We start from the raw sequence: 144,179 nt of genomic DNA, 5'->3' as shown, positions 1-144,179 counted from the left end.
TAATAACACGGCTATATTCAGTACTGTAGATACAGTGATGTGACAGGCCCTGAAATTTCTGCCTGTCCCATCACAGTATTTACAGGACTTACAAAGCAATGTGAATACAGACATGTAACAGAGTCAGTATTTTCTAATTTGCAGACAATCATGCCTGTGTTCATTTCTGTCATGAAGATTTCCCTATTTTATTGAAAATACACACCCCTGAAATCCGACAAATTGTCAGACCCTGCAACAGGCCGTGTAAATTTTACAATGGCACACCACAGTGGTCACAGCACTGGATATACTCAGAAATTACATCACTGTATACATTCCTTTAATACCAGGCCTGATACAGAACTGTTCACACACCCCTGATATTTGACCAATTTCACAGGTCCTGTAACAGAGGTTAGTTCTTATGGACTGTTACATAGAGGTACTGATCAGACCCTTCAGCTGTTACAGGCATGTACTGACATCTGTCTGCAGTTTTCTTGCTGTGTATAAGAGTTATCATGCAAACTCTTCTGGTATATATGTAATCTGTGATCTAGGATTTGTTTTATCTGGTATTGTTTCGTCACAGAGGGAAGCGCAGGGCAGCCAATTAAAATTATTCCTATCTTTCCTTGACTTTTGTTCTCTTGAAACCCCTACAAAGTTATATATTTGATAATTTACTGAAACATCAATTTTACTGACATGTTTTATCCTGATCACCTTCCTCTCACCTTTCTATGTCAGTCATTTTAGGCTTGTTATAGTCTTCCTCTGATAATCTGTCAGCCAGCTTGCAAGTCATTGAATCGGTCTGCCAGTGGCTGTAAAACTGTCGAACCGAGAAGTAGTCCTGTATGACACTCGTGTTCTGAACGGAAATATCAGTGAAAATGCCACTCCTGCGTGAACGAGGATGGAACAAAATAGCTGGGGTAAATAACTTTTCTAAGCATGTATCCTTGATCTTTCAGGAGAGACAATTTTGGGCGCAGTCAAAAATTTGAATAATCACTCATGTCTTCAAGAGGGCGCACGTGACCGGATGGTTGCAGCGTGCATTTTGATTGGCGTATACGGCTTTGGTGTTACCGTATTACACACGTCATCTCTGGACGATTTTAAAATCAGGTAATGAGACATGACGGTTGTGTGCTGTTGTGTGACTGTTCGGTAGAATGAATCTTTATGCTAGTTGATACACGGCTAGTATAAATTGAAGCGATACTAAACACAATACGTGTTAAGCTTCCTGGATATTATTTTAACAAATCCTCCCTGATTATGGGATCGTCATAGACAACTGCAGCCTAGAGGAATGAAAGGATTTCTGCAGACAAAAATCGACCTCATTAATAGGTGAGTTAAATTTTACATTGTGTATGATACTGACCGGTTTTACAGCCTGGTGATGGCAGATCAATGACGTTTTATTCCATTGTGTTGTATCAAGTGACTATTGACCGTGACCTTTCAATTACCCTCTGGTTAACTGTATGTGAAATCACATTTTAGGATCTCGGTGAAATAACTGATGAAACCATCCGTCTAGACTATTTAACTTTTTATGATTGTCAGTCAGACACGAGTGTCCAAATAATACCACGTGTTAAGTGTTTTTACCGGTACAGTTAGGGTTTTCTTGTTGACGAACTGTTGCATGGCACGAGCAGGGAGCGCTCAGAGTGACAAGGCTCGCTATGAGTGTATCGAAGAAGATTCTTTCATTTTTACCCAGAAGGCTTCACGCTACGAAATATGCATGACGGCCATAAGGCATTTTAAGTCAAGAGATCAGGCATAATTAACGCGCCGTTGGTCAGAATAGCAATTTTATTATCCAGCTCATGTCTCTTTGTAATTTAGCACAACAAACGCAAACCCAGCATGGTACAAATGTTAGCAGGGAACTGACCTTACATTTCAAGCAGAGGGTAACTTGGCATATCAGAGGCTGGCCAATATTGGCATTTAGTTCAGCACTAAGAGATCACATGTTGTCAGTGACGTCAATGTTATGGCGTTTTGATTACTACCAACCCAGCTGTGATAGGAGACGTATATAAATTTGTCATTCGACTCAGCATATGTAAAACTAGCACTAACGTTACATCTGTCGTTGCACTACCACTTCCACTTCATATCACATCGAGATGAATTCAAATTAGAAAAGCTGGGCCCCAAATTCATTTTACCTAAATTATGAAATATGTCGAACTAAAATAATGCACTACTTTCCAGTGGGCACAAAATCTTATGATGTACATTAAATCACATCTCGACCTTAAGCTGGTTGAGGCAGTTCAAACTCTTGACGATGGTGGCGCTCTGAGTACGAGCAACTGAACTAATGTAACAGGCGCAGTTTAGACACCTTTTTCTCAAAAAAAATTCTCTAAATTTGCAAAATTTTACAGCGCGCGTGACAGTGCGTAGGGTATAATATTGCACCGCTCACTGACAAAAACACTATACAGCACAGCGCAGCAAATCACACTGTTCAGTGAGTACTTCATTTTTGTAACAAGTTCTGGGGTCTAGTAGACGTTTGCGTGCGGAATTTTCGTAAATTTCGGTTGACCGTTTTATAGGTTCTAGATAAATAACAGACTCGACCGTGCCATTAATGTTTGTAGTTGGCCCTTGCGACAGGAAAGCCAAACTTAACGGGCTCGCCAAGCCACGCTGGTTAATTTTTTGCTTTCGCCCTTGCCCATAGATATAAGTCAATGGTCAGGGTGTCGTCCATTATTTCTATAATCATAGACAAGTGTGAGAACTGTCAATGGCATACTCTATAAATTGTTTTCGCTGGTACGTGTGCATTCCTATTTCAGAAGCCATTTTTATTAGGTAAATTCCAACCTGCACGTGCACCCCGGCGCATATTCAAAGCGGAACATGGTCTACAGGAAAAAATGACCTTTTACAAACGCAGCTGAGCATGACACTAGATAATTTGCATATCCAGTGACCAGTACCTGCGTTCTGTGGGTGGTTTCAGCGTACATGTTCAAGCAATTAGGTGAATCTAAGCTGTTATGCTGAAAAATGACTTCTGTTGACGTTGTTTGATATATCAGAGTTGGAAAAATCAAACATGTTCTTCGGATCTATGTATAGTAATACGTTGATCTTATTGTTCGGATGACGAACACTTCTGCAAAACAACATGGCTTTCGCCGAAGCCAGATGCCCCAGAACACTGGTCATAACAAATTCAGCCTTGGTTAACGGGTAAGTGACCATATATCTGTAACACATCCAGATGATAAAACTGGGTCGAGATTTGTTTGGAAATAGAAAGCTAATTTTCGCACTTTCAATCGCTACTCAACGATAACGTAATATGTCTAAGTCATCCATAAACGAATGGATATTTTTGAAGTATTCTGTCACCTCGCTGAGTGGTAAGATCTGTCTCGTGCCATTCAGTGGTTAGCTTGGCCAAGCATGCATTGCCCTTGTTTGAGGTAAACTGTAGTTGGAACTATACTCAATCTGTGTGTTCAGTGCTGTACATTAAGGATATCCTTCACAGTATTGTGAACATTTATTTTGCCTTCTCTAAAATATCTAGAAAATCTGACAATCAGAGAATTTACCGTCTCATTATTATTCTGTGTAAGTGTTAGAGCTGTCAGCAGGCTAAACCCTTGATATGACTTCCAAAACATTTTTCACACGCAATGATAAGACTGCAGTCTGTGAGGTTTGGCAAGACAATATTTGGACCAGCGTCAGGTTGAACTCATTTATGGTCATTTAAGCCTTGTTTTGCGTTGATCACAGGTCCACCAGAAAGCATTTGTTTAATTCGCTGGTCTTTATTTGAAGTTTGAACTCAAATGCTCCCTTCCATATCAAATGCTTAACAATTGTCTAATGCAGTACAAAAAAACGTGCTGGACCCACAAAGCTTATCACAAAGAGAAAAAAAAATATTTTGATTTTAGAGAGTTGTTGTTGGAGCTCATAAATGGGTCATTCTTTGCATGCATTTATATTGAAGGCATAAGGGACTTTATATGTTTTCATGCATTTTTGAAGAAATACCGTTCATTGTTCAGCGTAACCGTGTCAACGTGTGTACCATGATGGTTGACAAGAGAGCGTTTAATATGTTTAAAGAGGATGTAACCGCGACTCATTTGTCTTACCAAACGCTGCCACTTTGTCTGACCTAATTCTCTTGTCTGACCTAACGCTGAACATCTATTTGACCTAATGCGACCCCCTTGTCTGACGTGAAGCGATCGACCCTTTTGTCTGTCAACAGTCCTTCCACATACTGTGGGTCATGATGTTTGACAAGGGAGCGTTTAGGATGTCACATAGTGGTCGGCCGAGACTCATTTGTCATGTTAAACGCTGCCACTTTGTCTGATTTAACGTGACCCTTTTTCTGACCTAATGCGACCCCCTTGTCTGACCAGAAGCGAATCGAGCCTTTTGTCTGTTCACAGTTCCTCCAGACACGGTGTCTTTGCTTTGATGTCGTTTTGCAGTAAGAGATTATCTTGTTAGAGCAACAACACACCGCACATTAAATACTGGACAATTAAATATCATTCTTCTCGTGACAAAATATTATAATATCAATGATGAATTCAAATGATGGAAAATCTATATACTCAAGCAAAAAATCATTTGATGCCTCTTTCGTAATAAAAAAAATAACTATTTAAATAGTCACACTTAATTCTATGGAGAGTCGGTCATTACAAGTGGATTTATTTGCCCTCTGATAGGCTTCGTCAGCCTAAATAATATACCACACGTGACTCACGCTTTTGTGGAGCCCCATGGATCAACTCAAGACACGTTTTGTCGAAAACATCCGAACGTTTTTCCAGATGAATGCGTGTCTCAGAAAAGAACAGCGATAAAATCCCTATTGCTTCATTTATAATTCCCATTTCTTTGACCGTCATACCAGATAAACACTGCAATGTGATTTACATACAGAATAATTCCAGGTTGTAAGGGCCTCAAAATTGAATGATTTAATTAATTTTGTGGCACGTCTTAAATCGTTTGGAAAAGACAGCTTAAAAATAGTGAGTCTTCAAAATTGCTTGGACAACAAAGATAAACTCTCCTCAATTTTCCTACAAAAAAACAAAACATTCACCGTCGATCCCCTGAATGTCACAATACATGTCAACGATATCGTAATTGACAAATAATTTTTAATTTGGCCTATGACTTTTGGAAGCATACTTTTTTACCAACCATTTTATGCAAGGTTTTAATTAGATGTTAAAGAGATATCATTAAACATATTATTCTATTAAAATTGGATGTACAGTTGGCCTGTCAAAATTGGGACGGTGGCTGTAAAGTTGACCTTATGTATAGTTTGGCTTGTAATTGTACACTCTTACTGTTTTTGAACAAACTAATTACAGCCTTAAAGTCAATATTAACAATATGATGATTAATACATTAATGTGCAGATTAAGGTTTTTAGGGAAACTGTTAAATAGTAGACTATTAGACTCCCATGTAAAGTGAATAAGTGCACAGATATTGCTATTTTTTATTGGAAATGTTAATAGCTTGCCTCATCGGCGGCAATGAATAGAAAATTCAGCATTAATCCGAAATTATTTTTTCTAATTATGTGCTCTGATGAAAACGGTGACTGACTGACATATAACACTATCCCTTCTGCTTACAATGTTTGTCTAATCTTCAATACTCCTACCAAATCTCTAATTCTATATCCTTATCCAAGAGAGTTAGTTAAGTCACAGTGTACAGAATACCTGTAGAAATTAGACAAACGATATTTGCCTTACTTTGAAATTAAGGAAAAAAAATAAATTTGGTTATTATAAAGGAATCTATCAGAAATATTATGATATAATTAATTCTAAATTGTTGCTCATTTCCTTTACGGCATTTATTTTGCTGGAATTATTTCCCATAACTTGAAATAGCAAACTCTCTTGAAACAAATGTTTATGTGTAACGAAAATACCATGATGAGCTCAATTATGGTGAGGAGTCCTTATTTCTGGTAAATTTGCCATATTTACGAAAATGTTGTTGCAGCTTACATAAGCGCTTTCAACTTAAGTCGATAAATCGCCTAGGCAACCGACTTTTTAAGTTGAGATAACATCGGCAGTTTCTCACGACATAAAACAACAATTCAAGGCGTGCATGAGTAAACTTCACCAACCTATATATCATGTTCATTAGTTTCACCTCTACACTTAAATTTCTCTGTGAGCTATTGGTTGTGCAAGCATGGGCTTGTGATCATGCTAGGTTCGAATGGAAACAAAAAGTTTTACAAGGTAGATCGAAGATGCCCGTCAGCATTGTTTGTCACAAGCCCCAAAAATTACTCTCCCAGAGCGAAAAACGCTCATCAATAATTTTCGTTGAGAACCTAAAGTATGTTAAATAGTGATGCCATAAATTTAGAGTTTGCCATGCACATGTCGAGACTGCACATGTCCAATTGCAGGCAGGTCCAAATTTTACACTATAGGGATTTTTTGTCTCATTTGTCTTTAATCATAAAGTATTTATTGATGAGCTATGGAACATTCGAATATATCTGAAATTTTTGTAATGAATGGTCAAATTATATCACATAATTCTTCATAAGTATTTTTTCCATGTTATTTTACTTATACAAGATCAATTTCCCATACAAGTTTATAAGCAGCTTTTAATTTAGATTCCCTGCCCCGAGCTAGAATGTTGTCAATAGCTATAAACATTGAGTATCCTGGCAACATTTTGAGCATTAGTGCGCAGACTCAGTGAGATAGACATGATGACCCGTACAATTATAAATGGGAGATGAAAGACAATGGATAAGGTGACATAGTTGTGTATGCATCTCGTCTCAGATTTGTTGAAGTATTAAAGACTCTGGGGCAGCCTATAAAGTTGCTTGAAACCTCTTTTCTGGCAGGTATAGTATTTTCGTACATAGCAAGAGAGGAAATGGAGGAAAACAAATATGTTTACAATCAGTGGATGGAGAGCTTGAAAAAATCAACCAGGGAGTCAGGAAAAGAATTATCTTTCGTCTCTCCAAAATATAACTTTTCTCGAAATAAATTCGAGTTTGTATGTATAGGTTATGAATGTCGGCAGTGGTAACTGTGTTTACGTTTTACAAAAAAAAAAACAAGGTGAAGCTGCTTTTGCCAATGCTTTCGAATCTTAATGTCGATAAGTATAATAAGCCTGGCAGCGATTAGTGTTCAGCTAAATTGGTGAAGGCCGCTTCATGTGAAAATGTGTATGTTATGTTAAGAAACTCACAGATGAATTTAACCTGACATAGTTTTTTGAAGTGATTGAGCTTACGAGGGCCGACGTGTGTAGCACGCACGTTTTCGGGTATAAAGTTCACCACATTGGAGCCAGCAATTGCAGCAGCCAACTCGTCCATTGCAATCCCATTTTTGCGCAATACACGCTAGACAAATGTGGCGTGCTACACGGCTATCGCAGTCGCTTGTCTACTAATTTTTTTTCACATAAAACCCGTTGAAAAGTTTGATTACACAGCTTGTGATACTTGTTCTAAACATTTCAGACGGTAAAAAATATCTCAGCGATGAAAGAGTCCAACATTTTTTTTTAAACGTAGATAACCTGTCAATTTCGCCGGCTGTTCTTAATAAAACCCTGCTGTGTGTGTCAACATGTGTGCAAAATAAAGTCAGTGGCTTACTTAAAATCCATATATTTGCGCTTTCTGTCAAAGTCTTTTTTCTACTTGTCCCTTCCAGTCGGTCTCCATTAGCCTATGTGAACTAAACTACATGTCCTAATTTTCAAAATCGGAATTTCTATTTTTCTCCATAGACTTAACACAGGGATGGCGGCCACTTTGAATTTCAAATATCGGTAAATCGTATAGATAATTTGTTTCTCTAGTACCAAAATTTGCACGGTGACTCCAATTTTTATTCTTCATTTTGAAAGAGAATATTTAAAATATTCCTTGAGGAATATTTCAGCAAATGAAAGTTAATATTCACTTCAGAGGTTCATGTTACCTTAAATTCCCCTGTCATGATTTCTCGTGCGTTTGTTCCTAATGTGTCCGTTGCCAAAGCCATTGTAGTAGACTCTAAATCAAATTTTCAATTACATTAGAAGTTACATAAGCAAAAACCATATGGGGAAATTAACAGTCATTTAGTCAGACAACTGGATCCACAGCGAATGCCAATGATGCAGCAAAGGAGGGTAAAAGGTAAATAATACATTTGGTAGGTAGCACATCTCGGTTTGAAATCATGGGGACGTGCACCTGTCAGGGATTTTGTTTTTCAACTTAAGATAACACCGATGGTTTCTCACGACATAATCAACAACTTTATGCGTGACCTTTCGACATTATTTGCATCAGTGAGCTTAACCAAACTATATATCATGTTCATTAGCTTCACCTTTACACTCAAATATTTTGCCAGCAATTGGTGGACAAGAATGGGCTTGTCATGATCCTAGGTTCGAATGGAAACAAAACGTGTTACCAGATAAGATCGCAGACGCCTTTCAGCAATGTTTGTCACAAGTCCCAAAAATTACTCTCCCAGAGCGAGAGACGCTCATCAATAATTTTTCGTTGAGAACCAAAAGTATGTTAAATAGTGGTGCCATAAATTGAACGTTTGCCATGCACATGTCGAGACTGCACATGTCCAATTACAGACAATTGCCAATTTACATATCTGGGTGGATTTTTCGTCTCATGAGTTAACAGATGTGCAAGGAAACAGTCAAATATTTCCTAGATTTTTCGTTAATGGTCAAAATATATTACATAAATTTTCATACAATATAGCAAAAATCATTTTTGCAACATCATAACATGTTTCATTAAATTTTCGCAATTTTACGTTAGTTTTACATGATCAGTTTTCAACACAGGTATTTAAGCAGTATCCAATTCAGATTCAGATTCATTTGCAAAATGTTATGTTTTGTTAAATTTCCTTTAAAATGAGATTTTCATGGCGATCTATCGGAAGGACTGTCCTTTAAATGCCAACAACAAATTAATTTGTTTATCCGAAATCACCTTCATGTCAAAACCTAGCTTTTATAGAACCAAATATGATTGTGGTTCCGGTTGTATTTTGTTTTAGACTAGATTTTCGGGGAGTAAACATCCTTGTTGTTTTCTGTTTTTGAATCGTTATTATATTATACAATTACAAATCTTATGCTTGAAGTAGGATTTATTTTAAAAGCTAAAGCGGAGACTTATTTTACACTGCTAACATTACTTTGAAAAATGTTGATAATTTTCAAGCATTCCAATGAAAAATACAGAAAATATTGTTCGTCTAAGGAATATTTTGGAACAATATAGTTTTTTATAGTTCCTTTTTATCTCGCTACAAGGTAATTGACAGAAGTGTTAGATAAGGAGTCGTTTATCTATTGTAGTATAAATTATTTCAAAGCCAATCATATCATCTATAGCACCGTCATTAACCTCAGTTGTCTTGGTTACAACCCTTCGTTGTAAGTAAACAATGACTTGTTCAAATTGCTCTATCTAATGCATTAAGGTAGCTTTCCACATTTACCGGGGTATTTTATGTCAAAAACACGAAAATTTGTTTTTTCCGTGAAAAGTATTCCTGTAATATTGATCTTCAAGTGTGAAGAATATCTTGGTCTGAAAGTTTCTGTTTCTGGCTGAAATTTTGCGATAAAAATTTACAAGAGGAACAGATGCACATTTTTGCATTTTGGGACTACCGCTAAGTCTTGATTGGCAGCGATTATTGTACCATACACTTGGACAACATCCGCTGTGAAAATCCCATTGACACCTACCGTAACCATGTGTATCAAGACCATCATGTGTATGCGTAGCGATCAGAGGCAGAATCGGTGGATCGTACGTTTTTTTCTCATAGGGGCGGCGCCGCTCCCAAAGATGGCAACTTCTGAGTATTAGCGACACGAGGCCAGACGTAAAATTTTCGACGATCAAGTTTTAGGTTAATACGGAACATAAACAGCATATATTGAGTGTTACAATCTACAGAATGAGTAATGGCAGGACCTGTAGTCATTATCAAATAAATGCGACAAAAAGCTAAGTCAAGTTCATTTGTCATAGATCGCCCGCTGCGCCCATTGACGTTTTTGTGGAGGGACCGTGTTTCAATGATCATCGGGCCACGGGGCAGACAGTAGTTTGATCAGAATCCTAAGACTGTATTTGGCAGCATAATCCGAGTCAGACGAGTCGTGTCGGCGAGCCGTGTATTTGTAGTTGCTTTGCCACATACCGAATGTTTTATTTGAGACACTTTTCGACGTTTGAAAAAGTACCCGGAGGAGTGGATACATTTCTTAATGTTCAATATCTCTTGGTGAAGCTTCGGCCGTCCCGTGTACGTTCCACTGAGTCCACATAGCGATAGCGAATACATGAATACCGTGACGTACCCGTACATGTTCAGCATCCAAGGCAGAGACAGAAACAGCATCGTGAAAGGAAGAAAACGAAAAAGGGGTCATCGAAAGTCCAAAACAACCACACCGATGTCCACGAGTGTAAAAGATAGCCTGAGAATGTCAGACAAAGGATCATACTACAGCCAAACTTTAACGCCGATGGCCAATGATTTGTCGTCCGATGAGAGCATTTGTAACGATACCGATGACACGGTTTTGGGACAGCCCTCGACGAGAACAGCGGCTCAGATTGACGTTCTTGTCTTAATCTTCAAGTTTTCTCAAATTCTCTCCCTTGACTTTGTTGCCGCTGACTGGCATTTGGCTATGTCAGCCAAAATGACTCCAGAAATGGTCTTCACCTCAGAAATGTCGTAAAGAGCGGACTGAGGCAAACTATTGTGTCAAAAACGCTCGGAGTTGAGTAGTGAGTGTTAATCTGTTTTGAAGGTGCCTGAAGTTCGAAAAAATAGCAGCTGACAAAATAAAAGCATGGAGGTCTTTTTTGCCCTCATGATCACAGACGCTGCCACTCTATAGCTACATATAAATGCAGTGTTTTTAGTTGTGGTGTCAACCGATATTCCATTCGCTATGTCACTCATTATCGGGATCGCTCAATCAGAACCTTCCGCGGTTATGAACCCTTTCCAAGATCGAATGCTAACACAAAATTACACGAGATGCCGTAGCAGTCCCGACAGTTAGGTGGATGTGTACCATAAATGGCACAGATAACATTGGCATAGTGTAAACTCATAAAACTGTAAGGTAGAGTTTTACAGAACTGACAACGTCCAACAGCGCTATGCTGAAAGTAATGTGCCATTTTTTGTTGTCCATTGGTGAGGCAATTGTCAACATTCGTCTTCGAGCGATTATAATGCCAAGGTGTAACGAGTAAGAGAATATCTTTCTTTTGACAAACCAACTGTCAAAGAGTCATGTGCATACAGAAAACCATGTGATCACATGACAGTAACAAACAATGTTTACCTCTGCAGTGATGGCCTTTTTTGGAAAAGGTGATTCTTTTTAAAAAGAGCTTCAAAGAATCGTCAAATTCGTAAGGTGAGGCAGATGAATGACTATCGGTCACTTGCAATGCAACAAGCAAATCTGTGTCCTCTCTCAAAGCAGTCTAAGAACAACAGTCGCTCAGTGGTTAGGTGCACGGCCCTTGGGTTTCCTTTGCCGTGTACTTTAACCACAATCGACTGTGCTGGAAACAAGTGTCGGCGTGAATCGGTGTCGGTGGTAAACATCTTGCAATTCTTTGTTGCAAATTTTACCTTCTGCAAAATAAGACTTCGTACTGAATGAATGAAGTCATAGAAAACCTTATCGCGATAATAGGTTGATATAGAAATTTCACAAGTCAACTTAGAGGAATTCCCGACATGACGTCATTCGTGCGAAAAGGGTCATGGTCCAAAAGTCAACATGTGCTGTCAGCCTCAACATTCTGTCCAGTCTCAGCACTATAAATAGACTTTCGAAAGAATATGTTCGTTAAAACTCTCTTTTTAGCTTGACATATATTTTTTTCAAACTGTTGATGAAATCTTGAGTCTCACCAGACCCCTGTTTTTTTTAACTTCAGCAAAACGTGTGAACCTACACAAAGATTTTTGACAAATCACTTTGTAGAAAATGTAGCCTTTTAGAGAATTTGGCCCAAAGGTGGAAGTGACGTTTGAAACCTCTAACCCCAATTTAACGATAAATTCTATAGTGTTTTTTTCTTTTTGGTTTAACTCTCCAGAGTACAGCGATACCAAACCTTTGGTGTAGAGTCCATTCCATCTATCAACAAAGTAGTTGATGATAGGGTCCAAATGGGTCATGATTTGTAATGTATGTAACCGGTTGGCGGTTGCTTGTCTCTAACAATGAAAGTGGGCAAAGCGATCCTTCTTATTCTTACGCTGTGGGAATCCCCCCCCCCCCCGCGCGAATGGATGTCTTGGCAACAATGTGCACAGCTCTTGGGCTTCCTTTGCCGTGTACTTTTACCACAATCGACTGTGCTGGAAACACGTGTCGGCGTGAATCGGTGTCGGTGTTAAAATCTTGCAATTCTTTGTTGTAAACTTCACCTTCTGCAAAATAAGACTTCATAGTGAATTGATAAAGTCATAGAAAACCTTATCGCGATAATATGTTGGTATACAAAAGTTCACACGTCAACTAAGGGGAAATCCCGACATGACGTCATTCGTGCGAAAGGGTCATGGTTCAAAAGTCAACATGTGCTATCAACCTTAACATTCTGACCAGTCTCAGCACTCTAAATAGACTTTCGAAAGAGTATGTTCGTTTAAAATCTCTTTTTAGCTTGACATAGAATTTTGTCCAAAATGTTGATGAAATCTTGAGTCTGACCAGACCCCTGTTTTTTTAACTTTAGCAAAACGTGTGAACCTACACAAACATTTTTGACAAATCACTTTGTAGAAAATGTAGCCTTTTAGAGAATTTGGCCCAAAGTGCGGAGTGACGTTTGAAACCTCTAACCCCAATTTAACAATAAACTCTAGAGTATTTTTGTTTTTGGTTTAACTCTCCAGAGTACAGCTATACCATCTACCAACAAATATAAAGTGGTTGATGATAGGGTCCAAACGGGTCGTCCGATTTGTAATGTATGTAACCTGTTGGCGGTTGCTAGTCTCTGACAATGCAAGTGGGCAAAGCGATCCTTGTTATCTTACGTCGTGGGAATCTTCCTCCCGATGAATAGATATGCGGCAACAATTATATAATCTTGATAACACAGAGGATGGATAAGGAAGTTGTAAACTTTATGGTGTATGTTCGAAAGAACTTTTAATTCAGGGTTCCTTTGCATATTTCATAAACTTCGTAATTAGGTATATAACTCTGAAATAACGGTACCAATTTTGGAGAAACCTGCTACAGATGTTGATCTAATAAATATTTAATTGTGCTATGAAACATTGAACTCTACAACGTGTGGAGCGGTCTCAGTCAGAAAAATGTAACAACGCAGCTGGCTATGAACCATTCTTTTTTTTGAGAGTGGGGATTTAGCCGAGCGGTTCTCTCTGTGGCCTCTCCGCTGGGCGACTGATGCCGTATGTTTTGGGTTTGAACCCGATTGAAAACTATCCGTATTTTCTACCCTGGGTTGGTAGCTCTGCTGGTGGACAGAATTGTCTCCGACGTTATCGATCGTCCAGTTAAAGCGATGAATCGTTTCTTCGCTTTGATAAAGTTTGTATGTGCGATGTGTGATAATGAGCATGCGTGCGTGAGTGCTTCACGAACTCTACAACGTTGTGGAGCGGTCTCAGTCAGAAAAATGTAACAACTTAGCCGGCTATTGAACCACTCTTTTGAGAGTGGGGATTTAGCCGAGCGGTTCTCTCTGTGGCCTCTCCATTAGGAGACTGATGCCGTATGTTGTGGCTTCTAACCCGATTGAAAACTAGCCGTATTGAACAATGTCAAGTTAATTAAGGGCTCATTTGTATATTTAATAAAACCTTGTAATTAGTGTTATTGCTCTAAAATTACAGCACTAGATTTAATGAAACGTGGTACAAATGTTGATCTGATGGATCTTATTGTCCCATGAGGCATTGAGCAGTGTCAATTAATTAACAGCTCATTTGCATATTAAATAAAGTTTTGTAATTAGTGATTAAACGCTGAGAGTACTGAGCGAAGTTGATAAAACCTGCTACATATAATGACATAACAGATATCTGATTGTTCTGTGAAGCTTACTACTATTAATGAACCTGTTGTAAAACACGTGAGCACATTCAGTTCACATCTGGTTGTTATGCTGATCAAAACTGTTGTCTGAGGATCATTGAAATGGAAAAAAAATTGTGAGCGATCTCTGAAAAGCGAACTTGACCGTGACTTTTTATCAGTCTTATTTGATTATAACCACAAGTCCTGCCGTTACTCATGCCGAAGATTGTAACTCGCTATATGTCGCTATTTCTGTTCCGTACTAACCTGAAATTGAATCGTCAAAAATATCACAAATCTGGCCCCATCCTCTTGTGTCGCTAATACTTATATAAATCAAAAATCATAAACGAAAAACAATACCGAATCACCTGACAGTATTCATTGGATAGCTAAAAATGACACTTAGAGAGCCTCCAGTAATTGCATGGGAATGGGTCAATTAAAGTGCGGTTGGGCCATATTGGGGGTCACGTTCTGCATAGTTGGAACAGGGGATCACACTTTACATTTGCCAATTTTATTGATTGTACAGAATATGAAAAATGTCCACAGTATTCCTTTAAAGAGAATTGGAATAGCTGGCTCACGGTGAACACATTACATCTCTTAGGTTTAATGCATAAATGTGTGTACCATAATTGCACAGATCACTGTCATTGTGTACACTCATTTAAACTGTACGGTAGTGCTTTACAGACCCGACAACGTCCGACAGCGTTACGCTGACAGTAATGTGCCATTTTTGTTGTCAACATTCGTCTTCTAGTGATTATAATGCCAAATTGTAAAAGAATATATTTCTAGTGACAAAAATAGCAACTGTTCAAGGGTCATTTACATAAAGAAAACCCTGTGATCACGTGACGGTAACAAACAATGTTTACCTCTGCAGTGGTGGCCTTTTGTTTTTGCAAAAGGCGATTCTTTTAAAAAGAGCTTCAACGAATCGTCAAAATCGTAAGGTGAGGCAGATGAATGGCTATCGGTCACTTGCAATGCAACAGGTAAATCTGTGTCCTTTCTCAAAGCAGTCTTAGAAAAACAGTCGCTTGTTGTTAGGTGCACATCCCTTGGGTTTTCTTTGCCGTGTACTTTAACCACAATCGACTGTGCTGAAAACACGTGTCGGTCTGAATCGGTGTCGATGTGAAATACCTTGCAATTCTATATTGTAAACTTCACATTCTGCAAAAGACGACTTCATAAGTGAATTGATAAAGTCATACAAAACCTTAACGCGATAATACGTTGATATAGAAATTTCACACGTCAACTTAGGGGAAATCCCGACATGACGTCATTCGTGCGAAAGGGTCATGGTTCAAAAGTCAACATGTGCTATCAACCTTAACATTCTGACCAGTCTCAGCGCTCTAAATAGACTTTCGAAAGAGTATGTTCGTTTAAAATCTCTTTTTAGCTTGACATAGAATTTTGTTCAAACTGTTGATGAAATGTTGAGTCTGACCAGGCCCCTGTTTTTTTTAGCCCCAACAAGCGGTAGATAATAAAAGAAGTGTAAAAGTTTGAGTCAAAATATCTGTCCCTGAGACGCATTCTACCTTAAATCGAATATCAAATTTAAGAACACCATTACCGTAATACAAATGGTTAAGGGTACAACACTTATTGGGCACTTTGGGTTGGGGGGGGTCAGTTTCTTTGCTCACCACATTGCTCACACTAGTAGCTACAAATAACCATGTATTTAACACCCAGACGACCGGTTTGAACATGAACCTGAGAGATATACTTATATGCGTAGTTATATTTTCTGGCAGCTAGGCTATTATTAGTGTTTAAACCGTTGATTAAGTTAAACATTTGGTGTTTTGAAAGAGCAATAGATACAATAGAAGGATTCTTCCATTTTCAGCTGAAGTTTAGTTTAAACACGTGACTCATCCTACATGTCTCGTCTGAGTAGGCGTGTTGATATATTCTCACTGTGTGCAACCATGTGATACATCCGGCGGTCCGTTGTGTTTACCTATTGAAGGTTTTCATTGTACCGACAGGTGTGCGGCGGTTGAACAAGGCCTCAGGGTAAAGACTAAGCAACACATGTGCTCAGTCTTAGAATCGAGGTACGTTAAACTCCCCCAGTCGACGATTTAAATACCCATTTATCAATTAACAAAACCCACTGGGTCAGGCCGTATGGACAAAAGCGAGGGAAGTTCCTGCTTTGGCAGTCAGAAGTCTTGAACAAACTTGGACATAGGACAGTAACGTTTTGCTACACAAGACGGGTGGATTTAATTTTAATCTAGTCGATAAACTAAGAATACACGCCAGGAAACACAATGTATGTTTGCTTCTCTGGATGGATTTCGCGCAAAAACGCAAAATCACAATTCCCGAGGAAAGGTAAAAAGTGACTGGTGCAGACAGACATCAACTCAGTTTGTTGGTAAGTAAACTACTGGCAGCCCTGCTGGTGTAATTATTTGAGACAAAATATTATCTTATTGCAATGATCCAAATACTTTATTGACAGGGTGATTCCAATCGTTTCTAATTTTAATAATTAGAGCTCTAAGACGAGTTTCAAGTTTTTGTAAACTGGTTCGTGATCTATATTCAATAGCAGTGATATATACGTAAGATATATCTATTTATTATATGGCAAACCCAATCAGATACTTGATGGTGTCGACTTACAACATTTTGAACATTGCGGTCCTTGACAGTCCCTTATCTTCTAAGGACGTCTTCGAAAGTTGGTCGGAGCCAAACTGATCCAAACGGCGCCATCTGTAATCAAATACCCAAAACAGACACAAAACGACTCTTTTTGGAATCCAATTGTAGATTACATCATCCAAAAGCAAGAGGTCGAGCATTCGAATTGACACAACACTGAGCCTGCAGAGCTCTTTGGGAGCTGTTTCTTTACATCTCAGTGGGGAGGAGGAAGAGCGGGAAAGAATCACTCAATAAACCAATGAATGGCGTTACAATGCCTTCGAAGTTTCTTAAGTCCATTAGAGTCCCATTCTCGTGAATCTACAAAATTGTTACTTTTTGCAAAAATAAAACTTTTACCAAGTACATCCTTTTGTGATAGAAAACCCATAACATTCCCAATAGAGTCAAAGGAAACGTAAAATATGCATTAGTGTACTATTTTCAGGCTGACAATGTATCAATAATATGATTTCTATCAGGAGACGGGGCACAGGACACCAGAAGGGAGGGATTGTTCATAATATGTTAGCAAATTAGCTGCAGGTAATAACTGTTCCACCTAACTGTCGGGACTGCAACGGCATTTCGGTGCTGTCGATACAAACGTAAATATGATGTATTTTCATGTCAACATTCGATCTCGGAAAGGATTCATATAGCCGCTGAAGGCTCTGATCAAGCAATCCCGATTAATGAGTGACACAGTGAATGGAATATTGGTTGACAACACGAAAATATCTGCATTTGTATGTAGATATAGATTGGCAGTATCTGTGATCATGGAGGTAAAATAAACAGGCCTTCCATGCTTTGATTCAGTGAGTGTCATTTTTTTCGAACTCCACGCGCCTAACGCAGCTGTCTGTGGCCAGGTCGGCTGCGTCTATGCGGGTCATCAAAAGGTCAACCCCACCACGAATACACTCAACTACGAGCGTTTCTCAGACGATAGGTTGCCTTCAAAAGTTGCTCTTTACAACATTTCTGTGGTGAAGATCGTTTCTTGAGTCATTTTGGCTGAAATGAACTAAGCGCCAATCAGTGGCAACAAAGTCAAAGGAGAGAATTTGAGAAAAATTGAAAATCAAAACAACAACGTCATATCATCAGGGCCGTTGTCCATCGAAGTGTGTCCCGAAAAAATTGCCTGTCATATGCCCTCATCTGACGACAAATCATCGAGCATGGGCGTAATAGATTGGTTGTAGTATGGTCTTTTGTCGGACATTTGCAGGCTGTCATTTACACTTGTCGACATCAGTGTGGTGGTTGCTGACTTTTGATGACCCCTTTTTCTGTTTCCTTTCATTCATGAAGCTGTGTCCGTCTCTGCCTTGAATGCTGAACACGTACAGGTGTGTCGCGGTATTCAGATATTTGCTATCACTAGAGGCCTCCAGTGGAACGTACCATCTATGTGTATGGGACGGCCTCTCCAAAAGATTTCGAAAATAGTACGGCACGTATTCACTGCTCCGGGTGCTTTTCCAAATGCGCAAAAATGTCTCAAATACAATATTTTTTATGTGGCAAAAGCAACTACAAAGACCCTTCTCGATGACACGACTCGTCTGACTTGGATATTGCTGGCAAATGTAGCCTTTATTTTCTGATAAACACTCTGTCCGGGGAGCATTGAAATGAACAACTCATAGGCGATCTATGAAAGGCGAAATTGACCATGATTTTGTATCAGTTTTATTTGATAATAATTACAGATTCTACTCATGCTGACGATTGTAACACGATATATGCTGGTTTTTTGTTCCGTACTAACCTGAAACTGGATCGTCAAAATTATCAAAATTCTGGCCCCATCCTCTTGTGTCGCTAATAATTATAAAATGCCAAGTTTAGGGAGCGGCCGCCCCTGTAGGAAAAATGGTACGATCCCCCTTTCTACGCCTGATCTCCACCCTCACACGATGATCTTGACATAAGCAGTGGACAGCGGTTGTGAACGGGATTTTCAAGCCGATATCGTCCAAGTACATGCGACAATGCTATGACGTTACCTCTTAGCTTGATCCCTTTGTCAATCAAGACAAAACCGTAGTCTCAAGACGCAAAAATGTGCGTCTGTCCCTCTTTTTAAGTTTTATCACAAAATTTCAGCCAGCAACAGAAAATTCTTCACATATGAAGATCAATATTATAGGAATACTAATTTCAGGGAAAAAAACGAATTTTCATGCTTTTGACATACAATATCCCGATCAAAGTGGAAAGCAAGCTTAAGTCACCAAATCCCTTCATGTGCCCTTCCAACATACTCTTGATATTTTCAAGTCCCCGTCAATCTCCCGCCCTCCTCCAGAGGTGCCTGTGAATGCAACCTGGGAAAGTGCTTCAAATTTAAAAAGAGACATAATTTTACCATTGTCAAACACTAAGCCGAACTAAATAGATATATTGTGAAGAATATTTTAGTCTTGCATCCACGTGTCGCGACATTACACAGTCACTAACAAAGTGTTTTTGTCGTTTGACCAGCAGTAAACTGGATCTCAGATTTCCAATGAAATGCTTGATACTTAACATACCAGACTTTTCTTCAATAGAAGCTCTTGATTACAGTTCATTCGACCTGTCTGAGATATTTATGTTGCCAGGGTTGCCTCCACCGCGCGTTTGAAAAACCTGTTGTTGGTGTAATCCAACCCTAACTTTCACAAAAGCTTTGGTAGCTTGCGTGAAGTTTCATGTTTCCGTTCTTTCTTTACAAGGACCCTGGATCGCAAATTAGATTCAAACAAACAAGTAAAACATTCTGCAATTAATGTGGGTAAACAGGATCTATGATTTCTATGAAAGTGCTTCGAGTTAAACTTTCCAGTGTTGGTGGTCATTAGTGTGAAGTTTAATATTTCATTTCCTTTATTAGTGAGAGCGGCAGCATTGTACAGGAGACCTTTACAGATCGAACTTCAGTATCAGTATAGGTCAACAGGGTCTATGGTTTGTATTTTGTTCATGTTAAACTTTCCAGACATTCTTTCTTACAAAATGTTTGACTTTAAGCGTTTCTAAGTCTTCGTCGAGGGACGCCTTTTACACTCCCTGTGATCGGGATGAACATAATGAAAACGACAGCGTTTTTGTGTGGCACCGAAATCAAAGGCTTCTAGCAAAGGGCGGCATGTTCAGCTTTTTCAACTTTTCTTTCTTATAAAGTGCTTCATATTAAACTTCCAAAACTCTTCTTCAATAGACGCCATTTAACATCACAGTCGTGTTTCTTATTAAAATACAACAACCTTTTTTGTGTGCATAGTGTACGGGCAAAGGTAGGCATGTATATCTGATTGAGATATTTCAAACAATCCAACAGGAAATCAAATTTTTGAAAAATCTCACGATATTTTACAATGAAAATCGCGCATAAATTTCCTGAGAGCTGTGTTACTTGTCAGTTAGGCATTATATAAAGCCATGGGTATGACAAAAGGCTGTGTAATAGAAAGATAAACACATCTAGTGCGACCACACATATAGTATTGCGTTTACCTGCACGTGTCCCGACATAATACTGTCACTTAGAAAGTTTCTACGTCGTTCGGTTGTTGAAGAAGGTCACTGGCACATGGTTACATGTACTTGCCTATTCCACTGAAAGAGGTTGGTGTTTTGATTTTGCTCAGCACGGAATCGGATTTTTGCGCTACGAATGTTATCTACTGAAGACAAATCTGAAAGATTAACAGGAAGCACAATATGTTAGACCTCTTATTTTGCTTGTATGCTGGTGAGGCTTTAGTTCGACGTAGTCACGTCATTGATCAGTGGAAATTTCCCGCATCCCAGATGCCAAACTGTTGTCACCAATTGTTGGTGAACACCAGAATTTCTTATCTGGTAGCGATGAGACTGACAACATTGTTGAGAGTAGAAGTGTCTCACCCTTGGGATATATTTCTTTTCCATAGTGTTTGCACGTCAAAGACGGTGTACCACAAGAATGAGTATTTAAGTTTAATTCAAGCGACAAGAGCCGCGTGCCACGGGCATTTTTCACAGTTTTGAATCAAAGTTTATCAACAGATTTGTCTCATAATGCTGTCTATTTAATCAGCGATAACCCGACTCTAAAAATTTGATGACAAAGAAAAAATTAGACATGCTTTTAGAAACAACCTATTCAACAAATATCTTTGAAAGTCTGAACTTCCGTTAACCAGTCAAACTCTTTTGAGCGTGCTGCAATTTGACAAAATGCCGAACTGTAAAAAGGCGATTCCGGTTAATTGGTTCGTTTTTTTCCTTATGAATGACCATAAACAATGTACTCGACAGATAAAACACCAAAACAAGATAGTGAAATTAACTTTTCAATGCGAACATTACATTCACTCATTGAAATAAGTGTCAACGGTTGAAATTAGGCTATAAAGGGTGATTTTCCGGAGAGATTTTCCTTTTCGGAGCGCAATCTACACAGTAGCTAATGACCAATCAAACTCTGGGAGTGCCCGGGACGGGAATATGCATAATATGTTGAACGATTAGCTGTAAGTATTAACTGTTCTACTTAAATGTCGAGATGCTACAGCATGTCGATGCTGTCTGTACAAACGTAAATACAATGTATTTTTATGTCAGCATTCGATCTCGGAAAGGGTTAATATAGCCGCTGAAGGCTCTGATCAAGCAATCTCGATTAATGAGTGACACACTGAATGAAATATTGGTTGACAACACGAAAATATCTGCATTTGAATGTACATATAGATTGGCAGTATCTTTGATCATGTAGGTAAAATAAAGAGACCTTCCATGCTTTGATTCAGTGAGTGCCTCATCTTTTTTCGAACTCAACGCGCCTAAGACAGCTGTCTGAGGCCAGGTCGGCTGCGTCTGTGGGGTCACCAAAAGGTCAACCCCACCATGATTACACACAACCACGAGCGTTTCTTAGACAATAGATTGCCTTCACGAGTTCCTCTTTACGACATTTCTGTGGTGAAGATCATTTCTTGAGTCAATTTGGCTGAAATGAACTAAGCGCCAATCAGTGTAACAAAGTCAAAGGAGATATTTTGAGAAAAAATGAACATCAAAACAGCAACGTCATATCATTACGGCTGCTGTCGTCTAGGGGTGTCCCGAAAAAGTTGGGTTTCATATGACCTCGTCTGACGACAAATTATCGAGCAGGGCGTTATCGATTGGAGATATTTTGAGAAAAATAGAACATCAAAACAACAAGGGAGAGGATTTGAGAAAAAATTTATCATTAAAACAACAAGGTCATATCATCAGGGCCATTGTCGTCGACGGGTGTCCCGGAAAAATTGCATGTTATATGCCCTCATCTGACGACCAATCATCAAGCATGGACGTTGTAGATAAGTTGTAGTACGGTCTTTTGTAGGACATTTGCAGGCTGTCTTTTACACTTGTCGACATCGGTGTGGTTGTTGTGGACTTTCGATGACCCCTTTTTCGTTTTCTTTCATTCATGATGCCTTGAATGCTGAACACGTACGGGTATGTCGCGGTATTCAGGTGTTCGCTATCACTTGACGCCTCCAGTGGAACGTACCATTTATGTGTACGAAACGGCCTCTTCAAAAGATTTTGAAAATAGTACCGAACGTATCCACTGCTCCGGGTGCTTTTCCAAATGCGCAATTCTCAAATACAATATTTCGTATGTGGCAAAAGCAAGTCGACACGACTCGTTTGACTTACTTGCAAATATAGACTTTACATTATCATCAAAGCTACTGTCTGAGGGTCATTGAAATGAGCAAAACTCATTGGCTATCTATGAAAAGCAAACTTGACCATGACTTTCTATCCGCAGTTTTATTTGATAATAACTACTACAGGTCCTGCCATTACTCATGCCGAAGAATTTAACACGATATATGCTGCTTTTTGTTCCGTACTAACCAGAAATATATTCGTCAAAAATATCAAAAGTCTGGCCCTGTCGTCTGTGTAGCTAATACTCAAAAATGCCATCTTTTGGGAGCGGCTATCCCTATAGGAAAAACGGTACGATCCACCTTTCAACGCCTGATCACTACCCTTACACGATGATCTTGACATACGCAATGGACAGTAGTTGTCGACAGAATTTTCAAGCGATTATCGTCCAAGTGCATGTGACAATACTGTGACGCTACCCCTTAGCCTAATCCTTTTTATTTCAATCAAGACTTAAAGGTACTCTCATTTGTCCGCTTTATGAAGATTTGAGAGATCAGTATATCTCGAGGTATTATACACAGCAACCACTATCTTAGTGTAAATTTGTTCATTTACTGAGTAACAAAAAAAAGACGTTATTAGAATCACTGCTCGATATATATTTTGTGCGTTTCAAAAGGGAGAGTTGATTATAAACGAGACTCATTGTATTTAAATATTTTTGTACACACTTTTTACATTACACGTCAAGCATGACTGTACTAGACTTCTGTAATTTTTGTTTTGAAGCTGTATATGTGTCCAGTGGCCTGTAGTGCTTAAATAAAGCCTTTCTTTCAACTTTCCCTCTTTACAAGTTTTATCACAAAAATTCAGACAGCAAAATAACTTGTAGACAAACATATTGTTCATATATAAAGATCAATATTATAGCAATACCTTTTCAAGGAAAAAAGCAAATTTTCTTGTTTTTCACACACAATAATCCGATCAAAGTGGAAAGGTAGCTAGTCTCGAAGTCAAGCGCCCCTCCCAACATACTCTTGATATTTTGAAGTCCCCGTCAATTCTCCCGCCCTTCCTCCAGAGGTGCTTGTGAATGCAGCCTGCGAAAGTGCTTCCAGGATTAAAAAGAGACAAAATTTTACCATTGTTAAGTACTGAGCCAGACGAAATAAATCTACGGTAAAGAATATTTTGGTCTTTCATCCACGTGTTGTTACATCACACCGTCACTCTCAGAGTGTTTTTGTTGTTTGAAAAGCAGTAGACAAGATCTAAGATTTCCAGTGAAATGCTTGATACTTAACATGCCAGACTTTTCTTCAATAGAAGCTCTAGATTACAGTTCATTCGACCTGTCTGAGATATTTATGTTGCCAGGGTTGCCTCTACCTCGCGTTTGAAAATCCTGTTATTGGTGTAATCCAACCCTAACTTTTACAAAAGCTTTGATAGCTTGCGTGAAGTTTCATGGTCCTTTTCCTTTCTTTACAAGGACGCTGGATTGCAAAGTAGAATCAACAAACAAGTAAAGCATTCTGCAATTAATGTGGGTAAACAGGATCTAAGATTTCTAAGAAAGTGCTTCGAGTTAAACTTTTCAGTATTGGTGGTCACTTGTGTGAAGTTTAATATTTCATTTCCTTTATTCGTGAGAGCGGCAGCATTGTGACATTTACAGATCGAACTTCCGTATTGGTATCGGTCAACAGGATCTATGGTTTGTGTTTTGTTCATTTTTATAAACTTTCCAGACATTTCTTTCTTGTTTTTGTGTGCCGAGATCGAAGGCTTCTAGTAAAGGGCTGCATGTTTAGCTTTCCCAACTTTTCTTTCCCATAAAGTGTTTCATATTAAAATTCCCGAACTTTTCTTAAATAGAAGAACATCACAGTCGTGTATCTTAATGATATACAACAGGCTTTTTTGTGTGCACAGTGTATGGGCAAGTGTAGACATGTATATCTGATTGATATCTTACAGGAAAACCTAATTTTAGGAAAATTTCCACCATATTTTTACAATGAAAATCACACACGAATTTCCTGTGATCTGTGTTATTTGTCATAAAAATAAGCATTGTATAAATCCAGGGTATGACAAAAGGCTGTGTACTTTATAGAAAGATAAACACATCCAGTGCGATCACAAAAATATTGCTTTTACATGTAGATGTCCCGACATAATACTGTTACGAAGTCACGCCATTGATCAGTGGAAATTTCCCGCATCCCTGATGCCAAACTCTTATCATCATCTGTTGGTGCACACCATAATTTCTTATCCGGTAACGATGAGACTGAAACTGTCTATTTAATCAGCGATAACCCGACTCTAAAGATTTGATAGAAAAGAAAAATCAGACATGCTTTTAGAGACAACCTATTCAACAAATATCTTTGAAAGTCTGAACTTTCGTGTACCAGTTAAAGACTTTTAAGCATGCTGCAATGTCACAAAATGCCGAACAGTAAAGTGGGGAATTTTCAGTTAATATGTTCGGTTTTTTCCTTTTGAATGACCATAAAAATGTACGCGACAGATAAAAGTCAAAAACAAGATAGTGAAATCAACTATTCAACGCAAACAGTAGATTCTCTTATTAACATAAGTGTCAACGGTCAAAATTAGGCTATAAAGGGTGATTTTCTGGAAAGGTTTTTCCTCTCAGAGCGCAATCTAGTAGCTAATGAACAATCAAACTTGATGGGTGCCCGGGACGGGATTATACATAATATGTTGACGGATTAGTTGTAAGTATTAACTGTTCGACTTAAATATCAGGATGCTACAGCATCTCGATGCTATCTATAGAAACGTAAATACAATGTATTTTTATGTCAGCATTCGATCTCGGAAAGGGTTCGTATAGCCGCTGAAGGCTTTGATCAAGCAATCAAGATTAATGAGTGACACAATGAATGGAATATTGGTTGACAACAAGAAAATATCTGCATTTGTATGTAGATATAAATTGGTAGCATCTGTGATCATGGAGGTAAAATAAACAGGTTTGCCGTGCTTTTATTCAGTGAGTGTCATGGTTTTTTCAAACTCCACGCGCCGAACGCAGTTGTCCGTGGCCAGGTCGGCTGCGTCTATACGGGTCATCAAAAGGTCAACCCCACCACGATTACCTCAACTACGAGCGTTTCTTAGAAAATAGTATGCCTTCACAAAAACCTCTTTACGACATCTCTGTGGTGAAGATCGTTTCTTGAGTCATTTTGGCTAAAATGAACTAAGTGCCAATCAGTGGTAACAAAGTCAAAGGACAGAATTTGAGAAAAAATGAACATCAAAACAACAACGTCATATCATTAGGGCCGCTGTCGTCCAGGTGTGTACCGAAAAAATTGCGTTTCATATGACCTCGTCCGATGATAAATTGTCGAGCATGGGCGTTATCGATTGCTTGTAGTATGGTCCTTTGTCTGACATTTGCGGGCTGTCTTTTGCACTTGTCGACATCGGTTTGGTTGTTGTAGACTTTTGATGACCCCGTTTTTGTTTTCTTTCATTCATGGGGCTGTGTACGTCTCTGCCTTGAATGCTGAACACGTATGAGTGTGCCGCGTTATTCAGGTATTCGCTATCACTGGAGGCCTCCTGTGGAACGTACCATTCATGTGTACATGGGACGGCCTCTCAAAAAAAATTGAAAATAGTACGGAACGTATCCACTGCTCCGGATGCTTTTCCAAATGGGCAAAATGTGTCAAACACAATATTCGTTTCATGGCAAAAACAACAACAAATATACAGCTCCCAGACACGACTCGTCAGACTCGGATTATGTTGGCAAGTGTATCATTTTTGCTATCCTGATCAAAACTACTGTTTGAGGATCATTTAGATGAACAAAACTTGTAAGCGATCTCTAAAAAACGAACTTGACCGTGATTTTTTTATGAGTTGTATTTGATAATATCTACAGGTCCTGCCGTTATTCATACTGAAGATTGTAACACAATATATTGCTGCTATTTGTGTTCCGTACTAACCTGAAATTGACTCGTCAAAACTATCATAAGTCTCGCCCCGTTCTCTTGTGTCGCTTATACTCATAAAATGTCATCCGATGACATTTTATAAGTATTATCGTCAGAAGAGAACGGGGCCAGACTTGTTTTGGAAGCAGCCACCCCCGGTATAGAAAAAACGGTACGAGCCACCTGTCTACGCCTGATCGCCACCCTCACACGATGATCATGACCTACGCAGCGGGCAGTAGTTGTCAATGGGATTTTCAAGCTGATATCGTCCAAGCACATGCGACAATACTGTGACGGTACCTCTCAGCTTAATCCCTTGTCAATTAAGACTTAACGGTAGTCTCAAGAGGCAAAAATGTGCATCTGTCATTCTTCTGTTGTGAAGATCGTTTCTTGCGTCATTTAGGCTGAAATAAACTAAGCGCCAATCAGCGGTAACAAAGTCAAAGGAGAGAATTTGAGAAAAATTGAACATTAAAACAACAACGTCATATCATCAGGGCCGTTGTCGTCGAGGGGTGTCCCGAAAAAATTGCGTGTCATATGCCCTCATCTGACGACAAATGATCGAGCATGGGCGTTATAGATTGGTTGTAGTATGGTCTTTTGTCGGACATTTGCAGGCTGACTTTTACACATGTCGACATCAGTGTGGCTGTTGTGGACTTCTATGACCCCATTTTCGTTTTCTTCCTTTCATGAAGCTGTTTCCGTCTCTGCCTTGAATGCTGAACACGTACGGGTGTGTCGCGGTCGCCAGGTATTCACCATCACAAAGGCCTCCAGTGGAACGTGCCATTTATGTACACGGGACGGCCTGTCTAAAATATTTTGAAAAGTACAGAACGTATCCACTGCTCCAGGTGCTTTTTTCAAATGCGCAAACTGTCTCAAATAAAATATTCGGTATATGTCAAAAGCATCAAAATTAAATACAAGGTTCGTCGTCTCGTCCGACTTTGATTTTGCTCATTGTAGCCTTTACATTCTGATCAAAACTACTGTCCGAAGATCATTGAAATGAACAAAACTCATGGGCGATCTCTGAAATGTAAACTTGACATTGATGTTTTATCAGTTTTATTTGGTAATGACTACAGGTTCATGCTGAAGAATGTAACACGATATATGCCGCTATTTGTGTTCCGTACTAACCTCATTGAATCGTCAAAAATGTCACAAGTCTAGCCCCGTCCTCTTGTGTCGCTAATACTTATGAAATGCCATCTTTTTGGAGCGACCACCCCTATAGGAAAAACGGTACGATCCACCTTTCTACGCCTGATTACTACCCTCACATGATGATTTTGACATAAGCAGTCGACAGTAGTTGTCAATGGGATTTTCAAGCCGATATCGTCCAAGTACATGCGACAATACTATGACGCTACCTCTAAGTTTAATCCCTTGTCAATCACGACTTAGAGGTAGTCACAAGACGCAAAATGTGCATCTGTCACTCTTTCAAAGTTTTATCACAAAATTTCAGCCAGCAACATAAACTTGCAGACAGAGATATTCTTCACATATGAAGATCAATATTATAAGATACTTTTCAAGTAAAAAAACCCAAATTTTCGTGTTTTGACCAACAATAAAGTGATAAAAGTGGAAAGCTAGCTTAAGTCCCCAAGTCCCTTCAGGTGCCTCTCCCAACATACTCTTGATATTTTCAAGTCCCCGTCAAATCTCCCGCCCCCTCCTCCATAGGTGCTTGTGAATGCAACCTGGGAAAGTGCCTCCACTTTCAAAAAGAAACATGATTTTACCATCGTCAAATACTAAGCCAGACCAAACAGAGCTATCATGAAGAATATTTTGGTCTAGCATCCACGTGTCGGGACATTACACCGTCACTCTTAAAGTGTTTTTGTCGTTTGACAAGCAGTAAACAGGATCTAAGATTTCCAATGAAATGCTTGATACTTAACATGCCAGACTTTTCTTCAATAGAAGCTCTTGATTACAGTTCATTCGACCTGTCTGAGATATTTATGTTGCCAGGGTTGCCTCTACCGCGCGTTTGAAAATCCTGTTATTGGTGTAATCCAACCTTAACTTTTACAAAAGCTTTGGTAGCTTGCGTGAAGTTTCATGGACGCAGGATTGCAAAGTAGAATCAACAAACAGGTAAAGCATTCTGCAATTAATGTGGGTAAACAGGATCTAAGATTTCTAAGAAAGCGCTTCGAGTTAACTTTCAGTATGGTGGTCATTTGTGTGAAGTTTAATATTTCATTTCCTTTATTAGTGAGAGCGGCAGCATTGTGACCTTTACAGATCGAACTTTAGTATCAGTATCCGGTCAACAGGAGCTATGGTTTGTCGTGTTCATGTTAAACTTTCCAGACATTTCTTTCTTCAAGCGTTCCACGTTTAGCGTTTCAAACTCTTCGTTCATTCGTTACCCCTAAATTTTCAGTACCTTTCACTCTCCCTGTCGTCAAAATGGTTCGGACAAGTATCACAAGCTGTGTAATCAAACTATTTAACGGGTTTTACGTGAAGCCAAAGTTAGTAGATGAGCAACTGCGAATGCTGTGTAGCATGTCTATCATGCGTCTATGGTGTATTGTGTAAATAAAAAAAATAGAATTGCAACGGACAATTCTATAGGCGACTGGAATTGCTGGCTCCAATTGTTGTGACCTTTATATCCGCCAATGAAAACGTGCGTACTACACACGTCGGCCCTGATAAGTTCAGTTCAAAATGACCAATACACTACGGAAGAAGCGATCGCAAGGTCGAGGTACGATCTCGGGTTTTTAAAGCACACCAAGGAACAAGAGAAGGATAATTATGGGGATTTAAACTGTTTTCCAAGGCAATGGCTTGATTTTTTCTCACGAAAAAACTTCCGGATTGATTCATTTCGAATTTTTGTAGCCTGCCTGGGCGTCAATGTGAATGCCTATAACAAGCTTTATGTATGATATGCACTGCTTTTCGGGCTATCAACGGCAATAAGAACCTCACCTGATTGTTTTAAAATACGAGCACACCTCTGAACTCACTTCAAAAACGATTTGAGGTTAAATCCACATGTGAGCTTCTTAACAGAAGGAAATTATTTTCATAAACCATATCAAGGTTCTTATTTTACACACCCGTATAGTGAAAGAAACTTGAGGATCTCGAATTTTATTGCAAAATATGGTCAACGTTATCATTTTTCATCATTATTCATAAATTGTCATTTTTACCTGCTTAGTGGCATGAAAGCCCCTGTAGCTGTAACTCTTGAAATTTGTCGAACTGAAAAACGCTTTCAATTTTCTCTGGATTTCTTTAAATTCTAAAGATTTAAAGGATATAGTCTTTTACTACTGAAAGATCGAACAAGAGAATTTAAATTTTGACCGTAATTTAGGATTTCCCGCCATTTCTTAAAAATTGTAATATTACAAAGAAAACATAGCATATGGTGTTCCAGTGGAAAACATTCAGCACTATTTGCATTATATCGGCCTTCTCTGTTGTTTCTGTGAAGATTCCAATGCATATATGGACTGCAACCATTTCATGTGGGTTCTGGTCCCCCCCCCCCTGGAAAAATACTTTAGGGTGCCAGCATGTCAACAGAGGGGGAATTTTCCGACCCACGTCCAGATGAAACACTGTATAATATCATCTACAATATCGAATTGAAATCATTAATAATAATGCATTATTATAGTTTACCTCCTTAAAGCATAGAGGTTTTTAACATACCGATTTTCGTACCATGCATTAAGGTTCATACTGTACTGAGTAACATTGTCAAATTATTTCTAGATTCTATTTTTCTTTGTTTAAAATATAGTCAACATTACCACATTTTATCGTTTTTAATTAAAGGTTATTATATTTAATCTCCCTGGAAAATGGCATTTATGAAATGACCACAAATTGTCCTGGGACACTGCTGATATTACTCCTGAAAATACTAGAATTTCAAGTGACTGTGAACTATAAAAAGTGAATTTTAGGTGATTTTCCGGGGCATATATCCTTCGGCCGGGAGGGGGACACCCCGTCCAGGACCCTCCCTGATGGGCAGTCATGGCAAACTGCTACGTAGCTCCAAGCAGCCGACATTTTCTTTTTGGCCCCCTACTTCAAACTTAGTGAAACCCTTGAAATACCGTCGTCTAGCTGAATAAAATTACGAATAGCAAGTACTGTGCGTACCTTATGCACGTGCAAATGTACGCCTGTATATCGAAACGGCAAATTAAATATATATTAAACTCAAAGAGATAAACTCCTTTTACTTTGCGTACTGAAAAGTCGTGCAAAGCTCTTATTTTGTGAGTTGTATCAGCTGTTATTTTTATAAGATATCGATGACAGAATTTGACAACAGCTTGAGTATGTGCAGCATAATATATCATTTAAAACGTCTTGAGTCATTCAGAGAGCGGTAAACAGGGTCTAAAAGTTTCTATCTAGGTGTTTCATACTAAACACTCTAGGCTTTTCTTCAATACAAGCCCTTAATCACTGATCGTTTGACCTCACATACATATTTGTGACGGTGATACCAGGGTTGACTGTACCGCGTGCCTTGGAATACTCGGGCGGGTTTAAGCCGTTGCTAACCTTTACAATAGTGGGGTCTTTTGTGTGAAGTTTCACATTTCGTTTCCTTCTTTGTAAGGGCGGCAGAATTGTAGAGGAGAGTCAATTTACAGCTCAAATGTTCAGTATTTAGCTTACGGCATAAAGAGCTATAGTTAGTGAGTGCTTACGTTCGAATTTTCCAGTGAAAGGAAACCGGATCTAAGATTTCCAACGAAGTACTTCATACTAAAACACTTCAGACATATCTTGAAAAGACGCCGTAGATAGCCAATCGTTTGATGTACAAGTGTGCATACACCACGCGTTGAAAATACCCGGGTTGGTTTAATATGATACCCGTCTTAACAAAAGCTTTGCCTTTTGCTTAAAATTCCACTTTAGATTTCCTTTCCTTTCTTTTAAGGGCGGCAAAATTGCACAGAAGAATCAGTTTACAGGTCACACGTCCGGTAATTAGTGTAGGTAAACAGGTTCTAAGGTTTCTTATAAAGTGTAACATGTTCATTTAAAACTTTCCGAGCTCTTCGTTATTAGAAACCATTCACCAGCACTTTCGTCTAAAATCCCAAACAACAAGTATTTTGCTAGGGCGCATTAAAACACCTGTTGATTTGAGGGATTGATAGGAGACTTAAAATGTCAAGGGTATTTTAGAGTGCACTTGAAAGGGTTTGGGGACTTAAAGGGAGGCACTTGAAACAAAACTGTCTCTGATTGATATGAAATATGTGTTGGGTTGTCAATTTTAAGCTATAAAGTTTTGCTAATTTTTGGGTGGTTGTGTTTTGTGTATCCACTGCAGTTTCTTGTTCTACTCCCTGAAGCGTGATGAAAAGTCCAGCACAGCCATATGTATACAGTCAGCATTGTTACTGTTAAAAATTGAATTCAAATCCGAACGAGAATTCATTTGCCATCAATATAAGTGATTACGGTCTTTACACTTGCATATACAGAGTATTTGCCAAACAAAGTTCTGTTTATACAAGCATGAACAAAACACAGAATAAAACATACTTGATAGGCTAAAAGGTACACCTAAAGTGCCTTTATACAATATGCTAATTGTATTCAGTTTTCATGACAGGGTACTGAAGACATTAGCAAGTGTTAGGGCTCCATATTTCAGTTAGACCAACAATATGCAAGTATCAATCGTTTATAATGATTCGAAATAAAAACAGAAGAAATTCAAATACTTTTAATTTAGGAAAGAAGTGTATAAAAATGATTTTAAGAATTGAATTTTCTGTTATTCAAGTAACCCATGGATACATTAGCTTTTTTACTTGCAATGATAGCGAAAGTAATTTGCTCAATGCAAACACTCTAAGCTTTGAACTATTTTGAGGTTTTTTCATTTTCCAAGTACATGTATTATTTTGAAAATTAGAATAAGCACTATTATAGCGATATGCACTGATGCTTTCAGATTCACAAGATGTTTCATGCAATTATGTAGTTTGTCAGTCTGTCTGTCTGCCTGTAGGGAGTATTTATATGTTTGTGTTTCCCTCCCTTTGCCTCTTTCTTTTTCCCCAACTATCCATATTCCTCTACAGTGAGTAATCACCCAAATCAAATTACTTGTTATGGACGACAACAGTACCGGAACAGTACCGCAATGTTATTTTTGTGACCACTTTTAAAGCTGCGATGTTATACAGAAGGCCAGTAGTTGACCAAGCTTCTAATCATGTGCTAATCACTGTAAATTGTTGAAACAAATTTAATTTTCATCACCAATACTCTGAGTAAGGGAGGACAGATACGCTCTAAACCTATTTTGAGTATATATTGCCTAACAAGGTAGCGGTACAATTATTCAATATTTGACTTTAATTTTCAAGATTGGGCTAGCTATTGGTGATATAGTGTGCAAGGTGACTTTGTAATACTTGTTGCAGGTTAGGGCATCACTTTCAACTTTAACCGAGTGGTATCCAAGGCTACCGATTTTTTGTTGAAATGACAATAACTAGAGTATTTGATGACGTAAACAACACTAAATTCAGTGACCTTTCGACACTATCCGGACGAGTAAGCAGCATGTACCTATACATCATGTCATTTTTTCACTCTTTACGACACAGCTCATTTTCAACAACAGTTGGGCAAGTACAGGCACGTCACGAGGCATAGTTTAAGTCTGTGCAGTGGTACAGTACTTCAGGGCAGCCTTGCATAGTTAATGTAAAGACACGGCCATGATCTCAATTTCTCACAGTTTATAATGCTAAAGATCTAAGTCTTTCAAGAAAACATTGGCGAATTATTTTAATTGATAAGTATGTCATAAAATATGGGGTGCTTCAGAATTCTAGGACAATGTTTTTGAAATTTATTCCAAGAGCAATGGAGGACCTGATTTGCCACTGTATAGAATACTTGAAATCAATGCTCCTTTTCAGTAGGTAGTCTATGTCACTCCTAACCCCTAGACACACTTGTTTCTCTTTCCTTTTACATTTGACACATGGCGTTGTCCTTATATCCTTATATCAACATCAGCCTATTTTATTAGATTGTTATTACGTTTATTTAGTTGTTTCGTCCAACAACTTAGCTGGTTATTGAGCCACCCTTTTTAAGGGTGCCGATTTTGCTGGCATGTTTTGACGGCGATATCTTAACCAGGTGAGTGGGTGCGGTACGTTGTGAGTTCGGATTCAATCGAACAATCTAGTGAATGTTATTGCCTGGGTTGATAGCTCTGCTGATGGGCAGAATTGTCCCCGAGGCTGTCTTTCGCCAAGTAAAGCGATGTATTCATTGCTCTCAGACTGATAAAGTTTGTGTGCGATGTGTGATAGTGAGTATGGGAGTGCGAGTGCTTCACGATCTCTACAGCATGTGGAGGGGTCGCAGTCAGAATAAATATGTCAATTTGGCTCGGTTATTAAACCACAGGGTTTTTTTTAGGTTAGGGATTTGGCCGAGCGGTTTGGACTCTGCTTTTAGCTATATGACTAGGCAGCGTATGTCGTGAATTCGAATTCGATCGAAAATTTATTGAATGATCTCTCTTCCCTATCACTTCATCGTCCATCTTTTCCATCTCTGTTTTTCTCTCACATTATTTGTGTTTTGTGATATTATTTCCGCTTCTGTGTTTGTATCTACTCCTCACTAAGCCTGCCTTTTAGACTGAACGCACCTCAGGGACAGATAATCGGGATTCCAATTTTATCAATTCTATTCTGATCTACTATTTGTTTGGAACTCATTCTATTGCTCTTGGTGTAAGAAAACCTCACCGTCATGGTTTTCTAAAAGTCGGAAATATTATTTTGTTCCCATAGAGTTAACACAGGGAGGGCGGCCATTTTGAAATTAATGTCTGTAAATCTTGGCTAATTCGTTTACTTAGTACCAAAATTTGCAAGGTGGCCCCCAATTTTATTCCTGATTTTGAAAGAGAATGATTGAAACAAAAGTTCGAATCTTTCACTTTCGAGGCACGTATCACCTTAATTGTCTGGCTGGCTAGCTGGCTGTCCGTCAGACTAGCTGACTAATATGTTTGTGTATCCCTCCCTTTGCTTGTTTTGCTTTGTCGTCGACTATTCGTACTACTCCACAATTATTGATAACAAAAGTAAAATCACTTATCAAGAACGAAATAAATCGGAATGTACAAACAGTACGAATGTAGCGAATTTAATAAGGAATGGATTATTTATACCGGTAATAAGTTCATCAAAAATCTGGGAAAATATCAGTTTCACGTAATAGTACTAGGATTTGTCTTGTTAATGTCATTTTAAGCGTGTTGTGCTACCAAAGGCCAGTAGTTGACCAAGCTTGTAAATATTTACAGATCACATTAAATCGATGGAACGGTATTTTATTGTTGTTTGCCACTACTCCGGTGATATGTCGGAGTAGGGGAGAACAAACGCGCCTTAAAGCTAGTTCGCGCATAATTTACCTAATTAGGTCGCTGTACATATCTACCGTCTTGTACTTCAATAAATGGCTTTATTGTTTTAAAATTACATTATATATTCTTGGTGATGTAGTGTGCAAGGTGACTTTGAAATACTTGTTGCAGGTTACAACAGTGGTTTGAACTTTAACCGAGTTGAATCCAAGGCTACCAACTGTTTGGTGAAATTACGATAACTCCACGAGTCTCTCACGACATAAACAACAATAAATTATGTGACCTTTTGACACTATCTGCACGAGTAAGCATCGTGTCCCTATAAATCATGTCATTTTTTAGTCTTTACGGTACAGCTCATTCTGACCACCTGTTCGGGAAGACCAGGCTCATCTCTATTAAAGGTTCATTTAACAAGTTAAATGATTTACCTGATTGTTGGAGTTTGAAATGCCAATCAGAAATGTTTTTTGTGTTCTAAAAGTACTCGCCAGGAGCAGATAACGCTCGTCAAAAATCTCCAGCAAAATTCTTAACAAAGATAAGTTTTATTGTCATAAACCTGAGGTCACTCAAGAAAAATATGACTTAAAGGTTTGAATTTGTTTAAAATTAGACCGGCCTAAGTGTGTTTTAATTGTCTATCTGTCTGTCTGTCAGTCAGTTAGTCAATCAGTCTATATGTCTGCCTGTGCAGTGTCTCTCTGACTGACTATATGTATATATATATATATATATATATATATATATATATATATATATATATATATATATATATATATGTATCCCAGTTTGGCTCGCTTTCGACTATTCGTATTCCTTTATATTGATTAATCATACGAGTCATTTGTTGGAACGTACAAATAGAAAAAAGTGTAGCGAATACCATTGGAGTAAAATTATTAATAATCGTATAAATTTCATAAATAATCGAGGAAAATATCAGTCCTGGTGAACTCCTTGACATATTTTAATTATAACATAAAAGGTCACAAACTGCATTGTTTATATGTTACAGCATTGGGAATTTTCTTTTTGTGGCTACTTTTAAAGGTGTGATGCTATACCGAAGGCAAGTATTTGACCAAGCTTGTAATTAAGAGCAGATCACTCTAAACCGATGAAGCGTATTTTAATTTTTGTTACCTCTACTTCATTGATATGAATAAGGGAGAACCGATGCGTTCTAAACCAAATCACCGAAAGAAATATTGCCTAATCAGGTCGTGAATCATGTCTTGCCGCCTTGCACTTCAATACATGGCTATAATTTTCCAGATTACGCTGTTAGTGATGTAGTGTGTAAGGTGACTTTGCAATACTTGGTGCAGTTTACAGCAGTACTTTCAACTTTAACGGAGTAGTAGACAAGGCCACCGACTACTTTGTGAAATTACAATCACTACACGTGTATTGATGACACAAACAACACTAAATTGTATGCCCTTTGGACACTATCCGCACGAGTAAGCATCGTGTCCCTATACATCATGTCTTTTTCACTCTTTACGGTACAGGTCATTCTGACCATCTGTTAGGCAAGAACAAGCTCGTTGTTTTAAGGTTTATTTAACGAGTTAAATGGTTTACCTGATTGTTTTGGTTGGAGATGCCCATCATAAACGTTTTGCATGTTCTAAAAGTACTTGCCCAGGGCGGATAACGCTCATCAATAATCTCCTGCGACATCCTAAGAACGTTGAGTTATATTGTCGATAACCTGGAGTCGCTTAAGGAGAAGGTGATTTAAAAGTTTGAATCTGTTAAGAATTAAAGGGGCCTACTTAATTGTCTGTCTATCTGTCTGTCGGTCTGTCTCTCTGTTTGTCTGTCAGTCAGTCAGTCAGTCAGTCTATGTCTGTTTGTCTGTCTGGTGTCTCTCTGACTGGCTCCCGTTTTGACTCTTTTTCGGCTATTTGTATTCCTTTATATCGGTTAATCATACGAGTCATTTGTCGGAACGTACAAATAGAAAAAGTGTAGCGAATTTCATTAGAGTAATATTATTGAAAATTGTATTAATTTTATGAAGAATAAAGGAAATATCAGTCCATGTAAACTCATTGACATATTTTAATTTTAACATGAAAGGTAAAAAACCGCATTGTCTATATGTTATAATATTGGGAATTTTCTTATTGTTGGGCACTCTTAAAGGTGCAATTCCCTACCGAAGGTCAGTATTTTACCAAGCTTGTAATTAAGAGCAGATCACTCTAAACCGATGAAGCGTATTTTAATGTTTGTCACCACTATTTCATTGATATGAATAATGGAGAATCGATGCGTTCTAAACCAAATTCGCGCAAGAAGCATTGCCTAACAAAGTCGTGACTCGATATCTTGCCGCCCTGCACTTCAATATATGGCTATAATTTTCCTGATTTCGCTGTTAATGATTTAGTGTGTAAGGTGACTTTGCAATACTTGGTGCAGGTTACGGCAGTACTTTCAACTTTAACCGAGTGGTAGCCAAGCCAGCGACTACTTGATGAAATGACGATGACTACACGTGTTTCGAATGACACAAAAAACACTAAATTTTGTGACCTTCCGACACTATCTGCACCAGTAAGCATCGTGTCCCTACATATCATGTCATTTCTTTACTCTGTACGGTACAGCTCTCCTGTTAATCAAGTACAGGCGCATCTCTTTTAAGGTTCATTTAACAAGTTAAACTGTTTACCTGATTGTTGGAGTTGGAGACGCCAATCAGAAACGTTTTTCATGCTCTAACAATACACTCACCCAGGGCTGATAATGCTCATCAATAATCTCCTGCGAAAACCTGAAGAACGATAAGCTATATTGTCAGAAACGTTAGGTCAATTAAGAAAACGCTGACTTAAAGTTTAAATTTGTTAAGGATTGGAGCGGCCTACAGACACCTGTTGATTGCAATGAAAATCTAAAAACGCTAAAACAGAATACAATTTTAGCATCGTCTTCCCATCTGTTGAGAAAGCGTATTAATAAATGGAGAGGAACGTGCATGATATTGGCCACAGTATAGTATTCTGTGTCTTCATTTTTCCATTTGTTGAACCTCCACAAACATTAAATTCTTTACGAGATCAATTAGACATCCTCAGTGCATATTTATAGAAGTACAGGAAAGTGTGGACCAGTTTAATCATTTGCATAAAATATATTTTCTTGTTTTTACACTTCGTCAGAAAGAGACGACAGTAGTGGCCAGAAAGGAAGTAAAGATTGCGGAAAAATGCAGCCTGTAAAACGCAATGGCGACATATATTTCTCATCTTGAACTTTCTCTTATGAACTGAATATAACCCTTTATTTTTTTCTAGCTTGTCACATAGCTCATATAACTAATTGCTAATTTTGAAAATAAGTTTACAAGTGATGAAACCACAGAAAAAAGATGCAGAGAAACAGATAAAACACTTCCCCTCATAGTACCAAAATTGCCCATTAATGCGGACAGCCCTCTTACTCAAAGTGATTAAATACTTTAAGATTGCGCTGAACATAACGCAGCCTATTTCACCCAAGATCACTTTTTGCAAATGACAAACAGCTGACTTGAAAATTACAATTTGAACTATTTTAGCAAGAACAAGCTCCGATGCTCTGACAAGATATTTCAGGCAATGTTTAACTCTGTTCAATGGTACAGAAATTTATGGCAGCGTCGCTGTGTCATAATTTTATAGTCAATGGAAAATCACTGCCATGCTTTGGCTTTCTAAACGTTTACAGTTTTAAAGATCTAACCCTATGAATAAAGCACTGACGAATCATTCGATTGATAAGTATGCCAAAAAATAAAATGTGCTCCACAAGGCAAGAAGGATTTTTTTTTGATTTATTCAGGAATAATACTGATGGACCTGACTTGCCACTACACGAAACACTCAGAGACCAGTGCTCGTAGTCTTTGTCAGTGCTATCATCTAGACACACATGGTTATCTTTCCTTCAAAATTAAAAATACCTTGCCCTTATGTCGACATTGGTCTACTTTTCAATAATGTCCTTTCCTTTTCCCTTCTTTGTCTATCTCTTTTCTTTTCAATCTCTCTTCTTCGCTCACTCTTTTCTGTTTTGTCGTACTATTTCCTTCATTTGTGTTTGTCCCTTCTCAGTAATTGTTTCGAATATCAATCAGTCTGTCTGTCAGTCTGTTTGTAAGTGCGCCATCCCTCTGACTGACTGCCTATATGTTTGTGTTGTCCCCTTGCCTCTTTTTCTCTTTCTCCGACCATCAGTATTCCTTTAGTTCGATTAATCATACGATATCATTTGTCACGAATGAAATAAATTCGACAAATGAAGGAAAAATAGAAAAGTGTTGTTAATCCAAGCAGAAAAAATATCGACCATCGTATAAATTTGATCAAGAATGGATGAAAACATCAGTGCATGTAAATTCCTTGACATATTTTGATTATGACGTGATAGGTCAAAAACTGCAGTTTTTCAACGTAACAGTACTTGTAATGTTTTTTTTTGTGACGGCTTTTAATCAAGTGAAGCTATACCGAAGGCCAGTTGTTGACAAAGTTTGTAATTATGTGCTGATTTCTCTAAACCGATGAAACATGTTTTGATGTTCGTAGCTACTATTCCAGCGATATGATAACGAAAGAACAGACGAGTTCTAAACCTTCTGAACCTTATTTGCGTATATATTGCTTAATTAGGTCGAGACACATTTCTTCCCGCCCAGATTACACTATTAGTGATGTAGTGTGCAAAGTGACTTTGCGATACTTTTTCAGGTTACGGCAGTACTTTCAACTTTAACCGAGTGGTAGCCAAGGCTACCGACTGTTTGGTGACATAAACAACACTAAATTCTGTGCCTTTTCGACACTATCCGCACGAGTAAGCATCATGTATCTATACATCATGTCAATTTTTCGCCCTTTACTACACCAGCTCACTCTCACCACATTTTTGGGCGAGAATCGGCCCATCTCTTTGAAAGGTCCATTTAACAAGTTAAATGTAGTTAGCTGATAAAGTTTGAGATGCTCGTCAGCAAATATTTTCATGCTCTAAAAGTACCCTTTCAGCTGATGAAAACCACAGAAAAAAGATGCAGAGAATTAGATTGCCCATTAATGGGGACAGCCCTGTTACTCAAAGTGATAAAATACTTTAAGATTGCGCTGAACATAACGCAGCCTATTTCACTCAAGATCACTTTTTGCAAATGACAAGCAGCTGACTTGAAAATTACAATTTGAACTATTTTAGCAAGAACATACTCCGATGCTCTGACAAGATATTTCAGGCAATGTTTGACTCTGTTCTACGGTACAGTAATTTATGGCAGCCTCGCTGTGTCATAATTTTATTATCTAAACCGCATGTTTTGATGTTCGTTACACTACTGCATTGATATGATTAAGAAAGAACAGACAAGTTCTAAACCTTAAAACCTTCTGAACGTAACTTGCGTATATATTGTCTTTTTGGGTCGAGACACATTTCTTCCCCCTTGTACTTCAAAACATGGCTATAATTTTCCAGATAACACTATTAGTGATGTAGTGTGCAAGGTGACTTTGCAATACTTGTTGCTGGTTACGGCAGTACTTTCAACTTTAACCGAGTGGTATCCAAGGCTACCGACTGTTTGGTGACATAAACAACACTAAATTCGGTGCCTTTACGACACTATCCGCACGAGTAAGCATATATCTATACATCATGTCAATTTTTCGCTCTTTACGACACCAGCTCACCCTGACCACATGCACCTGTTAGGCAAGATAAGCTCATTTCTTTTAAAGATTCATTTGACAAGTTAAATGGGTTAGCTGATAAAGTTGGAGACGCCCGTCAAAACAGTTTCAGATGCTCGAAAAGTACTCTTCCAGGGCGAATAATGCTTATCAATAATCTTCTTTGAGATCCAAAAGAAGGATAAGTTATATTGTGACAAACCTGACGCCTTTCTAGAATTAGGTGCCTTAAAGGTTTGAATTTGATAAGGGTTGGAGTGGCCTATAGACACCTGTTGATTACAGTGAAAATCTGAAAATGTTAAACAAAATACTGCTAAGTCAAAGTTTTCAGCAGCATTGCCTAGCCACATGGCGAAAAAGCGTATTAGTAAATAGAAAGAAATGTGCGTGACACTCGTGCAAGTGATGCATTCTGTGTTTTCATTTTTTCCATTTGTTGAAATTCAACAAATATTCACATCTTTACGAAATCAACTAGAAAATCACAAATCAGATTTACAGTAGTTTGTGTATTGCCCAACAAGCACGCAGATTGTACAGAAGCATTTCATAATGTTCCTCGAGAAATTTGTCTGGGTGAGATATTTGTCAAAACATGCTAAAACGTGAAAATAAAAAACGCTGAAAAGCGCTTCTGCCGACTACTCTAACACGTAGTGACCCCAAACGCCCTGTTCAATTATTGTACAGTGATGAATTAGTTTAAGTGACATTGTAGTTGGTGTACATTGAGTTTGTTGAAGTGAACTCCTTGCAACTGTGTCTTTACAGCTCAACGAATCACCACTTGTTGGTCGTTGCTTGAACGAAAGTTAGTTGTCTATTAAGCTAGTTAAACATTAAACATACGAGAAGATCACTAATGAACCATATTAGTGTGTAGCTACGGAGCTGTGTAGGCGATATCTTCAGTTTAAATTAAAGCTGTTACATGTGTGTAGCAAACATTCTGCGTGTCAAACATCATTTTCAACTCATCGACTCCTGCCCAGAGCAGAGTTGATGACATTATCTAGTTATCTAGTACACGTACACAACTAGAGCAGTTGAAGTGGTAAAGATGACATAAATAAGAAATCTCAAACTTTTGCGCTGCTGTCATACGGCAACCGAGGCGGCAAATAAAATCACTTTTAATAGTTACACAAATTTGTTGCATTGACGAATCTTCTAGCTGTCATTTTTATTTTAATATTAAATTACATTCACAATGTAGTTTTATCATTTGTTTCATAAGTAAATTTACTATTACATTGTATTTCACTAACGACTTTGACTTTAGATTTTCTTAGAATTTGATTTTCATTTTAGACTTAGAACATTTCTCAAAATGAAATTCATTGTCATCCTAATTACACTAATTAACTAATTAACGTTTGATAATAGTTACAGAAGCATTCACCTGTTTACTGATACGGTGGCCATGCTGGTAGTTCTGACAGCGAGGAACACATGGCTGACTTAAAAATGAGGACTGAAATATACCGCACATCACGTTTTCTACTTTGTGGATTATAGTAATCCGTGTTTTTTTCTGGTTACATACTATAAAAAGTTTTAAACAGTCAGAATGGTATGACATGTGTTTTATTAACAATGACAAAATAGGGTGTATTTAACTAAGAAACCAACTGTCGATAGCTGATGCGATTTTTGCAAAGAATACTATTGTCAATTGCAGGATTTTTAATTGAAAAGTGACGATATATATATATATATATATATATATATATATATATATATATATATATATATATAATATAATATATATGTGTGTGTGTGTGTGTGTCACAAAATGAATATGAAAATTAATACGAAAAGGTTTCCTTTTCATGGGTCTCTAACCATATAATATGTTATTATGTACAACGAAATTGCTAAGTTTAAAAGAAACCTAATTCGAGCAATTTCATTAGAATGGCGGTGGTGTACAATGGGGCTACTGTCAAAGGGGCCGATGTATTGTCATGTCTGCGCAGAATTATTCTCACTTACTGCTACGTTTGTAAGGCAGTTGTGTTGAAAGACCGAAGATCAGACCTTCCCTCTTGTTAAACTTTTTGACAGAGTAAAATGTATCGATAGTGCTTGAGACTGTTTCATTTACTACTGACATTGTGTGGTTTCAGGTAAAAAAGTGGTCTTTGGGCAAGGTTTTGTTGTCTGCAACTTTAACATTTGAAGGGTTTTATTATCATGTTTACACTCTACAAGCCTGGGTGATAATTACGTTGACTCTGTAGTTACGGTTTTTACTGATGTTGCATTCGATGTACCCGAAGTACGCTGGATTTTGACAGTTGTATTATGAAACGCATCCCATTATCTCGGCTTAGGAACATGCAATTTAGCCGTTAGTTTTCGGTCGCAACATTGCTTGTGTAAAGGATGCCATCCCTGCGTTAACCTGTTGGGGAGTATACATCTCTCAATGTTCAAAACATTAAGATTAGTCTAGATTATTGCTCCACGCACTTTTAAATGAGTATCGACAAGTGGCCTAAAAGATATGGGGAAAATTTTGCGTTCTAATATCTCCCCGAGGCGCATTTTACTTTCAATAACATACCGTAGGAAAAATATTTTATTTGCAGTGTTCGGTGTCACTTGCAAACAATCGGTTATTTATAGGTGGAACTGTGACTGCTTCTCAGCACGTTATTCCGCACACTCGAGTGCATCACTCATGGAAGCTACTAACAATTAACTGCACAGTCGTGTAGAAGTATTATGATTGATTCACATATTAGAGCATTGTTAAGAGCATTGCAAGTATTTTCTGTAATAAGCTTATCATGTCAAGTGCTAAAAGCGTGAGATAGCCCTGTATCAAGAGCTCAAGGATAAAATTGAAATTAAAAAAAATTATGTGTGATCGTAATTTACAGAGCAATATTTTGAGATGTCGTATTTGAAATCTTTGCTGTCTTGTACTTAATCACCGGATTTTAACTATGTAAGGATTATGTACTCTTTTAAATTTGCATTTTTTCATTGAATCAAATACACGATGGGAGTATCGTTGGCCTGTATGTTATTAGTTTGTAAAGATCGCCTTCATGTTTGAACATACTTATATTTCTCACGTACTTTCATGTATGTATGTTTTTCGTTTATTTTTTATTCCCGTTTTATATTGAGTTGTAAAAGTAGTTTATCATTCAGTGTAACCCGAGTGATTCGTTGTTGGAGGTAACATAAAATACAACGTCTATATCGGCAGAATTTCCACTTTATCACTCGAGATTCCTTGCTGCCCCATGACGTAGCGTCACCATTTCTCAAGTTGCCGTAGGTTTAACGAGAACGGGATTTAGTTGCCATTTATGATAATAAGCTCTTTCGGAAAGGCATGACATCGCTGACAACGAATCAGAATAGCACGACAAATATGAAAACACAATATCAAGACGTTTATCAAAACTTGTAATAAAATGTGTTTTGATAGCACAATAAATCTGCAATCCTAAGAGTCTTCAATGCAATGTACCATGCAATTGGCATGTTTATTTCTATAATAAAGTGATTTTCACATATGTTGATCCATTTGCTAACGATTCAGATTCCGATTAAGTTTTTATTAAACATTTGCAAAATGTAGGGGCTCTGAAAATGCGTTTTTTCCCTCCCCAAACTGTAAAATTTATAATCATACCACTCCATTTCTTTATCTCGTTAAGAATTGGACAAAAGTCAACTTGAGGTGCATTGTATCGACACTAAATTATCGATTTCCATTTTGATATTCCTACAGACAAAAAATGTATACGTATTTTGCTGTCATTTGCTTGTTTTTGATCTTCCTAGTTTCTCCTTCAGTTGTTCTATTTGATCTATATATTCTACACTTTTAAAATCGCGCTGGTTTCTACCATCTCACATTTTGTCAACCAACGCATTCTGTTGTTTCCAGGGCAATGAATAATTGGAATTTGAAAAATACAAACACATTTTGACAGACGATAAATCACTGCAGAATTAACTCATTGTCAAATGAGTCACTGGATTATTGGCTGTTTTAACTATGCTGACGCCTCCAATGGTCACGTGACAGCCTGCACAACCAATCAAATCAAACAAACATTACACGTCATTCATTTATGACTTAGCGAATAGTTTAAAAGAGTGGTTATAGCCAGTGTTAGAATCAGTCGCTGATTTGAACTCTAACTCTGCAGGCTTGTGCGTTTCAGGTAAGACCTACAAGAATTTTTGTTAATTCTTTAATGCATTGATATCAATTTTTTTTTTTTTTACTTTTTTTCTTATTATTGCTAAGTTTTACGAATTTGCACGGCAAAGAGAACACCAAGACTTCTTATTTACGGTAGTATGCGCCTCGAAAGTAAACAGACTAAACTTTTTCTATAACTTTTGCCGAGCCGTTCTGTCTGTTGCTTCCCTGCTAGGTGACTGGATGCCGTATGTTGTGGGTTCGAACCCCGATTGAAGACACCGTATTTTCTACCCTGGGTTGATAGCTCTGCTGGTGGACAGAATTGTCCCCGAGGCTATCTTTCGCCCAGTTTAAGCGATGTATGTATTCATTGCTTCGATAAAGTTTGTGTGCGATGTGTGATAGTTGAGTGTGCGAGCGTGAGTGCTTCTGAACTCTACAACGTGTGGAGAGGTCGCAGTCAGAAAAATGTAACAACTTAGCTCGGTGATTGAACCACTCTTTTTTGAGAGTGGGGATTTGGCCGAGCGGTTCTGTCGGTTGCTTCTCCGCTAGGTGACTGGATGCCGTATGTTGTGAGTTCGAACCCCGATTGAAGACACCGTATTTCCTCAAGGAATCTTTCAACCAATCTATTTTAAAATCAAGAATAAATCGGTGCCATTTTGGTATTAGAGAAACAAATTACCAAGATTTATTGATATTTGGAATTCGAAATGGCCGCCATCCATGTGTTAACTCTAATACAGAGAAAATGAAATTTTAGATTTTCAAAAAAATAAGACAAGGTCTTACGTACAGCAAAAGCTTAAAATGAGTCGTAGAAATGGTATACCATAAACAAATTGTAAATAAAGATTGAGAGGCCAAATTTCTTTACTACTTGTCTAATTGGAGTGTGTGTAAGAGTAACGTCGACGGCGTATGTCGAATAGTGATGTAATGCTCTGAACAGTCAAAAGAGTATCAAAAGAAGTTTACAATGTTTTAATGGTTTCAATTTGTCTTCAACATGTATAGACAGCGTGGATCAGCTTTCATTTTACCTAATATTCACTTATTTTATTGTCTTCTAAAACCAACGCGTGTTCAAGACAGATCATTCTGCTTAAGAAAACCAAAAGTCGCGACATTTTCAAAACACGCTCTATAAAACGAAGCACCCTTGAAATAACGTTTTGTCGGTGAAGGGGATTGTAACTTCTGTGACTTTATTACTCAAAAGTAAATACATCCATAAATGGATTTTCGTGCATTGAATAAAATATAAGCAAATACAGAATAAAAATATAAATAACTTAATAAAAGACCAGTAGATAACTAAATATAAAACTACACTGCATATCAAAAAGGAAAAGCATAAAAGTGGTGAGCACCCAAATTTTCAATAAAAACAAGCAGGATGTTGACACTGGCATGGATCAAGAAATGGTTCACAAAAGAATAAAGAGGCACAGGAAAATAATTTAAATTATAATATTGGCAAATGGTGGGTGAACGATATTTGAATGAGCGACACTAGGCTTTAGAAACATGATATTCACTTCTGGTGTTATACTGGTGAATCGTGAGTTTCTGGTGAAGAGGTCAAACAGATGGACAGGAACTTTGTGGTTGATACATTTGTGAACTAGATTTTTGAAGTTTTGGTCTTGCCTTTCCTGGATAATTGGCCAGTTGAGTGAATTTCTGAAGGATGTAAGATGGTCTGACTTTTTGAGTCAACACTGAATGCGAACTGCAAAATTAATTATGCGTTATAAATTGCGTTTAATTGTGATATAACAGTTGGAAAAGACAGTGTCACAGTAAGCTAAAAGGGAGACAACTTTAGCTAAGATAACATTCTTGCGAACTTAATACAATGATGCAGACTCATCTGTGCAGACACACTATACTCTTGTAGCTAAATACTTTGTACTGCACGTGAAAATTATTTCTCTATCCAGAGCTTTCGACAACAATCCAGCCGTCTTTATCACTGGTGTCGATTAGCACCACTGCACCATCCCGATTTAGCGATCTTGTTTTCTGTAATAGCCACATGCTCGGCGGAGGTATAGGCAACAGCGTTGGATCAGCTGAGTTCTTGGTCAAATCTAAAACCTAAATAGGTTGTAGAAGGAGATGCTTTGATTTTAGTACTTTGATTGTTAAGAAATTTTATGTGATTCGGTATTATCTTGAGTTTTTTGCCTAATACAAAAGAGCATGTATTGATATTTCGAAATGTTGGGTTTGAGAGAGTTGAAATGGAAACAAGTAGTTAAGTCCACGGTGAATTTTCTTTTCAAGATCACTATTAAGGATGTCAATATCAGAAATGGTAGACGCTTTGAGGATATTTATGTCGATAGCAAATCCATAATTGATTCAAAGCTTCTTAGTGGAAGGTAATTAAAGGATTTGTGACAATTTTAATCTTTATATAGTATCCCTTGGTGCAGACCCGTAAAGCTCGATGCTTAGATCTCAATATTAAGCAATGATATAGTTTAAGTACTCGTGTGTGTGTGAGACACAGAGAGAGAGAGAGAGAGAGAGAGAGAGAGAGAGAGAGAGAGAGAGAGAGAGAGAGGGGGGACTTAGGGGCGTGATTAGCTGCAAAAATGTTTCTCTGAAGACGTAAGGGAACGACAACGAGATTCGCCGCTTATCATTTGTCCACATTCGTTTTTATTATCTTTCCCTTCATTAAACTAATGTATTTATTTCTACATACATTCTGTCATGATCAGTTATGTCCCCTAAATCTGAAGGCAAAACATTTAGGTGTAGAATGTCTCACAGTGTGTTTATAATATCAGAATATTTTCCATAGCATCCCTGATCTTCGGGGATCTCAATTAGAGGATCTCAATTGACTGATTAAATTAATTAATTGATTGTGTATTTTATTGAATGCCTGAAGTTTTAAAACTTATTTATACTAGGCCTCATATATTTCCTTTGCCTTCCCTTATGTACGACCTATAAACCCGAAGTGACTTATAGTTCAATATGTTGCTATCATAGTGCTCAATGCAAAACTCATCGGCTACATTACGGCTCATCGATTTCAATCGCCCCAAATCGGAGTTTATTTACACTGAGCATGTGCAGTGTTCTTGCACTGAGTCGTCATGTCAACTGAAATCGCGCTCGCGTCATTCTGTCCATACCCGTTCGAAGTTAGATGAGGCGGTGCCACGCTCATTGTTTTCTTAAGCTTGTCCGAAAATGACAACAAAGCATTGGATTAGACAAGATTATAAGAATCAACATTCTAATACCGTGTTCAGCAACCGATATCCTTCTTTTTGAAGGCCGTTCTATATTTTTACGTCAGCCTGAGAAAAATGACACAATAGGCGGAGAGATGCAGTAACTTTGTTAACGTTTGTTTACTTTTGTTTACTTCTATGCTAAAAATGTAGTTCGAGTAACCAAACTGATAACGTTTAACGTGTTCTCAACCTTTATCGTTAAATACCACGGCTGATATTTTACACTTAATTTTCACCAATATTAAGCAAAGCAGGCATGGAGATATGATAACAGTTAATACCATGTTCTGTAATTGGTTTGTCAAATGTTTTACGTCACTGACTTTATTTTGCCTCCTGGTCATTAGTGAACATTAAACACGCCTTGTTTATTTTTCAGATTCAGAAACTAGCCAAACAAAGACATGAGGACACTGGTCGTTTGTTTTCTGTTTCTGGCATTTGTATGTGCCGTCCATGGAGGGGGCAAGTATATGTCTTATTTGTATCAGCTTGCAAACATTACAGAAGAGTGATTAACTTTTAACTTAAAGGAGACATTGAAATGATATATAGCTACCAGCTTCTCATAATATTTGCATTAGGCATATAGTTGCCACGTATAACGAATCCATTGAGATTAAGGTTTTGAAATGGTGTTTTAATCAGACAGAGGGTAAGCTGTGTTGAAAGTAATTAATCATAGGCGGCATTATGAAATGATTATTAAAAAACATACAGACGTGTAGCTCCACTTTGCAATGAACCAAACAATGACAGTCCATCGTGAATATGAGCGCGACTTGACTTTGTGAATTTCAGTGGCTGAATGTCTATGACTATGTCACAAAAAAGACTATTTGCCGCACTTATCTTCTTCATTTGTAGTTTATTACATTTATCCCCTGCAAACGCTGTCAATGCTGGACAAGGCCCCACATCACTGGCTGTGATGCTGTGCCCTGGCCAGCTACAACACCGGCAAAATTAAGGAATACCCAACTCATGTCTTTGTGGGAGAAATGGGCCACCAAATGGGCGACCATTTAATGAGAAACTGTAACTGTAAAATACATCAAACAGGCCACTAATTGATGACACGCAAACATAATACAAAATGTGTGACCTTACAATAACTAACCTACTTACACTTGTGATAAAATTAAAGTTGCAAAGATGAGATACATCAATTAGGCCACAAAATTGGTGACCAATAAACTGACACACAAACAAATTTCCTTACAATGATTAACATGCTGCTAACTGTGAAATACATAAAGTGGGCCACAAAATGGGTGACCAATTAACAGTCTAACAAAGAATTCACCTACATAGGTAACTCATTTAATCTTGCCCCAATCTTGTGGGGCCCAAACACGCCACAAGACACACCTTTGTGTCGGCCCCACAAGAAGAAAGTCCACGTCACTGCAGCCCCTGCGAACAGTGACTTGTCCTGATTGCTACGTTGACCCGCGCCGTGTTGAGAAACTGGCAAATGAACTGTGACTCATGCATGTTTCACAGATGTATGCAAAATTTATACTGGCACAGCACCAGTGTCTAACTAGCAATAACTTAACCATCCTACTTATATACTGTGCTTGGCTACGCTACTACCCTCAGTTTTATTGCAGCAATAGAGGTAAACCCGTAACAATTGTAAAGTCTGTAAACTACGTTTTGTACTTTATCTACAAACGAGTCTTGTTGACCCCCCCCCCCCTCTTTGTATTACTACCTTGGGAAACAAGGAACAAAACTCAAATTGAGTAACTGTATTTCCTACTGTGGCTAAACACAAACCAAAGAGAGACTTGCTCTAAAAAACAGAGATTAAAAACCCTTTTGGAGGGAAAAATTCTCTCTGAAAAAGCCTAGTCAATTATATGGAATCACAATGCGTGGAATGCAAAGATAGCAAAAATAATTGTTAGTAATGTGAAATGGAATCTGCTAGTCTGGAGGAAGCGTATAGTGTGTACCTTAAAACTTCCTGAACTTTATAAACATATTTCTAACCAGCTTCCTCCCCACCCTACAAAGCATACTTGCTCCTTATATGTTGTCACTTGAACATTTTTCGGGACATCAGATAATAAGCCAGAATGGCACAACTTACTGCAGCCCCTGCGAACAGTTAGTATGCTAAACTTGGCCTTAAACTGATGACCTATATATATACTTGTTTCACAACTTAACTGATTGTACCCAACGACCATTTAGGCAAATAGACTTCATACGTCCAGAACCTCTGGATGATTGCTGGAGAGCCTGTTTTTAAAGTAGCAGTAATGCACTCATATTTATAAAGGAAGGTTAAAAAATTGTCACACTGGCAAACCAGAAAACACAGCTGATTTCCCGTTAAATTGACACTGCTTGAAAGGGGAAGCTGGCTTACAACACTTGACTCTGTACCACGTACGGCGCACAGTTGCTGTACTAAAACTGGGTCTTCAACTGGCAAGTAGATTCCAAACATCTGATCCGCTGATTGGTTATTGGAAGGCTTGCCTTTGTAAATATATGTGCAAGACATAGCAAGATAGATGAGCCATTACTATAACTTTGAAGTCTTATGTACTATAATACAGCTTCATATTGATCTAGAGAGGATAAACTTACTTATCCTTAAGAATAACTGAAAACAAAAATATATGTCCATTTTGTAAAGTTGATGTTGTTGATTGTTGCCTTGTAGCCCTAGTGTCTGATGCAGGATTTGAATATGCTGAGTGGCAATGAGGTTAGCCGCCTTCTTCTTTTTGTACAGTTTTTTTCCATGAGCCATGCCTGTTGGTGAAAACAAAGGGAGAACTAGGCAGAAAAAGAATTCAACAGAGTCTCAATAATGTGGTTGCATTATACCTATTACATAGCTAATAGGTTGAGTGGCAGACAGAATCAAACATGGGAAAACCATTAAAGGAGCCCGGGCAGTAACATGCTGACACTGCCTCCCACATATGACAAGCGGATAAAATGACACTGCTGCTGACCCAGCCGATCCAACAATGTGGGGGAAAAACACAGCTGGGAAACAAATTCCACAAAGGGAAGACGCTGTACCCACAGCAACACCCTACATATTGGACCAGCACAGCCAAATCCAACAATGAGGGAAATTCCACAAGGGAAAAATGCAAAAGCTGAACATACAGCAACACCCAACATAGTGGACCAGCACAGCCGAATCCAACCATGAGGGGAAAACCCAGCTGAAAAACACACTAATTCCACAAAGGAAAAAGTGAAAATGCTGTAAACACAGCAACACCCCACATTGAGAACCTGTAATGGGCTGTAAGCCCAGCAAAATCCAGCTTAATGGGAAGCAATAAGCAGGGCTGCCAAACATAATTCGCATGACTCAGTCTGACGCCACTTTGTTGCAGCAAAAGTTCGACCACAGCAATGAAATGTACAGCAAGCAAACTTTATGAAGTACAATCTTGACAAATGTGAACTGGCTGAACTTGAACACATAACTAGTAATGGTAATGAAAAAGCACACTAGTTGTAACCCAATGTTGGGCGACAAGTCTCTCGCGGACATGAAGTCCACCACGATATTATATCTCTACTACTACTGCTCTCATAAATTTGAACTGACAGAAATTACTTCGCGTAGAACCCTCAGACTGACAGCATATGAATGTTCCAGAAGAAGTGCATACGTCATTTGCCTTAACAAACTGTTTTTACCTGTAGGTGAAATCAGGTATCATATACTTACTTTAGCCCCATTTGTGGATAAGGTAATTGTTACCTACATGGAGTGATGTCAGCGTGACTCTACATCTGCCTTTTGATTAAAAGGACCGTGTTATGGATAGTGTTCTGCAGATATGCCTGTTGTTGATGCTGTGGTATCTCAAGTAGGCTGTTTTAACTGTGAAGATCTCAAGCTGAGTTGAAGCCCTTGCCACTGTTGTAGAAGCTGATGACAATGATGCTGTTAACTAGTTGTCTGCTGCTGAAGACAACTACCATTGGCAGGAACCATACCTGTAACTGCTCTTTTACTTGAGGCACTGGAGCTAGCTGCCTTCTTCTGTGCTACCTTTTTGCTTTGAGCCATGGCTATGAGCTAAGAAAAGGAAAACTAGGCAGCAAAAGGAAATTACCTGAGTTCCACTGAATAGTTTACAATAAACCAAACCGTTCCAAACTTACGACAGCTGGTCACATGCTAAACTACTGCAAATCTAAGACAGAAAACTGAAATTGCAATGCTCCCTCAATTGGACATATGCACGACTACAGGTGATGAGGAAAAGAAAAGCTCTGGTTGAGTGGTAGCAAGATCCAAGGCATGGAGAATCCATTCAGGGACGCTGCCCTGAAAATACATCTACCCCTTCCGCAGCCAAAATGTCAAAGTTGCATGCCCAGCCGGTCCCAACAATGAAGGGGCCCTACAACTGAGGGAAAAAACAAGCTGAATAACACAGCTGAACCCAACAATGTGGGAAAAACAACAGCGCTACAAGAGCAGCTGACATTCCACCGAAGTGGAAAATAAACAAGCTGTAAAAACAGCAACAACCGACATTGGGGACCTGTAATGGGCTGTAAGCACAGCAACAACTTGAACAAGCCGCGTGGGGAGAAGTATGTAGCAAGATTCACACACATGATTCCCATGTCCTGGTTTGATGCCACTCTGTCGACACTTCGACCACAGCTAAAACTTAAAAAAAAAATTAAAAAGAGGCCAATGCCCGACAAGCGCGAAGTAAAGCACCGCGTACACTCGTACACTCCGATAATCCCGGCGCATACCCGGCGCGTTAAAGTGTACCCCGTCACTGTAGAATACTTGTAGCGATGACCGCCATAACCCGACATGTGACCAGAAAACACAAAGGGATTTCCCGCCAAAGCCTCCCTCAAGTTGTTGTACAGGGCGTCTACACGTGCATTGAAGTCCCGGATGTTTACTGTACACGGGCCCCGGGCACGATGCAAAACTTAACTTACAACTAATGAAAATATCCGAACGTTGAAATGCCGATGGAAATTCTGCATGAATAAAATAATCCTATGAGCAATAGCCGCTTGTGAACCATGCACACTGCAGAGAACGTTTGTACCGATGCCGAAAATACAAACCTGGCGAAACGTCTCTCACGTACGATGTCCTCCGAGAAAGTTACCTAGTACCTCCGCTGGTACCCCTCACAAACACGCTTCGAACAAACAGAAAAACTGAGTGAGTTCCGGCGCGTGTATTTTCCTAGACGGCGTATGAAAGAATGCCCCAAAAGTACTACACGGATAGGGGCATGGTTTCTTGTGAAGAAAGGAATGTTATAAATACCGTTACCGTTGTTAAAGTTCAGATGAGGTCCAGCTGCCGAAATGGCAGTCTTGCCTGGAGGACGTCTCAGGGCAAAAGAGGATGGTACAAGCCCACACGATGACCTCTTGACCCCCGCCACAGGCGGCGCTGTATGAACGTTTGCAGGAGATAAAATTCCTTACTTTTGTAACTTCTTATACCTTTGAAGGCGCTCATACAATCGGTCTTTTTCTGGAGGTAATGTGTATATGCATTTAAAATGCCTTTCAAATATTTGCTACAGTGGATTGTGTATCATTAAGTCATGCTTCTTTTTTTTTCAGATATCACTATCAAAGCTGATAGCTTTGCTATCACCAGTCCTAGTGGTTCACTCACGTTCAACCGGTACACAGATACGGCGATAACATTCAACGTTGGTTTGGTGAACAGCGATAGCACAGCTGTGACGCTTACATCAGTTAAATTACACTTGTCAGACAACGATGATTTTACAACATCGGGTGCTAAAGTATCTACTGCAATAGATATCACTGGTGCCCCAACCACTGTAGATGGTGATGCTGACGGATCTGCCGGTACAGGTTTGACGACTGGCATGACCGCTGCTGTTAAAATTGCTGATGGGACAGACTGTAGTTCTTACAACAAAATCTGCATTCAGGTGAAAGACGGCGATGCCACTCAATGTGAAGATGCTACAATGAACTGTGATGGTAGGTTAAGCACCTCTTGAATTCAAACGTATTTATGCAGCGTTTAAGCCATTATCGAAACAATATATAGCATTACATTGTTTTTTTAATTTATGGTCAAATTTTATGCTTTTATATCTGAAATGTGAAGTACATATCCTTTCAGAATTGAATACCAACTACCACGAAACATTTGATATTCTAAGGTGTCTTGATAAGATTTCTATCGGCTACGTTTTATTGATTGCTTCTGTTCACCATAATTGTATAACACTTTGTGAACTCTATATCCAATGGGACTTAATAACATTCTGGATTGTCGTCGGTCATTTTCCATATCATATAAAAGCATAATTGCTTTTTGTCAGGGGTTTTATACATCCTTGATTGAAATGAGACAAAAGCAAAAGAAACCAAACATCATACTTTGAGGTTGTTATGGATGACACTGCGTTCAATGTATCATATCTCAGCAATCAATCGTGACCGTAGAATAAATACGCACCAGGTTTCGACAACGATTACTAAGTGTATATTGTAAACATAACAAAATGAATAGCGAACATTGTAAATTATCAGTGTCATTGGATATTCTATAAAAATATCAACACACAAAATTGTCTATACAAAGTCGTCTTTTTGACATACTAGGTGCACTATCCAATGAAATTAATAGATCAGAAATGTGTGTTCAATTTCAGCATTAGCTTTCAAAGTAGACACCATTGCAGTGACAGCACCGACAACTTACACGCTGAACCGAGTTCAAGCGACCACGCTCACATTCAGTGCCGGCCTGTTTAACGCTGACGCAACGGAGACTACAATAACATCATACAAGTTGTATCTGTCTGACAACGAAGACTTGGATGCCGGTGCAGCCAAAGTGTCTGCCGCCATTGATGTTACTGGAGCTCCAACAACTGTTCCCGCCAATGCTGATGGTACTGCTAGTAAAGGACTGACCATTGGTATGTCGTCTGCTGTGAAAATCGAGTCACAAACTGACTGCAGTGCCTACAACAAAGTCTGCCTGAAAGTTGAATATGCTTCTACTTCTGCAACCGGCTGTTTCGATGTAACTGGCAAAACAGACTGTGCTTCAAGTAAGTGTTGCTGTCCAGGTACTCTGTTCCAAAGTTTCCATAATTATCTTGACATTTAAAAATTGCTCGATTATTTTTACAGATAATTTTTTTGTAAATATAGGTAAGGTGATTGATTGTGACACTATACTGGAGAACGAAAATTTGATGTCAACATAGTATAAGCTCATATTACAATGTAATGCAAACATTCGTTTTGTTCTATCTTCAGCCCTAGCTTTCAAAACTGGTTCATTTTCAATAACGGGACCATCAACCTATAAGTTGAATCGAGCAACAGCCACCACACTAACCTTCAATGCTGCATTAATGAATGCCGAAACCACAGAGGTGACCTTGACGTCTTACAAGTTACACCTTTCGGACAACGTCGACCTGTCTGCCACAGGGGCCAAAGTGTCTAAAGCCATTGACGTCACTGGTGCCCCTGAAAAGGTTCCAGCGAGTGCTGATGGAACTGCCGACAAGGGATTGACCACTGGTATGACATCTGCTGTGAAAATCGAGTCAGCAGATGACTGCAGTGCCTACAAGTGGGCGTGTCTGAAGGCAGAACCAGGTCCTGTGACAGACTGCACTGATGTCAGTGATAAAATTGAATGTGCAGGTAAGTTTAGCTGAACTGTATACCTCAGCGAGATACATATAAAAGATATCAGGTCCCGCACACGGTATGGAGGGTGATCTTCCAAAAGAGGATGTGAATCAGCTGATTTGTCAAGCTTGTTTATTTTCTAAACCGGCAATCATGACTGATGTTCATCTTCTGTAAGGATGTGACGGAAGTGGAGTGAACGTTGCAACTCAGGTTCAAAGAACAGATTTAGCTTTCTTTAATTTCAAATTTCAAAACCCCTGACAAATGGTCTTTGTTTCGGCGAAAAGTAGGGGTTAAATCGTATCGGAAAATTCCTGAAATATTACTAAAATGGCAAAACTCTAAGCTTCGTCGTTTGCTATTATTTTCATTTTTGTGTTAATCGTATCGGATTACCAGCTGGATGAATGTATTTTGGGTAATATCAATACTGAGACTGGTTGATTTGGTTGTATGTATGTATGTATGTATGTATGTATGTATGTATGTATGTATGTATGTATGTATGTATGTATGTATGTATGTATGTATGTATGTATGTATGTATGTATGTATGTATGTATGTATGTATGTATGTTTGTATGTACACCACTTGTGTAAACATAGCAGAATTGACCTAAAATCATAAAAAGCAAGAAATTGAAAGCATTTGTTTTCTCCAGCATCCTAATTATGCATTTTATAAATTTCTTTTGTTTTTACTATAAATTAGATGCAGGATCAACTATGACTAACCTAAGCTTGTCTGCTGCTGTGCTGATTTTGACGTCGATATTTTCACAATTTCAACAATAATTCTTAAGGTAAGACTCAGCCATGTATCGGCGATTATAATTTTGATTACTCTTTATTCTTGTTTGTCAGTCATATTATCTCACATGTATTAGTGGTCAACAGTTCAACAGTCATACGGAGATACACCAGCTCATCATTGTAGAACCATGCACGTAAAGTCATGCCAGATAAGTAGTCAAAATAGTCTTTGTTTGTACACCATGCAAACTTTTGAGACCAACGTGCATCGCGCTAACAATTGATATTTCACTGCCGTTAACAATGTATTTTTCACTTCAGTGGTGAATTTATTTTGTAAGAAATAAGTTGCGATAAAAATAATAAATATTTTGACAGCAAACCAAAATTGCTTGTCATTTTACTATAATTATGTAAGGCTATTATTTTTAATCTTGGAAAAGGGGAAGTTAGGTATGGAAACGTTCTACATAAATTTTGAAATTTTGAACTGTTTTACGTTTAAGTTAATTTACTGTAATTTTTGATAATATGACACGTTTTGGCGTTCAAAAATAGTTTACTTTGCAGATATTCCCTCATTATCGTGTTTCTGTTTTTCAGACAACGATGATGGATCACTTTAGGAAGACGCCGTAATGAACCATACGAATTTTAATCTTGTAACTCTGTGGATGATTTGAAGCATATATTTTCGATAATTTTAGTTTTGCCGTAATACACAATTAAAAGACACTGACAGGTGTTTATGACAGTACTATGGATGACGTCATTCGACATTGACACTGGTTGTTATTGTGAAGTTTGACGAACGACTCCGTACTCGAGACATCATATGTTTTAGTTAAACTTAGTGTGAACGGAAAACCTGGCTTTTAAAGCTCGCCGATGGCAGAATCACAACATTTTGTGTTTCTAAAATATAACCTACCAGGAAATGGCCCTAGGAAGTCACTTTCACTTGTGGCCACCCAGAGTGCCGTATTGCCGTGTCTGTATTGATAGGTAAAGTCTGCTGATTGGTTGCCTATTAAAGATGATATTGTTTACGAAGAATGCAACGGGGGCGTTTTGACACCGAAAGCTATAAGACTTATATTCCTTGTATCGATTAGGCGCAGAAGAAATCCTGTCTACGTATTCAAAATATAACATTATCAACTTGATTAAAAAGAAAAATTAAGTTTTTAAATCATACATCTGAGATTGTATTGATTGTATTGCTTTTATTTGAATGTATGTATAGCAAGGCACAGAGAGAGAGAGAGAGAGAGAGAGAGAGAGAGAGAGAGAGAGAGAAGAGAGAGAGAGAGAGAGAGAGAGTATGGAGGTGGCATTTTGAATGCCAACCAGAAAAAATACTGTCATCACCTTAACTGTTAATGCCATTCGCACAAGTATCAATATTTTTTATTTTCGCCACTGGATTAATTGTTGGTCAAAGAAATACTGAAAACAAAAATATGTATGCTATTAAATTGCAATCCATTCGACCATAAGCTATGGTGCGTGTTCAAACATTACATTTGAATACTCACTATAGTTTATAGATCAATGATAAGTTTAATGACCTTTAACATAAAAACGAAGGAAATGACGTGTTCGCCCTCAAGCGTCGAGGAAAGAGAACTCATGTCTTGGCATGGCATTTCTAGAAATTAACACTTGAAGCACTTTGCGGGGTAGAGTTGAACTTTGTGACCACTCACTGCTGATCGATGGTAGAATATTATTGTGCATTTAGTGGTCGGCATTGCCTCTGATGGTAGTTCCAATGATATTTTTTTTGACTTTTGACATTTTGACTCAAGAGTATATTATGTTGTGTAGCCTCGGGGTGTGCAATGAGTTTGGTGTAGGATCGTCGGTGCAATTCTTTAAGCTGCTCCGCGAATTCGACTGGAATAGAACTGTACATCTTCTTTCGTCGTCTTGATATGCGATTTACTATCTTGTATAGCAACTCGTCGCAAGTCATCGTACGAGAGCCAAGCAGAAAATGTGAGGCAGCACATAGGCTTATACAAACGTGATTGTCATCGACCGACAAGTAGCTGACCCCGACCATTACAGTCCCAGGTATGCATGAGGTTTGTCGTCATCTCAGGTGATCATCAGACTCAAGTCCAATTGGCTGAAAGTATGCAGACAAATGTGCGACATCACATACGCCCTCAATGATCGTGAAAATATTTTCTATCACATATAGGGCAATATTAAGCTGACGTTTCATTGAAATATTTGAGCGAAAAATCCAACTTCTATATGGAGTCACCGATAAAATGTAAAAACGTACATTTTGCACTGCAAAAGTCTGAAATGTACATGCGCGATACTTTCCAAATATATATATCGGTCGACCTAGCCTAAAGTCTCGTGCGCATGACAGTGTTTGTACGTACAAGTAGGGAGTCGTGAGCCTTATGTCAAATTTTCCCGACTTCCAGTTTTTAAATTAAACTATTCTTGGACGTTTTATGAGTATTTTCTCAAGTCTGTTGGAACTCTATGGGATGTCCTGACGCCTATGTAGTTGATAGCCACTCGCTGTTCCACCTCCCTTGTTAGAGGGAAATGGTCAGTTCAAAAGAAACCTTTCACTTTTATTCAATCGACGCTGAATGAATTGCGAATATTATATATCCTCAACTAACGGAATAGAACTTAAAAGCTTCTTGTCTCATCCAGTCGAAAGAAAGGGGAATTTTATGATTCTTATTTTAATGTCATAAATCGAAGGGGCAAAAGTTCAGGAGAGACTGTAGCTACACTATGGTAAGACTAATCTTTGCTCACGACTTTGTCACTACGTTTAATTAATAAAGTGATATGTAGTTGCAATTTGTTTATATCTATTTTATTTCAAAACTAAACCTTTTAAGAAATGAAGAATTTTATGTGTTTGACAAACAACAGAAGATCGAATTGCCAAGGTCGCTCTTACTCTTTCTAAATTCAGCACCTGAAAAGAATGGCCTTAAGGTCATCAGTTTTGGTTCGCCTCCTGTGCAGATAGAAAAGGCAGAACAGGAACCACCTAGAGCAGGTAATTGCTGTCATTGCTAAGTATTCCACCGGAATTATGGATTAGTTGTCGTTTAGTATCGGTAAAATGCGAAAGCATTGTAGTAAAAGTTCAGTATCGACATAGTGCGATTACATTGTCGTAAAACGTGCCAATTTTATGCTGTTCATCAAGAGGCGAATATCGACATTATTTTTTAAGACCGATCACAACGCAATGTTTTTTTTTGTAGTAATAGTACCACAGCAATCAAAGTATCGTATGAAGAAACCCCTACGTAGTGGTGGGTTTTCCTTTGTGGAATGGTAAATAATTTAGTAAAGAGCTTTAAAGAGTCGTCAAAATTGCCGTCAAAAAAGTTTTCAAATGTAAGAAAGATAAGTGGCTATTGGTGACTTTCGATATGACCAGTAAATGTGCGTCTCTCCCAGAAAAAAGTGTCAAGATGAACATATTTTAACACATCAACGTACAGGGGAAATCCCGACATGACGTCATTCGTACGAGTTGGGTCATGGTTTAGAAATTACGATGTGCTATGCTGATTCACATTCTGAGCAGTGGCGGCGCCCTCACTAGACCAATGAATTTGCCTGAATGTGCCGAGATACGGTAATAAATGTATTCCCGTAGGACATATTAGTATAATACATTATAATTTTGATGGTATGTATAATAGGTAAAAAAATTATGGATCATATTTGGGGTTTGTTTAAGTAAACAAACCAAAGCTCGATGTCTTAATGTATAAATGGTAATAATACCCAAACACCAAAAATTCATCATTATATATGGTGCATGACGGGAAGCGCCACTTGCTTATGAAAGACGATTCTTTTGTTTTTTTCAGCAGGCTTTCAACGATGTAATATGCATATTAGTCAAATAGATGCTGTGTCAAGAGGTCAGTCAGACACGCTAACTCGACCATAGGATAACAGAGGTCTTTCGTTATACTGCCTAAAGTTTACAAGCAAGTTAAGTTGTTTCTTGAGACACAGGCATACACTCACCATGGTACGCTTTAGCAAACTTAGGCCATGTGCCTTTCAATTGAGGAATGAAAGTTGTTGTACAAATCACTGTACCTTTAAGACATTTGTGCCTTTAACAGACTATCAACCCTTGCTCGAGTTTTCATATGATATACACACTTAAAGCTTCATACTGCAATTTACTTACTGAGAAAGCATTTTTTAATCAAGTCAATCTTTTGAAGGTGAATTCATCAAGCTTGATGAGTATGGATATTCAATTTGAACAATCTCAATCAATTATAGTTTAAAGTACTTTTCACACAGCAATATAAAACGAGGTGCACGAAGTCAGAAGCACGTTAAGTTTACAATATGACCTGTCTGTTGATCGCATCGATGTCCCATTTTGTTTTACTATGGGATGTTTTCACACTCGGTGTGTGAGATTACATGGCTCACAGCGTTTAAAGAGAGGTCAGACAACGGGCAGCCAGTGTCACTCAGTCATTTTCTTTGTTCATTTCCTGTCGCTGAGACTTACGACAGCTTTCCCAGAGAGCTAGAGAGAGAGAGAGAGAGCTAGAGAGAGAGTGAGAGAGAGAGAGAGACAGACGACAGACAGACAGAGAGACAGAGAGACAGAGACAGAGAGACAGAGACAGACAGACAGACAGACAGACAGACAGACAGACAGACAGAGACAGAGAGTCACAGAGAGAGAGGCAGTAGACTACCTGGCAAACTCTCCTTTATATTTTCAAAATGCAATCTAGGATTTTTAATCGTGGATCGTTTCGTCACAGATGAAAGGGTGGGGTAGCCATTTTTACAAAATCATATCTTTCATGTATTTTTTCCTCTTGAAACCCTTACCAAGTTATATAATTTGATATTTCATTAACACTGATTCATTTTTAATACGCCTTGCCTTGATCTCCTTCCTTATCAGTCCCTTTGGCTTTGTTCTAGTTCTCATCTCATAATCTGTCAGCTAGCTTGCAAGTCAATGATTCGGTCTGTTAGTGTCTGTAAAACTGGTGAACCGAGAAGTAGTCTTTTATGACACTTCAGTTACCCGTGTTCTAGTTGTATTAAAGAAAATATCACTCTTGCGTGAACGAGGCCTTGAACAAGGCCGCAGGGATAAATAACTATTGAAAACACGTGTCTTTGGTCTTTCCATTGAGACCAGTTTGGTCGCAGAGAATAATTTGAATAATCATTCATGTCTTGAAGCGTGCACACGTCACCGGGTGTTTGCAGCGTGCATTTTGATTAGCGTATACGGATTTGGTGGTACTTTAACACACTTCTCTGCGACGATTTTGAAATTTAGTAATGAGACATGGCTGTTGTGTGACTGTTCTTAAGAGTGAATCTTTATGTTAGGCGATACACAACTTGTATAAACTGAAGCGATACAAAACACAATACGTGTTAAGCTTCCTGGATATTATCTTAACAAATTCTTCCTGATTATGGAATCGTCGTAGACAACTGCAGCCTAGAGGAATGAAAGGATTTATGCAGACAAAATCTGCCTCAGTAATCGGTGAGTAAATTTTACATTGTGTATGATACTGACCGGTTCCACAGGTGGTGGCATATCAGTGACCCTGATTCATTGTATTGTATGTGCCAGTCACACAGTAAGCGAGCTACCCACAATTCTCCATAATCTGTACACACGGAGATCACTCACTGAACTGAAGCAAATTTCTTCTGTACACAGAACAACTCGGTCCATATTTCAAATTCTGGCAACATAGTTCTGATAATCATACTTTTCTGAGAAGATCAACCCTTTTCCACGGAGGAGATAGCAATTTTGTAATTTTGTCGACATAGATTTTGACAGCCATACACAATATTTTCAAGGAAACTAAGGGATGAAGTTGCATCTGTGTTGGCAAAAGAAAGGGCATTGATTTTTTTTAATGTTCGCAACAAAGGAAATTTGCATGTCTGACAGGTGGTATGATGAGACCGTCTTAGTTGCTGATAACTTTATCTTGACAAGTGTGCATTTTTAGCATCTTCAAACATCGACTTCTCATTCAATTTACTCTTGACTTTTAAACATAATCAATAACTTTGGAACAAAATTTTAACAAATAATCCTGAACTTAAATTATAAGTTTAAAATTGTTAAGGAACTGATACGATTGAAAAAGCCTTTAGCAAAAAATGTCTGAGTGAACAAATCAAGGGGAATTGTGGGTAGCCTCACTTACTGTGAGGAACTATTGACCGTAATCTTCCAATCTTCCAATTACCCCTTGTTTACTGTGTGTGAAATATATGTTCGGATAATCGATGAAATAAGTGATGAAACCACTCGTATGTTGTAAAAGGTTAGCCACGATATAGACTATTTCACTTTATAATGATTGTCATTCAGATACACATGACAACTTTTCCGCACACAGATGTTAGGTACGGGTGATTTGGGCAAATCGGCCATACCCACCAAGTCTATAAAATTCATGAGTTACTTTCTTGTTTACGCACACAACACTTAGAATCGATTGGAAATATGGGTAATGGTTATTACATCAGATTGATAACCCCATGCGTGGGCAGTGAAGTAATATACTCTTTGTAAGACAGCTACAATTCCGAATAGGGCAAGACAAATTTGTTTGTTTTACAAATTTCTCTACAAACACAACACTAACGTTCATCAAAGAGGAAAAACAATGCAGACCTAGCAAAGCCGTGTGTTACGACAGTCGCAACACAGTGACCATACAGCATGGAGCGTGGAGGTACCAACGTCGCTCCTGGCTCCATGATCGTAGCAAGCGACTGATCACGGTGGAATATGAGAACTTTTTTTTTTTACCTCCATGGACTAACGTACGTGTGACCGAAAACAAAACCAAAGAGATTGCTACTTGTATTTACTTCGAGTAGTTTTCTACCACGGTACCAACCAATGTGCAATGGTCAGCTATTAGCCCTACGGCCGGTATGAGTCAAGAGTACTCGGCTATGACTACGCTGAAGCCCTAGTATGGCCATCCTCCGCAAAGCGGACGGGCGCACGTGTAGACGCCAGAGTAATAGCCAAGGCCTTTCTTTTATTGTACATGTAGTTCTTGTTCCTGAACGGTGATTTATGTTCGTGCACTATGTTTCCCACCATTGTGATGGAGGGTAACATAGTGAACGGAACATGTACACAAAGGTCCACACAGCATCGTGTCTAACCCTTTCTATGTCATCTATCTGGAAAGAACCTTGGAAAAGGTAATAAAACGTGGGATAGTTGTATTTATGAGATAAACAGTGAGAATAGGAAGATTAAGAGGGGAGTAACAGGTTCATCTTGTTCAGTTCCTGTGGGGGAAGTTGGAATGCAACAAGTGTCCAAATATTATTACGTGTTAAGCGTTTTCTCCGGTAGAGTTAGGGTTTTTCTGGTTGATGAACCATAACTGACCTACCGAACATTGTATAGATTTCAGGAATACGTACTAAGAACACACGAATTGTAAACACCTATTGCCTGGTCATGAGAGCTATAGCGCCCGTCTATTACCCCGAGGGGCCGTGTGTTACCAGAAACACATCGGTTTTCCCCGAGGCCGTAGGCCGAGGGGTATAGCGCTGTCCACATGGAACCCTTCTCCACTTCGGCCTTCAAGGTTCTCACTTGAATATTTGCTACTACCACCAAGATCTGCACCTGCGGCGGCTTCATAAGACATTGTAAATCGAGATTTAAGGCGCGGTTATTGCTACAATGGTCAGAATGGTAATGCTATTATTCAGCTGAGGTCTACGAAATATACTAGATAGCAGGATTCTCACTGATGACTCATAACATTCCTCACTTTTGTATGCTTCAGCAAATGTTGGCTAGGTTCATGACATTTCAGTTTCTAGTGCCCTAAAGGGAAAATCTCCTAAAATAACCCCACATCTACGCATGTGAGATGGTGAAACAACGTCACCGTCTTTGAATTGATGCTATTGTCTGTTTCAGTCTAATACTAAATCACCATTCATGTTTTTAAGAGTTCTTCCGGAAATTTGCTGCGTGCATTTTGATTGGCGTTGTAGTGCTTCGTTGTATTATATTTTTGCACACGTCTTCGATGGACAATTTTCAAATCTTGTAACATTAAGGACGGTAGTACCATGTTGTGTGGCAATACATTTTTACTGCAGTCATACACAATCAGAATACATTGAAGCGCTATACAAAAAGATATATGTATCATAATGAATACTACCATTGCAAACTTGGAATAGAAGAGACCTTGGTTGACAAGGACAGATGCAGACAAACGACGACTTGGCTAATTGGTTAGTGAAATTTCTTCGCCGTAATATGAAGATAGATTCAAATGGTCTAATCATACGCCAAAACAACATATGTAATGTGTAATTATTTTACACGAATTAATATCTATTTATGCATTAAACTTTACTCGGTGAAAGTATTTATTGCGATTAAATCACCAAACTTTGTACCGCGTGCTTGCTTGTTTTTCTTTTGATCAACTTCTTGTGTTGGTGTTCTAAAATTTGGCGCTACAGTTTACATAAAGGTATTACGCGACTCGAAAGTGAATGACTTAGGCTAGGCTAGAGTGTACTTGTCAAGAAAACATATATCTATCGTGTTTGTGTCTTTTCTTTCTGAATTACCGGTAACTGCAATAATCCTGTATTTTGAAGACATTTTTGATTGCTTCACTGTTAAGTAAAAAACAGGCTAGCCAATTCCGAAACATGTCTTTATTTTGCATGAGTCGATGTGTTTTTTTCTACACATTCCTCTTCGAGAGTTTTGCAGCGTGCATTCTCATCAGTGTTTCACTGTTACCTTTGCACATATCTTCGCTTGACGATTTTGAAATCTAGTTATGAGACTTGACGGCTGTTTGTTGTTGTGTGACAGCTCAGGCGAGTAATTATTTTACTCTAGTCACAAACAATGTGAATTATGGAGCCATGTGAGCACGATATGTGGTTTGCTTTCTGGATAATTCTTGTAAAATCGGAAATGAAAAGACCTTGGATGACCATTTACAGTACCGTTGCTGAGATTGCAGTGTGATACAAAAGCTGTCAAAAAGAAGTTATTTTTTTCCTAAGTTTCTATTTACACGTTTTCCATCATTGCCTCTTTCTTGTCTGTGATGATGGCAATTTTAATTTATCTGCACGGTATGTATTTCAATACATAGCTGTATCATCAACAAATTTTCTGTAATGAATCATTATAGTATTTCTCTACCTTCGCTACACATCACCGTCTGTGTCTGACCTGATCTGCTAGCTTACGACAGATATGCAAGATATAATTAAGCAATAATGGTTAATCTGAATATTAGTTCCATTTCATTTCAATTCTAATGATGCATAATCTGATACATAGAACCGATATCTTGCTTCGTGCAAACTAACGCAAAAATGTGCAACAGCCCTTTGACAGTTCCACACCGAGTTCAAAATCACCTTGCTGTTGAAAAAAGAAGACATTGTGCTACACGACACTTTTTTTGCTGGGGTCTAAAAAAAGTACTCCACTTGTAAAAAATCACTCCTGTGCGACCATGGGAGGATCCTCGCCTGAGGGAAACATAAATTTATCTGAAACCCTTAAAAGACATCAGTCGGACTTTAAATGGAGACAATCAAGCGCCGCAGGCCAATGTCAATAGCTACATTTTTGTCGAGATGCACCCAATATGTTTAAGCAGGCATTGTGTTGCCCGTGGGAAAGCTCTTTAACATACCTTCCCTCACCGAACTGAAAAAATAGTACTGCAAAATTGTGCAGTCACTTAACAAGGCAGAAGGATGATTCTTCACATACACTGTACTAGACATAATCAGTAGAAATTTAAGCGCCGTGTATACAGGATACTGTACTTGATCCTATGTTCATAAACTCTAATTGAATAAGAGATCTTCGTTGACATTTTACCACTCTAAGGACAAATAGGACTGTGACAGCAAAAAAAAAACTTTGGCTTCCTAAATTTGAGGAAAGTTTACACAGTACACCATGTTGTCCTGTTTTTGTAATTTTTTGGCGGACTGAAGCGGATCAACAAAATTGTCCCGAGTTTATCGCTGGTGTATCGCTAAAGCGATTCATTCAGGCGTTCGGTGATTTGCATATAAACGCACACCTTCATTAAATTTTGGACATGGGACATTGCTCTTAATTGCCAACCTTCAACCCTGCACGCAGGTTAGACAAAGTATAGCTAGGGGCTGCCTACACGTCAGTCCCTAGGGATGGGTAGGTGTTTTGTTGTATTGCTAATAAAGATGTATTCTACCAACCTTGACATATTTTGTCAACATGCTGCATTATCTGTAGAATTGGATCGCCTAATGCGCCAAGGCAAGCAGGGGTAAATTACCAATCTGTGGACGCTGTCAGCAGATTATCACCGGATTAACTTTGAAAAAGTCAACAACGAACGCGACTGCAAGGTATGACAGAAGACCTTGCTGGTGCGTTTAGAAAGGCCTCATGCCAAAAAAGTAACTGGCAGCCATATCACAGAAACCTACCCACAGTCGCTTGTATTTCCGTACACTGCGTACGCGAGTAGACCTGGAGGTATCTGCTCGCGTACGTCATGTACGGTAATACAAGCGCCCATGGACGTGCCATGCAGCTTCTCAAAAAAATATGATACACGTGCGACCTAAGGCTGCGTTCACAAATAACGATGGGGGGGGGGGGGCTTGAGGAACGCAATTGAAATCTAATTTTTTTCAGACCCCCCGTCAATATCCCCAAACAATTTCAAATGCCCCGCCTCTATGTGATCACATTTTTCAGGTCCCCCACCTGAACTATTTGTAAACGATGTACACGCCGAAAAAATAAACATCTATTGCGCCGTTCCGCTCGCAGGTGTTCAACACTACCTGTTAGTAGCAGTTTGTAAAGTAATATTCCTAAGGCAAGTTCTTAAATTGATTCATTTTTAAAGGCATCGGTGAACTTTTTGGATTTATCGGTCTAAGCCAACTTGAGTTAATCCAACTCTGGCCAGGTCATTTGCTCCTGCCGAAGAGCACACAAAATGACGATCATGAGAGAGTATGCAAATTGTGAATTCTGGCTAATTGCCATATTGTAAAAAAATTGAGCACGGTGACGTACCAACAAATTTGTTTCATAAGTACAGGATATATATGAATTAGATGCTACTCAAAATTGACAATACTTCCAGGTAAAATACTCCATCAGGTAAATGTTTTAATCTCTGGAATTTTGGGTGTAATAATGGCAAATTTAGTCAACTATTTTTTCATTTAGTCTTTAGTATTCAAAGTTTTACTTTTGTATTATCTTATGAGAAGAAAGTGAAAAGTAGCAAATCACTGAAGCATGTTGGGGGACCCCATCGTTTTCCTTTGATACTTGATTATTCTCATATGCCAGAATTAAAAAATTTCCAATAATTTTTAAGTCTCTTTGTCTTCCATGTGTATCTGGCAAGATCTTGTGTACAAGTATGTTTCACTTTCATGAGCGTCATTTGACCAAACTCTTTCTTCAACTATAGTACATTAGGGTCAGAGCTATCTCTGTCACTGCTGAGATATGCATTGGCAGTGACACTGCAGTAGCAGGTGGTACTTGATTGTAACACAACCCGTTGGGAGTAGCTGTATTAACTTTTGTAATTTGGCAATATTTTTTGATGTTATGTGCATTAATTTGTTCTCTGTTTCTGTGCCGCTTATACTGTTATCGCCCGTATTTATTTTGTAATTTTATGTGTAATTTTAGTGTACATTTTTGGTGTTGAGGCATGGCACAGTGTTGATACGGTAACTCTCCCTTTTGAGTTTGTGTTGGCCTTTAAAAAGGCCGTTTGGTATTGCGATCCTTGTTTGGCCCATGCTGTATCCAGTTATGTACGTTGTTCACAACGTTTACTGTTGCTGGAATGTTGTGTGGTTTCTTGTCGATTCATTGTACGGCCTAGGATCTTGTCTTGCTCATCTTCGCTCACTACAGTCACATGAGGTCTACTCCGCTCCGCGTCTATGCGCCCAATAGACGTGTGCACATATGTCCGTCTTCTTCTCAGGCACATGTACACACGTCCATGGCAGAGCGGAACAGACCACCGGTGACCGTGCACTCACCTATGTTCAGGACGTCTTCCATCTCCAGTGCAGGTCTTTTACTGTTAGTCTTCGTGTAGTCATATGTTCTATTCGTTGTTGTAGGGAGACTGGGGCTACCGTTGGTGTCTCTTAACATAAAATACTAACCGTTATGTATTTGTTATCTTGTTTGTATTGAGGGTGTTCTTTGCTCTTGTTTCCGCCTTCATGTTGATTGTTAGTTCTTTCTAGTCGCATTTTATTGGCTGTTAACTGAGCTCTGTAATTGGCTGTTCTTTGTTTATTCTGATCATTGTATTTTTGTGATTTCAGAATCTTGTGTTTTAGCTTAGCATTATTGGGTTTTGATGTGCAGAAATTGATGTTTGTATTTTCTGTGGATCGAGCTGTGTATTGCCTAATCATACATGATTGTTGGGACAGTTAGTGTTACGCTTCAAATATATATGACGATGGTCGTGTTCGTATTGTGTTTACTAGATTGAGAGAAAGATATATGTGATCGTCAACTGTTTAATGTTATGCGTTTCTGTCAAAATGCAGGAATTGTTTCTGTGTTTATAAGTTGTCTGTTGTAATCTTTGTATGAAGTTGGTGGTTGACGAGTTATTTTTGACGCTTCCTTATTAGTGTGTAGAATTTCATTCATCTTCCTTTATCTAACGGTTTGATTGGTATCTCACCGTTTTCTGATAGTGTTCTTGATCACATGCCTTGGACATAGACTGTATTTTATCCTGTGTTTTGGAAGGTGAAATTCAGATGAATTTGAGGCTGCTATGTGTATTGATTTTCATTTTGGTTTGTGCTCTTGTAATGCGACATTTTTGTTGACGTAATATGTTTATTTTGTTCTCTATTTCTGTGCCCTCTTATGATGTTTACCCCTTCTATTAATTTTGTAATTTTATGTGTAATTTTAGTGAACCTTTTTTAGTGTCGAGGCATGGCACAGTATTGATATGGTAACTCTCCCTTTTGAATATGTGTTGGCAGTGTTCAGCTTGCTATCACAGCCTGTGTATGTGTACCATGCATTTGTCATACTGACAACTGACTGTCAGTCTGGATTCTAATTGTAAATTATCACCTAATACCGATTTATAAGGCTTTGTTGACAAACTGAAAATTGTGTGTTTGAGCATGGTGTAGGGAGACAGCAAGAAAGTGTAGTTGATAAATTGCATAGAAATATTGCAAAAATCATAAACAGTTGCAGCTTCTGCCTGTTACTATGCACAAGTTTGGTTTCTTACAACAAATCACACATGATTAGATTTAAGAGATAAAAGTAATGAAATGTGGCAAAATGGTTCTAGATTTTTAAATTATTACTAATATTACAACAATTGGATGGCATAAAAACGGTATTCATTTTTCATTGAATTACCTACAAAAACTTGGAATTGGAAAATGTAAAACAAAAAGGGAACCAAACATATTTTCAACTCCCCCTACAGGTAGAGCAAAATTTTCGAGTCCCCCCTCTACCACCCCCAACTTTTTCGAATTCACCCCCCCCCCCCCCCGAATTCCTCCTACCCCCTAACCATTTTTTGTGAACGCAGCCTAACGCATGATTGGACAACAGGTCTGAGTCATCTGGCTTCATTTCAGCAGAGGCAGCATGGTGTGTGTATGAGCAATTTCCCCTCGGCGCGTAACACAAAGTGCTTTGACCTTTTACACTGACCCAGAAATGCGGAGCGAGTGACGTCATGTCGAGGTTGAAAGAGCGCATTCCCATATTACAAGACAGAGACAAATGAAATTGTGTTGTTTGTATACTTTAATATATAATGCAGCAACTCAGCTAGAAACAAAATGCCTCACCGCAAATTAACTTTTTTCGACCAAAAAATACGTTGACCTTCCACATTCTGACGCCGACCTTTGAAATAAGCTGTCCTAAACGATAGAAGAAAATATGTATAGTCTAATAACAGTCGCCGTAAAAACAAGTTCCTTGAACAATATGTAGACTTGCATGATATTTGAACTTTGAACAACCATTTTTTGATTCATAAATCGAGCGAAGAAAATTGCACGCAGAAACGTGTTGAATGGCGTTAGTTCAAGTTTTTGTCATGTGACCATGTTTATAGAATCGGGTCACATGACATCGCTTGCGTTCCGGCTGAATTAAATCATTTTCATTGTGTGTCACCTTGACTGCAGTCTTGTATACATTACTTTTCAATATACTCCATATTCACTCGCTCACATCCAAGTCTTCTTTAGCTTTTACTTCGGTATCTTTGATGGCATTCCGATTTATTAAAGACGGGTACATTGACATAGGGTGGTGATAATATGTCCAAATCTTGATATGTTTCTGATACCTGGTAAGTGAAAGTACATTACTTGGTGAAACCGAACTTTCTGTCGATGTTACGGAGCAAATTCAAATATCCCTGACTTTTTTAGATATATTCTACCAAAGAGGGGTTCATATATCTGGTTATTGTCGGCAAATAAAATTGAATGACCATAATTCCAGTATCACAACAATAAGTCCATCTACATATAACCGGCAACATTTCAAAAACGAAATTGTTTGTTTTGAGGGTGCAGTTATATCTTCACTGGGTGACTGGCTTAAAAAAAATTGTGAGTTTAAAGTTGACGAAGAATTTACTGGATTTTCAAGCTTATTTACTCTCTAACGTTATGACCGTGCCATGAGTTATTGTAGTACGTAAATAATAAGTCATGTAATCTTTTTTTCGAAGTCGATTGTTTATGAAAAATCGTAATAGGTTAGAGTTCCCCATCATCCATCACATATCGCAATTAGGTTATTTGATCGAAGAGGGGAATAACTACCTCCAAACCGTTTACATCTTGCACTCAGCGAAGAATTACTCAGCATACGACCTGTTTGTGTGGTCTACTACACTCAAAACCAAATCTTCAGCCGTTTGCCATTTGCATATAAATACAAACCCTTGCAAAAAATTAGAGTTAGAGTTCAGGCAAGGGTCATTATTCTTCGTTGCCAACGTTTGACCCTGCTCGCAGACTGTATGGAAGGTATGCATTTAAAGACAACATATAGCTTGTACTCATTTCAGAATTCGAACCCAGTCTTGCATTAGACACTTTTTATTTGAATCAGTCAGCGCGTCTCCGATGCAAAGGTCACGGAAAGACACAATTGCCTGCTAGTCAGCTTCTCTTGCTTGCAGTAATGTCAGTAATAATTCCAGACACGAGTTGATTACGCTACTGCACTCTATTCACTCGGCCCATGCAAGGGGAGTGAATTCTGCTCTCTGGAAAATAAATTCGCAACATGTATATTTGTTCTCGAAAACAGATAATGATAGGTAGGAGACAACAATGTGCTCAATGATTCATGTCTTTTGGAGAGCAAGGGGAAGTTTGTATCATCGATTCAGAGGACAGTTTTGCTATTGCCGTGAAACATACCTCCCGCAGACGATTTAGAAATCTTCTAATAAGGTTTATGGTGTTGTGTGAAAGGCCATGTCCAGGTAGATTGCATGGATATTGCATGTAGACGTCTATTGCTTTGCATATTCTTTGTTTACTTCGATTATTAAGGTGTAGCTGCAGGTTGCAAACCAAGTTTTCAAAGTAATATTTCTCATCTAAGATGGCAAAGAAACCCACTCATATATATTTTCAAAAGCTGAGAATGTAACGTTTAGTATGGTTACAATAGTTTATTCGAAGGATGGAGTTGGTGTATATTTGGCGTAAAAACCCTCAATTTTGGTATTAATGATAAAAATTGATTTAATTCGAAAACTTTACACTATTTTCTCAAATTTAATTTTTCAAACACGATTGGAACTAATTTGGGATCATTGGATTTTCATATTTTGCAAATTTCTCAAAAGTGTTAGGTGCCATATAGCTGAATGTTGCAATATCGCAAATTACTCATGAAAACAAGTGTGTAATATAAAAGGAAAAGCAGATGAGATTACATTTGACGATGAAATTGACATTACTTCACCATCCAATTATCATAATACATATTATGAAGGAAGACTGGACCCTATATTTTAAAATCACAATAGTCGACATAGCCGTACTTATAATATTTGTTACGCTAAGGCAGGAAATTAGATTACCAGTGCCAGGAGAGAATCGGCTCCATTAATGTTGAATAAGGTACTATACCTCTCGAGCAGAAATGATATTATGTTGTTAAATTGTTCTGGCATCACAGGGTGCCTACTGAATAATAAGAACTTTTCAGAGTATTTTTAACTATGTACGTTCCCTTTGGACATGGCTTCTATAACATATTAGAGAGCTTTGATTGACAATGCAAGGTAAGACTTTCAATATACTGTTATGATATAATAGCAATAATTCACACTGAGCGACGGTATACCACTCGATTTTGACCAGTTCACTTCATATATGCACGAGCGATGAACTGGTAAAAATCTCGTGGTAAACTGGTGTGCATTATTACTTACACATGCTGGACGTATATGAAGCCTTTTGCCCAGCGTCAGTCTTCGAAAATACGCCAAACCTTCACGAAACCGCAGTCCCTTTTGAAGGGACTATGACGAAATAATATTTCAGTCAAACTTCAAAAGGACGATACTTTTAGTCGTCCCACACACTGCCTTGCATGCCAATGCTGTTCGAACAGGGTGATTTATATATTATCGATGTAAACGTTACCTTACTGTTGTCGGTCTGTAACTAAGCAACCGTTAAGATAATGCTAACTCTGAAAGTTTCCCATGACACACGTAACCCCAAAAGACTATAAATATCAGAGAACGTCCACCCCAATAAGATAGATGTGTTTACCAAGCATGTTTGTCTTTTGCGAGATGAAGATGCATCCTTTCCGGACAGTAGTTTACAAGGAACAGTTGGTGAGAAAGCACAGAAAGTTCGAATGATGAACGATCAAGTTGTTTCTAGGTAACATTGGGTATATAAAGTCTTAAAAGCCAGTTTTGAGGTTAGTTGTTAACATGGCAATTTGGAATGCAGAGCCGTTGCGTGCATTGTGTCTCGATGTTGTTGCAGGGGGAATGTTCAATCTCATGAGTTGCTTTTTCTTGGGTTGTCACAAAAATCGGGAATATTTGAGTTTGCCGTAGTGTAATGTGATGTACGGTAAATTGTGAATGCTCTGTTCTCTTTCTTTAATTCGTTGAGACCGTGGGCATGTTGAGCCTTATCATATATCAATGCCCCTATGGCTCCGTCCCGATGACGTTTACTGTATTTTTTTTTAATTTGTCGGTCCTGTTACTTAGTTACGATTTAAATAACTCTGCGAGTTTCCCATGACACCTGTATTTGCAGACGACCATAAATTTTAGAGAACATTTACTTGAATAAGGTAGGAGTGTCTACCTTTCTTATCCGTACTTTACAGCCCGTAAAGAAAATTATCTTCGAATAATAGTGAACCAAAATAGATGTTAAACATTCAAAGTTTATATTATCGTCTTTCAGGTTGTTTCTAGGCAACATGGGTAATATTCTTCAGCAATGCTAGTTTGTTTATCCCTAGAGTAGACTCAACGAGCTGAAGAGAACTCGTGAATATCCCTTGATGATTTCAAAATTCAAATTAAACATTTTTCATTTCTAACGAGCTGCTTTAAGGCTAAACTGTGCTAACATAAGGCCTTTGCTAATAAAGGGAAAGCAACTCCACACATCGTTCATATATTAGTGATTTGCGTTTAATGTATAGTAGTGTGTATTTTTTATTTCACTGTCTTGTGTATAGAACCGATTAGGCACGGCGAGACACAGCTGTAATCTGCGTGTCAGTGCAGACTGTACTCCAAGTGGAGAAACTGCGTACGACACTGTGATCCTTTAACACATGTTTCTAAAGTTTGCCACACTTTCTTCATCAGTCGCCTCAAGTTCATGTTTAGTGGATAAAATGTGTGGTATATTGGAAGATTGTATGTATTCCTATATTGTCCCGCTGGAAGTATGTTCTTTTTATTCTGGAAGCCAGGATGTCTAATTTTTTCAGTCGTGTTCAAGGTCGTGTTCATATTGTGTTTAACAGGTTGAGAAATAGATAGATATATGTGGTCGTCAACATGTTTAATGTTGTGCTGTCAAAATGTTGTATTTTTTCTGTGTTATAAGTTGTCAGTTGTAAACTTTGTTTGAAATCATTGGTTGACGAGTTATTTTTGGACGCTTCCTTATTTTGTAATCAGTATTGTATACAATGTCATTCCGCTTCCTTTATCTAACGGTTTGATTGTGATTGGTATCTCACCGTTTTCTGATAGTGTTCTTCATGACATGCCTTCGACATGAGATGTGTTCTATTCTGTGTTTTGGAAGGGGATATTGAGATGAATGCGAGGCAGCTATGTGTATTGATGTTCATTTTGGTTTGTGCTCGTGTAATGCGACATATTTGTTGATGTTATGTGCATTAATTTGTTCCCTGTTTCTGTGCCGGCTTATACTGTTATCGCCCGTATTTATTTTGTAATTTTATGTGTATTTTAGTGTATATTTTTGGTGTTAAGGCATGGCACAGTGTTGACACGGTAACTCTCCCTTTTGAGTTTGTGTTGGCCTTTTAAAAGACCGTTTGCTATTGTGATCCTTGTTTGGCCCGTGCTGTATCCAGTTAAGTAAGTTGTTCACAACGTTTACTGTTGCTGGAATGTTGTGTGGTTTCTTGTCGATTCCTTGTACGGCCTAAGATCTTGTCTTGCTGATGGTCGCTAACTACAGTCACTTGAGGTCTACTCCGCTCCGCCTCTATGCGCCCCATAGGACACTTAGGGTAGGTTACTTCAGCTGTTGCCATGGCATGCAGCTAAGCGTCGCCAATCTTACCGACTTGAGTGTGACTTGGTTACGTTTATAATTGATTGTATACAGTCGGAATATTTCGTTTATACATATACTTTGACTTGCATGTCCCACAGTGTGCCGTGTTATATTAATAATCAATCATGCTAACATGTACACCTATTATGGCTGTAAATCAGTGGCGAAAAGCGCCACCTGTATGTATTTCATGGCGAAATGTAAATGCATTTAGTTTGATCACAGTATTAGGTAATGAGGGGATTATTAACGATGGATTTTCTGGCCATTATTATGGCAATACAGGCCTTGGCATGCTCACCCTCAATTCCTCAACACATGGACCGTGGCTGACCCTTACCTCCATTGTGTCTTGCTTAAAGGAGGGATTGTCACAGTGAAAAGATCGACACCGGTTTTGCCCTGCACAAGAGTACATTGGCACTTGACCGTGTGTACCTACACGAGACGCATAAACAGTGATGCAACGTCACAGTGTAAGATTGGGGCTCCATTTTTGACTTACTGCACTAAGAACGGCACGCATCAAACGGTACTACAGAAGAAAGTGATATGATATTTTTATTATGGTTTTCTTTTTATCCTTGAAATCATATCATACCTGCACTTATTGTGAAGGCACACCTCCGAACCATTAAATACTAGAGCAAGCCAGTTTTCATCTCAGTGAAGTGTGCAGATGCCCAATTTTTAGCTCACGCATTCATGCATGTGAGCTGATGTCGTAGCGATGTCTGTCTGTCTTTCAGTCTGTGTGCTCGATATCTGAAAAACGGCTCATCAGATAAAATCAAATCTGGTACATAGTTTAGAAATGGCAAGAACTGATTAGTTTTTGGTGGGTGTGAGCTGCTTACGTTTTTCTAATTTGCATAATTAATAATTTAAGAAAAAAACAGATATACTTTTAGAACAACTGCACACAATTTCATGAGATTTGCTACAAATGGTGATCACATCAAGATATATCAGCCGTGAAAGTTATTAAGGGGTGACGTGAAACATAATTGCTAATTTGCATATTGAATGAAATTTCCTAATTAGGGATATATATCTGAATTGACATGATCAAAATTGACGAAACTTGGTATGTATATTGAAGATACTATGACTTAACATTATTGAAAGTCATTAAGCATTTTGAGTGAAGCCAATTCCTAATGTGCACATTGAATGAAGATTTCTAATTAGGGATATATATATGAATTGACTTGATCAAAGTTGATGAAACTTGCTACATATATTGAAGTTACTATGATACAACATTCTTGAAAGTCATTAAGCATTTTTACTTCAGCCAATTCCTAATTTGCATATTTAATGAACTTTCCTAATTGGGGATATTTATCTGAATTGACTAGACCAAAGTTGACGAAACTTGCTATGTACATTAGAGATACTATGATACAACATTATTGAAAGTCATTAAACATTTTTACTTCAGCCAATTCCTAATTTTGCATATTTAATGAGATCATTTCTGTCAATTCCTTATTTGCATATTTAATGAACTTTCCTAATTAGGGATATATACTGGGATTTACTTGATCAAAGTTGGCAAAACATGCTATGTACATTGATGATTATACCAGGTTAAAACACTATTGAAAGTCATTTCGCATTTCATATCAGCTTATTTATATTTTGCATATCTAATGAGCCTTCACAGTTTGGCATATGTAGCTTAAAGAACTTGACTAAAGGCAACTATGCTTGCTATATAAAGTGGTGATACAATGACAGCAGTCAAAGAAATTTAGTATTTTTATTTCAGCTAATTACATATTTGTATACATAATGACATTCAGAAATTATCTGTGGTGAATATTGTTCATTACTTTGAATGAAGTTGCAAATATGTGGTAAAGATTCAAATTTACACATAACTGTGATATATAATGAAACACGTGAGCATTTTCAGTTCACATCTGGTTACGTTTGCTAAAGAGTGTCAATCGACCTTGTTCTGCTCTGAATGCATTGAAAACACTCTCCCGAGCATTGCATGAACAATATGCGATATAGTGAAATAGAATTACCGAAAGATTTTACTTCTTGACATTTGGATGTTGCTTATCCTTTGCTTTTTAAAGACTTGAAAATCATTCAGTTATCAGTGGTCAATCTGCATGTATTCCAATGTTATGACTTCAGCGTCGGAGCTACCGGGCTATAATCACGTGATCTCATGCTAGCATTAACAACGGAGGTAACAACGTGAAAGAGAACCCTCTTAAAATAACGCGAATCACTAACAGAGGAATAATTTTGACACGGTTTCATGCTTCAGGAATTCATAAATTCCATCAAATGTTGTTTCAACAAAGTTCGCGATGTTTTGATCGCATTGTTAAGGCAAAAATTGATCTAACCTTTCGCCAAGGTAGATAGGCACACCACGTCATCCACCGCCGTCAATAGGATTCACACTTATGGTGGATTGACCGTGCTTTAATGACCAGTTTAGTAAATACCGCAGTGATGAGCGTTCGTCTCATACTTTGGGCCCTTGCTGCATCATATACTGTGTCCGAATGCATAAAAAATCAAGTAAATCAAAGTCGGAATCAAAAGTCTTTATCTACGACGGAAATCATTCCGTTCGAGGGCCGGCCAAGGTCATTATCACCATTATAACAATTTGGCGTTACTCAGAGACTTTCAATTTTAATTTTTATAGTTATAAACGGCAATAACAACATACGTACAATTGGAGTATTTGAAAATTAATTCTCTAATGCTTGATATGTTTTGCTGGAAGTGTCTGAAGCCTGTTAGACACAATCATAATTATCACCTGTGTTGTTTACTGAACTAGCAACCTCAAGGTCGGTACGAATTTTCATGACAGTTTTTTTTTCCGTCGAAAGTCCTTGTCTGATTCAAAACGTTTGATCATACATTGTGATTAGCAAGGCTACATCTGCATGCGATGCACTCTAGTTGAATACGTAGACAATGTCTCTATCTTTCTCTTGGGGTGAGGTGAGGTGAGGTGAGGTGAGGTGAGGTATGAAAAATATAGCTGCAGCTATGTCATCAGTAAGTACGGGTCAAAAGTAGGAGACATGCTTGTACACCATGGATTTTAGTTGCAGTCAATACAGCAGGCTACATTAGTCGTCAATCGAGTGAAGTCTGTACGCCACGGTCACTCCAATTTTTTATGGAGTGACCGTGCCTATGTAGAACTGGCTTCCACCATTTTCAGCTTTTGTGCCAGGTGTTGGCACAACGAAGCGTCTTTTCAGTTATGTCGTACCGATGTCGCATCGCAATTGCCAATTGGTGTCAGACTTTGAAAATACCAATAACCTTCACGAAACCACAGTCCCTCATGGAAGGACAGTGACGAACTTAATGTTCAGTCAAACTTCACAGGGGAGATAGTCGGTGTTTCCACACTCTGCCTTGCATGCTAATGTTGTTCAAGAAATTTGATTTTGGTATTATCAATATCAACGTGATTCACTCCTTCCGACCTGCTTAGCATATTAACTATCCCCGAATTTTCGGGGATTGCATACATGGCGAGTTAGCATCGGCGAAGTTGGAGTTGTGTGACCATATCCATTTCCACATTAATGTTGTTTTTTAGTTGTATGCGTTCAATTTTAACTTGCTGAAAGAACGTGGCGAACAATGATCGTTTCATGTCACCCTGTGTTTCCCTTTGTCTATCTATCTTTTCTGTCTCCTTCTCTACATTTTGGCTACTCTGCAACATTTTTCCACGTCAACATTTTCCACGTCGACATCTTTAATTTAAGAAAGTGGCGTAGTTGTATGCATGTACAGGTAATGCCACGTGATGTTTCAGCGTGACAATCCAAGTGGTAAGGGTGACCCTTTTATTTTTTTGTTTCTCATCTCCAGAGGAATACTCGGGCAGGGCGGGCGGTCGAATAAAAAAAACAACTACCCCCAAAATCTGTATTTGTTTCAGTTCAATGTTCTGTCCATTCAGTCTCTACAATTTTTAAGTACTGAAAAACGTGTACTTGTTTCAGTTCAATGTTCTATCCATTCAGTCACTGCAATTTCTTGTCTTTCAGTTCAGTATTATGTGCTCTCTGTCATTTCAGTCTGAGTCACTGCAATCTCACAATTTGATGATGATGGTGCCGTTGCTAGAATGGTTGTCTCACAGGCGGCGCAAATATTTTTCTTTCATGTCGGAGCTGAAATTTACGGTCGGTCGGGAGATGAAAAACACAAAAATAAACAATGTCGCCCTAATAAATGTGTCGACAAGAATATAAGTTTGCAGAGACTACAAATCATAAAGAGTCAGCAATTCATTGTGTCACGAGATGATGTGTCATTATAATTCAATGCGTATTACCGTTAGCGTAAAGGCAGATTTTAGGTAAAGAGTTACAATTACCTTAAACTTAGAATCGTGATAAATGAGAAATGACATTCATTCATTGAAAGACGATTATGAGATAGCTTAAGTTGTAACTCGGCTGAGTTTCCGTGCTGTATATGAAACGATCAATTTCAATTCTACTGGGACATTCGTCTTCAAATACAGAAGTATTACGGTCGTGTGGTACCTTCGATATAATGTAAGAATTGGACGCGTACGAATACTGTTCGCAACAGGCAGCTTGAGACTATTCCCCAGTAAAACCAGAGTGAAGCTGGACAGAGTTTAGTTAGCGACACTTGCTTTAAATTCTGATGTAGATTGTAGTCATCGAATTGTGACTCCTCAAAAGAGTTGCAAACACCAACATTCCTAAACGTCTTTGCATTTCGGAAAGATCACCGGCAAGTTAAATTAATCCACCTTTGGACTCAGGATTTTTTTGTTTGATGCCTTTTCCTCTCCCACTTACGTATAAAGCATATTAAGAAGCTCGTTAGCTGTGTTTGTTACAAGCGCATGACAATATGTAATACAGACCCAGCGTTTTCTTAATGACTTGGTTAAATATATAGTATTTGTTTGTCGATGTCCTGCCAATCCATGAACCCTTGGGGAACTTCGCATTTCCCATATGCTTTACAACCTTATTTCGTTGCTCTACGAATATACGATTGAATGTATTGTTATGTAAATTGTAGTATGAAATTTCCAATATTTCGAGCTTTAAATTGAATATTATATATTTTCTGCAATCTCCAAGTATTAATCAGCTCAGGTTGGAGGGGCCATTCTTTGCAAGAATGCAAGTAGTCAGAGTTATCGTTTCCTCTCGACAAACATCCGCTTCTTACAAATTTACTTTACTGTTGTTGGTCTGTAACTAAGCGACCTTTAAGATAACGCTGACTCTGAAAGTTTCCCATGGCCGGTAACCCAAAGACTATAAATATCTCTAAACGTCCAGCCCAATAAGACAGATATGTTTACCGTCCATGCTTGTAGTTTGCGGATATGGAGAACATCCTTTCTGAACAATAGTGAGGCACAGTAGGTGAGAAAGCATAGAAAGTTGAAGTGATGAACTGTCAAGGTGTTTCTAGGTAACATCGGCAATACTGAGTAGGAATCTTATTCAACAACTCCATAGAGTAGTCTTAAAGAGCTGCATATCTCATGAATATAATTTTATAATGCTTATTTGGCATTTCCACATAACTAAATTAAGGCTAGATCGTTCTACAATAAAATCTCTGCAAATATCAGTGGTTCAGCAACACTTCAGGCACGTAACTTCCACAGTTATAATTGCATGCACTCCCTTAACTTTGTCGGCTGTATACTATTGAAAGTTACCCACATCCTAATAAGCAGACCAGATTTCTAACGTATATTTCTTATAGCTGTCAATTACTTATCAGCGTACACGCAGCATGTGAGCCATAAGCGGGTTCTGGAAGTGACAAACAAAATTCCGTGCGACAAAATTCTGTTTCTTGCTCGTTTCCGTATTGTTGTACTGCCACTGTCAGGTACCTTTAAATTATTTAATTTGTCGGTCCTGTCACTAAGTTAAGAAGTCAAAATAAACCTACTCTAAAACTTTCCTATGACACCTGTAACACCCAACGACCAAAAATTTCAGGGAAAGTAACTTGAATAAGGTAGGTGTAGCTATGGAGGCCAGTTTTGGTCAATATTATGTTTCATTAATGTTAATGCGTAGCAGGGCATAGAAAAACCGCTGGCAGCGCCTCTGATTTGCGGCACGCATTGATATTGCATTGCATTAATCTTCGTTTACTAGCACATCCACCTCGCCTAGGTACACGATGTGCTCAGCCGCGCTTGTAAACTTACGCAAAGCCCACTTTCTTCTCTCTATGCAAGGGAAGCGTTCGTATCCGCTGCCATTGTGAATTTCGTTCAAACTAGTATGAGCACTTGCGTGAAAACCAATCTGCTTGCAAAAAAAGAGCACGCGATATAGCACTCGAAAAATCAACATTTATTCAACTTATTTCTAACCACCACTCAGCTATTTACTATCTACGATGGTCATTTTCCACTCTCTAACAATTTTGTTTTATCTTCAGAAGTTTTACATATTCCTAATTTTCTCTTGTTGCCCGCCTCTGTGAACGTAGACTTTCAAAGTTCCACACCACGATGCTCTTTTGTTTGCAAGGCTGGTATTTGCACGAGTGCTCATTAGTGGGATGATATTTACAATGGCGGTGAACACGAACGTTTCCCTTGCATAGAGAGAGGAAAGTGGGGTTTGCGTAAGTTTACAAGCGCAGCTGATCACATCGTGTACCTAGGTAAGATGAGTGTGCTCACAAAAGAAGATCAATGTGAGTCTTAGATTCAAAATCGGCTGTTTTCAGCTGAGAAACTGCGCGCCGCAAATCCGAAGCGCTGCCAGTGGTTTCGTCAATGGCAGTCAGCAGGGCTGTGGTGGGAGGCCTATAGCAGGTAACACGCAGCCCTGCTACACAAAGATAGATTGGGTCCGCCTCTCGCCAAGTGCTCGAGAACAAAGACAAAGTCCCTGCAGAGTGAAACAACCGTAAACTGACTTCATGTAGATCGTATTTAAAGTCTACCTTCTAGGTAAAAAGAAACAAAGTCGAACAACTGACTGTAGGTTGAGCAGAAAGTAGTAGAATCCTTGATTCCTTTCTTAGATGACAACTCAACGATTGCGGCTAGGAGCCGCCATATTGAATAAAAAGCGTGTTCAAATGGCTATGGGATTAGCCGTCAAATTCTTGGATTACACAAAATTAATTCTGCCACCACATAAAATTATTTCAAGGTACTAGTAACATTAATTCTAGAAAATATAAAATTATTTCAGCACGTTAAATCAAATAGAAAATGGAAAATTATTTCTATATACTGATAAAAGTAATTCTAGACTACGCAAAATAAATTTCAATACATAAAGTTAATTTGAGCAGATTAAATTAATTTCAAGAAAATAAAAAAAAAATGATTCAAGATAGCAGTAAAATTAGTTCTATGCTGCAAAATATAAACTCCAGCATGGAAGATTAATTTGCAACATGTTTAATTAATTCATGGAAGATACAAAATCAATTGCCACTACTAGTAAAATTAATTCAAGAATACATAAAAATTAATTTTAACACATTAAAATTAATGTAACATAATTTTGAACAGAACTGACCATCATTTGTGTCCACCTTTCTTACTCGTACTTTTCAACGCGTAAATGAAATTATCTTCAAATAATAGTGAACTAAAGTAGATGCAACATTGAAAGTTTATATAACCGTCTTTCAGAGGTTGTTGCTAGGCAACATGGCCAATACCCATCAGCCATGCTAGTCTGTAAATTCTTAGAGTAGACTCGACGAGCTTACGAGAACTCATGGATGTCCTTTGATGATTTTAAGATTCAAAGCAAACCATTTTTCATTCCTAGCGAGCTGCTTTGAGGCCAAACTATGCTAAAATAATGCCTTTGCAAACGTTTTTTTTTTTTTTTTTTTTTTTTTTTTTTAACGTTTTTATTGGAGTTATCAAAAATTTTCAAATACATGTCTCGTTAAATCTGAGAAAAAAAGACATTACAGAAATCAATAAAGTAGTGATCATACATCATTATTGTGTATGTCTGTTGTGCTAGGGTCTTGGTGGATATTAGTACTGTAAATTCTCCACTTTTTATTATGGGCAAAAATTTTATCTTTTCTCAAGGCAATGTGATACTCAGTTTTTTGTATAGAGTTCACAAATCTTTTGTATGCTGTAAAGTTAGGCAAGGTCTTTTTACAACGACAAATATAAATGTACCTTTTACCAATAAGCAGTAGGAAATTCACAATACTAGAAAGTTTGGGATCACCTAGTATGATCTGCCATATTTTTGGTCTTACTCTCAATTTTAATTTTTGTCCCCATAACATGAAAAATGCTTCCCAAAATAGTTGCACATGTTGACAATCATGTAAAATATGGAGTAAAGTTTCGTCTTTGTTCTTGCAGAAAGAACAAAGAGCATTATCAAATGTGGGTATGTTCATTTTACTCAGTCTAGCATTCGTATACAGGATATTGTGTAAAATTTTAAACTGAAATTCTCTCAACTTACAGTCGATAGTTACCTTAAATGGAAGATGATAAATTTCGTTCCAGTTAGTAACATTGATTTTAAATTCATGTAACTGTATTTCAGTTCTGATTTTGGTGGTATAAAATTAATGTCATTAATCAGCTGTGTGATTACTTTTATATTACACAGTTCCACACTGATTGACCTGTGTTTCGATACAATTTTTACTTCATCTTCATCATCAGCTGTACTTTGCTGATTCACTTGTATGTTGGCTGGGATAACACTTTTTAGTCCAAACCATTTCAAAATGGATGATTGAGGGATACCATTATTGTGTACAGAATCCCAGTCCCGCTTTTGGCCATTTTCGTTGTACAATTGTTCTAAATATAGGAATCCTGCATCTACAAAATCCTGGTAAAAAATAGAACGTTCTCCAATCAAAATGTCCTTATTGTTCCATAAAATAGTTTTTCTTGGATTCAAATTATTTTCACAGTGCTGATGATTTTGCAAACGTTTTAGGTTCAGCAAGGACACCTAGGGAAAAATACTTTAGCTGTTGCCATTGCATGGAGTTAATTGCCGCTAATCGTACCTGCCTAAGTGTAATTTGGAAACGTAATAATTTGTTGTATGATATTCTGTGAGATCAGTTCTGAGCAAATTGCTTCCTAATAAAAATCTCTGGACATTTGTTTCAAACAAAGTGTTCCATGTTAAAATTTCAAGACTAATCTTCAACAGACGCCATTTATCGATTTTGATGTGCCTTTTGAGCCTGCAAAAGTAGGCATGTATATCTGAATGGCATCTTTATTTACAAAAACAAATACATATTTCCTTTCCTTCCTCTTTAACGCTGCAGCATTGCACAGGAGAATGAATGTGAAAGTCACATGTTCAGCAATTAGAGTCGATAAACAGGATCCAAGGTTCCTATAAGAAAATGCTCCAGGTTAAAATCTTTCAGATAATTTTCTTTCTAATGACGTGGTTCCTGCACAAAATCTTCCAATAGCCGACAACTTTAACACTACATCACACTTTTTCTGTCAAGTTGATAAGTAATTTGGTTGTTATTCTGTGCTACATAGAAATAAACGCGATGGACTGCCAGGCTGCCGAATCTTTCTTTCATAGTATCACCTAACTCATTTTGGCGCCATGGCACTTAGCAAAATTATTTTGCGTTTGTTGTAGCGATGTTGCGTATTGCGCCACAGATTGTGCCGATTACTCAAAGTCATGTCTGTGGCGGAGTCGGCTGCGTCTATGCTCGTCACCTCCGCCACGATTACACTCAACTACGAGCACTTATTAGACAATAGTTTGCCTTCACAAGTCGCTCTTTACAACATTTCTGTGGTGCATATCGGTTTTTGAGTCATTTTGGCTGAAATGAACAAAGCGCCAGTCAACAAAGTCAAAGGAGAGAATTTGAGAAAAAGTGAACAAAAACACAACAACGTCATATTAATAGGGCCGTACTCGTCGAGGGGTTTTCCAAAACTTTTATGTTATATGCCCTAATGGGACGACAATATTTATTATCCCGTTTGGGGTATAGTAAAATTTATATTTATCGAGCATGAGCGTTAAAGATTGGTTGCAGTATGGTCCTGGGTCTGATATTCTCAGGCGGTCCTGTTGCACTTGTCGACATTGGCGTGGTTGTTGTGGCCTTTCGATGACCCCCCATTTTCGTTTTCTTTCATTCATGAGGCTGTTTACGTCTCTGCCTTGAATGCCTAACAGTACGGGTGTTTCGTGTCGCGGTATTCAGGTATTCGCTATCACTCGAGGCCTCGAGTGGAACGTACCATTTATGTGTACGGGACGGCCTCACCAAAAGATTTTGAAATGTACGGAACATATCCACTGCTCCTGGTGATTTTCCAAATGCGAGTTTCTCAAATACAATATTTGGTATGTGGCAAAAGAAACTACAAATACACGCTCGACGACACGACTCGTCTGACTTGGATTTTCCTTGCAAATGTAGCATTTACATTCTGGTCATCACTACTGTCTGAGGATTATTGAAATGAACAAAAGTCATACGCAGGCAATCTCGAAAACGCCACTTGACCGTGACTTCTTATCAGTTTTATCTGATAATAACTACAGGTCCTACTCATACTGAAGATTGTAACACGATATATGCTGTTATTTGTGTTCCGTACTAACCTGAATTGAATCGTAAAAACTATCAGAAGTCGGGCCCCGTTCTCTTGTGTCGCTAAAACATATAAAATGCCATCTTTAGGGAGCGGCCGCCCCTGTAGGAAAAATGGTACGATCCCCCTTTCTACGCCTGATCTCCACCCTCACACGATGATCTTGACATAAGCAGTGGACAGCGGTTGTGAACGGGATTTTCAAGCCGATATCGTCCAAGTACATGCGACAATGCTATGACGTTACCTCTTAGCTTGATCCCTTTGTCAATCGAGACGCAAAAATGTGCGTCTTTTCCGTCTTTTAAAGTTTTATCACAAAATTTCCGCCAGCAACAGAAACTTGCAGACAAAGACATTCTTCACAAATGAAGATCAATATTATAGGAATACTTTTTTGGGGAAAATAAACAAATTTTCGTGTCAGAGTGCAAAGCTAGCTTAAGTCTTCAAGTCCCTTCAGGTGCCCTCCCAACATACTCTTGATATTTTCAAATCCCCGTCCATTCTCCCGCCCCTCCTCAAGTGGTGCTTGGAATGCAACCTGGGAATTTGCTTCAAGTTTTATAAAGAGATATAATTTTACCCATGGTTAAATACTAAGCCAGACGAAATAGATCTATAGTGAAGAATATTTCGGTCTTGCGCATCCACGTGACGCGACATAACACAGTCAATCACAAGGGTTTCTTGTCGTTTGACAAGCAGTAAACAGGAGATCTAAGATTTCTAATGAAACGCTTGATACTAAACATGCCAGACTTTTATTCAATGGAAGTTCTTGATTACAGTTCATTCGATCTGTCTGAGATATTTATGTTGCTAGGATTGCCTCTACCGCTCGTTTGAAAATGTTGTTATTGGTGTAATCCAACCCTAACTTTTACAAAAGCTTCGGTAGCTTGCGTGAAGTTTCGTGCTTTCCCTTTCTTTCCAAGGACGCTGGATTGCAAACAAGAATCAACATACAAGTAAAGCTTTCTACACTTTATATGATTAAACGGGATCTAAGTTCTAAGAAAGTGCTTCGATTTGAACTGTCCAGTCGTTTGTGTGAAGTTTAATATTTCATTTCCTTTATTAGTGAGAGCGGCAGCATTGTGACCTTTACAGATCGAACTTCAGTATCAGTATTGGTCAATAGGTTGTATGGTTTGTATTTTGTTCATGTTAACTTTCCGGACATCACTTTCACACAAATTTTTTCACCGTCCCGTGAAGTGTTTCAAACTCTTCGTCAGGGGACGCCTTTCACGCTCCCTGTCTTAGAAATGGTTCGTACAAGTATCTCAAGCTGAGTAATCAAATTATTCAACGGGTTTTGTGTGAATATGACATTAAACTGGTCCAATAATCGTTTCCATTCAAGGCAATACATTACCAGGTCCATTGGACGTTTGCGATTTACAATTTACATTTGTGATTTTTATGTTAAATATCGTTAAGTAGACGAGGGACTGCGATGCATGTGCTTAGGGTGTATTGCGTGAATAATGAGATGTAATTGCAACGGGCAATTCCATTGGCTACTGCAATTGCCAGCTCCAATGTTGTGACCTTTAAATCCGCCAATGAAAACGTGCGTACTGCACATGTCGGCCGTCATAAGTTCAATTCAAAAAATTCCGATATACTTTATAAGGAAGAAGCGCTTGCAAGGTCAAGCTTTTCAGTACGATGTCGGGTTTTGTAAAGCGCACCAAGAAACAAGAGAAGATAATTACGGGGATTTTAACTCATTTTGGAGGCAATGGCTTGATTTTTCTCACGAAAAAACTTCCCGATTGATTACAGTTCGATTTTGTGTAGGCCAACGTGCGTTTTACTGCCATAGGCGTCAATATGAATGTATATAACCAGCTCGATGTATGATATGCACTGCTTTTCGGTCTATCCATACAAATGAGAAGGTTGCCCTGATTGTTTTTAAATACGAGCGGACCGCTGAACTCACTTCAAAAACGATGCCAGGTTAAATCCATATGTAAGGTTCTTAACAGAACCTACACATTTTCATATCTCATATCATGGTTCTTATTTTGCATACCAATATAGTGGAATAAACGAGGATTTTGAATTCTATTGCGAAATATGGTTAACATTATCATTGTTTTATCATTATCATAAATTATCATTTTTACATCCCTAGTGGTATTAAGGTTCTTTATTTACCGATTTCATACCATACATCAGGGTTCTTAGTTTAAAAACACAGTGTAATAATTAAATGTCTCTCGTTTTCCGTGTTTTAGAATATTACAGTGTTTCATCCAGGATGGCATCAACAGGGGGGACTTTTTCCTCTTCACCAGAAAATTTAGGGGGAATTCATGCATTCTACTTGTATCTCTAAGGTGTGACTGCCACCATTTCATGAGGGGGAGGGCGGTCCATCCTGGACAAATTACTTGGGGTACCAGCGTGTCAACAGAGGGCGAATCCCCCCACATCTGTCCAGATGAAACACTGTATCATATAGTCTGCAATATCAAATTTAAATCATCTATAAAAATGTATTATATTTTACTTCCTTTTTAACACATAGATTCTTAAAATACCGATTTTCATACATCAAAGTTCTTACTTTACAGAGCAATATTTTCAAACTATTTCTAGATTCGAGTTTCTCTAATTATGGATTATTACACTTAATCTCTTAGGGAAATGGCATTTATGATATGAACACAATTGTTCTGGAACACTACTGACAATACTCCTGAAAATACTAGAATTTCAAGTGACTGTCAGCTGTAAAAAATTAATTTTTAGCTGATTTTCCGGGGAATCCAGTCTCCGGACCCCTCCCCCTCCTCGACACACATCCATGGCAGCTGCTACGTAGCTCCAAGCCGCCTACATTTTCAATTTAGCCCCAACTTCAAAACTTCAATGACTGTCGTCTAGCTGAACAAAATAACGAACAGCAAGTACTGTGCGCGCCTTATGCACGTGCAAATGTAGCCTGTATATCAAAGTGGCATATTAAAAAAGCAGAAATTACATTAAACCTAAAGTGATAAAACTCTCTTTACTTTGTGTACTGAAAAGTCGTGCAAAACTCTTATCTTGTGACTTGTCTCAGCTGTTATTTTAGATAAGATATCGATGACATACAGAATTTGACAACAGCTTGAGTACTTGAGTTTTAATGCACATGTGCAGGCATAATACTGTCATTTAAAACGTCTTGAGTCATTCAAAGAGCGGTAAACAGGGTCTACAGTTTCTATCGAGGTGTTTCATACTAAACACTCTAGGCTTTTCTTCAATAGAAGCCCTAAATCACTGATCGTTTGACCTCACATACATATTTGTCACGGTGATACCAGGGTTGACTGTACCGCGTGCCTTCGAATACTCGGGCGGGTTTAAGCCGTTGCTAACCTTTACAATAGTGGGGTCTTTTTTGTGAAGTATCACATTTCGTTTCCTTCTTTATAAGGGCGGCAGCATTGTAGAGGAGAGTCAATTTACAGCTCAAATGTTCAGTATTTAGTGTAGGGCATAAAGAGCTATGGTTTGTAAGTGCTTAAGTTCGAACTTTCCAGTGTCTGAGTGTTTCGCAGAAAGGAAAACCGGATCTAAGATTTCCAACGAAGAACTTCATACTAAAACACTTCAGACATATCTTGAAAAGACGCCGTAGATAGCCGATCGTTTGATGTACAAGTGTGCATACACCACGCGTTGAAAATACCCGGGTTGGTTTAATATGATACCCCTCTTAACAGAGCTTATGCCTTTTGCTTAAAATTCCGCTTTAGATTTCCTTTTCTTTCTTTTTAAGGACTGCAACATTGCACTTAAGAATCACGTTACAGGTCACACCGTCCGGTAATTAGTGTCGGTAAACAGGTTCTAAGGTTTCTTATAAAGTGTAACATGTTCATTTAAAACTTTCCGAGCTCTTCGTTATTAGAAACCATTCATCAGCACTTTCGTCTAAAATCCCAAACAACAAGTATTTTGCTAGGGCGCATTAAAACACCTGTTGATTTGAGGGATTGATAGGAGACTTAAAATGTCAAGGGTATTTTAGAGTGCATTTGAGAGGGTTTAGGAACTTAAAGGGAGGCACTTGAAACTGTCTTTGATTGATATGAAATATGTGTTGGGATGTCAATTTTGAGCTATAAAGAATTTTTGGATGGTTGTGTTTTGTGTATCCACTGCAGTTTCTTGTTCTACTCCCTGAAACGTGACGGAAAGTCAAGCACAGCCATATGTATACAGTCAGCATTGTTACTGTTAAAAATTGAATTCAAATCCGAACGAGAATTCATTTGTCATCAATAAAAGTGATTACGGTCTTTACACATGCATATACAGAGTATTTGCCAAACAAAGGTTTTTATTCTAGCATGAACAAAACACAGAACAAAACATACTTGATAGGCTAAAAGGTACACCTAATGTCCCTTTATACAAATATGTTAATTGTGTCCAGTTTTCATGACAGGGTGTGGAAGTCATTAGCAAGTGTTAGGCCGCCATATTTCAGTTTGACCAATAATATGCAAGTATCAGTCGTTGATAATGATTTGAAATGAAAACATGAGAAATTCACATATTTTTAATTTAGGAAAGAAGAGTATAAAATGATTTTAAGAATTGAATTTTCTGTTATTCAAGTAACCTATGGATACGTTAGCTTTTTATTTACGATGATAGCGGAAGTAATTTGCTCAATGTAAACACTATCATCTTTGTAGTATTTTGAGGTTTTTTCATTTTCCCAGTACATGTATTATTTTGAAAATCAGAATTAGCACTATTTTAGCGATATGCGCTGATGCTTTCAAATTGACAAGATGTTTCATGCAATTATGTAGTTTGTCAGTCTGTCTGTCTGCCTGTAGGGAGTATTTATATGTTTGTGTTTCCCTCCCTTTGCCTCTTTCTTTTTTCCCACTATCCATATTCCTCTACAGTGAGTAATCACCCAAATCAAATTACTTGTTATGGACGACAACAGTACCGGAACAGTACCGCAATGTTATTTTTGTGACCACTTTTAAAGCTGCGATGCTATACAGAAGGCAAGCAGTTGACCAAACTTCTTATCATGTGCTAATCACTCTAAATCGTTGAAACAAATTTTAATTTTCATCACCAATACTCTGAGTAAGGGAGGACAGACACGCTCTAAACCTAATTTGAGTATACATTGCCTAATCAGGTTGCGGTACATGTCTACTCGCATTGTACTTCAATACTTAACTTTAATTTTCCAGATTACGCTAGCTATTGGTGATATAGTGTGCAAGGTGACTTTGTAATACTTGTTGCAGGTTAGGGCATCACTTTCAACTTTTACCGAGTGGTATTCAAGGTTACCGATTGTTTGTTGAAATGACGATACCTAGAGTATTTGATGACGTAAACCACACTAAATTCAGTGACCTTTCGACACTATCCACACGAGTAAGCAACATGTACCTATACATCAAGTCATTTTTTCACTCTTTCAAAAACAATTAGGCAAGTACAGGTACGTCACGAGGCATAGTTTAGGTCTGTGCAGTGGTACAGTACTTCAGGGCAGCCTTGCATAGTTAATGTAAAGACACGGCCATGATCTGATTTTCTCACACTTATATTACAATGCAAAGATCCAAGCCTCTCTAGAAAACACTGACTAATCATTTTAATTAATAAGTATGTCATAAAATAGGGCGTGCTTCAAAATACTAGGGCAATGTTTTTCTTTGAAATTTAATCGAAGTACAATGAAGTACCTGATTTGCAACTGTACACGACACTTAAAATCAATTCTCTTTTTCAGTCTGTAGTCTATGTCAGTGCTATCCCCTAGGCACACTTGGTTCTCTTTCCTTCTACATTTGACACATGGCATTGTCTTTATATAAACATCAACCTACTTTATTAGATTATTATTACGTTTATTTAATTGTTAAGTTATTCCAACAACTTAGCTAGGTTATTGAGCCACCCTTTTTAAGGGTGGCTATTTAGCTAAGCTGTTTTGACGGTGATATCTGAACCAGGTGACTAAGTGCAGTACGTTGTGAGTTCGAATTCGATCGAACATCTACTGAATGTTATTGCCTAGGTTGATAGCTCTGCTGATGGACAGAATTGTCCCCGAGGTTGTCTTTCGCCCAGTAAAGCGATGTATTCATCGCTCTCAGACTGATAAAGTTTGTGTGCGATGTGTGATAGTAAGTATAGGAGTGCGAGTGCTTTTATTATATAAATTACGATCTCTACAGCATGTGGAGCGATCGCAGTCAGAATAATCAGCTTGACTCGGTTATTAAACCACAGTTTTTTTAATGTTGGGGATTTGGTCGAGCGGTTCGGACTTTGCTGTTAGCTATATGACTAGGCAGCGTACGTTGTGAGTTCGAATTCGATTGAAAATTCACTGAATGTTTTATGATCTCCCTCTCCCTTTCCCTCAACTTCATCGTCTCCATCTTTTTGTCTTTTCCCATCTCTGTTTTTCACTCATTTTATTTGTGTTTTTTGTGATTTTATTTCCGAATCACTCCTCACTAAGCCTGCCTCTTAAGGCTGAACGCGCCTCGGGGACAGATAATAGGGATTCCAAAGTGTATCAGATCTTTTCTGATCTGCTATTTGATGGGAACTCATTGTATTGCTCTTGGTGTAAGAAAACGTCACCGTCATAGTTTTCCAAAAATCGAAAATGTTAGTTTTTTTTTACTTCCCATAGAGATAACACAGGGATGGCAGCCATTTTGAAATTAAATGTCTGTAAATCTTGGGTAATTTATTTACCTGTTACCAAAATTTTGAAGATGAACCCCAATTTTTACTCTTGATTTGGAAAGAGAATGATTGAATCAAAAATTACATTCCTGGTGATATGGTTTGTAAGGTGACTTTGCAATACTTGTTGCAGGTTACGACAGTGATTTGAACTTTAACCGAGTTAAATCCTTGGGTACCAACTGTTTGGTGGAATTACGATGACTTCAAGAGTCTCTCACGACATAAACAACAATAAATTCTCTGACCTTTCGACACTATCCGCACGAGTAAGCATCGTGTCCCTTTACATCATGTCATTTGTTTTTTACTCTTTACGGTACAGCTCATTCTGACCTTCTGTTAGACAAGAACAGGCTCATCTCTTTTTAAGGGTCATTGAACAAGTTAAATGATTTACCTGATTGTTGGAGTTTGAGATGCCAATCAGAAATGTTTTTCATGTTCCAAAAGTACTCGCCCAGGGCGGATAAAGCTCATCAATAATCTCCAGCCAAATCCTTAAGAACGATAAGTTATAATATCACAAACCTGAGGTCACTCAAGAAAAATGAGACTTGCAGGTTGTTAAAAGTTAGAGCGGCCTAAGTGTGTTTTAATTGTCTGTCTGTCTGTCTGTCTGTCTGTCTGTCTGTCTGTCTGTCTGTCTGTCAGTCAGTCTATAAATGTCTGTCTGTGCGGTGTCTTTCTGACTGACTATATGTATATGTATCCCCGTTTGTCTCTTTGCCGACTATTCGTATTCCTTTATATCGATTAATCATACGAGTCATTTGTCGGAACGTAGAAACAGAAAAAGTGTATCGGATTCTATTGGAGTAAAATTATTAATAATCGTATTAATTTTATCAAGAATCGAGGAAAATATCACTCCAGGTGAACTCTTTGACATATTTTAATTATAACAGAAAAGGTCAAAAACATCACTGTTTATATGTTACAGTATTAGGAATTTTCCGTTTGTAGCCACTTTTGAACGTGCAACTCTCTACCGAAGGCCAGTATTTGACCAAGCTTGTAATTAAGAGCAGATCACTCTAAACCGACTAAGCGTATTTTAATGTTCGTCACCACTACTTCATTGATATGAATAAGGGAGAACCGACGCGTTCTAAACCAAATTAACGAAAGAATAGTGCCTAATCAGGTCGCTACTCATGTCTTGCCGCCTTGCACTTCAATACATGGCTATAATTTTCCAGATTACGATATTAGTGATGTAGTGTGTAAGGTGACTTTGCATTACTTGGTGCAGGTTACGGCAGTACTTTCAACTTTAGCCGAGTAGTAGTCAAGGCTACCGACTACTTGGCGAAATTACGATAACTACGTATACACATGTTTTTGATGACACAAAAAACACTAAATTTTGCGACCTTTCGACACTATCCGCACGAGTAAGCATCATGTTTCTATACACCATGTCATGTTTTACTCTTTACGGTACAGCTCATTTTGACCAACGCCAAGGCAAGTACAGGCTCATCTCTTTTTAAGTTTAATTTAACGAGTTAAATGATTAACCTGATTGTTGGAGTTTGATATGCCCATCAGAAACGTTTTGCATGTTCTAAAAGTACTCTCCCAGGGCGAATAATGCCCATTAATAATCTCCTGCGAAATCCTGAACAACGATAAGTTATATTGTCACAAACTTGAGGTCAATTAAGAAAACGCTGACTTAAAGGTTTGAATTTGATAAGGATTGGAGCGCCCTGCAGAAACCGGTTGATTGCAATGAAAATCTAAAAAAACTAAAAAAGAATACTATTTCAGCATCGTCCTGCCATATGTCGAGAAAGCGTATTAATAAATAGAAAGAAACGATCATGATATTGGTGCCAGTATAGTATTCCGTGTCTTCATTTTTCCATTAATTTGTTTTAACTTCAACAAACATCCACATCTATACGAGATCAATTAGACATCCACTGTGCATATTATAGAAGAATTGGAAAGTTTGGGTCTGTTAATCATTTGCATAAAATATATTGATTTGATTTTACGAAAAGAAAGAAACGACAGCAGTAGCCAGAAAGGAGGTAATGTTAATTATTATGGCATCACGGACGACACCTTGAGCTTTTTCAATGTAGGCATGTGAAATCAGCGACTTTGGGCATTCAAGGGTCATTCCTGGGTCAAGCAGCTAATCATTTTTATAAGTCGAAAGTACTGGAAATGTGATGTGGCTATTAATAACTGTTTTAAGTGATCTGGTTTGTCTATAAAATCGAGATTCCTGTTGCTTAAGAATTTTGGGCTGTTGGTCAGGTATACCGTAAAATGTGTACCATGGCAAAGTTTATCGCTTTAAAAATCCAACAAAGGGCGCCACCTGCTCGTCATAGATGCGTCATGAAAAGACACTTCACAATAATTATCCTGTGCAGCAAATAACTCTTTTGGTTTCCTTCAATTTTTATCGTCCGTCTCAAAACTCAGGTGTTCGTGATTTAAGGATAATTAACCGTGTTTATAGAATCAGTTTGTTTCAGTACATTTTGTCGTTGTCGGTCTTTACATCTTCGTATAAAATGTCTCACAATCTAGCTATCCTGTATTTCAGCTCCCATCGTAGGAAAGGCTATTATTACTCTACTTTTAAAATGGGTTGGTACTATAAATGTCTTTTGGATGGCAAACACTAGCTTAGCAACTGGATAATAACAAAACATCCACTCAATATCTGGTTGTCTTGAAGAAGTGCCCTCCACCGTGTGCTTGTCACATTTCAACTTCAGAATCCAAAATAAAATTAGTTTCAGCACGTTACCCATCGGTATCTGTCAAACCTCATCATAGTCTAGACACTGTGTTTACCTGTCATTGAAACTTTAGTCATTAAAAGACAATGGGAGACTTTTAGTTTCAAAGTCTGGCGTGGGGAATTTGGCAAGCTTTTGGCACGACACACTGTGGCATGGAAAAAACACTGAAACAAAGCGTGTTCACAGTTGGGTTGTTTGAAGTGATCCCGTGTATTGATTTCTTGTCAACTCAAACATTTGAAAACATCGTCTCAGCACGTAACCCTTAAGCGCCTGTCAACTTTCATTGTGTAAATCTAATATGTATTGTGTAAAAGGAATTAGATCCTGCATCAAGTGATCATCACTCACACAACAAGTGTTTGATACATTTGAAAAACGCCCACTAATATGTTCTTCTTAGGATTACACAATTGTCGGCAGCTCTAAATTTGGCGCCAACTATTCGGTTGCCATGCAGGACAAATTTTGTATGTCAACTTCGCCTTCGTCGAAAGTATAATGTGAAAACGGCCGCGATGCATATTTATCATATAGTCTTTAAGTGTATCTATAAATGCCAATTTTTCCAATTTGTTGAAAACACTAAACTCTGTACAAGAGATCTATCAACTCCGACAAGTCACGACGAAAAGCGTCGGCTCTTTACAAGTGATTATGATGGATGGGACTCTCAGGTCGTGGCTTAACACGCCATGAAAAGTGACATTAAAAGAATGGTACTACCAGGGACCGAAGCCTCTTTCCGGTAAATAAATTACTCTTCGCTTGGCCAAAAAAAAACGGATAAAAAAAGAATGCTTGGGCACTTGCCAAACCAGGGCAAAAAATGTTATGAGGACGAAAATGACAAACTTTATTTTTCTCGTTTCGGTGTTTTCTCCATAGGTCAGAGTTTTCTCGGTCAGAATAATATAGCCAGCTTTCTCAATTTGAAATTTTGCAAACGGCCGACAAAATCCATTATGGGTGTATTTCCTTTGTCGTGTATATTATTTTGAACCATTTATAAGCGACGTAGAGCGTTACAAGTCTTCGCCCGGGACCCTTGTACTCATACTTCTAGGATATTAATGCGCTTAGACAGTAAACAAGATTTCCTGTAAAATCTCATTTCCATGAACATTATCGTTGGCCATTGAACTAAAAACAAGTGTTTACTTTGCCACCTCATATCACTCCTTGTCATTAAACAAATAGAACAGTCGATACAACCTTAATATAACCAAGGAAATTTCTAAAACCACACCCATACCAAAATGTATTCTAAAAGTTGCTGTTTCTTTGTTTGTAATTTCTCTTCGCTGTGGACTCTTTCTTCAAGTTACTGTGGCAGCAGGTTTCCGACCAAGTAGTGGCCTAGCGATATATGACTCACACAAATGTACTATCAAGGGTAAACTATCATATTTGGCATGGGTTCATACCTATGGAAACATACTACCTCATAAACGTAAGTTATATTCTCGCTCAATGTGCTCAATAAATGCTGCACAGTGATAATTTACATGCAGAGAGAGAGAGAGAGAGAGAGAGAGAGAGAGAGAGAGAGAGAGAGAGAGAGAGTGTGTGTGTCTGTGTGTCTGTTCTGCAAGCGCTCTGAAAGGACGCAAAGATGGAAGGATACATGTCTGCAGACGTAGAGAGAACCACAAAGTAAACTTTAAAATCTCCATGACGACATGAAAAGAATGTAAGAAAGACAACGTCTTTGAACGGGCTGAGATCAGATATCTGAGGGACTAGAATGGAGAAATTCATGAAACTATTCCTGAGAACAAATCTTAAAGGGTAGTTTAAAGGAAATCATGAAAGTGTCTGTATAGTCCAGTCAATCTACGCCAAAAAAGGGGTCAACCTAGGACTAATTGCAACAGAAATTATTTCTTCACCATGCATTTTGGAAAGGTCCTAGAAATAACATACTAAAAGTATAATAAAATCTAAGGGGTGCAACAGTGCCTAATTTGCATAAATGTAAAGGGGGCTCATGGGTATAAAATTGTCGCTGATAGATGGTTTCTACTTAAAATATGTGGCTAACCATGATTTTGATACAGGTTTTTTGGCTTATTTGCCTCCTTTTTGGTCTAGGCAATGTTGTTGAAAATATTTTGTCGTCATAGAAATATTCCTCATTTGCATAAATCCAATATGGCCGCCACAACACTTCACTTTTCATAGTTTTTCTCGAATTAATAACTATTTAAAGCTACTACTGACAGCAATAGAATAATTTGTTCACATTGTATTTTAGACAAGTCCTAGAATAACATACTAAAAGCCGAGTACAATCTAGAATTGTAAACAGTGCCTAATTTGCATAGATGTAAAAAGATTATGGGTGCAAACTTAGTGCTGATAGAATGTTTCTTCTAAAAATAATTGGCTAAACACGATATGTTATGCAGGTTTTTGGCTTATTTGCCTTGTTTTTGGTTTAGGTAATGTTGATGGAAATATCTAGTCGTCATAGAAATATTCCTAATTTGCATAAATCCAATATGGCCGCCACAACCTTCACTTTTCTTTGTATTTTTCCCAATTAATAACTATTTTTAAGCTAAGTCTGAGAGCAATAGAATTATTTATCCACTGTGTATTTCAGAGAAGTCCTACAATGACATACTAAAAGCCTCGTACAATCTAGAAATGTAAACAATGCCTAATTTGCATATATGTTTATTAACTAGGTGCTGATAGAATGTTGCTACTAAAATATTCGGCTAAACATGATATATGCGGATTTTGGGCTTATTTGCCTTGTGTTTGATTCAGGCAAGGTTGATTAAAATATTTTGTCGTCATAGAAATATTCTTCATTTGCATAAATCCAATATGGCCGCCACAACACTTTGCTTTTCTTTGTATGTCCCTAATTAGTAACTATATAAGCTACTTCTGACAGCAATGTAATTAATTTTTCTTTGTGTATTTTAGAGAGGTCCTGGAATTACATACTAAAAGTCCAATACAATCTAATATGTATAGATATAAACGGATAATGGGAGCAATGCATTCACTGATAAAAGAAATATGCATATTGAATTGAGAAAAATGCGACATCATGTTCAAGTAATGTATGCATTTATCTTAATTTTTGTCCAGGCAATATTTTTGAATACATTTTATCGCCCGAGAAATATTCCTAATTTGCCTAAATCAAGTATAGCTGCCACTGCATTTCACTTAAAAATTATATTTAATCTACACAACAAGTAGTTTTTGTTTCCACTCTGTATTGAATGTAGAGAATGACAAACAAAATGACTATTAAGAGGGGAGACAGTGCATAATTTGAATAAATATAAAACTTAGAAAAGGGAACAAAATCGTTGCTGTTAATAGATTTCTTAAAAATATATTCAGCAAATTGATATTTAATTCAAGCAATTTGATTATTTAATGTACTTTTTGTGTTTGTAGGCAATGCATAAAATCATTTAAGATTCCTCATTTTACATAACTGCAATGTGCCCCTCCTACCACTTTACTTTTCCCTTTTTTGACCTATAGTATAAATGACTATATATAATGTTAAAAAACAACGGAGATCATTAGAACTAAATTTTAGTAGGGTCATGGAAGTTACATATCGCAAGTTTAAAGGCCTGTGTTGGCACCAGATTTTCTCATCAGGGAATTTCCCCACCAGATTACAATTTCAATGGAAAACAAAAGGCTATTACACCTCAATCATTCTCTTACAGACTAGAACAAAGGCGATCCCAGGGATCGCGAAAAGTGCATTTAATGAAGTTGTGCATAAGACAGCTAATTTACCCAAATGCTAAGTGGGTCATAGATGCTATACAAACCTGGTGCTGATAATCTATTTACGAAAGTGATTTAAGAGATAAGCTGACATTGTAATGACTATGTAACATCATTTTTTGTTTTTAGTTCAGGGAATGTTTTCAAATATATCTTACAGCGATAAAAAAATTATTATTTGCATTTGTCCAATAAGTCAACCATGTCCTTTTTCTGATTGGAATATGAATTATTTCTTCACCTTAAATACTTAAAGGTCCAAGAAAGGTATATTCAAGTCTAATACAATCTACATTGTACAAAGGGCTAATTTTAAAAGATTTTATAGGAAATGCCTACACTGTATTAAATGTAATAATTGAACTTGAAATGTTTTACAATATCGTAAAGAGAGATTGGAAGTTTTTACTGACATTGCCAAATATATTTTACCTAATTTTGAGCGATTCTTATGTGCATAAATCCTATATGTTGACCATTAAAATAATTTTCTTTAATATTTCAAATTGACGTCAACTTATTTTTATTGATTATGTTATCAGTAAAATGAGAAGTTACATTAAGAGACACTACTTGTTTAAGTTATTTAATACTTTAAGTTCTTCCTATCGAAAGTTGTCCATTCTATAACTTGAATGAACATTTTGCTCAGTACAAAGAAATTGACGTGGTTATTTATTTTCTGTGTATTTTAACTCATTGTAATGATTATATACAAATAGGGCCTACAGAATGAAAAGCCCTGTAAAAATAAACAATGATTGATTCGTATAGTTCATTTCAATTATCTAGAGAATTGCATAATGTCAATAACATTGGCAACTTACTGGAAGATTTGTATTTTCTTAATGCATACCAAAATGCTTGGCCAAATAACGAACACTTTGTACTAAGCGAGGCTGAAGAAAATTTGTGTTTCAGCTCTATTTTCTTTATTTTCACCATTACCCCGTATTACTAATATAGATTAAGTGTTGGTAAAATGTAATTAAAGACCAGGTTGTGTGGTCTCTTGTAAATCAGATATACTTTTGACTGTGTGCAACTTGCCTGTTCATGCCACATACAGAAATTTATGATAATAATGATAAATAAATTATAATGATCATGATGATGAAGAGGTACAATTGTTATACTATATTGCCAATTATCATGAAATATGGATAAGGAAACTGTTCCTTTATCAGCTGAAAGACATTACAATAATCAAAAGACACTGCATTTCTCAAAATCTTGAAATTTCTTGAAGACAACAATTGAAAATTAATATAAAGTCATATAATGGACTGAAGAGAGAGAGATTTCCTGTTTAATCTTACCGTGCACAGCCATAGCATTTAAGGAAAACTGAAAAAATATGTTGACTGAATCATGATAATCTAAATCACTGGTAAATGCAAATCTAGATACTTTTCATAATGTTACATGGCCTAGCTACTCTTTCAAATTTTAATGACCGTGAAACAAGAAAACCAAAATGTGAAGGGATTTGCATCACAGAAGCTGCCGTTAACGAGTTTATCAATTAGGATATCAAATTTGGACATCAAATTATCATAAAATTGGTTATCCTGTATTTTGAACCTTATGGAAGTCTCACCTCAGATTGGCCAGACTCTCAATTCCTTAAGTGATCGATCTTATCGGTGATAATACAAAAGTCTAATAATCTACAAATGGGAAGTCCATTACATAACAGCCCATGAGTGATACTTGCACATCTGATATGATACGCAGTACAATTATATCATCCTATGCTTCACATCTTTTCATTGAGTTGCCCTTCCCCATACTTATGGGTTCTAACATGAACTGCAGCAGCATGAATGACCCCAGAAGAAAGCAAAATCTAGACTTTTCTGTTGTCAACGAAAGGATTCTGGCTGTAAACAAATGAACCACCTAGAGGAAGATGTAAACAGAGAGGAAGAGGAAGAAATTTTGATATGATAATGACCATCATAATAATTGTCATCACCACTACCATCACGGAGATTCAAATGATGTTCGTATTTATACTAATGATAGTTTAATAATGAGAAAGACGATTCACAGGCACAACTGTTAAGTGTGGGGAACCATTTATTAGTAACTGAATATTTCCATCGTCATTGAAGATAGTGACCAAAAGCATAAAATATTCCTTCAAAAATTTTACTGCAATCGAACATGTTGTAGGATAAAATGACTGAAAATGACAATTGATGTCAAATTATTGAACACGTCCAATGATTTTTTATGAATAACCTTATCGTCGTAAAAGAAAGAAGAATATCCAAAGAAAGAATTCTGATTCCCTTTATTTAAATAGTAATGCTCTGAAACTCTTCTCTTTATTCATTGCATTTCTGAATAACCAGAAAATGTCAATGGAAGCTATTGTAGTCTTATTGTATTCAGAAGACCGTTTGTGTCAATTATGCAAATTAGGCCTTTTGTATTAAAATAATTAGCATGCAAATTAGGTCAACCTCATTTGTTTTAGGTAATTCTTGCAAAACCTTAACAATTTCATAGAGAAAAAAAATGTTTAAATATGAGCTTAAACATTCATTTTGTCTGAAATAGTGGAAAAACTGCGAATATATGCAAATTACTTAATTTGCATAATCTTTATTGTTCAAGACATTTAGAAAATAACTTGTTGAACCTTACTAAATTGTGTTGCAATGAAAAAAGTCATTTGAATTCAGTTTACATGCCCAAAATGTGAGTATAGCAGTCATTTTAAAGGCGATATATAGCTAATTTGAATATATGCAAATTTAACCAATTTGCACCCCTTAGATTTCCTATACTTTTAATATGTCATTAGTGAGACCTTTCCAAAGGTCATGGTGAAGAAATAATTTCTGTTGCAATTAGTCCTAGGTTAAACCCTAAATTGACTGGACTATGTAAGGTAATACTCAAATTGTATTAAAAAGTCTGGCACTAGCCCTCTGTGTTTTCTAGCAACGCGATGCCTTTGATAGGCCACTGAGAAAAGTTTGCAGAAGCAGTAGGTTTAGTGACCTTATTTCTTTTCAATATTCACACACGGAAGAAAAATATAAAGCCTCTCCTTCAGCTTGTCTCCGGTTTCCAGACATCGGCGAAACAGACATTTAGTTAATACTCGAGGACACTTTCCCTCTAGCCTGCCGCTATTGTGCACGTAGTGCTCATCAATGTGTCGTGATAAAAAATCGGCTCAACACAGCAAATAATGCGAAGGTAAACTTTCCCTGGTTAATTCATTGCTCTGGAGTCACGAGGAGGTCACTGTGCACTTCATTGCAAAATACCCGCCACGTCACATATAGAGAAAGACCGCATTCTAATTTGCCTTATTGTTGAAAGCGCATTTCATGTATTTTTTTTATCTTGCTTAGGCTTTATTCGTTTTTCTCAGTCCTCCAGTTAAGCCTGTATTATTTTCCACAAGCGGTGATGCGCTACTTCGTCAGAAATATGTTTTGTTTATGTGGCAACAAGGCTAATGATGCTTCTGAGTACAGTCCGTCTACAGCGAGAAGGGGTGCTAGTGAATTGCAAATTTAATAAACGCTTGTCAAATGGGTGACAGTCGCTATGCGTTTAAGAAGTCTGTCTGCTGTGTACTCCCCACCTTGTCTCTCAGCCTCTCAGGCTTGCATTGTTGACAGTATTGCTGACAACTTACCGTTCGGCCAGGAACAGGTACTATACATCTCGGAGATTTAAATTTTAAACTTGATTTTCATTTTATGGTGATAGTAAACATTGGGGTTGTTACCCCGTAAATTCCAATCGGAATGCAAATTTTGTCAAATGTACTGAGATAAAACGGTAGCCCCTTTTGTCATGTTGAAAAGAAACATCGAGAATTTATTTTTATAAACAAGTTTAAAATGTCTCAACAAGTATTATCAGCAGTAAACAATTGAAAGATTAAAAGTCTCTAAATTTCCCTGAAAATTACAAACGGTGAAGCGTACTTCATAATTCAAATAAATATTTACAATCACATTATAAATGCAATCATCGCAAGTGTGTCTTTAAACGAAACATCGGAGCAGATGTTCACGTACCGTGCTGAATCATGCACACACGCTTAAATCCATGTCACCAATTTCACGGGGTACTCACCCTAAACAATATATTACGATTTATAAGTGAATTCCTCACAAAGAGATGTTAATCGGGTCATTTCACTAGACTATTAGTGATCTGCAACGGGGCTACGACCAAAGCGGCCTGTCGGAGTTTGTTCTGGTGTAAACTTCTGAGAGGGCATTTTAAAGCCCTTGGTGTAAGCATAGACCCTCGAGAAAAACAGAAAACTTTTCTCGATAGAGTTAACCCAGGGATGGCGGCCATGTTTAATTTCAAATATCGCCAAATCGTTGGTAATTTGTTTCTCTAGTACTAAAATTTGCACGATGATCCCCAGTTTTTATTTTCGCTTTTCAAAGAGAATGGATGAAATATCCCAGAGGAGAGTTTGAGCAAAAGGTTAAGTCTTTCACTTCCGAGACGCATACTACCTTAACGACAGCATGATTGGATCACGGCATTTAGAGACATATACTGTGGTAGACAGACATATGTTGAAATGTTCTCAGAACACTCACATATTTATAACAATATTTCCCGTTTTAATTTATAACAATAATTCCCGTTTTACTTTTCCGCCTCTCTTTTTCACTCACTCTATTTGTCTTTTTGTCATGTTATTTCTGCCTTTGTAGTTGCCTCTAATTCTCCCTAAATCTGTTTGAATTGTTTGTATGTTTGCCTGTCTGTCCATCTATCTGTCTGCTTGCCAGCCTTTAGGTTGTATCTATATGTGTGTGTATCCCCTTTGTCTCTTTCTCTTTGTCTCCCACTATTCATATTCCTGTATAATGAGTTATCACTCAAATCACTACGGACGACATAAATCTGAACGTTAGTATAGCGAATCCCGTAATTAATAAAATTGTTGATCCCATATTAAGTTTAACAAGAATCAAGGAAAAAATCACTTCATGTAAATTAATTGGCATATTTTGATTACAAAATGAAATGAAGTGCATTTCTAACGTAACAGTACCGGGGAATTTTATATTGTGGCTACTTTTAAAGGTGCGATGCTATACCGAATGAAAGTTTTTGACCAAGCTTCTTAGCATGTGCTAATCACTATAAATCGTTGAAACAAATTTTATATTTCATTACCAATACTCTGAGTAAGGGAGGACGGTGCGCTCTAAACGTAATTTGAGTATTCAGGTCGTGGCACATGTCTACTCGCCTTGTACTCCAATGCTGAAGTTTAATTTTCCAGATTACGCCATCGATGAATAGTGTGCAAGGTGACGGCAGTACACTCAACTTTAACCTAGTTGTATCCTAGGCTACCGACTGTTTGTTGAAATTACGATTACTAGAGCGTTTGATGACAAAAACACCAATAAATTCAGTGACCCTTCGATACTATCCGCACGAGTAAGCAGCATGTACCTATACATCATGTCAATTTTTCACTCTTTACAATACAGCTCACTTTAAACAAAACATTTGCTAAGTAAAGGCGCGTCAAGCGGCATAGTTTAACACTGTGCAGTGGTACAGTACTTCAGGGCAGACTTACATAGATGATGTAAAGACAAGACCATGATCTGAATTTCTCACAGTTTACAATAATAAAGATCCAAGTCTTTTAAGAAAACACTGACGAATCATTTATTTAATAATTATGTCATAAAATGTGACGTGCTTCAGAATGCTACGATTTTTTTTTTAATTTATTGGAAGTACAATGAGGACCAGATTTGTCACTATACAAAACACTTAATGTCAATGCTCTTTTTCAGTCGGTAGTCTATGTCACTCCTATCTCCTAGTCACACTTAGTTTTCTTTCCTACGATATTTGACGCATGGCATTGTCCTTATATCAAAACCAGTCTACTTTAATAGATTTTTATTGCGCTTATACAGTTGTTAACGTTATTTCCAACAACATCCTCGGTTATTGAGGCAGCTGTTTTAAGGATGCCAATTTGGCTGAGCTATTTTGACAGTGATATCTTAACATGGTGACTGAGTGCCGTATGCTATATGAGTTCGAAATCGATCGAAAATCTCGTGAATGTCATTGCCTCGGTTGATAGTTCTGCTAGTGGACAAAATTGCATCCGAGGCTGTCTTTCGCCAAATAAAGCGATGCATTCATTGCTCTTAGACTGATAAAGTTTGTGTGCGATGTGTGATAGTATGAGTGTGCGAATGCTTCTCGAACTCTACAGCATGTGGTGGGGTCGCAGTCAGAATAAATGTATGATCTTGGCTCGGTTATTAACCATACTTTACAAGGTTGGGCATTTGGCCAAGCAGTTTGGACTCTGCTGTTAGCTAGATGACCAGGCACCGTACGTTGTGAGGTTCGAATTGGATCGAAATTTACTAAATGTTCGATAATCTCCCTTCCCTTCACTTCATTGTTTACCTTTTTTCTTTTTTCCATCTCCGTTTGTCACTCACTTTATTTGTATTTTGTCATATTGTTTCCGCTTCTGTGTTGCATCTACTCCTCACTAAGCCTGCCTCTTAAGGTTGAACGCACCTGAGTCCGGGACAGCTAATCGGACATCCACATTTATCAATTCTCTTTTGATGTACTACTTGTTGGGATTATTTGTATTGCTCTTTGTATAAGAAAAATTCACCGTTATAGTTTTCAAAAAATTCATTTTTCTCTATAGAGTTAACACCGGGATGGCGGCCATTTTGAATTTAAATGTCGGTAAATCTTGGGTGATTTTTTTTCCCTAGTACCAAAATTTGCAAGTCAACCCCGATTTTTATTCTTGATTTTGAAAAAGAATGGTTGAAGCAAAAGTTAAAGTCTTTCACTTTCGAGGCACATATCATCTTAATTGTCTGGCTGGCTGGCTTTCCGTAAGACTAGCTGACTATCTAATATGTTTGTGTATCCCTCCTTTGCCTCCTTCTCTTTGTAGCCGACTATTCGTATTACTCTACAATGATGAACAACACATATCAAATCACTTGTCAAGATGAAATAAATCGGAATGTACAAATAGTCACTTTAATAAGGAATAGGATTATTTATACCCGTGATAAGTTCATAAAAATCGAGGTAATATAATAATACTAGGAATCCTTTTTCTTACTGTTGTTTTGCGTGCTATGCTACCAATGGCCAGTAGTTGACCAAGCTTGTAATTATTTGCAGATGGACTATTTTAATGTTGTTTGCCACTACTCCGATGATACGAGTAAGGGATCATAGCGCGCCACACTGCTAATTCGCACATAAATTGCCTAATTAGGTCCCGTTATATATCTACCCGTCTTGTACTTCAATAAATGGCTATATTTTTTTTTTAATTACATTCTTGGTGATGTAGTTTGCAAGATGACTTTGAAATACTTGGTGCAGGTTACGGCAGTTCTTTGAACTTTAACCGAGTGGAATCTAAGGCTACCGACTGTTTGGTAAAATCACGATAACTCAGAGAGTCTCTCATGACGTAAAGAAAGATAAATTCTGTGACCTTTCGACACTATGCGCACGAGTAAGCATCGTGTCCCTACACATCATGTCATTTCTTTACTCTTTACGGTACAGCTCATTCTGACCACCTGTTAGGCAATTACAGGCTCATCTCTATTTAAGGTTCATTTAACAAGTTAAATGGTTTACCTGATTGTTTGGGTTTAAGATGCCATCATAAACGCTTCTCATGTTCTAAAAGTACTCGCCCAGGCGGATAATGCTCATCGATCCTATGAGATCCTGAAGAACGATAAGTTATACTGTCACAAACTCGAGGCCAATTAAGAAAACGTTGACTTACAGGTTGGAATTTGTTAAGGATTGGGGCGGCCTGCACACACCTGTTGATTGCAATTAAATTCTAAAAACGCTAAAAAGAATACTATTTCTGCATCGTCCTGTCTCGTCATATGTCGAGAAAGAGTATTAATAAAGAGAAAGAAACGTGCATTATGTTGGTGCATTTTAGTATTTTGAGTTTTCATTTTTCCATTTGTTGAACCTCAACAAACATTTAATTCTTTACGAGGTCAATTAGATATTCACAATGCATATTTATAGAAGTACGGTAGTAAGTAAGTGTGGTTCATCTTTTAGCATGACAAGCAGCTAAAGTGACAATTACAATTTGAATTATTTTAGCAACATGCTCTGATGTTCTGACAATGTTTTTAAGGCAATGTTTAACTCTGTTCAATGGTACTGTAATTCAGGGCAGTCTCGCTGTGTCATAATTATATAGTTGATGGAAAGACACTGCCATGCTTTGGATTTCTCGACGTTTACAGTGCTACAGATCTAAGCAATGAAATAAAGACTGACCAATCATTCGATTGATAAGTACGCCATAAAATAAAAGGTGCTTCACAAGGCTAAGACGATGATTTGAGATTTATTCAGGAACAATATTGATGGACATGACTTGCCACCGCACGAAACACTCAGAATCAGGCTTTGTAGTCTGTGTTAGTGCTGTCCCCTATTCACACTTGATTCTTTTCCTTCAAAATTAAACATACCTTGCCCTTATGTCGACATTGGTCTACTTTTCAATGATGTCCATTTCTTTATAGTTCTTTGTCTGTCTCTTTTCTTGTCCATCTCTCTTCGTCGCTCACTCCATTTCTGTTTTGTTATACTATTTCTGCATTTGTGTTTGTCTTGCTCAGTGTTTTAATTGTGTGTCTGTCTATCTGTCTATCTGTCTGTCTGTGCTATCCCTCTGACTAACTGTCTATATGTTTGTATATCTCCCCTTGCTCCTTTTTCTCTTTCTCAGACTATTCGTATTCCTTTAAATCGATTTATCATACCAGTCACTGATCATGAATGAAACATTTCGAAAAATGAAGGACACTAATAGAAAATTGTTGCAAAGTCCATCAGAAAAAAAAAATTGATTATCGTATTAATTATATCAAGACTCGAGGAAAATATCGTCCCATGTAAACTCTTTGACACATTTTGATGACGTGAATTGTCAAAAACTGTAGTTTTTCAAGGTAACAGTACAGGAAATTTCTTTTTGTGACCCTTTTAAATGATGCGATGCTATACCAGAGGCCAGTATTTGACCAAGTTTGTAATTATGTGCTGATCACTCTAAACAGATGAAAGTTATTTTAATGTTCGTAGCTACTATTCCAGCGATATGATAACGAAAGAACAAACGAGTTCTAAACCTTCTGAACGTTATTCGCGTATATATTGCCTAGTTAGATTGCAAGATACATTTCTTCCCGCCTGTACTTCAAAACATGGCTATAATTTTCCAGATCACACTATTAGTGATGTAGTGTGCAAGGTGACTTTGCAATACCTGTTGCAGGTTACGAAATCTTTCAACTTTAACCGAGTGATAGCCAAGGCTATCGACTGGTTGGTGTTGATCACTCTATGATTTTTTTGATAACTTAAACAACACTAAATTCTGTGAACAACGGTTAGACAAGAACAGGCTCATCATTTTTAAAGGTTCATTTAGCAATGTAAATGAGCAGTCGATGAAGTTTGAGATGCCCCTCAGAAATTTTCAACCGCTCTAAAAGTACTCTCCCAAGGCAAAATATGCCCATTAATAATCTCCTGCGAGATCCTGAAGAACGATAAGTTATATTGTCGAACTTGAGGTCACTCAAGAAGAAGATGCCTGAAAGGCTTGAGTATATTAGGGAAAGACACCAGTCTGTTGTTTGCAATAGAAATCTAAACACGCAAAAACAGAATGCTGCTAATTCAAAGTATATGTCAAGAAACCATATTAAAAAATAGAAAGCAATGTGAATGATATTCGTGCGATTGATGTATTCTCTGTTGTCATTTTTCTATTTGTTGAATATCAACAAATGTTCACATCATTACGAGATCAAGTAGAACTCAACAGTACATATTTGGAAACGTATTGGGAATAGGGGGGGGCTTTGTTTATTCATTTGCATAAAACATATTCTTTGACATTACGTGGCCGTAGTGGTCAGTAATCAATTACTTATTGCAACAACATGCAGCCTGTAAAATGCAATGTGGGTCAATATTTGTTTTCTTGGATTATATGTTATGAACTAACGATAAACTGCGATTGCTTTCCTCATAAAACACGCAACGATTTGCTACTTTTGAAAAGCTATTACACTAAAAAGCGAAAACATCCAAAAGAAAATTGTTTTATATCATCCATCCGGGTTTCAAAGATGCACATTGAACAAGACCGGTCAACTTTGCTCACAGTGACTCAGTAATTTCAATGACAATATTGATGATCCTTGTTGACCGACTTTAACAGAGACCTGTAATATTAAACTTCAATATTTAACGGCTCGTCACATTCCGTTCGGTGCGCCATTAAAAGCTTGGATGATATATAATAGATTCACATATAGATCGGACTTCCAACACGAACGCAAAGTGTTGCTGTTTGTGAGTAAAACACAGTTCCCTTGCTTGCTGCTAAAGGCCATCGAGTTCACTGCATTTGATAGCCTGCCATTGCCAAAATGTGTTGCTTCGATTTCGCAATCACCTTGCCGCTAAAGCGACTATCAGCTGAATTTTATACTCAAGTTACTCAATTTCGATAGTTATTTGCCTACGGAAGTGGGGCAAGTGTGTACAGTGTCGTCATGATTTTACATCGGTACCGGGAGTTCCTGAGTGACCGACTGGAGAGTGTGCATCGGCCACTGCAACTGCACTTTGTAATCCGTATTGAAGGCTCACACTGTACTAGAATAGAATACTAGCCTCTTCTGCCAAAGTTCTGTATCATCTGAAACACAGTGGAGTACGTATTTGAACAGAAAAGAACACAACAAAACCATTCACAGGTCAGTCAGCCAGCGACCGTGGACGATCGCCCGAGCATTAAGCATACGGCATGGAGTGGCATGGCCCCAGAAATGTTGCAAGCTTGATGATGTCATCAGCATAGGCGTTCTCGGTCACGTGCACAACCTACATGCTGTCAACAACACCCGGCGGCAATCCAACTCTATCGGGCAATAGTTAGCGTTTGTATGTCACTACAGCAGCACAAATTTGGCTTATTTCTTCACTGAGCAGCATTTCACGATAAATGTTAGGAAAAACTTGTAATTTCGAACATAAAAAGGGTTAAAAGTTAGCTTTACCGGGGCTTTAAAGATAATACTGTTTATTTAAAGTGTTTTACAGTATTGCCTAGCTACATGTCGAGAAATAGAAAGTGATGTACATGATATTCGTGAGAGTGAGGTATTTGTGTCTACGTTTTCCCATATGTTGAAAATTCAACATATATTCACATCTTTATGAGATCATCTAGAAATTATTATTGCATATTAATAGAAGTATCTGGAAGTGTAGGCTTGTTTAATATATAATTTGTTTAAATATTTATATTCTTTGGCTTTACACTACGTCACAAAGAGACTATAGTATTGGTCAGAAAGCAAGTACAGATTGCGTCAAAATGAAGCCTGTAAAACGCTATGTGGACCTATACATGTCATCTTGAATCAACAGACTATTAGCCTTTCTTTGTCTTGTTTTCAATCTATAAACAAATTATCACTTGAAAAAATCATCCCCACTGAAAAAGTTACAAAGAACAACAATAACGCGAGGCTTTCCCCTGTAATATCGAAATTCTCTAATAGTCTGAACGACCCTGTTAAATCAGAGTGATTATATACATTAAGATGGTGTGTACGATAACACAGGGTATTTTGCTAAAATCATTTTACAAAAATTCACTCAACTTCCACATTAATTTCTTCATCTCAGGTTAAACTGTTTGTTTGTTTCGCCATTTAGCCTGACAAGCAGCTGAATTGAAATTGACAATTTGAATTATTTTAACAACATGCTCTGATGCTCTGACAATGTGTTTAAGGCAATGTATAACTCTGTTCAATGGTACAGTAATTCAGGGCAGCTTCGCTGAGTCATAATTTTATAGTTGATGGAAAGACACTGCCATACTCGGTATTTTTTTCAAAATTTCTAGTGATAAAGATTTAAATTTACCAAGAAAGAACTATCGAATCGTTCGATTGCAACCCTCATTTTTAGTACTTTGTGCCCTGTGGGCACAAGGTACTAATGTGATGGCGCGGCCCAATATGGCCAACATAGTGGGCCGTAAGCTGTGGACGCAGGTATCTCAGAAACGCTTCAGTAACTTTTTCTGAAATTTGGTCTGGTGGTCACTTGGGCATGTATCTCAAACGGGTTTTTTTCTTTTTTTGATTGAATCATTTTAAAGTCACTTTTTTAGCTTTTTTCTGAAAACCACTATTTTCAATTTTTCCTCAAAACCACTGATTTGATTATTGTGATGTTTGGCATGGGTGTTCGTATAGTTGAAATACCGTCAGAAATGTTCAAATTTGGTGATATATGCATACATTATTTTTAAACAATATTTTTATCCATTTTTATTTTATATTTACTTGATTTTGCCTCACTTTCGCTAAAGCTACCGTCTGCGCATGCGCACAACTGTAGGACAAAATCTGAGTTGAAGAATCGAAACGGACGCCATCTTGTTTCTCGGTATGGGCACATTTTTTACGTTTTTGAACGTTTCACTGTGTATTTCAATGTGTTCTAAAGTTATGAAGTTGACAGTGATGCACTTTTGCAGCTGTCGTGTATTTTTTTGGTACGAAAGGCGCCTTTTATCGACTGAAGAATGATGGCCTCCGTAGGCGATAAACACCGGTACCGGCAGGCATATCAGTTCTACTGAGGAAGTAATCCACTGGCCCGTACAGGTCAGGGACTCACTTAGGGGAGAAACACTTGATTTCTGGGGGGAGGTATGGAGGATTTTGAGAAAAAAAATGTCACCAGGTGAAATAAAAGAAAAAGATTAAGCCTGTAATGGCTTGAAAAAAAAAATACTCATAACAGACAGAAATAAAAAAGGAACTGTCACAATGCAGTTGAAAAGAACAAAATTTGGAAACTTCATTCTCATGTATTGTTTGCTAGCATGCTGCCACAGGCAGCGCAAATGTTTTTACCACAAGCAATTCTTATGTGTTTTTTTTCCAGCACTTATGATATAAGCATTCACTACTTTACACCTCAGTGCACTATATGTTTTCCTTCCCTTTTGTGAGCAAAGAAATCATATTTCAGGATTTCTCTTGCAATATCTCTATGGTACAGGCAATATCTATATGGAACTATTTGACTTCTGTAAATTGTGAAAATTTAAAACACAAGACAGGAGTCAATAAACTAGTGTTAAAACCAATACATTATTCTCTCAATATGAATATGTTAGAAAGATTACAAGTTGACAATGAAAAATTGAGGAACAACAAATATAATGAAATACAATGTGTGAGCCTTGTTTCTCTGACCACAAAGATAACATATCCCCTGAGATCTTAAAAGGAATTGACTGTTTTAAAGAAAAGCAGGTATAGTACTGATCATTGTTGATTTGCCAAAAATGTGTTCTATAATTTAAAGTTGTATATATACTAGACTTTCATTTTGTTTTCATGTTGGAATGTAAAATGAATATATAAAACCATCCTGTGATATGTGAAACACTGGCTTAAATTTGAAAAATTGCACTGCTACTCCATTTGATAAAAAAAATTGATGCAGGTCTGACAGTTGAAATAAAAAAATGCTGTCTCTCTGACCAAAAAAAGTTCCCATACGCACTTCCTGCATACCCCCCGAAATCAAATGGGTCTTCCCTTAATATGCGCATGCGCATATAACAAGTTAGCGTTGTTTTGCAAAGACTGAAAAATCAAACCGACGCGATCTTGTTCCTCGGTCTTGTGCGAATTTTGACGTTCTAAAGTTTTTAGAGTTTATTTATTATTACTCTCTCGCTAGCCCTGCGTACGATGCTGTGCGTTGGCAGCCAACACACAGCATCGTACGCAGGGCTAGCGAGAGAGTTGCCGAGATCGACGGTTATTTACGAGAAGTGAATAAAAGACTGGCATTTTTGGAAGCGATCGAGTAGCTGAGGTAGGCAGGGATACGACCTGGGCCCAAGAACGCTGAATTTCGGCAGTAATTTGGCTTTTTACGTCAAGTCCAAAAATGGATTTGAAGTCACCGACCGACCGCGACCCTACGTACGGTCTTTGCAGGGCTGTGGTGAGCGGGGCGATTAGCTGTAGCGGAACACACAGCGTCGTACGCAGGGCTAGGTGAGAGCGAGGGAATGCTCTATCCTTCTACCTCCATGTCATAACAAACTAGCGTCGTTTTATGTTGATGTACTGTCCTTTCGACACAGCGATAACTTTTAGTTTTCTGTTGCCTATTTTGGGTAATTTCGACAGTTGTGCATTGATTTTGACATCATTCGATCGCTAAAGACAGTGTGTGCTTATGTTGACCGATTTACGCGCACTTCAGAATCACGGCATAATCCGACACGGTTATTTGGCATGATCATCAGATCATACATGATCCGAGATTGCACTTAAGCAAGGTAACGATAACTAATGTTGTTTGTTTCACTGTCGTTTAATACTATATTTCCACTAAAAGACCATTAGAATTTCCTCCTGGCTACTTTGAAATCGTGCATTGGCATGCATGTAGTTGTCAACATCACTATGCTTGAATGTAGTAGACTCTCGCTATGAATATATCGACTGTCACTGCATATTGCATATGTGTGCAAGTCACTCCATATCATATCAAAAAATGTAGTATTGCGACGTTTGAGCTGCCAGAAGCCAGAATTTACAGTTATGAGAAAGTTATCTTACATGTAAAACTCAGTTCTAATGAACAAAATGCAAGCCATGTTGTATAACTATCGTGAATAACATAATATTTTGTACCTATCACCGTGTCAGAAAATCAGAGGAAACATTCAGTCAGACAAACTGTGGTCAGGATGATACTGTCCTATTTTAATATTTGTCTCTCGGCACACACCAGATACTCTGACTGTGGCAACAAAACAGATACATATAATTGGAACACATTCCATATATTGTATATTCGTTTTTATATTAGTTTGCTTTTCACCATATTGTATGTCCTTCCCTGCACCACATAATTCAAAATTAAATATTGTTTTTGGCCTATACATACTTGAGGGGTAAGCTTATTTAGTCTCATACATTAAAGATGCACTGTTGACCTACAGAGTCCAAACTTTTTATCATTGTATTGAAGATAGGTGTACACTCCAAATACTAAGTACAAGTGTGGTGAGTGTAACAAGCAAATGTTTTTTAGTCAATGGCCCAAATTTATTTTCTATTTGATGGACAATAAATACATGTGTAATCAATGCCAACAATCCAGTTTAAGTAATTTGGTTTAGATTAGCCATTGTCCATTATATTACAATAGTTTGTGGCTAAATTTTCTCCCCTTCTGTATCATATAAGTTCACCGTTTCCTGTTTTAGAGATTGTTGATCCTATGTAGTCCCATCTCTTATTCTTAATTCACTTTCACACATATCAAGGTTGTTGATACTTAGAATCCACACTTGAACTTATGCTGGAGCAGTAACCAACCAGTTCAAATAACTTTCATTTATGTCCAAACAATTTGACTTTTTGCCAAATTTCACATTTATGGCAAATAATAAACAGTAAGGAGGTACAAAGGACGTCGGTGCCCCCGGGCCCCATGTTAGTCTGTAATATATGTCAGTGCCATCCCCTAGACAAAATTGGTTCTCTTTCCTTCTATAATTAACACACCGTGCCCTTATGTCGACATTGGCCTGCTTTTCAATGATGTCTCTTCAATTTCACTTATTTGTCTATCACTTTTCTCTTCCATCTCTGTCTTCAGAGTAATTGATTTCAATCGGTTTGACATGACTTTTCATCTCTCTAATTTATATCAGTATGTTACAGTTCTATAACCCTATGTTGGGATTGAAATATCCTCAATCCATATCGCTCTATTGGCAGACCAGCTCTCAGGTATTCTGGTAATAACGTAGCACAAGCTTACGAAATATTGTTAAAAGTTAAAATTGAAAAAAAAATCATAAAAAAATCAAACAAGTGTGGTCTTCAGGGAACTATTTTGAAATAATAGGCTTGGCCATATTTAAGTCTTCTCGCATTGACTCCTAGGAATTGGTTGATAGTGTATCATTTTATGTAAAGTTTTGCAAAAAACGGTAAAAACCAAATCAGTACGTGTATCCAAACAAGCCTTATGTAACAGAATATTGAAAACGTTTTAAATTAAAAGAAACTAGCATTTCTGCAAGGCGACAGAAACGAATATAGATAATAGGAAAATGAATTTAGACGTCGGGCTAGGATTGCAAAATATAGGTACAGACGACAGTTGAGAAGAAATTTAAAAAAAAAATAATTGTAAAGTTGCCCGGGGTTGGCTGCCAGCTATAATTGGTATAAACAAAACATACACTAGCCTAAATTCATTCCCTTGTGATCTACTTGCCTTCCCCGATGAAATAAATAAATTTTGTGCTAGCACAGAATTTGTTTCCATTGTTTTGATGTAACAGATTTTAATTAATTTAATAATAAAATTACAGTTCGAGTACTAAAAAATTGTGACCGATAACTTGATCCCATTTTCACCTAGTGAATTTCCAGATGCTTCTTACCCGTATATGGAAGGCAACCACAATTATACCAGTTTCAAAGAAACCTAATTCAAAGGAGCTGAACGGGCTATCGTCGCATTGCATTAACATCAATTCCGTGCAAGTGAATGGAGAGTATTGTGCGGAAGCAATTGCTGTGCAATGTGCACGTGGTCATACTAAGTTAAACTGTTTTAGTTTGCATACAAAGCTCATAGAGTGGTTGAAGACGAATCTATCACTCTATTCATTTTTCCAACATGTAAAATATAAATATCAACTAGGGTCATGAAAATACCACTTCATTTCATGACCCAAGACTCAAACATATTTGTTTTTTTCCAGTTTAAACTTCACACATACCAGAAAGGGAAGGCTTGTATACAGCTGAGAACAACAACAATGTTTACATGACGGACTGCAAATCAATTCCAATGCCATAAGCTGTTTCAGGGTACGATTACTTGCAATTCAACCAAATGTCAACATTCCTGACAGATCCAATTAATTACAATGTATTACGATTTTCATTCGTTTCAATTACCATGTTTTCATCCTGGTATCGTCTGTGTTGGATAATACGCATTATGACAATTCGATGCTAGCGTTACCAATAAGACTAACAGTCGCGTGAGCACTTTAGTGAACAAGATTTCACGTAATAATGCCAGAAACACCAAACCCACAGGAGAAGATGCTTTCCATCTCAAATCCGAGTCGCAGCTTAGCCAGACTAAATACGTTTCAGAGGATTTATAGCGTCAGGAGTTTGTATCTGTCTTTGTGCCTAGTCTCAAAACAATTCCGAACGTATAAACCGAGACCGCGCTATTCTTTCTCGTCTCTACACGTTTTTCTCCTCGTCTGTGTCTTTACTTTCGATGCTTTCAACGACTTAGAAGAGGGAAGTTTCTTTTTTCGCCCAGTAGGGGCCGATACACCGTGACCGCACTTTTGTCCCCCCCTCTCTCTCCCCTCTCTCTCTCTCTCTCTCTCTCTCTCTCTCTCTCTCTCTCTCTCTCTCTCTCTCTCTTCTTTTTAAGGCAATAAGACTATATGTTTGCATTAAATAGCTCATCGATCAGAAAAAGCGTGTGTCGAGAAAAACCAGATGACCCATTAAATTAAAATGTTTCCCCGGGTGCCCGGAATCAACGCGTCAGTCGAAATGAATAGTATATTATCATGCTGAATAACAGCTAGAGAAAATTCACTGTCAGTTCATAAGTTGGGTGTTATGTGCATCGCTTGGATTTGTCTTATTATTTTATTTTGATGCGCTTTTTTATTTCGTGTGTGTTTCTATTATTCTGTTTTGAAATCATGTTGTCTCCTACATGAAACCTTCATGTTCCTTTGTATGCCTGGTGTCATAAACAAAATAGATTACTCAAGGCAAGTTATTGAGCTTTTTTGTATTTTCCTTTTTTTTTGTTTTGATTTTATGTTTGCTTTTGAGGAAAAACATAAAAGAGTCACAATCCATCAGACGTTTCAAGACGTTTTAAAGTTTAATAGGAGAATGCCTATTTCAGGACAGCAGACGAGTCTTGACAAATGTTGCAATGAAGTCGTTATTGAACAGAGTTGATTTATTGTTCATTGCGTTCTCACTTACCTGACGTTTGGGCGTATCATCTAGTAATAGCTGACGTCACATACTGATTACTGGCCAATGGCCACTTCATGCCAACGCATGTAAATTATAAGCATGACACTCTCCAATCAGAAATTGCATTTTAGTAAATTACACTTGTACCTCAACTAGCAACCAATAACAGGCGAGCAGTCATTTTAAATAATGACCCACCCAGATATTAAGGATTTAAAAACGCTTTCCGCAGCTCTGCTGAACCACAGGCCGTGGGTTTGAACAAGAGTGAAGAAAGAAGCTGAATCCAGCCAGGTACCTTCCCATTTGAAGATTGTTCTTGTTAAGAAGGTATGTTTTTACGATATATTTCATCATTGAACTATGGAGAGGAGTGTAATTTTATTCCGTGTTATTGGTTTCTCATAAAAAAACTATAAGCTGCTTTATCATTTTCCACGCCGCTTATGCTTATGTGTCAATAATGTTCTGATCTGAAAAAATCACATTGTTAATTGTCTTTATTGTTTCGTCTTTTTTGTTAATTTTGTCATAGGGGTAAGATGAGACTGTTCGTTTTCTCCGTCCTCCTTGGATGCCTGTACATATGCAAAGCCCAAGGTAAATGCCAATCGTATATCATCCACTTGATCTAGGCTTCCGTGGGGTGTGGCTGCTTCGATAGGGGTAATTTCCCATTGATTCTCCGATGCAAACATTGCTCAGTCACCCACTATTTTTCATGATCCAAAGCAGAAAGGTTTGAACATTTACCTTAGCTTCAGAACTGTTATCTTCAACCTGTTTATTGTCAAGTGACTGTAAAATTCACGTAAAGAGGCGACACATTTGACAAAGTGTACCCGTTACGGCATCAGGAAAAATAGGCGCTTCATTGTAAACGAATTCAGCCTACTCTGTGATTTGACCACACTCCTTCGCAGTGCATTTTTGTAGTTATCAAAGACGTTGTAAGGATCAAACCATCTGATTGTCCAAAGAAAGTATCTTATTCGATCACAGATGATATTATTAATACGCTGAAATTCTAACACTTGATTGTTTGTTATAAACACGATGAAAATGATCATCTTCATAGCATATATAAACTTTATAGAACATCCAAAGAGTTCAATATGTCGTATCAGACTAACAGCTCCGATGTCTTTCCTGTATTTGCAACTTGCCTCTCTGATCGTAGCAATAAAGAACGACAACTGACTTAAAGTCCCTAAATACACCATATTTTGATATAAATGGCGACTTTGTTGAAAATTACACCTATCTAACTCTTATTGTACTACAGACATTGTAGCAGGCGCACTCACAGTGAAGACTCCGGCCCCGGCTACTGGCAAGTATGTCGTGTACACTGAAACCACCATCACATTCGACTTAGCGTACACCGTGACGGAAGCTGCCTCTCCGACGGCTGTCAAAGTGTACTTCAGTGATGCAGCCGGAACCAAGAAGACAACCCCAGAAGTAACTGCAACAGGAGCTAACGCACCAGGTGGTACCGAAGTAACTGCAGACGGTACTTACTCAGATCTGGTTGCGAAAATAACATTGGATGCTGCGAATTGTGTGGATTACACGAAACTCTGCGTCAATATCGAGATATCAGGAACAGACCAAAATCTGGACGACAACAAAAAATGCAACGATTATGGTACAAATGCTGCTGAAGCTGGTACAGCAGTGTGCGCAGGTGAGTCAACTATTCTCCCTGATTTGATGAATATAGTTTCAGACAATGTAACCATTATTCAAATGGAAAACTTTATGCTTACCTCGATGTCATGACTTAAAAATGCCAAAATCATAGCGATGTAAAAATAACGCCCGTCGAAAATTGACTGGTCGCAGTTGTGTTTAACACCATTTTTGCATCTTTCCGAGTTTCTTACATTTTTTTTAATTTTTCTGCAAACAATTATTTACGCTTGAGTTGCTCACCTTCAACTTTCACACTTGAATATGTTACGTATCATCGTTATTGACGGAATATCATTTTGATACTTCCAGTCGTTTGTTTTTGATACGAGTTAATGTGCCGATAAATACACGTTCGTATTGGCAAAGAATATATTCTTTATGTAGCGGTTTTTTTACTCTACTTTCCAGTAGACGAAACCTTATGCTTCATACTCACAATCAATGAACATGTAAGTTCGTAAAATGGGTGATACAGTCCTCTGCAAAGTACTCGTCTAAACATGAAGAAAATTAGCTCAGTCGTGAAAATACGTGCGCCTTGTGTATTAGTTGGTACTTAATTTAGAAAATTCTCTTTGAATAGGTAGTTACAAATTGAAAAAAAAAAAAACGAAATTCGCGTTTTCTGTGTTCTTGATGTAGATGTAGCTGCCGCACATTCACACTGAAAACACCAGACCCCGCATCGAGCGGCTATGAACTTGACAGTGCCACTGCATCCACGTTTGATGTAGCCTACACGGTCATCGACACCGGGGCGACGGTCGCTAGCGTCAAGGTGTACTTCAGCAACGATGACGGCAGCACAAAATCGACAGAGCAAACTGCAGGTGGGGACGATGCACCCAAAGACAAGGCTATTGGGACGTCTGGCAGCTGGACTGGGCTTACAGCGACCCTTACGTTGGACAAAGCAAACTGTGCAAAATACACCAAACTGTGTGCTTTAATTACGGCTAACGATGAGTACAAAGGTAACAACGAAAAATGCATTGTATTTGGAGCAGGCGAAGACAAGGCTGGTGAAAAACCAAGTTGCACAGGTAGGAGGCACACTTCGTCGCACTGGCGTTTTACGAAAATCTTAAAGAGGCACTCCCACTTGGTAACATTTTAAAACACATTTTAATGCCAACAGTCGATATTTGAGGTGGCGACCGCGCGCGTATCGCGAGATATCGATAAAAAAATGTCTTCAAAAAAGTAAAAGTTTGAATTCAGGTGGCCCACCTAATTTCAGCTTCTGAACATCGTTCGGCACTGGGGCCATTGTCAACTTAGCTATGGAGTACGAGTCTACGCTGACGCTGCTTGTACGCCACAGTACCACTCGCGTCGTTGATCAGTCATGCCCAGTGGGAGAAAGTTCAGTCTTACTGACTTGGCGAAAAACGAAAAACAAGTTTTGCTGATTTCACCAGAATTCGCATAGGTGAATAGCACAGTTACGTGCGATCGATACATAGCGGCCGCCGCTTCGTATGCATAGACACATACCACGCGGCGAACCACTCGTAACGTGTGGCAGACTACAAAATGTAGTCATCAGAGGCGGCTAATATTTAACACGTAAAAACTGATATTTATGTGGTATTGGTTAAAAATATAATACAACTGATTGAGAATAATGAAAACGACAAAAACTAAGGAGGAGTTTTAAAAAAACTTACCTGAGGTAAAGGCATAATGCTGTATATAAAGTCTTCGCAGTGGGAGGTAAATTAATTGCGTCGTTCAAACTTATTATGGACTCCCTAGGATATCGTCAATCAGCACAACAACAAACCTTCGGGGGATTTCGGGTCATAATCAGAAACGATCGTAAAACTTCGGGATGTGAAAAGTACGCTCGGGAAATGACATATTTTTATCGATATCTCGCTATCCGCGCGCAGTCGCCACGTCAAATATCGACCGTTGGCATTAAAAATGTGTTTTAAAAATGTTACCAAGTGGGAGTGTCACTTTAACAATGATCAGACATAATAATACATATACGTTGCCATGTGTATTAAAAGGGGGGAAATGAATGAATTCTTCGCTATGCGTGCCAGACTGTTATCTCGAGGATATTTCCTCGGCAAATGTATTTTTTTTCAGAATATTCAAGATAGTTCGATCGGGTTTGAACTTAAAACCTACAGCGTACCATTTTCAGAGAAACAAAAAACGCATTTTATTTAAAATTGGCTTCGAGACAGATGTTCGCATTCGCTCCATTGTGAATATTGCAGAGTAGAATTCGAAAATTTAATTTTCACTACAAGAGTTAATAATCGATGGCGGCCATTTAGAATTTCTAATATCGAAAGTTTGACTTACCTAATTCGTTTCTCTTGTACCAAAATTTTCGTCGTGATCCCCAATTTTATATTTGATTTTGAAATAGAATGGTTTGACGGTTCAAAGGCATAGTCTGTTCTGTTAATCAAACGTAATCTCTTCGCTTTCTTGTCTTCATCCCCATAACATACACCGATTTCCATTCATTTATATAATTACAATGGGGATCTCTTTTCTACGCTAGTCGATTCCCAGCTGACTGTAGTGATCCCGGACCAGCACCGACTAATGGTCAGAAAAGTGGCACAGATTACACTCACAGCTCAACTGTAACGTACACTTGTGACAGTGGCTTTACTTTGAGTGGTGAGGGTACTTTAACATGTGACGATGGGAAATGGAACCACGCTGTGCCTACGTGTACTGGTAGGTGATCAATACAGATCAGCTGATTACAAGCAAAAACAGAAACACAACAGTACAAACACATGCCCGGGTACACAAAATTGTTCAAAAACATGACTCTCTAACATACTCAACAATTACTGTCTTTGTCTCATTGATACCGACAATCGTACCATTTGTTCACTAGTATACTGTAATAATATTTCCACGCTTTGGTTTAAATCTATTTCAAATCCAGTTTATCGCTTTGTTTGTTTTCCTAAGTTTTGTTATATTTTATTGTTTTTTGCTCAGATGACTCAAGTGCTGGAATTCCAACACTGGATCTCTTTGCTATGCTGACGCTGATGTTCCTGACAGTATACTTTCAGTTTTAGTGAATTGGAAATGCAATCCTTTACAGCATGTAAGTACACGGCTTTTAAGAATGTTTGCCTTATATCTATTCATATATATTATATATATATATATATATATATATATATATATATATATATATATATATATATTTATCAAAGCAGTAACTATTTACTAAATAGAGAACAAAGAAAGCTAAAAAGAGAGTAATTTAAACTTCCAAAACATGTCTTTCTTCTCGTTTTGTATTCCAGTTGAGTGATTGATTCAACAAATCCTGGAAAGCAAAAAGAAAATTGTCAGTTTCTCAATGATGATCTGTCAGTTTTGTGTGCTAAATTGGATTGGGTGATCAATAGTGACACTCAAGTGATAAATGGATCAGTCATAGAACGCCAACCCTAACGATCAGGGTACAACATTTACACAAAAATTAACTCATACAAGGACAGTGTACGGGAAATACCTTGAAGAACGCCTGTGGGTGACGCAAACGTTTCTACGACCGAGAATTCTGCCTGCAGTAGTTTAATATTGAAACACTACATGTGAGGATTTTGAGTGGAGTTTCAATCAGCTTGAAGATAAATTTACAGTTTACTACTCAATCCTCTCGGCTCAGTGAAATCATGTTAAAGAACAGCTGGTAGAAAGAAATTATTGTCATTAATATACACATGTCACTGTATTTCCTGCTAAATTTGTCAGCAATCATGTTTATTTTCAGGTCCATGGAATTCTAAGTGGTTATGGCTAGCGCCCCTTCGCTACGTGCGCCTTGTAGCGTGGCAACCTGTGTGTTTACAATGACGGTGCTATGGATGACGTGAATAAAGATTCCCTCGTGTGTGTACCCCGCGCATGGTAGAAAACTTTATTTTCGAAAGACTCCGTACCAGAGTTTTGCACATACAGTTTTATCTTTAGGCAACATTTTGTAGATTTCAAGGGGCTATTCAAAAGTGACACCCGAACCGATCTCGATGTAGAAAGGCTTCGTGACTTTTATATTGACGTGTTGTATATTTCACATTCAAAAAGAATATGCAAAGTTGCGGTGTTTATTTTAAACAGAGTGCATTTGTTGATGATTTATTCCAAAATCGAATATGAAGATTTCATTTCAATTCATGGGCGAGAATATCTGGGAAGCATATAATAAAATATCTGAGTTTGCTAACTCTTTTAAAAATAAAATGCAAATTGTGTCATTCAACTTATTGCACATGCCCTTCGTTACTGATTGGACCAAAGACCGACAGACCCATATCCCTCTGTCTGCCTGCCTAACTGCCCTCTCTCTCTCTCTCTCTCTCTCTCTCTCTCTCTCTCTCTCTCTCTCTCTCTCTCTCTTTTACATTTATTGTATATTAGTATTGCTTGAGGTCAAATAATACATTTCCATCAGCATTAAGAAAACTATATTTAGTATGAGGTCTCTCACGATTTGAGCGTAATGAATTATTCGAATCATTACAAGAATCCCGGCGTCATGTTTGATTTTGAAGGTTTATGACTATCTACATAACACCATGAGTTAATGTAGGGGAAATCAGTTCTTTGACTGACATTCCGAACTTTGAAAATATAACATTGGTCTTCAATAGATTCCTTCGGTTGATCATCGAAACAACGAAATAAATTTGGAGAATACGTTCGTAATAATCTAGGTTCACTAATAGAAGGCTGTGTAACTCGTCGCACCGTTCGTTCGTCGGACAAAGTACTTTTACTAAGATTAGATGGATTTTTTTTGCACGGTTTACATGACTCAATGTTGATCAAATTAATACTTGTCTCACAATAAATGGATAGTATTGCTGAGGTTGATGAATGCACTTGACTTTATCAGTAAAAAACATGCTTTGAAAGCATTCAGGGTAAATGGCTGAAATCCTGCAAATGCCACCCACCGTCATGGAAAATAGTTTTTAATATTAATTAAAGATGGCATCGTTGATTTAATATTTCAGATGAATTAGCATATGTCAAACGTTGTCAGAGTTTCTTCTGTACCTGAGTTTTACAGGGTACTCTTTGTTGGCATGAATGTGTTGAGGGTAACAGTGTGAAATATTTGCCAAACGAGACAAAGGTATTTGGTGTGAAAGAAATTTGAAAAGCTTCATGTAAGACGAATTTAGCGAAAAGAATTCAACGAAAAAGAGACATTCAAGTATGGCATATCAAATTTCTTGTATCCGCTTAAAGTGAGGCACCCTCCATCGGTGCAATTTTTTACGACGTTTGACACATCTGTTCCTTTGATCGTCGAACAAACACGGAGTACTGACAGTCGGGTGTAATTCTTAGAATAACACTTCTCCTAATATGCTAATATACCATAGAATGAGAGGCCTGTGAAAAGTTTTGATATAAATTTAATTGTGTGTCTTTATCCCATCAAAGCAAATCCTACAGCAACTTAGACGTGGCTAGCAAAATGACACTTCGTTGAAAACACGCTTCCTCTGCTGGGCAATTTTTCGATAGCATATACAGCAGATACCATGCAGGTGCACAGAATTATGGGAAATAACGATTCAGATCCAAAAGCCTGAGTTGAACGACAGGACGATGGCCATGCTTACTTAAAGACACACCATAGACCCGATACAGATGGTAGTGTGACGATTCTTACATTAACACTGTCTATCCAAATCTGTCCTAGATCGGCCTTGTGTCCTACACTCGTTTGCCCTCACATAATCAAAGTCACGTGTTCAAGAAAGAATATGTTAGCATCATATTTCAACAAATTACATTTTCAACGAAACCTCTGTATCATATTTGATCATAATGACTCTTTTTGGACAATTTAAGACAGAACTGAATAAGAAAGACAACTATTATTTGACTTCTGCCATTAAACGAGGGCGCTCGTCCAAGGCGGCACTAGTTTTGAAATTGAAAGGGTTACTTTCCTTAAGAAAACTTTCAGGTATTTCCTTTGAAATTGAGGAATAAAAACGCGGGTCAAAGTGCATCATTTGGTACTAGAGAAGCAAATTACTCAATATCTATCGTCACTTAAAATTCAAAGTGAGCGCCAGTGTGTTATCTCTTTGGAAAAAATAATTTTATTTTTTTCGATTTTTGCAAAAGATTAAGCTGGTGAAAATTTTATTTACTCCATGAGCTTCAACATGATTCCCGGTGGTTGGCCAAACAAGTATTGCAAAGATTTGAGAGTACGAATATATTTCCCCGAGGTGACGCGCCTTCTACATTTTAAGGCCCTCCTTTATCTAATAGGTTTCAAAAATTAGCTTTTCAGAAATGTGGAGGCAGATGACTAATAAATGTGCTTACAGTAAATGAAAATTACATAAACACGGTTTTGTTCGCGTATTTTCCAGTCTTGACAAGGGAGGAAGATCAAACAATTTGGAGGGACAGAGAGACAACGGACAGTCAAGCATGTCAGTTTAGGAATTTGTGCTGTGAGACAACAAAATAAAAAACATACATGCAGTAAAAATACCCTGTACATGTCATGATATTCCAACACGTACTGAATAATTACTGTCGTTTATAAAGCATGGACTGTGATTTACAACGATGCGACAGGCATGATCAAACACATTCAGTAGGTGCAGCTGCCTTGAGTAAATTAGGTGAACTCAGCATTTGCTGATCACTGGACATCATTCGATGCCAGTAGCGTGCGTACATGCAATTCGACTGCGTCCGGAGCAAAAAAAACACGATGGATATCTATCTCCTTGTTTCTGGCAACGTTTCCTCCACCCCTGAAAGACTCTCACGATGATGCCCTTCGGATAATCTTAACCAGAAATCAGCAGACAATATTGATTAGGATATTGCATATTTCTACATTTAAATGCATTGCAGAGAGAGAGAGAGAGAGAGAGAGAGGGAGAGAGAGAGAGAGAGAGAGAGACAGAGAGACAGAGAGAGACAGAGAGAGACAGAGAGACAGAGAGAGACAGAGACAGAGACAGAGAGAGACAGAGACAGAGACAGAGAGAGAGATTTTAATGTGGTTTCTTTGAACAGTTGTGAATAGCTGAGCATGTTCAGAGAGAGAGAGAGAGAGAGAGAGAGAGAGAGAGAGAGAGAGAGAGAGAGAGAGAGAGAGAGATTCTACTGTGGCTTCTTAAACAGTTGTTAACAGGAAAGCATGTGCCATGACCTCTCAACTCAGAGCAGAATGGCACACAGAATCTGTTCGAGTTTGGGATAATGCTGTCATTAAATACTGCACACACTTAAGCACCTTGAAATAAGACTAGGGGGCAACCGATACGGTATTTCTGACATCAACAAAGGCGGTTATAAGAGTTTTTAGCTTGAGGCCTATTTGTTTCTTTATTTGTCAATTCATTTATTTGTTGGGCTGTTTTTTATTACTTTGTCTTGTTTTGCTTTGAAAATATTTTCAAAAATATAAACATAATCAGATAAGGTCCCTAGGGAGTAATCTGCCTTTGGCAGGACCGCGTCTTTGCTCCAGAGACGCTTTTGAATTCCCAATATCCCAAGTAAAACCGTCGTAATCTTTGCGAGAGCCAACCAGTTACGGACACTGCGTTGTCAAGCTAAAGAAGGACACATCAAAGGCGAAGTACAATTTTCAACGTTCTCCACCTCGATTAGTAGTCTGGTCCATTGCCTCATTTCTATCGTTGGCTGTGCTGTTGATCAAATAACGTCAGGTATGGACTGAGGTATGCGCCACCATTTTAGTCGGCGTTTTTTATTGCATATTAATGACCACAGTTATCGGACAAAATCACGTGATCAGCACGCCTGAAAAGTGGCAAACTTTGAAATTAGACCTCGAAACATCGAAAGTTGAAGTTATTTGTACGACTTCTCTTTTTTCACCTATCGTTAAATTCATATACAAGGAATAAATACGGCTAGTTTTTAATCGGGTTCGAACCCACAACCTAGGCATCAGTCGCCTAATAAAGTGTAGGCAATACTGTCAATCAGGAGAAATGAGAGGCACAGAGGCACGCCGAGATCGAGGGAAAGAAGTACACAGCAGACAGATTTCTTAAACGTAAAGTAACGTTCAGCCTTTTTGACAGTCGGCTTTTTGCAGTATACTTACACCCTTCCTCACTGTAGACGGACTTAGCTCACACATAGACCTTCTTGTCGCATAAAATTCAATACTAACTAAACTATTCTGACAAAGTAGCGCATCGCTGCTCATGGCAATTAATATAGGCTGTATGTTGGAGGACTGAGAAAAACGAACACAATCTAACCAAGGGTGAAAATACTTAGAGTACAATCTTTTTTATAGATTAATTCAAACAACAAAGCAAATCAATGCGTTCTTTTTTCTGAGAGACGTGGCTTGAAATTTGCAACGAAATCGCAAAGCACAGTGACCGCGGCGTGACTCCAGTGCAATGAATAAACCAGGGAATGTTAGGTTGCCTTCACATTATTTTCTGCGACAAGGCGATTTTCTATGACCCATTTAAAAGCAGCGCGTACAAAGTAACGAGAACGTGTCAGTGAATGTGACCAGGGTTAAATAAATATTTGTTGCGCCAATGTCCGGAAACCAGAGAAAAACTGGAGGACATTCTTTAAAATTTCTTTTGGATGAAATTACCGAAACTAAACAAGGTTAGCAAATAGACTGCTTCTGTGATATTTTCTCAGTCGCCTACAAAGATATCACATTGCTGAAAAAACACGGGAGGCGAGTGAAAGCCTTTTAAATCTGTTTAGAGTATTCCTAACAGGCAATTTCTGTTTAGAATGTATTCAGAGAACGTTACATAATTTTTCAATTCCAGCCTCTAAGCCTTCTGATTCGCAAATCCGCCAAAGAGGTATTTCTAAAGTTATTTCCATGTCGTCTTGTTCATTCCCTCTAAGTCTGAAGACGATGGCCCCTCTGTGCGTCTTTTCTCCCTATATCTGCTAACCCCTCTCTCTCTCTCTCTCTCTCTCTCTCTCTCTCTCTCTCTCTCTCTCTCTCTCTCTCTCTCTCTCTCTCTCGTAAAACCATCGTTATGCAACATTTATTGGGTTTAGTGGTTTATAACTGAAGCTTGTTCGGCGATGTGTTTGTTTCTATCGGAAAGAAACCCACGCCAAAAATGATCTTCGATCCCCGGGCCCTTGTGAGTGTACGTTTGTGCTTCACACGTAAATAGGCCTCTACCTATCGAAAACGTGCTGTTACACCAAGGAAGCGTCCACAGCACAGAGAAATAACGAAGGAACAACTTTTAGAATACTATTTTGTGGTAGGGTTGTGGTTTTAGAGTTTTTTCGTGCTAATATTAAGGCTGTAACGACTGTTCTTCCTATTTGTTGAATAAAAAGGAGTTGAGTTACTTGGCAAAGAGGGCATGTGTTGTGAGGTCAATTACCTCTGGTCATGTTAGTGGAGACCTCATTTTACGGGAAATCTAGTTCACTGTCTCGTTGAATCAATGCTTTTGGAGCCCCGGGTAAGATTACTGTTAGTCTGATTTAAATTGTTGAAAATAATATACGCGACAATGTGTGCATACCTGGCATCGATTCTGTATGTCATTTGTTCTTTTGTTTTCCAAATGCATCAAACACTTGTTGAGTGAGTGATGATATAATCCCCGCTATTCGATAAATTTTAAAATTTACACAATGAAAGTTGGCAGCCGCTGAAGGGTAACGTGCTGAGACGCTGTTTATCAGATTTTGAAGTTGACGTCAAGTCAATACATTTGAGCACTTCAAACAACCAAACTGTGAGCATGCTTTGTTTCTGTGTTGTTACCTATCCGGACTTTGCCGTCCAGAAAGCTTGCTCCCTTCCCATACACGTTGAACTAGCAGTCTCCTATTTCCTTTCAATGACTTCAATTACAAAGGGAGGTGAATTACGGTATATCGCCTTTCATCAGATGGACAGATACCGATTGGTAACGTGCCGTAACGCAGATTTCGTTGATTCTGAAGTTGACGTGTGGTGAATACAAGGGAGAAGGTATTTCTTAATGGCAAGCACATGATGAGTACACCGGACGTTTTCTTACAGTCCCGTTGCCAAGCTAGTGTTTGCCATCCCAGAGGCATCGATCTTATCGAAAGTACAATGCTTTCCTTACAATCACATGCCTAAGATGGCAGCTGACATATTGGACATGTAGACCGATGTAAAGACAGATAATATACTTGACAGCCATCAAAAAAGTCAATCATCCTGAAATAATGCTCACGTGAGTTAAAAACATGTCAGAAATTGAAGACAAAATTGAAAAAGTCGCGAGTGTTTAAATGAACATTAATTATTGTGACGAGAAGGCGATACATGACAGACGATCTTCTTTAACAATAGGTGGCGCTCTTCGTCGAATTTCTAAAGTTAGCGTGTAGTTGTGTCAGGATAATCTTCCTGTGGTGTATATGGCCTTTTCCTTATACCCTAAAGTTGGTACGCTATTAAATCATATTTTCACGAAACGGCACTGGGAATTTCGTATAGAATGAGACCAGATTGAACTCACTCAGAATACGGTTTGGCTACAGCACGTCAATTACTGGAGAGTTATAGACAAGGAGAGCTGGATGTTTAAAAAATTACCCGATATTTCCGAAAGCTAGAAATGTCGACCGTGTTGTCATGGCAATATTAAACAACAAACGTGAGAAATCGCATAAAACATGAAATCTTGAAGATGATATGTAAGCTAAATAACTGCTGCACTTCATAGAATATTTTAGACATTTTTATATCATAAACCAAATTGGAGAGAGAGACAGAGACAAACAGAGAGACAGATAGTGACAAAGTGACAGCGACAGAGACAGAAAGAGCAGGGCACATAAAATAGCAAGTTATCATACTTGGAATTGAGAAAAAGTGATGTCTTGTGATCGCCAGACTCGATTACAATTTCGCTGGTAGTTCTATTCTGGTCGGTAGCATAACTTTTCATGCAGAGCATTGATAGCACGTCATCAAGTGTCAGGCGATTGCTCTCACATTCCATGCGACGGTGCTCTCAGAAAACTTTACACCACTGCAACAGTTGCCAAACTCTCTTTTCTATCTTATGTTGGCACGGTAAAGGCTGATTTTTGCTGGCACATACACTTAGAAAGAATTATGATTTTCATACAACAAAGTGAGCCAAGTTTTACAAGGTTCATAAACCCAGTTACTTACCTTGTGTAGTGAGGCGACATTGGCAGTGGTTGAGCACGTCAGTATAATGTGTCAAATTATACCCATTCTTACTCCAGTCATTTCATATCGAAGGTTTTACATATTGCAGTCGTCAGGGACAGCGAAAAAACGAAGGAAACACAAAGATTGAATGTTGGCATGAATGAGCTGACCGTTACCTGACCTCTGTCTTTCTATGTGACAGAGTCATACGCCTTCGTTTTGCTAATTCCCTGTGACAATTGTGTAAGCCGTGCTTAGAGCGCCATCATAGTTTTGCCCGAGGACTGCCTAGGCTGGGAAAAGGCTGAGACGATAATATATATACTAAACTTCGAGACATGATTAAGAAATTATACACAAAAGACATAATATGCGGTATGCGGTGGTGGTCATCATACCCCATGAGTGTACTGCGTACCCTCGAAAAACTCACCACGTTTATTTCATAATTATTACAACGGTATTGTCACAAGATAGCGGACTTACAATAGATTAAGTGAATTATGAGATTAAGAGTCAAAATGAAAAAAAAATATTTTGTGTCGACACCGTGGAGTTTCGAACGAGTCTATAGGCAAAAGAGCTTTTACACAAAAGTTGATTTTTCTAAACGTTAGGATTTGATGCGAGTTAAGAATGAATTGTCGATAAAAAAGCGTAATTCAAACGTTAAGGTAATTGATATATGACCTCTTACTAGTGAACTCTGGCGCCACTACTACAAAATTTTTAAGGTCACACTGCAGTCATTTAGTTGTCATCTACTCGTTTTCCATCGCCACAAATGATTGAATACAGGGAAGGGATAAAAATATTTTCCGATGTATCACATTGGCAATGTTTGACCTTAGAAAAATCACGCTAAAGGTTATGTAAAATTTCCTACTTGAATTCTCACTCATCTCTCTCTCTCTCTCTCTCTCTCTCTCTCTCTCTCTCCTCTCTCTCTCTCTCTCTCTAAAGTGTGACTTTGATCTTACTGTGTATATTTAAAAGTGTACGGTTTTTGACGGTGTGTTTGGAAGGGATTGAGCTTGTTCCTCTGACTCCCGCAAACAGCCGCGAGAATGAAAATCTGGCCCGTTTTCCGTATGAATTTGCCTCGCATTCGCTCTCTCACCCTGTTGTTGAAATACTCGCGTTAAATTTTGAAAAAAAGGACATACAAATTATCATATTCTGTGTAGTGCATTTTCCACTACTCTAAATATCGAAGTTTTGTGAACCGACAAACAATTTACCTGGTTATATATTGAACTCTGTACTCCATCCAGGTTTGTAGCTCAGAGCGGTACTGTGAAAAACACGAGTTGAGAAGTTCACTCCCTACGATAATAAAACTATAATAATTCGCATTTTAAAAATCATTCCTTAAGGGACTCGCCTGGCAGTACTCGGCCACTGCTAGCACCTTCTGTTTCTGTGATACACTAGGTAACAGTATAGCCATTTCCGTCGATGATCGCCATAGTAGCGGACGGTAAGTGTGCCTGGGTTCTCTTTAATTTTCATTTGTTCACTATGGGACTTGTCGAATCTTTTTCAACAAAGGCGTCAGTGTTTCAGCAATTCTTGTTCAACAGTTTAATCGACTGTCTTCCTCTCTTTCGTTGCATGTCTTTCTGTTTGTCTTTTGTCTGTCTGTCCCCACAACGCCACCTGCTATTTTGTGGAGTCGCCAGTCCTGCAGTCAGTGTCTGTCACACTGCCCTCTATGAAAGTGCCTATGCAATCTGAGACCCCTTTGCCTATTTCTCTCCGCCCATATCTCTCGTTCCCTGTCACTTTTCTCAATTATCTCTACTTATCGCTCCATCTGATAAAGTACATTTCTAATTTCCTCTTTTAATGATTTTTGTTGGTTATAAACGTATGTCCCCTTTTTCGTTGCAGCCGAGGTTTTGCTATATGTCGTACAAACAATATAAATTTAAAATAATCATACGCATATCATAAAATATGCCGTCCTGTCTACTTGCTCATATCACTGTATTTTATGACATAGATATAATCTCTCACAGATTTCTTTCAGTGTATCTCATGATACTTTTAAAAACCCTCTGTGTGAACGAATATCGGTCGTTGAATCTATTGAAATGTGCCCTGCTACAAAGTCCCTGCATGACTTTCCGGATGGAACGCTCTGTCGTCTTTCTGTCCTAGGTTGCATCAGTGTGTACATGGTCGACGTATTGCAGATATTTGACCTTTAGCCAGCGCTCAAACCTATACGAGTAATTAACCCTGCTAAATTTCTGTTTACAAGTGTTAAGTTTGGAAAGCAATAAATTTCTGCACCCATATGACTGCCCCATGTTAGCAATAAAACTATACTTTATATTTCTTGAGCTTTTCCTTGAAAGGAATGGCACTGTCCAACAGACCACTGTGTTCAACCCTGTCTTCCTGTGAACGTCGCCGTGGACATACTAGCAATATCCGGTAGGACCTGAGTATAGATTGCCTCATTGTGAGTGACGGATGTCAGTCCCTGAGGCACATTAGGGCTTCTTTCCCTGTAAAAGTCTGCCGTTTGTTGCCTTTTTATATTAAGGTCAGACAAATAAAGATTGTAAACAGCTCAATCCTGTACTTCTCATGCCAGAACTGCATGGAGATTGTACACTTTTTGAATAGGGGAAGACAAAATGTGATATAGTGTAAATACCATTGATGCGGTCAAGAGCGGTCAAGCTTTGTATTGATATATTTCTGATCTATCTATTATCCTTACCTGAATGCATAGGGCATTGGGCTTACTATGAACCATTCACAGCCCGTTAAAGTCTCTCTCTCTCTCTCTCTCTCTCTCTCTCTCTCTCTCTCTCTCTCTCTCTCTCTCTCTCTCTCTCTCTCTCTCTCTCTCTCTCTCTCTCTTAAAATGTCATCTTCTACCAAGCAATTATTGATATTGAGGTGAATGGCCTTCGGCGCAGAAAAACAACTTGCTCACCTACTATCAAACAATACGTATTTGGAGATGTCATTAGAACGCTTCTGTAATAATAGAGTGAGAGCAAGCTCTAGGTTTCCCCATCGAAGGAGCACTATACCAGTGGGAGTGAATACTTTCGAGTCATAGGGAAAGGTACTTACGAGCTGTTTTCACTTGTAATACGTATGAAGCTTGGTGTTTATACGTTCATTTAGTACACAGCTACAGTCTCATAATGATTAAACGATGATATAATCTTCAAAAGACCAGGATAGAGAATTAGGCAGCAAAAATTGAAGGAAAGTAAGGCGATAACAAATTTGTATCGGTAAAAATCCAAGACAACCGACACAAACAAAATTGATTAAAGCTAGCCGTTTGAAGAAAGCTGCGAAGTTAGGTGAAATGACTTTGGCCTCCGTAACTCGCTATCTGGCTACAGCGTTTGTAGTTGGCAAAAAAGGCACATGCATTACTTTTAACTCGTTCGTGGGTCAGCAGCTGTATAGTTAGGCAGAAGGGCATTTGCAGACTGAACTCGAGTGTGTAGTTAGGCAGAAAATATATTGGCTACCACAACTCATATGTTTTTAAATTAATGTCTTTTCTCCCTAACTACACAGCAGTTGCCAGACATGTGAGTTATGGTATTATATACAATGTATTTTCTGCACACTCAAGACGGACAGGTGAGTTACAGTTGCCAATATCTTTTCTGCGTAACTTCAAAGTTTGCCATGATCGCGAGTTACGGAAACAATGTCTTTCTGCCTAACTGCACACTCTTCTCATACCTGCTGTCTGTCCAAAGTGTGCAGTTAGGCAGAAAGAACATAGGTTACCTTAACTCATGTCTGGCAACTGCTGAGTAGTTAGGTAGACAAGACATTTGCTAAGGTAACTAGCAGGTATGACAAGAGTGTGTAGTTAGGCAGGAAAGTCATTGCCTACCACAACTAACATACATGCTACCATAACTCGCAGTGTCTCGAAATTGAAGTTAGGCAGAAAGGACATTGGCTACCGTAACATGTCTTGCCAGGGTTGTTTTCAAAGTTTCAAAATTTTGAGATATCCGTTGTGGAGCGAAATGCTCACTGTGGACATTTCACGCGGTGGTATTCAGGAATTTGAACAAAAATGCCCCAGAATCCGGGCACTAATGTATGTTAACCAACATAAACCTCCACATATGACCTTTTATGACCTATTAAGTGTGCTATGTTGTGTGCGGTCACAAGGCTAAAATCGCGTTCAAGATTTCCAGGTGAGCCTAAGTCGATTCGTGTTTAGACCGTCAGATTAATACACGAGCTGTGTACAACGGGTCAGTGGACCCTACTAATAGTGCGGGTTATACGATACTGTGTTGATCCCGATGGCAAAGTTTTTAACCCATGGCAACAAGGTAACCATAATATTTGCTCTTGTCACCTCTCGAGCAAACACTTCAAGTCTAGGGGCGATACCATACAGAGTGTGCTGTAGGGATGGTTCGAGGTGGGTCAACCATGGGTGATGAATGAAGAGAAAGTCCTAATGCATACTAACAGCTGAAAAGTACAACCTAAGCTTGTACCAGTTTATGTTTGCGGAAACTTAAGGCATATTGCAGCCAAATACTCACGACTGAGCGCCCTGTTGGCTATTCGCCTATGATGAGCTCAACATAAAAAATAGAACGTATTCGGTTACTTTGATATTTATTAAAGTAGGACAGAGTGAAATGTCTCTGTGGTCAGCTTCTTGGTTGGTAATATTCTAACTCAATATCTATTTATTTTATAATCCAATTTGGCCTGGACACCAAAACAGTATATTTATTAGAAGAAATTCAATGAAGAAAGAAGGGTCCTGCTTGGTAAAGTAGCCGTAAATCCCTATCATGACCCCATTTCCATCAGCCGAACATCTGCCAGAGTTAATGTCCAAAGGTCATTTTAAAGACATTTTCAACTGATGAAATGGCGAATATGGTATTTCTTCAACTGACAGAATAGAAAACATTTATGTCTCATCCAGTCAAAAGGAAGGGAAATTTTATGATTTTTAATTCAATGTCATAAATCGAAGGGTCAAAAGTTCAAGGTTGACTGTAGCTACACTGTGGTAAGACTAATCTATGCTCACAACGTTGTCACAGTGTTGAATTAAAGTGATATGTCCTTGCAATTTGTTCATATCTATTTTCAGCTCAAAACCAAACGTTTTATATAATAAAGAATTTCATGTGTTTGGCAAACAACAGGCAGATCGGATTGCAAAGGGCGCTCCTTCGCTTTGAAAATCCAGCAACACGCACGAATGGCCTTAAGGTCAGCTTGGTTCGCCTCCTATGCAGATCGACACAGGCAGACCTGAAACCGACCTAGTAAAGGTACCTGCTGTCACCGCGAAGTATGCCAAAGGAATTATTAATTATTTGTCGTTTCGTATCAACAAAGTGCGATAGCATGGTAGTAAAAGTTATGTGCCAAATTTTATACTGTTCATTCAAGAGGCGTATGTCGACATTATGTTTTTCAAACGATCACATCGCAATGTTTTTCCCCAGTAACAGTACCATAACCTATCAAAGTATCGTATACATAAGAAACCCCTACATAGTGGTGGCGTTTCCTTTAGGGAATGTTGAGTCGTCAAGATTGCAATGTAAAGAGAGATGAGTGGCTATCGGTGACTTTCAATATGACCAGTAAACATGTGTCTCTCCCAGAAAAAAAGCATCAAGGTGAACAATATATTTACACATCAACGTAGGGGAAATCCCGACATGACGTCATTCGTGCGAGGAGGGTCATGGTTCGGAGGTCACCACGTACTATGCTGATTCGCATTCTGAGCAGTAGCCTGTACCTAGACCAACAAATTAACCTGAATGTGCCGAGATATGGTGATACATGTATATCCGTAAGACATATTCGTAAAATACAATATAATTTTGATTGTATGTATGTATGTATAATAAGGTAAATAAAAAATTAAGGGTCATATTTGGGGTTGGTTGAAGTAAAAAAAACCAAAGCTCGATGTCTTATCTATAAACAGTTATAATACACAAACACAAAAAAGTCATCATTATAATTGCTGCATGACGAGGGGCACAAAGAAGCGCCACTTGCTTATCAAAGACGATTCTTTCGTTTTTAGCAGGCTTCCAACGATGTAATATGCTTATCAGTCAAATAGATGCTGTGTCAAGAGTGTCAGACACGCTCACTCGAACATGGGACAACAGAGGTCTTTCGTTATACTGCCTAAAGTTTACAAGCAAGTTAAAGTTGTTTCTTCAGACACAGGCATACACTCACCACGGTACGCTTTAGCAAACTTAGGCCATGTGCCTTTCAATTGAGAAATAAAATAGTTGTATTAATCACAGTACCTTTAAGACATTTGTGCCTTTAACCGACTATCAACCCTTGCTTGAGTTTTCATCTGAAATACAAATTTAAAGCTTTATACTTCAATTTACCAACTGAGGAAGCATTTTTTAATCAAGTCACTTTTGAAGGTAAATTCATCAAGCTTGATGAGTATGGGTATTCATTTGAACAATCTCAATCTTCTATAGTTTAAAATACTTTTCACATAGCAATATAAAACAGGTTCTTGAAATCACAAACATGCCAGTTTACGATATGAGCTGTTTGTTGATAGCTTAGATGTCATGTTTTGCGTTTGTTACCATGGATGTTTTCACGCTCGTTGTTTTAGAGTACAATGTGTTTACGGTTTTGGAAAGTACAATAGCCTGACAAAGCAAATATATTTTAGCCGCCGCTTTGAAACACCAAAACAGTGAGAAATTCACAAAACAGCGTGAAATATCCAAGAAAGCCATGCAAATGTCACGGACAAAAATCTATCAATGCAGAAGTCCTTCGCTAGTGGTCATGTGAGATTATGCCTATGTTTTTAAATGTGTCACTTTGGACGACATACATTAAGATGCAACGTTGGTCAAGGCAATGTTCAATGGTTTCACTGGTCATATCAGGTTGTTTTACAAGTTGATGAACATATAGAACAGTCTATAGAAAGGTGTATAGACAGTAGTATACATCATAATGACATGTGTATCCTGATTGTTCCTTGACAGGGTGGGCAGCGATCAGAAGCACGCCACTTGATTTGCGTTCATCGAATAATATTCCTTCGACTTTCAGAATGCTTCAGATAACAAAATTTACATAATAACAAAAACACATGCTTACCAAAGAGTTCAGACACGGCCACTGCCTGTTGGTTGAAATAGCGATGCTTATCTGGTTGAACTTTAAAAAACTTAAGCACATGATTCCTTTTGATGTTTCACGACTTTGCAATGGGCATCTTAATGTTGCATCTTATTGAGAGTTTCTGCATTCCCTTATATTATAAAAAAATATTTTTTTTTTTTGCCCAAAGGAAAAAGGGACTCTATTGCAATAGGGTATAAACATGTGACGTTTCTATAAGATTTGTTACCTTAATATTCTAGCTCAAATATGAAGAAAACTTCAACTTAATTTTACAATCATGGAGAAAAGGTCGGCAGTGTATTTTTGCACGGGCGTAAAAGCAAATGAAAGTTCTGAAGTCACAAAGCGTGTGCTAAACAAGAGGTGCAGCAGTACTGATGTTTTTTTTCTGTTGTAGCTGTCACTCAAGGTCATATTGACATGTGTTATCCTCGATTGCGTCTACATGAAAAATGTGAAAAGGTAAACAGAAGCCTATGTGGTTGAGGTGCAAAAAGATATTCAACAGTTGCGGGTACAGTCATTGTATCGTGGTAAAAGTCTTTCAAATTGTACATTTTACATAAAACTTCAAATATCGACTTGAATGCAATACATCCCGCCTGAAGTAAGTCTTCCAACAATCTCCTGAACTCTATCGTAGTTCAAGTACATACTTAGTAATAAGCAACGATACTGATGGAAATGTGTGGTAGGTCGTATGATAAGAGAAGAATGCAAACTTTCAAAGAAGAAACATCTTGCATCTCTGTATACATCTGTGTGACGATAAAATAACCTAATATAAAATATATACACATCTTCCGAGCTTCATTGACATTTTGTTGCTAAATTATATCAAATATAACATTGCCTGGTTCACATTGTAAGAGTATTTAACCTTTTTAAACAATTGCATAATAAAGCACAAGGGAGTTCTACAAACTAAATTGCATCTAACTTTGTTCGCATGGCTCACAGGGTTTAAAGAGCTCGAGAGGTTAGACAACGGGCAACCAGTGTCACCCAGTTATTTTCTTTGTTCGTTTCGTGTCGCTGAGGGCTGAGGCTGCACTGCCATACGACAGCTTTCCCAGAGAGAGAGAGAGAGAGAGAGAGAGAGAGAGAGAGAGAGAGAGAGAGAGGAGAGAGAGAGAGAGAGAGAGAGAGAGAGAGAGAACTATCAGAGTCACCCTGTAAACCCTCAATGCAATGTAAGATTTTTAATCTGGTAATGTTTCGTCACAGAGGTAAGGGCAGGGCAGCCAATATCAAGTGTTTCTGTCGCTTCTTATATTTTTCCCTGGAAAGCCTCATCAGTTTGCATATTTGATATTTACTGAAACTGATCCATTTTCCTGACATGTTTTGCCCTCATCGCTTTTTTGCTTTTAAATGTCAGTCCCTTCGGGCTTGTTATAGTTCTCCTCTGGTAAGCTGTCAGCTTGCTTGCAAGTCACTGAGTCGGTCTGCCAGTGTCTCTAAAACCGTCGAACGAGAAGTTGTCCTTAATGACACTTCAGTCATCCGTGTTCTTAAAAGGAAATATCACAGAAAATATCGCTCCTGCGTGAACGAGGCTGGAAGAAGATCGCTGGGATAAATAACTTTTCTAAGCACATATCCTTGGTCTTTCAGTACTAGTCGAGACAATTTTGGTCGCAGTGAAAAATTTGAATAATCACTCATGTCTTTAAGTGTGCGCACGTGATCGGATGTCTGCAACGTACATTTGATTGGCGTATACGGCTTCGGTATTACCCAAACACACATCTTCTCTGGACGATTTTGAAATCTAGAAATGAGGCATGACGGTTGTGTGCTGTTGTGTGACTGTTCTTAAGAATGAATCTTTATGCAAGTCGAGATATGGCTAGTATAAATTGAAGCGATACTAAACAAAATACGTGTTAAGCTTCCCCGATATTCTCTTAACAAATCCTCCCTGATTATGGGATCGTCGTACACAACTGCAGCCTAGAGAAATGAAAGGGTTTATGCAGACGAAAATCGACCTCAGTAATCGGTGAGTAAAAACTTTCATTATGTATGATACTGACCGGTTTTACAGGTGATGGCAGATCAATGACGTTTTATTAAATTGTTTTGTATCCCTGTAACTATTGACTGTGATCTTCAAATTACCTTCTGGTTTACTGTATGTGAAATCACATTTTAGGATAATCGGTGAAATAAGTGATGGAACCATCCGTTTAGACTCTTTAACTTTTTACGATTGTCAGTCAGACAGAACAAGTATTTAAATAATACCACGTGTTAAGTGTTTTCACCGGTATAGGTAGGGTTTTCTAGTTGACGAACGATAAGTGACCCATCCAAATGTTTAGACTTCAGGAATACTCAATAGGAACACATTTAATGTTGTAGCTGTTGCATGGCACGAGCAGGGAGCGCACATAGTGACAAGGCTCGCTATGAGTGTATCGAAGAAGATTCTTTCATTTTTACCCTGAAGGCTTCATGCAACAAAATATGCATGACGGTCATAAGACATTTTAAGTCAAGAGATTAGGCACGATTAACGCGCCGTTGGTCAGAATAGCAATGTTATTATCCAGCCGAGGTCTCTTTGTAATTGACAACAACAAGCGTAAACCCAGCATGGTACAAATGTTTGCAGAGAGCTCGAGCTGACCTTACATTTCGAGCAGAGGGTAACTTGGCATATCAGAGGCTCGCCAATATTGGCATTTAGATCAGCACTAAGAGATCACATGTTGTCAGTGACGTCAATGATAATTTTGTCTTGTTTGATTACTACCAACCTAACTCTGATAGGAGACGTATATTAAGTTGTTGTTCGGCTCAGCGTATGTAAAACTAGCAACTTTACCCCTCTCACTTCGGAGTCCACTTCTTATCACGTCGAGACGGATTCAAAATAGAAAAGCTGCAATAAAGATGCATTATACCTAATTCATAAAATATGCCGAACTAAAAATGTATTACTTTCCTACTATTCTTGGATATTAGGCACAAAAACTCATGATGTAAATAAAAAACACATCTTAACCTTAACCTGGTTGAGGCAGTCAAAACTCTCGACGATGATGGCGCTCTAAGTACGGGCAACTCCAGCAATGTAACAGGGCAAGTTTAGACACTTTTTTCAAAAAAAATAATCCCGGATTTGCTAACTTTTTACAGCGCGAGTGACAATGTGTCGTGTATATTGTACTGCTCATTTAAAACAAATCAAAAAAAACAAAAAAAAAAAACACTTGAGCTCGCATATAGCTCAGCACGTCACTCACTGTTCAGTGAATAGAACCTTTGTGTAACAAGTTCTGGGGCACCGTAGACTTTTGAGAGGGGAAATTTTTAAATTTCGGTTGTTTTTTTTTAGGTTTCTTAGATCAATAACAGACGCTGCCGGGACCATTAACGTTTTCATGGCCGCTTGCGAGAGAAAAGCCAAATTAATGAGCTCGGCAAGCCACGCTTGTTACTTTTGGCTTCAGCCCTTGTCCATGGTCAGGGTGTCGTCCATTTTTTCTATATTTACAGACAAGTGTGAGAACTGTTAAATGCTTAATCTACTCTACAAATTGTTTTCTCTTTTACGTGCGCATTCATATTTAAAAAGCCATTTATTGTTAGGTAAATTCCCGCCTGTACCCCGGCGCATATTCTAAGCAATATGTGTTGACCTATTGCCCGCTTGTACTGACACATGCAATCAAGTAAAACATGGCCTCTAGGAAAAATGACCTTTTACAAACGCAGCTGAGCATGACACTAGATAATTTGCATATCCAGTGACCAGTACCTGCGTTCAGTGAGGTGGTTTCAACGTACATGTTCAAGCAATTAGTGAATCTCAGCTGTTTATGCTGAAAAAATGACTTCTGTGGACGTTGTTTGATATATCAGAGTTGGAAAAATCAACCAGGTTCTTCGGATCTATGTATTGTAATACGTTGGTCTTATTGTTCGGATGACGAACACTTCTGGAAAACAACATGGCTTTCGCCGCAGCCAGCTGCCCCAGAACACCGATCACAACAAATTCAGCCTTAGTTCACGGGTAAGTGACCATTTGTCTGTAACATATACAGATGAAAAAACTGAGTCGTGATTTGTTTGAAAATAGAAAGCTGATTTTCGCACTTTTAATTGATATTCAACGATAAAGTTGTGTGTTTAAGTCATCGTTGAACGAAATGGATATTTCAGAACTTTTCTGTCACCTCGCTGCGTGGAAAGTGCTGTCTCGTGCCACTACGTTAGCTTGGTCAACCAGGCAAGGCCCTTGCTGAGGTAAACTGTAGCTGGAGCTCTACTCAAGCTGTGTGTTATCAATGCTGTACGTACATTAAGGACATCCTTCACAGTATTGTGAACATTTATTTGGTCTTCTCTAGAAAATCTAGAAAATCTGACAATCAGAGAATTTACTGTCCCATTATTATTCTGTGTAAGTGTTAGAGCTGCCAGCAGACTAAACCCTTGATATGCCTTCCAAAACATTTTTCTCACGCAAAGATAAGACTACAGTCAGTGCAAGTTGAAGGAGGGAAGTTCAGAATTAAGGACATAGCCCATAAGGTTCGGCAAAACAATATTTGGACCAGGGTCAGGTTGAACTCATTTATGTCATTTAAGCCTTGTTTTGCGTTGATCACGGGTCCACCAGAAAACATTTGATCATAATTTGTCGATCTTTATTGAAGTTTGAACTCAAATGCTTCCTTCCATGTCAAGTGCTTAACAATTGTCTCATGCAGTACAAAAAAAAAAAACACGTGCTTGATCCACAAAGCTCATCACAAGGGTAAAAAAAAATCATTTTAATTTTTAAAGAGTTGTTCCTGGAGCTCATAAATGGGTCATTCTTTGCATGCATTTATATTAAAGTCATAAAGAACTTTTTTATGATTTTCTGCATTTTTGAGGCGCTGCCTTCGTTATGCAGTGTAATCGTGTCAACGTGTGTACCATGATGTTTGACAAGAGAGCGTTTATTATGTTTAAAGAGGATGTCACCTTGTGACCTGCCGCGACTCATTTGTCATGACAAAACGCTGCCACTTTGTCTAACCTAATCATCTTGTCTGACCTATCGCTGAATATCTATTTGACCAATGCGACCCCCTTGACTGACCTGAAGCGAATCGATCCTTCTGTCCGTCCACAGTCCCTCAACACACTGTGGGCCATGATGTTTGACAAGGGGGCATTTGGGGTGTCACCTTGTGGCCGGGTGTGACTCATTTGTCATGACCAAACGCTGCCACTTTGTCTGACCTAAATCGACCTCTTGTCTGACCAGAAGCGAATCGACCCTTTATCCATTCTCAGTTCCTCCTCACACTGTGTCTTTGCTTTGATGTCGTTTTGCAGTAAGGAGTCATCTTGTTAGAGCAACAGCACACCGCACATTGGTACTAGACAATTAAATATCATTCTTCTTATCATGACAAAATATAATAATATCAATGATGAATTCAAATGATAAGAAATTTATATAATCAAGCAAAGAATCATTGGGGCCTCTTTCTTAATAACCAAAAGTAAATATTTAAATCGGCACACTTAATTCCATGGAGAGTTGGTCATTACAAGTGGATTTATTTTGCCCTCTGGTAGGTTCCGTCAGCCTAAGTAGTATACCACATTCACGCTTTTGTGGACCCCCATGGATCAACTCAAGGCATGTTTTGTCAAAATTATCTGAACGTTTTTCCACGATGAATACGTGTCTCAGAAAATAACAGCGATAAAATCCTTATTGCTTGAATTACAATTCCCACTTCTTTGACCGTCATTCCAGATATATTATGTGAATTATATAAAGAATAATTACAGGTTGTAGGGGCCTCAAAATTGAATGATTTCATTAATTTTGAGGCATGTCTTAAAATCGTTTGGAAAAGGCAGCTTAAAAATATTGAGTCTTCAAAATTGCTTGGACAAGGATAAACTCTCCTCAATGTTCCTATAAAAACAAAACATTCACCGTCGATCCCTGAGAGTCAAAATACATATCAGTGATATCGTAATTGACAAATTATTATAATTGGACCTATGACTTTCGGAAGCATAGTTTTTTACAACTTGAAACCATTTATGCAAGGTTTCAATAGATGTTAAAGAGATATTATTAAACTTATAATTATATTCACAATTGGAAGTATAGTTGGTCAGTCAAAATTGGGACAGTAGCTGTAAAGTTGACCTTATATATAGCTTGGCTTGTAATTGTACACTCTTATTGTTTTTGAACAAACTTATTACAGCCCGAAAGTCAATATTAACAATATATATATTATAGCCAAAACATGGGACTATGTGTCCAAGGTAGGTGACTTTTTGCCCGACTAAGGAGAGCAAATGGTCTCCTGTCTGGCTATAATGTTTTTATTACTTGCCTCTCTTACACAATTTTCACTCAAAATATTGAGATTTATTGGCAAATGATAATCAAATGCTTTATTTCCA

At 38.1% G+C, this 144,179-nt stretch overlaps 2 protein-coding genes and 1 long non-coding RNA gene across 3 annotated transcripts; all 3 read left to right on the top strand.

The window, feature by feature from the left end:
* Positions 1–48,525: 48,525 nt before the first annotated feature.
* Positions 48,526–57,795, top strand: LOC139124246 (uncharacterized). The gene is made up of 6 exons (XM_070690384.1): positions 48,526–48,609; positions 53,751–54,143; positions 54,824–55,228; positions 55,440–55,835; positions 56,539–56,629; positions 57,183–57,795. The coding sequence occupies exons 1-5, from the start codon at positions 48,597–48,599 to the stop codon at positions 56,619–56,621; spliced, it is 1,290 nt and encodes a 429-aa protein (XP_070546485.1). The 5' UTR covers positions 48,526–48,596; the 3' UTR covers positions 56,622–56,629; positions 57,183–57,795.
* Positions 57,796–61,898: 4,103 nt separating this feature from the next.
* On the top strand, positions 61,899–120,379 carry LOC139124235 (uncharacterized). The gene is made up of 5 exons (XM_070690366.1): positions 61,899–62,133; positions 117,897–117,994; positions 118,200–118,264; positions 118,950–119,354; positions 120,005–120,379. Exons 3-5 carry the CDS (start codon positions 118,207–118,209, stop codon positions 120,028–120,030), a joined length of 489 nt encoding a protein of 162 aa, XP_070546467.1. The 5' UTR covers positions 61,899–62,133; positions 117,897–117,994; positions 118,200–118,206; the 3' UTR covers positions 120,031–120,379.
* A 1,522-nt stretch (positions 120,380–121,901) lies between these two features.
* LOC139124234 (uncharacterized) lies at positions 121,902–123,604 on the top strand. Its single transcript, XR_011549899.1, has 3 exons — positions 121,902–122,071; positions 122,345–122,456; positions 123,135–123,604. It is a non-coding gene; the product is annotated as an uncharacterized lncRNA (long non-coding RNA).
* The last annotated feature ends 20,575 nt before the right edge of the window (positions 123,605–144,179 follow it).

Source organism: Ptychodera flava (genome assembly GCF_041260155.1).
Source record: "Ptychodera flava strain L36383 chromosome 23 unlocalized genomic scaffold, AS_Pfla_20210202 Scaffold_23__1_contigs__length_28996876_pilon, whole genome shotgun sequence".
NCBI classification, from domain to species: domain Eukaryota; kingdom Metazoa; phylum Hemichordata; class Enteropneusta; family Ptychoderidae; genus Ptychodera; species Ptychodera flava.
This window is presented reverse-complemented; position numbering and strand designations above follow the sequence as displayed.

Coding starts and splice junctions, on each gene's coding strand:
- LOC139124246 (XM_070690384.1), top strand. Junction 54,144..54,823: donor TGCTACAATGAACTGTGATG/GTAGGTTAAGCA, acceptor GTTCAATTTCAG/CATTAGCTTTCAAAGTAGAC. Junction 55,836..56,538: donor TGATAAAATTGAATGTGCAG/GTAAGTTTAGCT, acceptor ACTATAAATTAG/ATGCAGGATCAACTATGACT.
- LOC139124235 (XM_070690366.1), top strand. CDS start 118,207: ATGAGACTGTTCGTTTTCTCCGTCCTCCTTGGATGCCTGTACATATGC. Junction 118,265..118,949: donor GTACATATGCAAAGCCCAAG/GTAAATGCCAAT, acceptor ATTGTACTACAG/ACATTGTAGCAGGCGCACTC. Junction 119,355..120,004: donor TGGTACAGCAGTGTGCGCAG/GTGAGTCAACTA, acceptor TTCTTGATGTAG/ATGTAGCTGCCGCACATTCA.